Source organism: Enoplosus armatus, chromosome 9 (assembly GCF_043641665.1).
Source record: "Enoplosus armatus isolate fEnoArm2 chromosome 9, fEnoArm2.hap1, whole genome shotgun sequence".
NCBI classification, from domain to species: Eukaryota; Metazoa; Chordata; class Actinopteri; order Centrarchiformes; family Enoplosidae; genus Enoplosus; species Enoplosus armatus.
Genome location: NC_092188.1, coordinates 2,066,350 through 2,209,147, shown reverse-complemented (window position 1 = coordinate 2,209,147; position 142,798 = coordinate 2,066,350). Strand labels below are relative to the sequence as shown.

At 43.1% G+C, this 142,798-nt stretch overlaps 8 protein-coding genes and 1 long non-coding RNA gene across 12 annotated transcripts in view; 6 read left to right on the top strand and 3 right to left on the bottom strand.

Moving 5' to 3' along the window:
• The window catches only part of bbs9 (Bardet-Biedl syndrome 9), a 138,164-nt gene extending 116,465 nt beyond the window's left edge, over positions 1–21,699 (top strand). The window contains exon 22 of the mRNA XM_070911756.1: positions 21,347–21,699. Coding sequence (XP_070767857.1) covers positions 21,347–21,699 — 353 coding nt within the window. The remainder of the gene's footprint in view (positions 1–21,346) is intronic.
• A 10,563-nt stretch (positions 21,700–32,262) lies between these two features.
• On the top strand, positions 32,263–58,373 carry bmper (BMP binding endothelial regulator). The gene is made up of 16 exons (XM_070912352.1): positions 32,263–32,368; positions 36,854–36,939; positions 45,210–45,309; positions 47,438–47,520; positions 48,160–48,250; positions 48,789–48,871; positions 49,590–49,689; positions 49,827–49,936; positions 50,121–50,255; positions 51,357–51,461; positions 54,698–54,743; positions 55,486–55,655; positions 56,349–56,550; positions 56,931–57,273; positions 57,718–57,848; positions 58,183–58,373. The coding sequence occupies exons 1-16, from the start codon at positions 32,263–32,265 to the stop codon at positions 58,362–58,364; spliced, it is 2,073 nt and encodes a 690-aa protein (XP_070768453.1). The 3' UTR covers positions 58,365–58,373.
• A 4,884-nt stretch (positions 58,374–63,257) lies between these two features.
• On the bottom strand, positions 63,258–67,230 carry eaf1 (ELL associated factor 1). The gene is made up of 6 exons (XM_070912385.1): positions 67,128–67,230; positions 65,941–66,035; positions 65,335–65,471; positions 64,752–64,924; positions 64,435–64,653; positions 63,258–63,486 (listed from the first exon to the last, which is right to left on the bottom strand). The coding sequence occupies exons 1-6, from the start codon at positions 67,228–67,230 to the stop codon at positions 63,437–63,439; spliced, it is 777 nt and encodes a 258-aa protein (XP_070768486.1). The 3' UTR covers positions 63,258–63,436.
• Positions 67,231–67,830: 600 nt separating this feature from the next.
• On the top strand, positions 67,831–70,745 carry mettl6 (methyltransferase 6, methylcytidine). Of its 2 annotated transcripts, XM_070912408.1 has the most exons (5): positions 67,831–68,162; positions 68,695–68,829; positions 69,233–69,403; positions 69,689–69,830; positions 69,946–70,745. In XM_070912408.1, the coding sequence occupies exons 1-5, from the start codon at positions 67,854–67,856 to the stop codon at positions 70,128–70,130; spliced, it is 942 nt and encodes a 313-aa protein (XP_070768509.1). In that variant the 5' UTR covers positions 67,831–67,853; the 3' UTR covers positions 70,131–70,745. The 2 variants fall into 2 exon arrangements, with proteins under 2 accessions (XP_070768509.1, XP_070768510.1); XM_070912409.1 differs by lacking the exon at positions 68,695–68,829.
• Positions 70,746–77,074: 6,329 nt separating this feature from the next.
• On the top strand, positions 77,075–78,044 carry LOC139290850 (uncharacterized). Its single transcript, XR_011597544.1, has 3 exons — positions 77,075–77,218; positions 77,415–77,512; positions 77,684–78,044. It is a non-coding gene; the product is annotated as an uncharacterized lncRNA (long non-coding RNA).
• A 1,275-nt stretch (positions 78,045–79,319) lies between these two features.
• On the top strand, positions 79,320–83,420 carry LOC139290064 (asialoglycoprotein receptor 1-like). The gene is made up of 6 exons (XM_070911755.1): positions 79,320–79,398; positions 80,361–80,453; positions 80,626–80,889; positions 81,801–81,952; positions 82,036–82,154; positions 82,699–83,420. Exons 1-6 carry the CDS (start codon positions 79,320–79,322, stop codon positions 82,856–82,858), a joined length of 867 nt encoding a protein of 288 aa, XP_070767856.1. The 3' UTR covers positions 82,859–83,420.
• Positions 83,421–89,500: 6,080 nt separating this feature from the next.
• Positions 89,501–120,739, top strand: sh3bp5b (SH3-domain binding protein 5b (BTK-associated)). Its single transcript, XM_070911697.1, has 9 exons — positions 89,501–89,807; positions 90,918–90,980; positions 98,182–98,310; positions 112,712–112,876; positions 113,038–113,168; positions 115,490–115,532; positions 116,202–116,421; positions 117,479–117,823; positions 119,696–120,739. Exons 1-9 carry the CDS (start codon positions 89,730–89,732, stop codon positions 119,917–119,919), a joined length of 1,398 nt encoding a protein of 465 aa, XP_070767798.1. The 5' UTR covers positions 89,501–89,729; the 3' UTR covers positions 119,920–120,739.
• A 5,355-nt stretch (positions 120,740–126,094) lies between these two features.
• On the bottom strand, positions 126,095–138,889 carry capn7 (calpain 7). 3 transcript variants are annotated; one of them, XM_070911971.1, is made up of 21 exons: positions 138,788–138,889; positions 138,377–138,485; positions 136,604–136,761; positions 136,416–136,483; positions 135,633–135,866; positions 134,969–135,055; positions 134,561–134,687; positions 134,018–134,103; positions 133,434–133,527; positions 132,965–133,111; positions 132,673–132,779; positions 132,397–132,517; positions 131,857–132,001; positions 131,380–131,479; positions 131,122–131,257; positions 130,942–131,017; positions 130,613–130,758; positions 128,561–128,623; positions 128,337–128,467; positions 127,048–127,140; positions 126,095–126,516 (listed from the first exon to the last, which is right to left on the bottom strand). In XM_070911971.1, exons 1-21 carry the CDS (start codon positions 138,887–138,889, stop codon positions 126,372–126,374), a joined length of 2,475 nt encoding a protein of 824 aa, XP_070768072.1. In that variant the 3' UTR covers positions 126,095–126,371. The 3 variants fall into 3 exon arrangements, with proteins under 3 accessions (XP_070768072.1, XP_070768073.1, XP_070768074.1); XM_070911972.1 differs by lacking the exon at positions 135,633–135,866; XM_070911973.1 differs by lacking the exons at positions 130,613–130,758; positions 131,122–131,257; positions 136,416–136,483 and having other exon boundaries at positions 135,633–135,649; positions 136,625–136,761.
• A 2,858-nt stretch (positions 138,890–141,747) lies between these two features.
• LOC139290515 (asialoglycoprotein receptor 1) overlaps positions 141,748–142,798 on the bottom strand; it is a 3,231-nt gene continuing 2,180 nt past the window's right edge. Inside the window, exons 6-7 of the mRNA XM_070912311.1 lie at positions 142,578–142,690; positions 141,748–142,498 (exon numbers count right to left, since the gene is read on the bottom strand). Of these exons, the coding sequence (XP_070768412.1) occupies positions 142,375–142,498; positions 142,578–142,690 (237 nt within the window). The 3' untranslated portion in view covers positions 141,748–142,374. The remainder of the gene's footprint in view (positions 142,499–142,577; positions 142,691–142,798) is intronic.

Sequence of the window (142,798 nt, the reverse complement as noted above, 5' to 3'; positions counted from 1 at the left end):
TTCCCCTCAGTGTGATGTAGTGTGTGTTTGGGTTTGTCTGAGCGAGAGAGAGCTCCATAAAGACTGCTGGGATGATTTCCTCTCCTCTATAAGCACAGTCTCTCTCCCATGACCACCCCCTCTACCTGGAGACCTCTCTGTCTTCCTACCTGTCTCTGGTTCTGGTTTGTGTATTTCTGCCCGTCTGTCTCAGAGACTCGGCTCACTACCTGGCGGATCGGAGCAGGTCATGATCTGGACTTGATGTTCTCAGCAACAATGAGAACTACTGCTGAATGACTGCTGTCTTTACCCACAGTTTGAAACAGGCTTATTAATTTAGAGCTGCAAACAAAACACCTGAGTCACAGGTGTCCATTTATACTGTCTGGTGACAAGAAATGAAACCAACCCTGCCAGCCAATCAGAGCCAAGAATTGTCAGTGGCCACCAGCTACCTTCTTGGCTAATTATGTCACCATCTTACAAACCATTGTGCATTGTTTTGGCATCTGAAAAGCCGACTTCCTTGGTTGTATTTCATTGTCTCACCACTATTGTATATGTAGGTAACACACCTCCACCAATGCTGCCTCCTGCATTGTTTAAACACAGTTTGGTGGAAGATGTTTTTGTCTGAATCCCAGATAAAGGCGTCAGTATGCCCGAAAAGAGCTAGTTCATACGACTGGCAATTGTACAGTTGTTTCCGAACAGCAACGGTCGAAAAGGCCTTTAAAAAGCCACATTTAAATATGAGAATAATGGTGCATAACTTTGAGACAGTCTTTCCTAAAAGTCATAATAATAGTCATATAATCTGTATTGACCCACACAAAGACCATGTATCCCAATATTTGTACAGTGAATTACTTTGTTTGACCAGTAATCAAAAAGTTCTTTCCCACTAGATGTCATGTCCTGAGTGGAAATCCCACATCAGTCTGATTCCCTTCTCGTCATTGTCCAAAGAAGTCATTCAGCTGTTCACCGTACAAGCTAGTCAGCGATGATACCAACCAAGTTTGAAAGCACTGGGACATTTGGTCGCTCCAGACGAGGTCAGGGGGGGGGGGGGGCGGTGAGCGGCAGCGTGCCGGCCCTCTCAGAGCAGAAGGCTGACGAGGCTCATTATGACCCTGCTGACGTGCAAATTCTGAAAAACCCGTCTGGGACAAACCAGCCGGCCGTCCCATCGTCTACTGAGCACCTGGACTTTAAAGTTATTTGGGGTCTGGTTGACCCTCCCCCCCCCCCCCCCCCCCTTTTTCTTCTTTTCTTCTCAGTCCCCTTTATAGGCTCATTCATAGATTTATCCCTCTCTTAAATGGCACCTTTCCTATTATCCTCAGAACAAAGGCCTATTTAAGTAGCTATTCAAACACACACACACACACACACACACACACCAGGGTCAGAGATAAATGGTGTCATTAAACAGCAGTGCGGAGGCCTTCCTGAGAGTGTGCGTTCATATATTTCACCATGTTGCACACACACTCGGCACACTCTGTTTGAGTATTCATATATTTGACCATATCTCATACGCACACACACACACACACACTGGTGGCCATCCATCACATCCATGAATGGACCATTTGGAGTCAGTGGTGAGAGACAGACGGGCTGAGAGTGAGACAGGCGGAGGGAGTGTTTGGTAACATGAGCTCAGAAGCAGAAAGTTTGTATGATACACTTTTTAAAAAGTTTTTAATTAATCAGAAAAAGCGTATTTGGTCCTAATCAGGACCCTAATCATGCGTCTGTGCCCTGTTAGCATGTAGTGTAAACGCCTGTGGCTGTATTCTGCATGTTTGGACAGTTGATAATGTATTTTTACCAAAACTGTTTTCAGTCAAATTACACTCACTCCTTTATACAGACGTTAGGGTTTCAGCGTAAATGTTCCCATTAATGGTGGGAATTGAGGCAGGAGCTGCTTCTCCAGTGTGTGATAATGTCTGAATATCTAGAGAATGGGCTCAAAACAGAGGGCTGTCACTGATTTGTTGTAGCAGTAGCATCTGGAGCCTAACCTGCACAGACAGTGGAAATGGTGGTTGTCCTGTACTAGATTAGCTTCCTACATCTCAAATGCATTAACAGCATGGCATTTACGCTGACATTCATAGCTGTTAACTGCAATGGAAGAAACATGTAAAAACCAGAGCACAGCAACTGTATCCAGGAAGGGTGTTCAGCCTTTTATTTCTGAACTATAATTATACCTTTTTAGACATTTTTATGTCTTTGATAGCGTAACAGTTGATGAGACTTTCATTTCATGGCCTTGAGAGGCCTGTAAAGACACCTGAACTGGAGTCTCTCTGGTAAACGTGAGCCAACATGAGACTAATGAGCTGCTGAGAAAACTAACAAGATGACATTTAAAAGTACAAACATAGCCGCATGTGTTCAGGTCATAACACAAGTCGGTGTCTTAGGTCCGCTAACTGTACGGACACATAAAGAACATCTTTTTATATATATTTGGTTGTGTGAGAGGACATAAAGACCTGGTGAAAATCAGTTGAAATGGATTTATTGATGAAGATCTGAACAATATTTAACCGTAGCAATGTAACAGTCGATGAACGGGGCAGCACAGATCTGAGATCCTATTCATCGAAATGGATCATCTAAATCACTGTACACACTAACCACAGGCAGGGGGGGGGGCAGCTTCAAAGGCACCTCAGTCCTCACAACGTATCCATCTCCGTCTGTGAGTGTGACGGCAGTATAAATACACGGCTCTCTCTAAACCACATTCATGTGTCTGTGCGTGCATACATATGTTAATATGTACGTGTATGATATTTCATCTGGATTCATGTATTCCACACCGAGCACAGACGTGATCATTTACGTTAAACACACACACACACACACACACACACACGAGCAGAGACGGTGGTTTCAGACTCATTTCTGCTTCTGATAGATGTGAGTGCAGAACAGAGGATCGATGTATAATACTGCTATTTATTTTTTCTATCACTCACTTCAGCAGAGCCCGATCAGTGTGGTCAGGATTTAAGAGAGGCCGCGTGCATGTTGTATAAAAATCAGGCACATTCCTACATTTCTGTTTTTATTGTGTTTATAATTGTGTGATATGTTTAATATGATCTGATGGAGAAGACCACCAAGTCAGATCCCTGATGTATTTCCAAACCTATAGCCTTACACTGATACCCTAACAGTATTACTGATACTACATGTAGTCCATGCCAGTTTGACATCATTTCTCTTGTCCCAAATTCAGTGGCCTGACTTGACTGAATTAGTTTTTTTGAGCTAAATGCTTCAATACAGTCTATATATATTTATATATACGTCATTTCATTTCATTATTAAATTCTTATATTATTGTTATTATAGACTTTCCATCACGCTCTGTTTATTTGACAGAACTACCCAGTATAATCCTTTGATTGATCAGTAATGTGTGTGGACGACTAACTGAACCAGCAGTCAGTAGGTACAAGAGGTGAAATGCAGAATGAGACCTTGAAATCTGGTCAGCAGATGTTTGTGAAAGAGCAGAATTACGTGTCAGTAAATTAAAGTGTTTCCTTTTTATGGCCAGACATCTTGTTTCCCATCTCCTCTTCCTTTCTGCTGAGCTAATGCAATATCACTGTGAGGCTGCACCAAGTGGGAGAGTGAGGGGCAAAAAACATGAAAACAGCACCTGTCTTCTACCACCCACCCCTGTACACACACACACACACACACACACACACACACACACACACACACACACACACACAGATTACAGCCTGTGTGATCACACAGTCAAAGAGTCCCAGTGTGCTTTTCTTAATTGTAAGACAGAGAGTTACTGATGGGAGCGGCTGCACATAGATTTACCTTTGTGAACCAGCACCACACACACACACACACACACACACAGTCAATCAGTCAATTCTGCTCACATTTTATGTGAGCAAATACCAGCATTAGTTATTATAGTCTGCTGCAGCTGACTGAGAAGTCACTGTCATGTTGTGACGATCGATTGGAAGGTAGTTTGGGAATAAATATCCTTTTTTAACACAGATTTAAAACTGTTAAACTGAATACGTGATCAGATTTCTGGTGTTTTTCTACTTATTATCTGATGAGATATTTCCTGATTTAACAGATTCAGGTATTGGCACCCTCGTGAAAAGGCAGTTTGTCTCCTGTTGAGACCACAAAATAATTATCTTTCTTCACAAGAAAACAAGAAAACGTCCTCACAATTACACGCATGACCTCTCCATGAAAATAACTTTTTCTCACCTCTTGAACGGAAACTTTCACTCACACGGTCGCAGTGTATTTGCTCTAATTCACACAAACAGAAATAGACACACACACACACACACTCAGCCGATGGCAGGCTGGGGAATTGATAGAGAGAGAACAAACAGAGAGCTGTTTGCTTTAGAAAAGTGTCACAACCTTCATTCATCTTCACAGCCCACAACACACACACACACACACACACACACACTCACACACACTCACACACACACACTCACACACACACACACACACACACACACACTTCATTTTCACCTCTGTTCAGACTCTTGCTTGTTTTCTTTGAGTTCTCACACAGACAAACATTCACTCACATGCCACATAATTCTTATGCTGTACACACACACACACACACACACACAAAGACAGCAGTATTCTCTCACACACAACCATAACTCACAGCCTTCTCACACGTGTGGACATGACTACGGACTTTTCTGCTGTCGACACACACACACACTCAGCCACACATGCTGCAGCGCTGAGTTGAGAGGAGTGTGTGTGTGTGTGTGTGTGTGTGTGATAAGTTGTGTGATGAGACTGTGTTATCTGTTGTGTCAACGCAGCCTTTAACACCTCCTTCCTCCTCTTTCTGTCCTCACACCAGTACAAATACGCCTTCAGGGTTCCTCAAGAACCTCTCACTGTTCTGCCAAGTCCCTTTACTGACACAAATGATTACTAATTTAATCGATTCATGACTAATTGTTAGCTCATTCTTGTGGAATAGATTCTGTCAGAGCCTGTCCCAGCTTCGCTCAGTGTGGGTGGATCCTATTTTGAGGGTTCTGGTTCAATCTGAAGCTTTCTGAACTCCCCTGAACGCAGCACCACCGGGCTTCTCTGGAGTCTCTGGAGGTGGATGACAGCATGTGTTGAGGTTCCTGTCTCTTCTGCAGTCTTTGAGTCCATATGTTTGCATGACAGGTTACCTTGATTTGTAAGGTAGATTTCCATTAGGTTCTTTTATCTATAAACAGTCTCTTATTATATACAGTGCTGAACAAATTTATTAGCCCACCACCCAGTGTAAGGTGTTTGCCACCGCTGCCCTAAATTAACAGTATTGCTGATGACCAAAATATTTGATGTGTCTGTAATGGTTAATCCACCAGTATGTGGATCTTTAATGCTAAAATATAATTATTGTTGTTATCCATGAATTCTCAAATTTACTGTTTTACAAAAAAGCAGAAAAAAATAGTAAAGCACATTATTATTTGTTGATTGAGATGCCAAATCACAGTTATTTACTTGCATTCCTGAACAGAAACATTTGTTTTGTGGTTGCAAGAATGCAAGCTGTTATCAGGGCCAAAGGAGGTCATACAGAATATTAAGATTTTTGGTTAATATATGTGAATACGGACTATTTAGTTGTTCCAGTTTGTTATTTGCCTAATAAATAACAATACAATTTGTTTACTGTTGTTTTATTTATAGCTTAAAGTCAGTGTTATTTCAGATCCATTGTGCTGGTGTACAGAACCATAACAACAAAGGGTTGATGTATGTTAACAAATCGTCAAACATAAATCTTCAGTTAATATTCACATTCGGTGTGAAAGCCCAGATCGAGCTTGACAGTCCGTGTTTGTTGAGATTTATTTTTTCCCCACAACTCCGCACACTTCCTGTTTCCTGTTTAGCTCCTAACCTTATCGCAGACTGTAAATTTAGTGCTCTGTGTGAGACTGTGAGTGTTTTGGTTTGTTGCTCACTTGATTAGATTAGCCGAGGTAAGATAAATTAGTCAAATCCAAACAGTGCAAACAATGAGCGCTCTGTCACACACAGCGCTCGGGCCTGACGCTCTGTCATCTTTTGTTAGCTGTGACCCTGAGAGTGTTCAGTACAGTACGTGTGTGTGTGTGTGTGTGTGTGTGAGTGTATTTTTGGCTGTGTGTGTGTGTGTTTGTGAAGTGCTGTGAAATGATAGGATGCACCAATCTCTGATGATGATGATGATGATGATGATGATGAGTATCTTCAGCCACAAAGAGAGGATGACAGGCTGACTGCCAGACACTTCCCTCTACAATTAGGCTCCACCTACCACAACACACACACACACACACACACACACACACACACACACACACACACACCCTGGAGACGTGCTGTAGTCGTTGTAGAGGTGGAAGATGACAACATATTTCCTACAAACATGATAAACCGAAGTATGTTCAGGATTACTGGTATTATTACAATGCACGTGTGTATTCTTACCCTGTATGTTTCAAGCCTGCGTAGATGCGGATCGGACGTGGTGTTGCACGTTTTCATGCAACTTGGTTGAATGAAACTGAACTTGTCACACACACACACACACACACACCGATGGCAGCCATGCAAGGTGCTGGCCCGACCTTTGGGGTTCAGTGTCTTGTCCAAGGACACTTTGACTTGAGGACAGGAGGAACACAGCCGTCCCATCGCTTCCCAGTCATTTCCTAAAACAGCTGGGAACCAGTTTATAAATACAGTTTCATTTTTGGAAACTCACACAGTCATTCCTAATTTCCTGTAGTGTTTAGCAAATGCTACTCAAACTGAGGAGTAAAGTGTATTTGTTGGGGTGTTTTCAGCGGCGGATTAATCCTCATTTGGTGGTTTAGTGAGTTTTTGGGGCAGCAGGACATCACGCATCCATGTTGCTATTTTCCAGGCAGTTTAAATAGAACCTGTTTGCTAGATATCATTTATTTCTAGATTAGCCATTAATAACATAATTTGTGGCAAAGTAGGTTTTCTTTCTCTCCAGAAATGACCCAAATGACAATAAAGTGTTGTTTTTGTAGTTGTGTAACAGTAAATCTACATGAACATGAAGTTAACGCATGTAAGTTGCAAATGGAACAATTTCACTGCGTCACAGCAGCGAGTGAGTGTGAATTTTCCAGGTGTGTGTTTGTGTGTTTGCACTTGGATTTATAGATGCATACTTTGGTCCTCGTGTATTTCTCTGCAGGTGTATGCATGCGTGGATGTTCCTGTGTGAGCTGTCTTTGGTGTGTGTGTGTGTGTGTGTGTGTGTGTGTGTGTGTGTGTGTGTGTGTGTGTGTGTGTGTGTGTGTGTGTGTGTGTGTGTGTGTGTGTGTGTGTGTGGAATGCAGACTGTCACCAGAGCCTAGTAGATTTACTGGCGGAAGCACACTGCCAAGAACAGGAGTGGTCAGATTAATCACTTGTCTGTGTGTGTGTGTGTGGATGTTCCCGTTAAATGCATATAAGCTAACGTTGTTGCATTGCTATCTAGGTTTTTGGATCTTTTGCAGGTTTAGAGACAGAATTTTGTTGTTCTGCTGTCACTCTGCAGTTCATTCATGAATGTTTAAGAGTCAAACCCAAACTGCACGTCAGATAACAGCTTGACTTTTGGATAACGGAGCTGAGTTAAAGGATATGTATTCTACCTGCTCGTTTTGTCAATTTGCCGCATGGTTTCAGGTTCAACGTGTACATTTCCTCCACTTGTAATAAAAAGTGTTGTGTACAGTGATTTTCTCTAACCGGAAATGATTGATTTAAATGTACATGTTCGGTTAGCCAGTCACAAGCATGCACCGTAACATACATTTATGAGTGTGAAAAACAACACTGAATGAGCACAAAGTGTAGCTATCCATCCACCGTGTGTGTGTGTGTGTGTGTGTGTGTGTGTGTGTGTGTGTGTGTGTGTGTGTGTGTGTGTGTGTGTGTGTGTGCTGATGAGTACATTTTGCTGGATCTCTTAAACACACACAAACACACACTCTGCTTCCACCCACAGTCACACCTGTGGTAACAGGAAATTTGCTGGATTTGCCAAAAGATGTGGAGATTGTAAACTCTCTCTTGACCTCTCTCTGTCTGTCTCTCTCTCTCTGTCTGTCTCTCTGTCTGTCTCTCTCTCTCTGTCTCTCTCTCTCTCTCTCTCTCTGTCTCTCTCTGTCTGTCTCTCTGTCTCTCTCTCTGTCTCTCTGTCTGTCTCTCTGTCTGTCTCTCTCTCTGTCTCTCTCTCTCTCTCTCTCTCTGTCTCTCTCTGTCTGTCTCTCTGTCTCTCTCTCTGTCTCTCTGTCTGTCTCTCTCTCGCTGTCTCTCTCTCTGTCTCATCTCAGTCTCTGACTTCTCTTTCTCATTTTCTCAGTTTTTCTGTGTTTAGTTGCTCGTTTATGCAAAGAATGCATGGGAGAGGCTGTTGAAAGGTTAACTGTTAGGTGTCGTCGACTTTTCTTTATAAAAATAACGGTTACTTATGTCTTAAAATAGTTAAGTTTCAGCAAAATAACAAAATAAAGAATGATTCAGTGCATGTTTCCACCAATAGCCTTTATCTGAGTAACACAGCTTAATGTAGATTGAGAGCACCATTTACTGATTACTTGCGTGTACATCTGTTTTAAGTCCCTGGAAACTTTTATTGTGTCACAACCAAGTTATGCTGGACATGCAGCGTTTTTCTGTTTTGTTATTTGCAGCTTCTTTCTTTTCTCACCACAGATGTGTTGCATACAGTGCACTGAGCTCTCTCGTCCACCACAGTTTTGTCTACAGTAGAAGAAGCAGAAGCAGTGTGTACTCTTTGCTGCCGTATCTCAAATTTTTTTCTCACGTTTTTGCGAAACTGTGAAATGTGCACAACAATAGTTGGATTGAAAGATACCATATTTGTCACTCTTCACATAGAAGTGGCATTTATTCTTAGCTCCTCTATCTCTACGTCACATGATAACGCTGAGGTCCCAGGAACATGTCCGCGATCTTTGACCGTCATCTCTCTGAACTACCTGATCAGCCGCGACGTCCTCCAGTACTTTTTATTTGTCCCTGCTTGTGTTTACAGTCTGGCGAGGCCTCACAGCGGTGGCCATGTTGTCGGCTGTTTGGAGCCGTGATTACAGGACTGCAGCAACAATTTACTGGTGTGGGCGAGAGAGCAAGATAGCAGGAGAGAGAAAGAGAGAGGGAGAGAGAGCCAGGAGAGGAAGACAGACAGAGGGAGGGGGGAGGAGGAGGAGGGAACTGAAAATGAAGCGTGAAAGTAAAGAGGGAGTTAAGTCGGTGTTTGATTATACAGTAGAGGATGTTTACTACCTGTGTGTGTGTGTGTGTGTAAATGTGTATGTAGCCTCCCCAACACCCCGTCTCCATGGCGATGGGAACGCTATCACAGTGTTTTTGTTTTAATGTCAGACCAGACTTATGGTGACCTTTTGACCTCTGATGTTGTTGGGATTATTTCCCTCTTGATGGAGGATGGAAAGAAGGAAAATCAGAGATCAATTTGCCATACAGACTTTCATTGACGAGGGGTGTTGAACAGGGATTTTTTCTTTCCAGGTGTGTGTGTGTGTGTGTGTGTGTGTGTGCTTAAGGTAACGGTCATTAAAATAACTGAGTAATTTTAAAATTATATTGAGCATCACTTGAAGGCTGTTTGCGGAATTAATTCAGTGTGTTTGTAAAAGGGCTCCATGTGTTTCCAGGCACGACTTTTCCGCCAGTTAATTCAGTGGAATAAAGTGTGTTTGCAGTGAATTTGGTCTGTTTGGCTGTGTGTGTGTGTGTGTGTGTGTGTGTGTGTGTGTGGTTAACCGATGATGGGTAAATCTATTAGACATAAACCTGGCAACCTTAATACCACACACAAATGCACACAAACACACAGTGTGAGGGATCAGCGGACACTTTGCACATGCAGTATGTGGTTTCACTGTCAGTCTGTCATTTCCAGGGAGCATTTATTATGCTTTATTAGGCTACTTAGAAACAAAAACGGTGAAAATATTAGATTAAAATGCAATAGAGTGATGAAACACATTTCTATAATATGTGTCATATTCCTCCTGATGTCAAGTAGCACATCCCCTCCACTGAAAAGTCTGAACGCTTTATTTTACGTGTCCATAATTTCATAATGTTTTTCTAATAATTTCCAAGTTTCTTTGAAAGAACTATGTCTTTTGTTATTAATCGAGGCAGTGTTCAATCGATCAATCGACTTCCAATAGATTGTAATAGTCTTTTAGTCAGCTGGAAGGTGTGACATGTTTCTGCAGTCAATAAATGTATAAACTACTTTTTCCAATAGTAAATGAATGTTTACCGAGGTTGAAATTTAGAGGTTATTTCAAGGAAATTCCTATTGTCCCAATAACTATTAATTAGTTCTTTTTAGGAAACTTTTTGGGAGATTATTGGGAAATTATGGATCCATAACATAAAAAAAATCTATTAAGTGTATAATTAAAATTCTCATCTTAATCAATACCACTGCTAACAGTAATAAGATTAGGGCTGCTATTTACACAATTTACAATGACTTTGATCATCGATTAATCTGTCATTTATTTTCTCTATTAAGCAATTAATAGTAGTTTAGTCAGAGTGATAAATGCCCAACAGAATCTCCCGGAGTCCTCGGTGATCTCTAAAAACTGCTTGTTTTGTTCAGCCAGCCGCCCAAAACCCAAAAGATATTCAATTTACAATGATATAAAACAAAGGAAGCAGCATATCTTTAACTGAGTAATTATTTAAACAAGTAATCGATCATTTAATGATGCTTCAGTCGTGTCATGTGTCACTGTGTAAGCAGAAATACCAGAGGAGGAATTAAGTCAAAGGTAAAGGAAAGGGTTTTTTTTTCAAATGCATAGGTGGTGGTGGAGGAGAATGGCGGATGTATGGACTCCCCCCCTCATAAGTATAAAGTCTCTTTTGTTTTTACCGAGGGGGGGTCAGAAATGTTCCTTCATGGTTTCCTCCTCTACTGCTCGCTTTTTCTTTTCCGTCGGAGACGCGGTGAGTTGAAATGTATCTTTGGCAGAGGTGTTGAAGAGGAGGAGGAGGAGGAGGAGGAGGAATGATGGCTGACCACAGTGCAGCTAACACACACACACACACACACACACACACACACAAAGCCAGGGCTGTTACAGGTCCTAGAAGGAAGCTGAACAGGTGTCCAATCAGAGAGAAAGCTGTGAAACCAGAAGGGAGGGTAAAAGGGGAGAGTGAGATAAAGAGGAAAGGAAGTAACGGGAGAAAAGGGAGAGGTGGGGAGGGAAGGAAGGGAAGAAACAATGATAGGAGGCGAGGAGGAGGGACGTGAAGAAAGAACAGACACGTTGCTCGTATGCAGAAGTTTGTGTAAGAGGAGATTCAGCACTTGTTGTTGTCCTTTCTAGTTTTCTAGTTTTTTGTTGTTTTTGTACAAAAACATGTTTATATTCGTCAAAGCAAGGTATCGTTTTGGTGTCTGTACCAAAACTCATATCTTAAGTATTGTATCAGCAATAATCAACACTTCCAGCATCCATTTTATTGACAGCATCGTCATTAGCTCCACTTAGTAGCTGTTCTGGATCTTTCCATCATATCACATGATGTTTATCAGTATGTTGAAAATGACATTATTGCTTGAAGGACTTCTCGTCCATGTTGTCTTAACAGCTGGGATTCCTTCTTGACCTCGGACACATGATGGAAAGCTCCAGAACAGCTACTAAATGGCCCTCGTGGTGGGTTTATTTTGTCAGCTGCTGTTTCCTAAAGTCAAGAATGAACTTTAAATTTAAACAGGTCACCTAGCAACAGTGTTTTCACCACTTAATCCGATCACAGCGTGAACCCAACTTCCTGTGTTGAAAATACGACCACACAAGTTCCATTTGTTGGCAGCCTGTTTGACTGAAACCTGTCTCACAGTTTACCTCCTTTAACGAGACGTGTGTGTGTGTGTGTGTGTGTGTGTGTGTAATACCTGTCTAATAACTGCACTTTATTAAACACCAAAGTGTGTGTATATTTGTGTGTGTGTGAGAGTCTCTGTAGCGTTAAATTTGTAGGTACTTAAGTGGTTTTGTGTACATGTTGTAATGTATACGTGTACATACACTGTGGTGTCCCTCAGCTCCTCGGGGGTCTTGCTGCTTGGTTTGGAGGTTGAGGAGGGGATGTGTGTGTGTGTGTGTGTGTGTGTGTGTGTGTGTGTGTGTGTGTGTGTGTGTGTGTGTGTGTGTGTGCAGGGTTTCCCCCAGCAGGGTGCTCTGTCTGTGGCTTGCCAGCCTGGGTGTTGCCCCTTCCTCCCTCCGCTCCGCGTGAGCGACAAGGAAAACACCCAGCGCCCTGAAATATGAAAAGGTCTTAAAATATCGTCCAATATTTTTATAATTGGCTTCACGGACAGCCGAGGTCACAGTCCTGCAGGTTCTGCTCTTTTCATGTACACTTCACGTGTCGGGGGTTTCACCCAGGAGAGAGTTAGACTGTGAATTCAGCGTCAGCGAGGTTGAATAGAGGGAAAATTGAATACTGCTGTTGTTCAGGTGGTTTTGGATGTTCTGAAGAAAGAAAAGAAAGTAGTGATTTTTTTTTTTTACTTAATGGATTCAGGGCTACGTCACAGACCAGCAAATCATCTACCGTCTTCCATCAGAGATGCTGCTGACACTGAGGTATCTCTCACTCCGATATCTCTACGGCCATCTGAGGCCATGTTGCAAAACAATGAGCAGCATCACTAATAAAAGAAACAAAAACATTTATTAATTCAAATCTGCTAACTAGAAAAAAATCAGCTCTGTTCACTTGCAGTAATCTCAGGTAGAACATGTAAGATTTATTTTAATAATATACACTCATCCCTCGATGTCTGACTGAGCAAGTGGATAAAAGTCTGGAAGATGCAGCATGTTCATTTTAATATTAGTATTCGTAACGTTATCAATCTCTCTATTGGTTCAGATTTGGAGGGAAATGTGACAGATTGCTTAACAGCTCAAAACAGGGAGACAAATGAAGCCAAAGCTTTCAGAGTTTCTGCTGGCAGATAGGATGAGGAGGGAATGTTTGATGGAAAACAATCATTAAGCAACATGTTCAGCGTCTTTGCGAGAGGACTGCTGGGACAGGGAGCAGCAGGGCTTTTGGGAAATGTAGTCTTAATTTAGAGAAACAAGAGCACTAACAAACACAACAGGGTGTAAGACGCAGATCAGTGGATTTAATAATAATGCAATCATGTTTTAAAAATGTTCTGTTTCACACCTTTATGTTTAGCTTGAGGAGTGCAGGTGCTCCTTCGTGGTTATTTCATGAACCATTCTTTCGGTAAGATCGGCGTGTGCACTGTACACCAGACGCATCAGCTGTTTAAAAACCTGTGAGCTCCTGGTTACTGAACGGACGATCTCTCCGACCACATCATACTTTTTCTGGGCAGCGACGGAGCTCATGTTTCATCCTCCCTCAGTGTGAACGTGTGTGTGTGTGTGTGTGAGAGAAAGTGATGCTGGCAGACCATTTGTGGCTCAACCAGACTGAAAAGCCAGCCGTCTTCACACACACACACACACACACACACACACACACAGGTTGTATTTTTAACAAAAGCATACTGGGCATATTTGGAGGGTGTGTGATACAGAGGGATTTCTGTAAAACCAGGCAAAATAATCTATGTAAGGTTGCTGTGTGTGTGTGTGTGTGTGTGTGTGTGTGTGTGTGTGTGTGTGTGTGTGTGTGTGTGTGTGTGTGTGTGTGTACAACCCAGTGTTGTAAATGTCCTCTCTGATGTGGCTGGCTGTATTTAGGCAGAGAGCGCTGAGGAAGTTGACGGAGGCGTGTATGTGTGTATTTGTGTATGTTTGCGAGTGTGCGTGTGCCAGTGTGTGTGTGTGTGTGCGTGTGTGTGTGTGTGTGAGACATGGAGAGATTTTATGTCACCACCAGACCTGGAACACTTCATCTCCTTTTGTATCAGGCCAAAACATTGGTTCTTCGGACCGGCCACTGTATATTTTTCTGTACATTATGCGTGTGTGTGTGTGTGCATGTGTTTATGTGTGTGTGTGTGTGTGTGTGTGTGTGTGTGTGTGTGTGTGTGTGTGTGTGGGTGGGTTAGTAGCAGGGCGTAGCTGAGCAGAGAGAAAATATCTTGGCCGACCGCGGGAATTAACCCACCCACTATACCACACCCAGAGAGAGAGAGAGAGAGAGAGAGCGAGCAGTGGTCTCAGTCAGCCTCTCTCTCTCTCTCTTTACATCTTTGTCTGTCGTTGCTTTTTATTGCCTCATTTTAAATGCACAGATTACCATTTCGTCTGTTGTTCTTACTGCATCTCTGTTCTGTCCGTCCCTCTTCTCTAGTTTTCCATGTTTACCCACCCTCTCCTCTCCCGGTCCGCTGAAGCTTTGGGTTCAGATACCGGATTTAGTTTTGAAAGGTATTTGTGGTGTCGCAATCATTTTCTACTTACAAAAAAAGTAACAGAAGCAGTTGTGTGAAGAGGGAAAAAAGGGAGCTTGAGAGAGAAGTTCAAATCCTGCCTACTCTCACACCTCCACACACCTGGCCAATCACTGCATAAAGCCGGTGTGCTTGTGCCATTGTCAGTTTCAGAAGTTACATAAGTTCTTGGACGCAGACCCCCTTTTTCTGACATCTCAAAGGCCAAAATGAAACTCGGCTGTTGTCTGGTTAACGTGCTCTACGAGGGCCGGAGTCTAAACTCAGCCAAAGATAGTTTGTCAGGAAAAGAACCACTCTGTAACACCGCTATTCGACTGCGAGTGGACTGTGTGAGCCCTCTCTCGTGAAACAACCTCGTGATCATTTCGCTTTCTTGAGTTACCCCCCCTCCCAGTTAAAGGTTTATGCACATATGATATGCTAAGCTTGTTAGTTCAGTATTTGGAGCAAGTAGGTGGTGAGAAATATGGTGCTCTCCCCTCCCCTGGTTACGTATGAATAACTGAATCTTTGAATGTAGTTATTTATAATTTGAAAACTAAACCTAAATAAAGGATTGGAAACGTTTCTGATCTTATAAGCGTGTTCTGGACTGGGTTCAGAGTCTCTGTCCTCTCCTCTTCCCCATCATCACTGTGAGACGCAGACTGCAATAATGACTAGTGTGTGTGTGTGTGTGTGTGTGTGTGTGTGTGTGTGTGTGTGTGTGTGTGTGTGTGAGTGTGTGTGTGTGAGAGTGTGTACGTGCCGAAGTGCCCATTTGCACATAAATATCTGTTTTTTCCCACAAAGCTCCATGGGTGGTGTAGCACAAGGCTCAATCTTAGCTGAGCTGTCAGTGGTCTGCAAGCACACACACACACACACACACACACACACACACACACACACAGCGATGGACAGGCCTGTTGTGCTTCAGCAGCACATTCCACACCAGGAATAGTATTAAATACTGCCTGTCCAGCCACTGTCAAGCTCTCTCTGTCTCTCTCACACACACAAACACACACAAACACACACACACACACCATGTAGCAGCCATCAAAGGTTGTCCTTTCAGCCATGTCTTTCACGCACGGGTGGAGAAAGTGATGGTGCTTTCTCCAGTAGAGAAGAAGTGTAAAGTTTGGTCACCTTACTCACAGGGCTAGTTAAAGCTAACCACTGACTCATTAGCTAGCTGGGCTAGTGCTAGTCAGTAGCTCCCGGAGATTCTCTCGATTTTCTTTTTACACCGTGTGTTTACTAACGGACAGATAGCAAGCTCGTTAGCTCGTTAGCTTAGCTCGCTCACTAACGGAACTCGCAGCGCATTTGTACCGTTGACTTAAGTGTCATAACTGTCTTTTGTGGAGCACTTTATACTCCCACAGCGGGGGTGAGATAAACTTCCTCCATTTTGGACTCTCCGTCCCCTTAAAGGTCAGCGCCGTCAACGTCAACATTTCAGTTTTTAAACGCTGTAGGATCCATGTTTAAATCACAATATGAAGCCACTGAGAAAAGTATTTGTATTTCTCACACTGCCTGAAAGTGGCTGCGCTTTCTAATTTCTTCATAAACGAGTGCATAAACACAATAAATGCAGATGCTTCCGTGTGCTCGTTGCATGACACGATTAAGTTATTAGTGTGCTGTCATGCACGGAAACATGTGACTTGAGTCACTGCAAACCTACACAGAGTTACTCTGAATGACGCCTTTGTGCTTGACAACACGCGTGTGTTTAGTGTCAGTTAATGTGTGAGTGTATACTGTGTGATTTCATGAGTGGAGTAATTAACTTATAATACTTAAAATATGTATATGCTTAAAAAAAAATTGCTTTTCTGTGTGATGTCTGTTGTGTGTTTGTGTGTGTGTGTGTTCCTCCCACTGTCATTTCCCACGCTGTCGACCACACAGCTTTGTTTTTAGACTTCACATAATACTGTTGTGTCCTGTCCGACCGCCTCGTCTGGACCGCATGAACACACACACACACACACACACACACACACACACACACACAAAGAGGCACACATGATCTCAGTAGGCATACAGACTCACAAATACACACTCAAAGACACACGCTACACCACAGATCCAATCAGTCAGTCCTTGGCAGATTCTCTTTCTCTCTCTCTCTCACACACACACACACACACACTCACCCACTCTCACACACTCACACACACACACACACACACTACACAGTGGATTCTGTAAATCCACAGGCTTCGGCTGCAGCCTCCTGCATGCTGATTGGTCGGGATGCGGGCGATCTGTGCGGCCGCCTCTATTTTGACTACGGCTGCCTGCAGATGAATGCAGCGCCGTGATCCGCCGCTAACACGCGAATCCAGGCGGAACGTGTGGGCTTTGAACGCAGCGCAGATAGCGTCGCTCTCCTTATCTAATCGCCACGCTGACTTTTGTTGCTGTGGTTTTTGTTTTTCTTCCACGAGGAACAAACAAGTGTTGCCCTCTAAACTCCAGCGAGATGAAGAGCCTCGATATGTTGAAAGCAGAGAGTGCTGCAGGAGATCCTTTAGAAACATGTCATATATCTCTCAGAAGGAAAAACTCACTCATTATTTTAGACTTTCATTACATTCTGGTCATTTAAACGCCTGAATAGTGTCACATTTTCTTCACTGGAGTCACAGGGAGGTGGTCGTGGTGGAGGGTGGGCCTACACAGCGCAGGACTTTGACTTCAGAGGCCGGGGTTCGGATCCTCAGTCCTGTTTGTGGTTGAGTTAAGACTGCAAGTACCTGATTTTAGGAAAAGATTGTGGTTTTGGTTAAATGTTGATAATCATGTTGTGTTCCGTGATTCAAGTCACTGCTGATGTTTTCTGTTTTAAACTGGGCCACAATCTTCTCCTTATCCTTAACCCGCTGTGCGTATGCTCGTACATAATCATAAAGAAGTGTAACAATGAGTCGATATTGTCGAACGTGATTGGATATTTCGGCAGAAAACAAATGAAATACGTTGTCGAGGTGACAGGGTCGGGTGAGGAGAACAGCAACACAGTAACTTCAAACAAACAACAAATAAATATTCCAGAAAAAGTCAGCTCTGCTTCGTGCTTTTTTCCAGCCTCACATTCAAACTGGGAGCTGCCCAGTACGACCACAGCCTTCGGCCGGAGGAACCGAGAATCTTCCCTGCAGCAGCTGGGTGTTCACGGAGCGTTACTCATTCACTTTTCCCATCCGCAGTTTACCAGGGGATTTGAACTGGCAACCACAAAGCCAAACCTGAGTAATATATATACACAAAAAGTGATTCCATGACAAAAAAATAATCATACAGTTGAGGTGAAGATTCCACAATGGACTTATAAACCATCTCTGTTCACATTAAAATGTTCTAAAATGAATATGGAAACATGGAAACCCAAACTAAAGCTGGAGGAGACGTACAGCCACATACCTCAGTTACACAGAACCAACTAACAAACCACACAAGGGTAATCATGTCATTAAGCCCGGCAGCCTCTGCATGAGTGGGCTCATTTGCCAATTTATTATTTTTTTTTCAGCACTAAAAAGCGTGTTCCTGAAAATGAAACACCTCCTCAGTAATTTGGGGGGAACAATATTATAATAGATTTATTCCCTTAAGGATCGTTCACTGAAGTCAATGATGTGCAACGTAAGGAACTGCATTGCCCACGTTTTCCTGTCGAGCTGATCCCATCCAGACACGGCTGCAGCAGATTCACATGGGATTAAAAAGGCTGCGGACTGTGGTAATCCTGACGAAAACCACCAGGCGTTTCCAGGTAGCTCCGGTCCCACGTGAGAAGGGTTTAACGTCACTTCGTTCCCGGCCGCTCAGAGCGACGCGGAGCACCGGCCTCTGCTCTGTTTAGTCTACAGACTTCCACTTTGTTAGTTTGTTGGAGTAGCAGACTGACAAGATGTGACCTGACCCCTCTGGATTTCCATACAGGAGGGAAGCTGCCGTCTTGTCTTACAACGTCAATGTTTATCAACCCCTTGCTACCGCTCCCCCGAGGACGCGGCTCTCACACACTCTTTTATTTCCTGCTGAGAGTAAAAAATGAAAACCTGGGAGGGGGCAGTAGCTTCTCTGGGAGCTAGAGTGTTATGCTGCACAGATCCTACATGAGAACGTCCTGCAAGTAGCACTCCGAGACAATAAAAGCAACCAAGAAACTCAACCTCTGACTACAAAAGTGCTGACATCGATGACATCAAAGCACGCATCGAGAGATGCATCAATGACAATGAAGGCCCTTCAACCACCACACAGACTGAAGCAGCCAGTGAGGACAAGTGATCCAAAGAGAGACCGAGAGCTTCAGCCCTTCTATAATCAACATCTGAGGGATAATAAAGTACCGTCACAATGAAAACCACTGCAATAACAACGGCAAAGAATATTGCAGCAAATTAGAAGATGCATGTGTGAGTTTGCAGGAGCTGTCCATTCAGCACCACAACACTACAACGCAAGCAAAACAACAGCTGAAATATATTTGAATGGAGGGTCTGAGGAGAGAGAGTCCTCTCTGTTGTACTCAGGAAGCCACCAAAGAGACAGACTATGTACTGGACTATTTTTATTTGCCCTCACCTTACTGCTATTACTGAAGCCCAGCTTATATATTGATTGTTTTGTCAACTGTTTCCAAGGTCACTGATGAGCTGAATTAAAATCTAAAGAAATAATTATGTAAAAATCAGTTCAGATGACGTGTGTATTACTGACCAATTAAACGATACATGACGTCGTCAGTTAAACTAGTTGTGTTCTAGTTCTAGTTGTGTTATAGTATATTTATATTGTATATTTTCAATCATCAAATCAAATTAATCAGTCAACAAAGCATACACTCACACACACACACACACGAAGACACACACCCGTACGTATCTTCACACACTTTCTTTGTGAAACTAATTGTTTTGCTCCCTCTGTGCATGTCAGTGTGCACATCTGCCCTTTTTACACAACAGCTTTATGTGTTTGTGCTTGCAAATCACTTTGTTGTCACTTGTTGGTGTTTGTAAGTACTTTGTATGCACGTGACTCCTGTCTGTAGTTACTGTTACAGTTCTGAGGTTCTGTGGTCGTTTGGAGTTATTTGCCCCTGGTCTGGGGGGGGGGGGGGGGGTGGACAAGTACCTGTAGGTGGAAAAACACTTTAATGAGCCTCTTCAGTTAGCGTCTGTTAAACTGTCTGTTAAACTGTGAAACCTAAAGTTAGATGTTAGTATCATCCTCCATGTTTGTTTGCAGGTTTAGAAACAAAGGAAATGAAATGACGCTGAAACGCCGGCTTTGATATGCAGAGTAGAAGACTTTTGATTCTTCCCAGACCTCGTGTCCGATCCTCGCTAAAAGCAGTGTTATGGAATCATCTCAGATGGCAAATTTAATTTCAGCTGTGAGTTTTGTCAAAACAATTTGTAAACGTCGCTGGATCAGCAGCGACAGACGTGTCTAAACTTCTTATTATCGGCAGCCATTTTCAGTGCGTTACATACTGTAGGACGGTTCATGGCACCCGTCTGCCTGCCACACACACACACACACACACACACACACACACACACACACACACACACACACACACACTCTCGACCCGAGTCTCTCTCTAAGCCCTAGACGATGAGCCGTCTGATTAGAGTCTGTGAACACACACACACACACTTTTACTGAGCAGTCTGTGGTCTCCACGTACATGCAGAGACAGATACATCCACACACATGCAGACACTTTTAGAGGCTGAGCTACAGTCTCCACACACACACACACACACACACACACAGTGAGATACCAGGCTGTAGTCTCCAGTCTCTAAACCCACTGCGTTCTCATGGAGATAAGAAGTGCGTCTCATTGTTGGCAGACAACGGTCCCGTTATCATCTTATCAGAGAGCCAGTCCAATCTGGAGGAGGCGGGGCTGCAGAGTGTGTGTGTGTGTGTGTGTTTGACAGGGGTGGTGGGGGGGGGGGGTACTTTGGTTAAGTGGGGGTCCTTTGTCATGCAACAGGTGCTGTTGTCACTCAATTTGTCTTGATGCTAAAGACTTCTGAGAGCTGCAGCGTGTTCAAGAACAAAACGCAGCTGACTGTTCAAACGCCAGTTAATCCTCGTTCTCAGTCCGGATGAAGTGGCTCACAATGTGACGGCAAGACAACATGTGGCTCATTAACACTGTGACCACGACCCCTGTCAGTGCGGTCTGCCTTTGGGAGACGAGACTGCAGCCACACGAAAGTCAGACAACAGAACGAGTGTAAAATAGTCGTTTGATCGCGGCTCATAAAAACGGATTCATTCATTCCTCACTCAGTGATTCCCACGCTGCTGTGATCAGCTATACTCACATTTAAAATGAGCCTCACTGGGTTTCCCCGCGTACACTGAAACAGATTTATTAGCTCTGGAGATCGTTTTGGAGCAACTGAGCTGTGTTTTTAAATTAAACGTCTTAATGCGGACATACTTTGACTAAATAGTATCTTGGTTATCTTTATCTTTGGCTCTCCATCCAAACTAAGCCGACTTGTTCACTGTAAAACGCAGCTTTTTGAAGTGGATACACCTGAAAACCACAGCCTGGTGCTTTGAGTGCTAATATAGCTGATCACACATTATTAACCTGTATTTATGTTTCATTTGTCATTTGACTTTGTGCTTATAAAAGAGTGATTTGATCTGATTTGCAGAAGCGATTAAATCACACACTGTTAGTGATTGTTGCTTCAACCAATAAGAGGAAGAAGATATTTAGTCGTATGTAGAGGTGTGAGCATTAATGATCTCTTTTTTCTCTTTTCTCAGATAAGAAGGAGGTGTCCAGGGAGACGTCTGAGGCCAGCCTGAAAGAAGAAGTGGGAGGCGCAGAGGAACCCGTCAGGGAGGCGAAAAAGGAGAAGAAGGAGTCTTCCAAGGAGAAAAAGGAGTCGAAGAAGGATTCAAGCAAAGAGGCTAAAGAGCCCAAGGAGGAGGGGAAGAAGGAGTCCAAGAAGGAATCAACCTCCTCCAAGGAGAAGAAGGAGTCCTCGAAGGAGAAGAAGGATAAAGACAAGGAAGGGAAGGAGGCCAGCAAGGAGTCTGGGGACAAGAAAGTGTCCAGGAAGTCGTCTGTAAAAGTGAAAGAGAAGAAGAAGGAGCCAGAGGCTGGAGAGGGCTGACAGGAGCAGTGCAATAAGCTCACATGATATAATATGATATGCAGACAGACACACACATAAACAAAACACATGTCTAAACATCACACACACATACACACCAGGGACCCGCTCATATAAATATACATGTATATATATATACATACAGTGTCCATGTATACATATACAGGGCCACACACACGTATGCAGCTTAAATCTATATCTACATGTAAATATGCTCATTCAAGGCCATTTATCTCAGTAGCAAAGCAATGTCCTCACAGACGCATATTTACACCGTCTGGTGATAAACACACACACACACACACACACACACACGCTGAGTGTCTCTGGCTGCTGCTGCTGAACCACACCACATCCAGTAGTTTTGGTGAGGTCTGAGCCCACGGAGAGCGAGGACGAGATCCTCCTCCTCTTCCTCAGACATTTCGCTGACTCTCTCCTTCCTTCCTTCCTCCTCCTCCTCCTCGTTTTCTTCATCCAGCCTCAGCAGTAGTTGAACCCACAGCCCTGCGCCTCCCTAATCCCAGTCAGGCCCCAAACCACCCCCCCGCCCACGCACACTTCTGGATGTGACGTCAGACCCGCCCTCTCGCCCCCTCGCGTGGCACCGGGCCTCGCCAGAGCCTCCCCCGCCTCGCCGCTAAGAATAAATGGCCTGCCGCGTCCAGCAGCCCCGCTGCTTCCGGGTAAACCAAGGCCACATCCTGCAGCCACCACCACCCCCTCTGACCTCTTCCAGTCAGTTTAGTTTTTTAAATCTGGGACACTCGAGGACACGCGGCTGCTGATGGACACATTGGTGCTGCGGGGTCGAACCTGAGACTGTTTTTGTACGGTGGAAACCAACAGGGCGTTTCTGGAAAAAGCAGGGTGGCAATCAGCAGGGGAGAAGAGCCTGCGGGGGCCAGTTTAACACCCGAGGCCTTTTCTGCTCATCTTCAGCGACGTGATGAAGAGGAGGCTGGCTATTAAATACACTTGCAGGCTCTCGTGTCGTCTAGAACATCAGCAGCATATTTCACCAGCTCCAGACGGAACAGTTCGACATGTTACCGTGAGATGACCGTTACTAGTGCCAGAGGAAGAACACAGTCTGTCAGCAGCAGATAAGATCAGTTCACTCAAATTACAACAAACACATATTTTTTACCTTTGGTGGTGTCAGCCATGCGGATAGTTTTTGTTCTGAGTAGGATATCAATAATATACTATGACTGAAAGTTGGCCTCAAGTTATTTACTGATTTAAATCTATTTTATTTAGTCCTTGTTTGGTTGAACGTGTTTAGACAACATTTAAAATCTGACAAAAAGAAGTTTGGCTTCTTTTGATCATTGTGAAAAAGGGGTTTGGTAAAAAAAAAACAAAAAAAACATCATAGTAAGGTATCAAATGAAAACTATAGTTTTTATAGATATTGTTATCGTGACTCAGGTGTTGTGGTGATAATGTGAAAAATTTCAAACAAATCCCAGCTTTCGTTTTGAGAGATCCGTCGCTGACATTTCTGCCTCTTCTTCCCCAGAACAGCAAACAGTTCACAGCACTAAAAGATCGCATTTAAAAAGTTCAGCAGCGTCGTGTCCCCACCCCCCGTAAAAAGATTTCCACTGTGGAAAGTAGCTCCAATGAAATTCACTGCTATACAACAGACTAAACCTGGGCCAATCAGACCAAAACTACCTGCATGGTTGGATACCAGCAGAGGGAAGTGAGGAAAATGATTTTGTACCAAATAATGGTGTAAAGATTTTTTGAATCGTGTTGAGAAGTTTCCAGATTCGCAGGTCAGCTGTGCAGTTTAAAGTGTCACCGGTGTCTCGTCTGATCAGACCGACAGCACAGTTTACCTGCAGGAAGCTCGAAAAACTTCAATCAGGAGCTTTAAAATGAAAGCTGGGGATGGACCACAGACGGGACAATGTTGACGTTTGAGTTATTAAATTACAAGCTTAAAGAAAGTTTTCCTTTTTCGATGCAGGAATGTACGGCTTTGGGCAAACGCACACATAATTCAGAAGCTTTGAGCTGCGTTTCTGCCAGACTCGAAGCTTTTAGACTTCAGCCATAGATGCCGTGCCAGCGTAACAAACGACAATCCCAGCAGCTCTGTAAAGTCTGCACCACGTCTGTACGTTCAGCTTCAGGCCTTCTGTCCACTGGGAAGCTTTTTGTTTTTAGCCGACTGAAGCCGACTGAAGCTCTGGTCATGGCTTCTCTTGTTGTTGTCTGACTGATCAAAAACCTGATTTAGGTTGGCTGTATTTTATTTTGAATGTTTGGAACTTTTAGCTCAGATAAAAACAGATAAACTTTGCAAGCATCAGGAGGATGGTTAGAAAGGTCGGTGATGTTATAGAGGTTCCCATTGGACACAAGTTACTACACGTCACTGTTTCAGAATACCTTGAATGTTTGTATAGAGTAGATTTTGCACTGTTGTATTAGCGGTTCAGATGTACCAGACTCCTGTGCTGAGTCTGCTTTTATAGCCACAACTGAAGCTCTGCGCTTCAAAACAACTGATAATGAGATCATTAACCAAGGAGTGTGAGAATGAAATAAACCTTATTTATGAAATATTTAGTAATAAAAGGAATCTACTGTAAGTAATCAAAGCCGTCAATGGTTCATGGTAACAGTTGTTTGTTTCCTTGTATGTCGGTCTTTGTTCTGTTGTCCATTTTCACCGACATTATTCTCTGGTTTGATTATTATTCAAACAGCTGCAAGACAAATAACCTGCTGATTTTTAGGAGACGTCATCTGCCAGTTTAAGCTCCTTCCAGATCCAAAGTTACTTGATATGAATTCACTTTGAAGAGTCGTTTTTCCCTCCGAGGTCAGCGCCGAGTCGTCTTCCTTCTGCACTGACGCTGAAGCTGTAAGTAGATCATCAGGTGATGGTGAATTCTGAACCTGTAAAGTGATGTCTCGGTTTAAATAATGTGTATAGTGAGGAGCAACACTTATAATATGAATCTCATCCAGACAGGAAGTTCTCTTCGTGGCTGGAAGCTCATTGGGTAAAATTCAAATTACGCGCTAGCTTGCGATGTTAGCTAGCTAGCATAAAACAGAGGAAACTGTACATTTAAACTGACACATACATGTATGCATGTTTAGCCAGTTACCACCCAGGTGTTTTAAATGAAGTCATGTGACACTGAAACATGAAGCATAACTCCGGTGTCATCGTGACCGATGGAAATGATGGACTAAACTACCAAAATAAGAGTCTGGAATACGAGCTTCTGTAGAAAACAGTGGAGCTCTAGTGTTTTGAAGCGCATCATATAATGTGCATTGCCCTGTAAGCCACCATGTTGGCTTGACATTTCATAAAAATATTGGAGTTGAAGCTTCCCTCTCACGGAAGCCTGAATTTCCCACTTTCCACCGTCTCTCGAACACAGCGCGATTCTTACATTTCTGTGTTCCCCAGAGAGTCGCGGACAAAGTGTAGAAACGAACCCAACGCTTGTCACGTTGATGCACAGAACTCACTGTGACGGCTTTTGAAGTGATTGTTTTTTCTTTTGGGGGGGGGCCTCTGGAGGCGAGGTCAGCTGCAGATTGGGTAACGGTGCTAAAGCAGGACTGCTGCTGTTTCATTTGGCAGCAGCTCTGTGTGTGTGTGTGTGTGTGTGTGTGTGTGCAGATAGAGTTACACTCCCGCAAAAACACTCGTCTCTCTCAATTTCTCTGTTTCTCTTTCTCAATCACTCAAATATTTACATTTCACTCTCAGCTCATATCTGCCTTTACCCCCCTCCCTGTTCATCTTTTCCTTTTTTTATTCCCTCATATCAAACTTTGTTCTGATTGTTCTCTGGTTCCCTTTACTTTTTTCTCTCCATCACTGTTTTAGTATTTTTCTCTTTTCTCCGTTTCTTTTTTTGACTCCTCTAATTCAGTTCTCTGTTCCCTCTTTCCTTTTACAATCTTCTACCTCAACACATCACTCTTCCTCCATCCCTCCATCCCTCCATCCGTCATCCCTCACAAAGTTATCAGCCTCCCTTGTTTCCTTCTCCACCCTTCCCTTCCCACGGGAACTTTTCCTGGAACTTTTTTCAAAAACTGCACCCCCTTTGTCCACCAAAGAAACGCATCAGTTCCAACTTTAATTTATTTGGCCGTATTTCTGATCGTGAAAAAAAAATTCTCTGCATTCAAGCACAAAACAAAACTGTTGCCGATGTTGGAATTTTGTTTTGAATATTTGTTGAGAATAATAAACGTCTCCGATTGGTCAAACACAGACTTTGTGTGTTACGCAACCATCGTTTTTTTGGACACATTTGAAATTTGCCTCAAGGGGCTCTAAATCTGAACAACACCCCCCATCCTTAGACCCTCGGATCAGGGAAGGATGGACAGACCACAGACCACAGACCACAGAATAGACCAAAATAGCAAAATGACAATGTTTTCAATAGATTATAAACATATTTGAAGAATGTGGATCCTGGAGGACGTCGAGCAACTTCCAGGTGCTGCCAAACTGATGCAGCAGGACCTCCTGTCCTCCATGGAGGCCTTGGAGGAGGGCAGACTCAAACACACCATTCACACAGAGGGGAGGGATGAGAGGAGAGGCTGCGTCCTCTGGTCCCAGGACGGCTGATGGTCCAGAACAGAGAAGTCTGAGAGAAAGGACGGCTTGTGGGAACAGACGTGTGTTCAGGTGAAACTTGAAAGTCTGTTGAATCTAACTTGAATTCAAACTGTTAATTCTGGACTTTTCAGAGATGAATGATCGTGTGTTTGCTCTGTCTACTACGTCTTCTGCTTGCGAAAGAGATCTTGATCTCGATGAGATTACCTGAAATAAAGGTTATATAATGTGCTTGTAAAACACACACACACACACACACACACACAATGGAAGCAAAACAACTGTAAGCAGAATAAGAAGTGTGTCTGCTGAAGGACAGACTGCCAGTGGACGTTTGAACCACAACGGAGACTCGACGCAGCCACATCCAGTGGACATCCGGGGTCACTTCTCTTCCATCCTCCCGTCTCGCCACTCGTTTTCTCTCTTTCTCTTCTTCTCTTTCCTCTCTCACTTTTCTTCCTCCTTTTGCTCTCTGGTTTGTGTTTTGTGTTTGTGACTTTAAACACTTTTCCAGATTTTGTTTTTCCCTCTTCAGTAACTTCTTCCCTCATTCTCGCCTCGGTCCAGTAAACCAGCTCTGATGTGAGGAACCACCAAACATGGCTGCACACACCCAACAGTTAAAAACATCAAACAACAATGCTCCAACAATCAAAGTGTAAGCGGGCCGCAGCAGCTCGGACGGAGTGTCATAAAAGCGGAGTTTGGATTTAGACGCTGAGGAGCAGCCGGCTCACTGTGGGTTTTATTTCGGAGCTTATTTCTGTCTCTCGGGGGTTTGAGGCGTAAACAAACTGGATCAGATAATTGCTGCATCATTTTACTCTCGCTGCAGATTTGAAGCGTCAGCAGCGCTTCACCTCCGCCGACGGGGAACTTAAGTGGCTCAGATTTCTTTTTATGTGTTAACAATACTGATCCTGTGTTTTGATCCTCGGGGAAAATTACCAGAAATTATATTTTGTTTCCTTGGCAACGAAGCTACATGATGTTTTTCTTTCTCTGAGTGATGTTACAACATTTTCTCTCCTCTGTGCGGAAAGATATAAAATATATTTCATCATATTGTCTCCTCCACTGGTAACATTCATATTCATACATTCATATTCTGTTTCATGAAGAATGTCACAGATTATTATTTTAGTCATTAATTTAGGAAATTTACCACTAAATGCATTATTTATATTAGATGGATTTACTTAAAATAAATATATTTAATGTAAGAAAGTAATATAGCATAAAATTGTTATTTATTTTATGCAGTTTGCTCAATATTGTCACAAACATGAGTGCGGTTCACGTTAAAGCTAGTTGTGTAAAAAGGAGAGCTAAAGTTCGAACTCTGGCAGCCGACCAGTCACGTTCAGCACAGCCCCCCCTCTTTTCTGATGTCTGAAAGGTGTGATGGGAGGGGGTATAGCTGGCCCTGGACCTCCCCTCCTGGCACAGGGACAGTTCCCCAGCTTGACCCCCTCCACCCGAGTGCTACGATCTTAACAGTTCATAACATAACTTAGCATTCAAAACATTTGCGTAGAAGTCATTTCACTCGACTGACACTTCGACAGAAACAGATCAGCGTCACGATCCTGATCCAAAGTCGGATCCAGATTGAAGCAGGTTGAGTTTGAGTTTCCATCTACAGCATCTTTTCTGTTTGACCTTTAAAAACATGTCTGCTGTGTTTCTGCCTGTAGGAGGAGGATGTCTGGTGTGTGTGTGTGTGTCTCGTTCACAAAGTCAATTATGTGCTGAGAGAGTTTCATGACCTCTGGGCTCTTGAAACCTGTAAGGAAAGCATTCCTTTATTCATTCCTGAACAGACTTTCTGCAGATATTCTGTCCGACAACAGCGATACGCACCGAGAGATTAACTCGTAGCCGGACTTCCCTGTGAGAAGCTTGTAAAACCAGGAGAGTATGGAGCGTGATAGATCCCAGACCTCCCACTCCCAATTCTGCTGTTCTCTTACAAAATACTTCTCCCCCTGAACGAGACATGGAAAACACTTCTATACACAGCAACTCTTCACTTGTGTTTCCTGGGTGTTGATTTGTACATAAATACTTCATAAAAAGCTCCATAAACCTCCAAAATATCAGCAGTTTGTGTATTTACAAGGATGTAAAATGCACACAATTACATGTCACAATTAGTGCTTTTATTGTGGAGTTCCACCCTTTGTGCTGCCGGTTCTGTCTGAATCATGACTTCAGCGGCTGCAGGACAGGAAGCATCACTCATGTAGCTCCCGGACAGTCAGCAGTTACATCTGATGCTGGATACTTGCCTCTCAGTGTTGTGACCTTCTGATATGTGACTTTCTACCATTTCTTGCTTCTCGGAGGATTCGGTTTGAAAGAATCTCCACGGAAACATGTTTCACACCGATTGTTTACCGTGAAGACGCTGTAAATGTTACACGTGCACTTATTTTTTTTTAGCCACGAATCTGTTTCACACATTCATGCCCCCCCCCCCAGCTCCAGCATCAGGTCAAACTTTTTGTTTGTCCAATACTTTGATTTGTAACCAAAATACCTGCAGAACTAATGTCCCATCAGCCCCAGTTGTTCTGTGTTTAATGCTAATTAGTTAGCATGCTAACATGATTTAGAATAAGATGGTGAACAATGTAAATATTATACATCAGCATGTTACCATTGTCATTGTGAGCATGTTAGCATGCTGACGTTAGCATTTAGCTCAAAGCGCTCAGAGCTGCTATCATGGTCGCTAACTGCTCATACTCAAACTTCAACATTGACGCTCTTTGATGCTTAGAGTGAGTTACTGTCAATATATCATAATATTAATATTGAATATAAGATGGGGGATGATGCTGGGTGCTCACTGTGGGTCTAAATAAAGCTGCACATAAACTGGAGCAGAGGCCTTCAGAAAGTTCTACCCTCAGAACAGGAACTTTTTGGGGGACCAGGAACTGTGACAAAGGTACTAAATGTAAACCCAGGTTCCTTCAGTTGAAACGCAGGTAAGGTTCCTGAATTTCTAAAAAGAGTCCTGGTTTCCTGGAAAGGTGGAAATGGGCTATTAGTATTGATGTGGCCTGACTCAGACAGCTGGGTCTAACCCCCCCCCCCTCAGAGCCTGTCAGAGCCAGACCTGCTGGCTGCAGGGGGGCTTTAACCTCAGGGCCCCGGTGGCCCCCCGCCTCCCGTCTGCAGCCGGTCTGAAGGCAGGAGGACGCTCAGACGACCTGAAAACCTCCAGGTCAGTCCTGCAGCATCACAATGAGGAGAAGTCTTCACCTAGTTTCACCTTCTCCTCCTGCTCGAAATCCACTTCCTTTAGAAGAAGCCACTTGTTTTCTCTTCTTACCTCATTAACATTTCTTCTTTTGCGGTTGATGCGTTGGAGAAATAAGGTCTTTGGGTACATTAGTCCTTCTTAAAACATCATCTAATGAGGCTCATCAAAATGCTGCTGGACTGTCTGGGACCGTCTCAGGTCTTCAGACCCCAGTTATAAGCCTGGTGGACTTTTTTTTTAACTCTTTTTCAACTGAATTTCAATCTGATCTCAGAAATGTCCTTTAAAATCCTTTAATTTGAGAAAGAATTAACTTTTAAATGTTACTAAAATGTTCTGAAAACTACAGACTCCCTTAAACCTGCAGCACTCATCTGTCTGCAAAGCACCCACATCCACTCCTGCAGCGTCCTGAGCACCGAGACTCCTGCTCACCTCCTGTCAGCTCCTCTGAAGTGTGTGTGTGTGTGTGTGTGTGTGTGTGTGTGTGTGTGTGTGTGTGTGTGTGCGTGTGTGTGTGTGTGTGTGTGTGTGTGTCTGCGGTCAGACCAGGTCACCCCTCTCTCTGTTGCCATCTAGTGTTTAACATTACTGAAATTTAACCCCACACACACTCTGAGACTCTTCACCTCTAATAGAAACACATTCATAAGGTCACACACACTTCACGCTGTTTTGTTTCTCTATCTGACACACACACACACACACACACACACACACACACACCTGGGCCGCGCCTGGCTGCTGTGTGTTTCCAGCTTGCAGCAGATCGAGCGGCGGCTGACGCTGATGTTAAAAGCTGCTGGGTGGGTCCTAATTATTTCTTTGAAGACTCGCTTTTCCTCCCCGTCTGAGCTTCTGACGAGCTTCACTTTAAAGAGGCTAGACACACACACACACACACACACACACACACACACACTGTCATGCAACCCGCCTCATCTGTCACATAAGACTTTAATGTCGACTCCAGACTGCAGATTTATGGGAACATAATGCTAAAATATAGAGGAGTTTATGTGGCGGAGGAGCGTGTTGAGTTTGACAGGACGGAGAAGTTTTCTCTGTTTGCACGAAACTGAGCTGCAAATCCTCGAACGCTTCGTCCAAACTGCCAACTTTCATTTCATGAGGAGTTTTTGTTCAACAGAAACCCCCGTTTGTGTTTTCGGTTGTGGTTTCGATTTGCATTTAAAATATTCTGTCGGAGGAACTTGAGGAACAGTTTCTATCAGATGAAGAACAATAAAAGCGAACTCTGTCTTGATTGATTGACGTCTGATCAGGGTCTGATCAGTGTCCCCTAGAGGTTCCCCCAGACCCCAGTTTGGGAACCTTTGACCCTCTCAAGGGCCCCAAATGGGTCCTTGACTGCCAGTTAATAATGAGATGAGTTCATATATTCAGTTCCAACAAAACTTGATTGGCATTTTGATCTAAAACATGTTGCACCAAAGCATATATGTGATTCCAGAACTGTGGGCTTCAATCTGCTGCTCTAACAGCCTCCTCTCTTCCGGGTCCAGGCTTTCCTCCAGATGTCGAACCTGCTGCAGGGCTTTGCTCCCATGCAGACAAGGCGGTGTCTCTCAGGAGACACAGGTGGTGCACTTGACTCCAGTCCTCCAGTCTCTTCTTCTTCTAAAACACTTTACATTTACAGCATAGAGACATGAAGCACATGTAGCTCCTCTGGTTTGTTGGTAATGAAACTGGATCCCAAAGCGGGAGGTTGGTCTCACACACACACACACACACACACACACACACAGCAGCAGCAGAGACTGTAATTATTAAAAAACTTCAAATAACAAAAGGAGGTCTGGAGGGTTTTCAGACGAGGAGAGTGGGAGAAGTCTGCAGGAGATCTGGAGCAGAGAGGACCAGAGAGGGTCTGGAGGGTTTGAAGGAGGTTTTTGAAAAAGGTCTGGAGGCAGGAGGAGGTCCCGGGTTTCACAGAGGAGGCAGGACTTTCTGGCTGTGTGGTGCGCTCCGACACCAGAGGTCCGCTTTAATACCAGAGGAGGAGGAGGAGGAGAGGCTGGACTCGTCCACACAGCTCAGAGAGAGAGAGAGAGAGAGAGACTGCAGTCCGCTCCTCAGCCCCGGACAGTCGGCATCGAGCATCCATGTGGCCACACGGACTTTTGGATTCGGAGCGCAGGTCGAGGCGAGTCCACTCCTGGAAAAACTTCCCTTACTGACTTCTCGGCGGGGAGTCAGAGCCCCTTTGAAACCCCGCAGCTTTAATAAATCAGCTGTTTGTGTTCATCTGAGCTCAGATCACCGCGGACGCTTCGGTCTGGACCTCAGAACCGGCCGCTGCTCCTCTCAGGACCCCCACATCTGCATGATTTGATCTCGAAATGGTTTCAATGACTCCCCGGACTGAGCAGCCCCCCTGTCGGCGTCCCGTCGGCGCGTCTTTGTCATTTTAATGTCGGTGTAATCTCCGCGCGTCTGGCTGATTGTCGCTTTGCATTTCAGCGCAAACTGACAGACTGATGAGGTTTTCTCTCCTGGCTGGAATAAAGACGAGCAGCCTGCGGGAGAGACGCTGAACGTGGATCTGTTTCACTTGATCTTCTTTTCCTTTGGATTGATTTGATTGATTTATTCTCCGGTTTTCTCCTAACTGATCCTTTTTCCTGGAGAAAACTCGAGGATGTTGCTCCGCTGCTTGAACCCTCCCTCCTGGTCCACCTGTAGGTTTTTCTTCTGCTTTTTGTTGCTGCTCCAAACGCCCCGGTCCTCCTCTCCGCTAATTACAGGTAAGATTAAAGGGATCACACGGCCTCATAATAACACATCACGACACCCACCGTGCGTAAAAGCCTCCCCAAAGCCCCGGTCACTTAGTCTGCCGCGCACTCTGCGCACCAGAATCAAAGTCAGCGTTTATATTTCTGGTTCCCAGTAACGTGGTGGTCAAAGAGAGGCTCCAGGAGCTCCAGGAAGCACAAAATCAAGAGGTTTTCCTTCACAACTTCCCTCCTATATTTTCAATCATCACATTCTCTTAGTTTTTGTTTATTTCTCACCATAAACGGGTGAAAATGTATTTTGCAAGGAGCTTTCTGCGTTTGTGGAGGTTTTGGAAAGCGTCTTGATCTTGTGTCTGGGGGCTCAGCGCTAGATGAACCCGGGTTATCCTCTCTGTGCCCCCCCTGCAAGGAACTGGTCCGCGTCCTTCAGTAGAAACGGGGCTGCACTGGAGAGAAAAACCACCAAACCAACATAAATCATGATGACATAATAATCTATATCAAAGTCATTTATATGAGATTTAAAGGAATTCTGCACAGATTGAGAGCTTCAGGATGAAAGAACTGCGTCGAGCTAAAAGGGATCTTTACTCAAATGGTTGTTTGTGTCACTCCGGGTTATAATTAACCCGCTTTTTTAGTTAAAAGCAGCCTGTAAAGTGTAAATCACTTTCTTTAACCAGCTCGGATTTAACAGCGTCTCTCTGGCCCCCCTCCGGAGCGGGTTCTCCTGCCTCTCCCTGCCGGTGTAAACGCGCTCCCTCCCCGGCCTGCTCCCTCTTTGACAGCCGCATTGCATGAGGAGAGACACTGATAGAGAGTGAGTGAATGAAAGGTGGAGGTGGTGGAGGTGGAGGCTCTGCCGGCGGCTGACCTGCTGTCACCGGGCCGACCTGCCCCCTCCGGCTCTGAGGGGAGAGGGCAGGTTATTTATTTGGTTTCCAAGACGACAGCAGTTGAATTTCACGATAATTTCATTAACAAAAAAGCTGATTCAGAGCAGAGGTTCCACTTTCTCCTCCGCTTTGAACATGAACAGCCAGAAAGAACTTGATGCACATCCGTTGAGAACCTGGTCTGATTATCAGGGTCTCCCCTCTCCTGGCTCTTATCTCTGTTCTTGAAGCAAACAGAAAGATGGGAATCAGATGGGGGGCTAAACCTGCACCAGATGGGTCTCCGTAGTCCTTCTGTTTGACATGAGACAGTGTAGGAAACCTCTGAGGACGCTGCACCGTTCTGATCCCAGCAGATCAGATTCCTCCACCTGGCATCCCAAGTATGCACTGTATCATCCCGCCTACTGTCTGCCGGACCACAGACCAGAGGGTTCTGGGAGGTCTCAGGTCTTATAGCTGAGCGGCAGGTGGAGCAGAGGTCACCCTGTTGTTATCTACGGTGTTCATAAGAACAGCGTTACTGGTTTAAATCTGGTCCAGGACACTTGATTCTGGTCCTGCCCGTCTCCTCCCGTCCCTCTCTGAAAGGACACTTTAATGAATCTGAACTGACACTTTTATAAACTCACAGTTGACCTCTTTGCAGTCAGGGGGGGGCAGCGAGCTGGACTGACTGGAGGAAAACCTGCTAAAAGTTCCTTAGAGTATGTTTTTTTATTAGTTATGAGCCCTTTAGTCGCTGTCATTCTCACCAAAAACCTCCCGGACTTAACGGACTGGTGGGATCACTGTGCGTAACGTGCTGCCATGTTTTCACCTTCAGAGTTTGAGTTATTAAATTAACAAAAGTCGACCTGAACATCTGCAATCTTTCTTAAATCCAGTCAAATCACATGCGTCTTTGTTTTCAAACAGCCCCAGTTCTTCTGAAACAGACAGCGGTACTGTACTCAAGTACACGTTTGAGATAGTTGTACTTTACGTGAGTATTTCATGGTACTTCTATTACTCCACTACATCCACACAGGTATTCTTCTGCATGATGAGCGTCTTTACTTTTGATTCTTTAAGTACATTTTCCTTTTACATTTTACGATGCAGGACTTTTAGTTGATGCAGTGTTTTTGTATTGCAGTATTTCTACTTTTACTTAAGTAAAGGATCTGAATTCCTCTTGCTCCCCTGGAGGCAGAACGTGCACATGCATACTCGAATACATGAAGCTAATTAGAGAGAGCGACCTCTAACCCAGCAGAGGTCACAGTTTTGAGACTCTTGCTGTCCTTCAGCTCCCTCTCTGCACGGCTTTCTCCAGCCACGTTGTCCGTCTCATTTTGTCCTTTCACGGCTTTTTACTTCAGCTTCTCTGTTTTCCTTTTATTAAAGCGTTCAGTGCTTTTAGGTTTGAAGGTGAAAGTGGTGCAATATAAACTCAACATATCATCACTATCTGCAGGTAGAAGGACATGAGACAAACAGAAAAGGAAGGTATTTTGTCAGACTGAGGACGAGTCCTCAGAGACCCAGCCCCCCCCCCTCCCTCGCACCCTCCACCCACCCCCCGCCCTCACCCCCCACCACTTACAGCCCTGCCAGTTTAATTACACTCGAAGGCTGTAAATTTTACAGTGGTGGTGGAGTCGGCAGGGTTTGTCTGCTCTGCCAGAATCCACAGGCTGGTTTTCTGCCGAACTCAGAGACAAGACGGCACGACTGGCTGCCATGAGGGTCTACTGTTGTAGACTGGACTCTGAGTTCAGGTGGATTTAGTCCATTACAGACCCGATCCTAACTTTGTTTTTGTATGACTCTCAGCTTCAAACATCAGCTGAGGTTACTGCTGGTGTGCTTGTCAAGCTCTCCGTATATATGGTGCGTTTTTTATAGTGTTCGATTTACCATCGAAATTCATAATAGTTTTCAAAACAACGGGTCCTTAATTTCAGACACAGACAAAAGCAGCATTCTCACTTCAAGCCAGAAGTGACAACTGTGGCCAGCAGATTTGATCAGCTTTTCCAGCTGACTTGTTTTAAAATGAGAATCTTTAAATACTTCGTAAAAGAAAACACACTTCATGTATGTAGATACATGATAACGTGGTAAAGAACCACAGACATAACCTGTATTTCATTCCTTAAACTTTTGCTCTTGTTATTTTTGTTTCAATCAACATTACAACAAACAGTCAGCAGGTCAATAGTCAATAGTCAGAGGTCACAGTACACAGATAGGAGACCGACCCAATGTTTTCTGTTTACGTGTGTGTGCAAGATCTTGTGCTGTTTAATGCTGTTCATGCTGTTTTTTTGGTGAGATGTAAAATGAAAGAACCTGTAAATGTTCCTGATGGAGAAACTGCATCAGAACAGAAGACGAGCTGAAGCAGAAAATGAAAGAGCGTAAATTTGCAGTTCTTCGTGCTCAAACAATGAGAGATAGGATCGTAGGAAGAGACATGACCGGAAACAGGAAGTAGTTTGACACCGAGGGGTCTTACCTCCGATGACCCCGGTTCAGCTCCCGGCTCATGACAATAACTTCCTACTGGGAAGGAAGTTTTCATTTTAGAGAGTCAAAACAAACCTGGCACATGAACAAGCGGCCGAGCGTCGTCTCTTTGTGAGATGTTGACATCTGTCTGCTTTTACCCATAAACCCTCGTGTTTGGGGTCGTTTCCTGTGCTTGGTTCAGATTACACTTGTTCTCGTAACAAACCGACTGACTCGCGTTTTTTTTAAGACCTCAGTTTAAATGTAACTGCTTTTACCTGGACAGACAAACTCAGGGTTTAAATAACCCACTCAGAACGCGCTCACCAGGGTCAATATCATCCGCTGGTATTGGTATGTGTTGGCAGTGTAGTAAACTGCAGCAACGTATGTTTTATAAGCTGCATTTTTATGTGTTTGTTTCTATAGTATATGTTTTTTTTGGTGTTTTTATTTATAGCTATTAATGATAATTTGATTTCCAATCAAGCTAGCTGAGCAATATTCACTGTTTCTGTAATCTTTGATAAGTTTATTATTCAACTGTAAAACATTATGCTTCATGTCTTTATTAGAACTTGTTTTAAAAAACACATTTTTTGAGAAAACAGAATGGAAAAACAGGTATTTGCTCAGATCTTTAGTCAGTGTGCACATGAATTGATGCCCGTAGCGCACAATGGATGAGTCATACAAACAAATTCAAATTTGGCCTAATGAAGTTAATGAATGTTAAAGCAGTAATAATTTATTTTCTTTTGGCCACTTGGGGGCAGCAGAACAAGCTGTAACAACACGGACATATTATCACCCTAAAGAGCTGTCATGTGAACGTGTTGTCAAACAGCTGCCTGTTTACGGACGCATTAGCATTTGGAGTCATGTCTTTTTTTTTTTAGCTCTGCTTTTGTCTCCGCCAACTCCTGAGAAAAACATCTGGCACTTCAGTGGCTACATGCTCCTCTGTGTCTGTGTCTGTGTTTAAATAAATAAATAAATAAATAACTCTCAGTCCACAGTTTATTTAACAAGAACCGACACAGGTTGGTCAGAGTCAAAAGTCCAGACCCATATTTCACCCTCCTGCTGTCCCTCACAGGTACCGAGGCCAGCTGTGAGAACGAAGGAGAAGTCCTCCACATCCCCAACATCACCGACAACCCCTGCATCACCTGCGTATGTCTGGTAAGAACAACTAGTTTCACTTTCTCCACTGTCAGATATGTCGCAGTGTTTCTCTTTTAGTTATTAGCTGAGTGACTCGCTGCCGCCCTGTTTGTTCTCTGCACGCTGACGTGTAATTGCTGCCTCAGGTTTTCCACTCAGGCTGATAAAACGACCTCTTTAAGTGCTGATAGTGATATTTGTAAAGCTGATTATTGAGCTTCGTGTGGTGTTTCTTATCGGAAGGTTGTGAAAGATTCGTGACGCTGTGACGGGACTTTGAAATGCACGTTTTTTGGCGGGACATTAGGTGAGATGTGACGTATGAATAGTTTGATTTGATGGTCAATTTTTTATTTAGGCAAAACGTTTTTTCAAGTCTAGTCAAAAAGTACTTATCAATACAACCAGTTTATGAAGTCAGGATGGCAGCTTTTTAGTGGTTTGCGAGTGCAGGAAAGCACTTTATAATGTGACTCTTTACTGTTTTCTGAGGATTTACAGCAAACTTGCAGTGAAACATGAAGTGGGGATTGTTTGTTTTGACAGACATGCCTGTCGTCACGCTGTCTTGGCTCGGCCCGGCTGTTAAAACCAGCCTACAAAACGTTAGGGGACGACTCTTTCCTGGAACATGTGCTCTTTGACTCCTGACCCCCGCTCCACGACCTCCCCCCCCCCCTCCCATTACTGCTGTAGAGGTCTTTGTTTTAGGGGATGAGAATGGACCAACAAGGCTCTTCTGTGTCACTGCCTCGACTGTTTTTAAAAGGCGTCACATGACCAGAGTTTACCCTCCAGGGAGCACGCGGGTGTGAACTTCAGGGCTGCATGTTGTGTGTATGTGTGTGCGCAAGTACAAGTGATGTAATTATTTACACCATGGAAAATGTTTCTCATTGGCTGGTAAGTTAAAACATATTCAATCATTAGTCTAATCTCTGCTCTCAATCAGTGCTAAGCCTGTATTAGACTGCACGTAACCATGGCGACGACACTGATTCTCAACAGTTAAAAGGAATAGCTCAACATCTTTCTCATGCTTCTTCACTCTCTGGCAGAGTTAAATGAGTAAAGGCTGAGAATAAGATTCTCTGGTGTCTGTGCAGTAAATATGGGACTACAGCCAGCAGCTGGTTAGCTTAGCTTAGCGCAAAGCCTGGAAACAGGGGGAAACAGCTAGCCTGGATCTGTAGGATAAAAAAACTGATTAACAGGTTACATTCAGTTAGTTTGATCCGTACAAAAACAGAAGTGTAAACGCAACATGTGGTGTTTCTCTCAGCAAGAAAGCAAATTTCCTAAAATGTCAAACTATTCCTTTAAGGGTTCAGTAAGCTTGAAAATGAACTATAGGTCATATGACGTGTTGTCTGGCACCAAAGAAAGCACATATGTTGGTTATATCAAAATATTTTGGGGGAACTGCGTATGAAATGATGCACAAGACATCGAGAAGACACCAAATTCTGACGTGACAAAGGTGGTTTCAGCTGCTGTTGGACAACTGTTGGCCTTTAAACTGACAGTTAAGGATGGTGATCCTTTTTGTGGGTTTTTTGTCGTTGTCATGGTACAAGAGCTATAATGCACTCTGTGCTGTTCTGATATAAGAAAATAATGGAACTGGTGGAGGAATATCACCGCACAAGGCCGTTATTCGCCTCCTCTTCGGCTATTATTTCGTTATAATGGGACTCTTTGTCACCTTGCACACGTACAGTTTATACATATACTTTTACTTATTCATGGCAAATACAACTTTCGGTGAACAAACCCCAGCTCCTGATTGTTTTTTTTTTAAAGGTTGCGCTGGCTTCTGATTGGCTGCTGTGAGGCTCCCCTCGGCCTGCAGTCTGAGCCGTCCTCTGTGTTATCAGGCAGACATCAGCCAAAGCCCTGCTGAATGCTATCAGTCATCAGCAAGCAATGGCCGGCCTTTCATCTCTACTTTAACCCCCCCTACACACACACACACACACACACACACACACACACACACACACCCTGCATAAACACACACACACACATAAACTTACATACACTCAGGGCTCAGTCGTTATTGAATTTGGTCGTTGTTTATCTCCTAAAAACTTTTTAAATACCAGCTACTTTCATACGTTGGCTAATTAATTTGTTGAAATATGAGAAAAGCTTGTATTGCTGACAGTAACTGGGACTTCATAATTAAATAACAGGCCGTTAACTGTTAATATTAATATTATTTTGCCTCTATGGACTGCAGCATAATGAGCAGGTCTCTTTAGAGGTGGTGGGTTGTGGTTACTCTGGTCTCCTCGTGCAGCAAGAGGAAACTGTTTGACGCTTGGTAACGTTACATCAGGGTTAAACCAGACCTTTAGCAAAAACTTAGTATTTTTCAGTGACCACTCTTCCACTTCCTTCATCCCCCAAAAGACGGACTCTCTATGTCGCCATGCTGTCTTTAGGGGGTTGGGGAGCCATCAGGGCTCCAGTGTCACTCATACAAGGAGGGTTGGGGGGGGGTGGGGGGGGTGGTTGGCTCTCCATTTGGTCCAGAGTACCTGCTAATAGCTCTGCGGGTAGACACACACACACACACACACACACACACACACACACAGAAGAGCCATTGTGTGAGCCGGGGTGAGGCCAAGCACTGTAATGGGGCCAGGAGTGGATGTGGCTGACAGACTGACTGACAGGCCGGTCGCCATGACGATCCGTTATCTTGGATGGAGTCGGCCCATCTCCGTCACGCTCTTCATCGTCCCCGTCTATCTGTCTGTTCATCTCCGTGTCTTTTTCCACTCTCTCATCGGCCCTCAGACTGCCTTCACTCGCTGTGAGTTCAGATGTTTTCTCTCTCTCTCTCTCTCGCGATCACCAGAACCTGTAAATGTCTGATCTTTTTTTCCCTCTCAGCATCATGTGAGAACGACAGCTGGAGTCTGTTTTCAGTGTAAAAAGTATTTTTGGAGGATGACATCTTGTGTTACCTGACGTGACTTCGGGCCTGGATGATAGTTTATCTTGTTATTCTGGTCGCACTAAAAGACCACCAATAAAAATATTAAACATGTTTGTTGACAACAATGTTAAAAACTCAGATGGGAACTCCAGTGAGCACCTCAGCTTAAAAAACAAAAGGTTCGTCCAAAGAGACAAATGTTTGACAAACATACAACTATTCTGAATTCACCAGACAACCCAGCGCCACGTTCCTGTAGGAAACATGTTCACGTTGGATGTTCACTACACATCCAATGCCAACGTTCAAAGCAGGAAGTAGTGTTTCCTTTATGTAGTTCTGACTGGCGCAGATTGTTCAACCCCCCCAACAGTAAGGAGGTCAGAGGTCACAGTTAATCGATCAAACAAACATTCCAGACGAACTACGCATAGAAGTTGTCGCTGTGATCGATCTGAGAGAGAGGTCAAAGGTTAGCTGATCGGTAAACAGTAGCTGATCAATACAGGAGGGGCGGAGTTTACCTGATGACACCTGATCACACTCTTCCAGTCGCTGTCTCTCGTTCTCTTTTGTCTCACTTGTCGTCCGCTAGCTGAGCGGCAGGAAGTGAGGAGGATGAAACGAGGAAGAAACAAGAGATGAAAAGAGTCTGAGTGGTCAGAGGGGGGAGATCAAGGACAGGACAGAGTCAGTCAACAACCTGTGTGAAAACTGCTGCCCGCTCCAACAGTTACAATAACAAGCCTCAGTGAACAAACTCAGAATATAATGAACTCATTTAAACACAACTGTGGCTGCAGAGAAACTTCATGAGAGAAACAAAAACCCACAAAAACGACATTCTATGAAAGTGTTTCGCAGGGATGTGGGAGACTTTGAGGGACAGTACAGGACGTTAAGGCTTTTTGGACGAAGGCGCCTTCTGCTGAAACAGTCGGGAGATAAATTCATTAGTCGAGCAACAGAAAATTGATCAGCAACAAGACTTTCGATTCGCTGTAATCAATCAAAGGAATTATTTGCTGTTTCCAGATGTCAGGATTTGCTTCATTTCAAGTTTTATTTCGTTGTAAACGGAACATTTTACATTGTTGGTCAAACACTAAAAGCTATTCTGAAGGTGTCACTCTGGGCTTTTCTCTTACTTTTTAAAGACCAGCGCTGTTTGTCTGCGTGAAATACAAGCGATGCACAGGATCTGATCTGACTCATCTGTCTAAAACACTTTCTAGTGTGCAAGAACTTTGTAGTAATAGATGTAACAATTATTTCATTAACTGATTCATCAACAATCAGCCCTGAAGCTGCCACGATCTAAAATCACGTGTTGATATTCTTTCAGTTGGACCACTTAGATAGCAAAGTGTAAACATCATTGAACTGATTTCAATAACTTTTGTTATTACATTAAAGTTAGGGACCAACGTTAAAGTGAGGTTAACATGCAGCATCATTCAGGCTCGTGGTTGTGCGCGACGTGACTCGACTCCGACCAGCTGGGGGCGACGTTACTACTTAGCTTTAGTGAAAACGTACGCAAATACAAAAGACCACACGCTGAAACAGTTTTGGGAAACCGGTTCCCATCGGCGTCTCTCTCCCCCCGTCTCGTCCCTAAGCTACTGTGGCTCCTGCTCTCTGGCGGGGGGTCGCGACCTGTTTGTTTTGGAGGGAGGGTGAAAGGTGAGAGGTCGCAGTGGCAAAGGGGGTTAAGGTTTGGGGGATCGGGAGGGGTGATGTCCAAGGGCTTAAGTGGGCCTTTAAGTCGAGAGCTCCTCTCCTGTGCTGACAGACCCTGACTGATCTCTCTATCCTTCACCATGACAGAGAGAAAGCATGAAAGGGGGGGGGGGGCACCTCAGAAACACAGGAGAGAGTGATTCAACTGGAGAGAAAGATGGAAAAACAAAGTGTGAGGGAGTAAGAAAGAGTACGGAGGATGTTGGTAATATTTAAGCCAGCGAAGCCTTGACATTGAAATTGGAGGAAAATCAAGAAAATAAGAGAAGAAGTGAGAAAGTGATGGATGATGGGAGAAAGAGAAGGACAGCAGAAGAAGTGAGGAAGAAAAAAACCAAACACTGATAAGGAGGAATAGTGAACACTGTCGCCTCCTAGTGGCAAAGCAGCACAACTGTCACACAAATGATGACTTTCTTTGCTCATTGAAGAAAAAGAAAAGAGAAGTTAATGATAAAATGTCAAAGAACTGAGATGTAAACTATTTATCATTAGTTTGCTCATGTTCTTCATGTCCAAGATATTCTGTCCCCTGAACTTTAATCTTTATTCTTTGATGAAAACACCGATGCAGAACATTATTAACATCAGTAAAATCGCTCCAAGTCAATAACATGCGAACATAAATGACCAAAACAAGCAACATTTGACTCACTTCATGGTTGCAAATGTGCAGACGTAACGTGTTCCCACTCTCGGCACCAGAGAGTCTAAAGGAACAAGAGTCCTAATCGACATTTAACGTCAGATTGATGTTTTTCTTCACAGTGAACGTAGAAAGATTTCAGAGCTTTTCTTTTCTTTTCTTTTCTGGAAACATTCTGTGAAGCTTTAAGGACCCAGATGACGTTCATTCATTTGTGGTTATTTAAAGTGAAGTGCAGTCACACCATGACTTTTATTATCTGCACTTCACTGATTTGAATTTGATATTTTTAACATATTGTCACCAAAAAAAACAAAAAACAACTTTAGATAATGTAATCTAATGTAGACGTCAAAAGCCCGGGATGTAGACTCGGACTCTGGTCCTGGTTTCTGAAGCTGAGCTCATGAAGTTGAACTGAACCTTCACTAATGAAGTTAGTAATGATTCAATTGAACTGATTGAATTTAAAATGCTGCGGATAAAAATCATATTACGCTATTTTAAATCGTATCACGGTATTTTTGTCTCACACTGAAACCTTGTGTCTCCGTGAAGTTTAACAGCTTTTACTTCACTGAAATCAGTCACCGTCGGCTGAGAACCTCGTATCTACAAAACGTCAACGTGAAGCTCTGGAGACAGTTTTTCTTTTCCCCGCCAGGTTATTTGGACTTTTATATTTGTGGTTAATAAAAACAGACTGAATCTGGAGTTGGAAGTTCTCACATGACACAAACGTATTTAGTGTAATTCAATTTAAGTCCAAATCCTTGTATTGCTCCATACAGTAGCATATACACACACACACACACTTTCTCTTTCTCTGGCACACACACACTTACGAGCATACCAGCGCTTCATCCCACTTTGTGTGTGTGTGTGTGTGTGTGTGTGTGTGTGTGTTGGTGGGGTCATCACCCTCGGCGACAGACAGCCGTCCAGTCGACCGGCCTTGGTGCCGTGATGGTATGTCGAGTGTTTATAAGGCATGGTGACCCGTTGTGACCTTTGACCCCGAGACAAGAAGGGTGAGAGTGTGTGTGTGTGTGTGTGTGTGTGTGTGGGGGGGGGGTCACATGTACTAACACCACTTTGTGCTAATGGATAACAGAGGAGAGAGAGAGAGAAGGACATGACCTTGACGACCAAATTGTCCACAGCTCTTTAAAGGACCGTTCCAACACGACTCCAGCAGGTTTCGAGTGTCTACTAGTGCATTTAACACACTCCACAGGGTTGAATGGAAGCCAATGGCCACTGGAGCAGTAGAAAAAAAGACACACTTAAAGGATAAAGCATGCTTTTGTAACAGACACAGCGCCAGTGGCAGTTACGTAAGTGATTTTAGCATTTTGTTTGTTGTTCTTTGCTGCTGTGAGACTGTTACAGTCGACCGAATGTTGGAAAGCAGACGTGCTGAGGCGGGAACTGAACTTTTACCTGTCGGAGTGATGCTATTAACATGTTGTGGCAGTTTGAGGCTTGTGTTTGACCACTAATGTTCAGAACTCTAACCTGATAGTTCATGAACCGTCTGGGGTCCAGGAACCAAAACTGAACCCAATGTCTGCGGTTGAAATGCAGCTAAAGTTCCAGAGTTCCTGCTCGCAAAAGTCGCAGATTGTTGAGCAGATAAGTGTCTGAATCTATTTGTGTAGTTACGGTCCGCTCGCTTCATATTAACATCCTGGTGTTAATCATCTCTTTTCTTCTTCTTTTCTGTGTGAATTCTAAATTAAAAACCGAAGCTTTTGCAGCAGCTGTTGCTCAAAGATGAAATGCACGTGACGTCGGCTCTGTTTGCCTCTTTCACTACAGTGTGAGCTGGATGGTTCTGCGGTCAGATGATCCCGACGGTGGTTGAGCCCACAACTGTGGAAGAGATCAACGATCACATATTGACTGAGATCTGAGAGTTTAGGTGTTAAAAACAAGTGGAAAGTCTTTTCCCTCTTGCTCCTTTAACTTTCTCTGTCCCCTCTTTCCATCGCTGTCCCTCTCCTCCCTCCTCCTCCTCTGTCATGACTTCATCTGTCCTCAGTGTGGTTGGGGTTTAGTTGGAGCTGCTGCTATATTAAACCACCCCGATTTATTTTCGCCCTCCTTTGATCCGTCCTCGTTAGAGCCGGCTGCCGCAGTGCCACAGGGCCCTGGGACCCGCCAGCCTCCACTTTATAAACCCCCGACAGTGTGTAAAATAAAACACACACACACACACACAGCCTGTGGATAAAATCAGCAATAAAAGCTGGGTGTGAAAGTCGAGCGTATTAAACAAGTGCAGATTTGGTCCCGTCCCACGGTGCAGTCAGTGGTGACGGCGGCTACAGTGCGCAGGGTTTCTGAAGGTGACAGGAGGATTGTTGAGTTGGTGTGAAAATTCACAGCTAAACTGTGAAGATTGAGTCACTTTTTACTGAGAAACTCGAGCTGCAAACTTCAAACCTGCGAAGAAGTCTGATAGCAGAGCACAGAGGTGGGGTATCAGGTGAAAATGACATTCATGTCCCCCTCAGGATGTGTTCACATACCTGCAGTAATACCTGCATTTGTTGTCTGATCAAATCACGCCCGCACGGCCCAGATAAAGCAGATCAGTTGAGTTTTTCAGTGTCAACATAAATCATTCCTGGAGATGCGGTTGTTTTTCTCCAGCCTGATCTTTGATTGCTGCTTATTGAGTCATGAATCATTTGTGTTATAGAGAAAGTTTTCAGAAGTCAAGTTGTCATTTCCTCGTGTCTTTAACGTCAACTGAAAGATAACTTCCTCCACTGTGAGTAAAACACTACAACTAACAGATAAACTCAAATTCATGGTGGCCAAACTAAGAATACCCCCCCCCCCCGCCTTTTATTTGAATGATATGTATACGACTGATTTTTTTCCCCTCTTAACCTCCACCAGGGAAAAGAAGAGTGTTGTTAACGGTCTCTGTCTCTGCAGGAGGGGAAGGCAGACTGTAAACAGGAGAAATGTCCGCTGGTCTCGGAGGACTGTGCTCTGGTGGTGAAACAGACTGGTGCCTGCTGCGAGAGGTGTAAAGGTGAGACGGACAGGTGGACGGACGGACAGCCACAATAACTACATGAAAATCTTAATCCTCATAGTTAATACTTGTTTACTGCACTCAGAATCTCCGAATTGAACTGATCAAAAAACACAAAGTGACGTCTGTGTTCCTGTTTGTTTCGACCAACACTGATGGTAACACTTTATTATAGGACTGTAGTACCTGCAGCTGGACTGCACTAATAAGAGACGGTAATAACACACACACACACACACACACACAGCTGCAGTGTGTGCAGACAGCGCGGCTGCTGAAGGGGTTCACTGTTGGGTTTACAGGCCTCGGAGATACAGTTGCTTTTATGAGCCAGAAACTCCTCAATAGACCTTCATCTCTTAGATCCTCATCCGTCTCCTCTTCATCCTCTCCTCACGTGGGCTCTACTTACTGCTACTGCTTAGTACGGTCCTTTTTAATATCTTCTTAATAAAACAATGCTAAGACCAAAACACAAAAGAGGAAGTGAAAGTGAAGCTTTTAAGACTATAACTTGTTGTTGGGAAAAGGTTTTATATGAAATGATTTTTTCTAGTTTTCTGTGTTGATTGATGATGAGCTTCCAAATCTGCTTCATCGCAGATTCAAACCCTGAATAAACTCTTTAAACAAAGTTCTCTCTGTGCTGATGAAGCTGTGTGGTTCTATAGAAATATGAGAGCACACACACACACACACACACACCTCCCAGCCGTCAGCAGGGGCGCGGCCCTTTTGTTTGCGGTTCGGCGTTTTACGACGCAGCACTTCGTTAAGAGCGATGGAACGAGCTCAACCCGGACGTGGAAAGCCCCTCGTCGCCACGACAACCCTTGTTAGTTTTCTATTGTGCGGTTGACTTGCGGCCCGCTGTGACCAAATTTAGGACCCCTCTGTGTCGTTGCTTTGGAAAACACCCCGACTCCTACATGTCATATCGCTGTTTTCTCACTTTTATGAAATCATACGCACAGTTTAAAGAGACTCACAGCCAGACTGGATCAGTTTATTGGGAACAATTAACTTTAAAACTGCCTTAATTAACCAGTTTATGTCACGTACGAGTTATACTTGGCTTGAAGTGCATTCAAAATAGATAATAAAAAAACTATATATTATATAAAACCATTGGAATCATAGTTTATAGAATCATTAGAACGTCCAAACATTCATTTAAATGTGTTTTTCTTGGTCGATCTGGTTCATCGGTGTGCTGTCACATCAATCTGCCTTAGCGAGGACTGAGTGTATGAACAGGACAGGAGTCTCTGAGGGACCTCCGGTCATCTAATCCGACAGAGACTGCAGTGATGCAGTATCACAGGGTTTGGTTTACACCGAGGAAAGCAGATCAATGGTTGTGATCAGGTTTCATTGTATGGAAAGTTAAACATTGATCTGAGACCACTTACTGTAAATGGGATGAAATGAATAGGCTATTCATTTAGTGCTGAGTGGACGGGTCAGCGGGTGTGGAGTTACTGAGCAGCTGTGTGTCTCTGTGAGAGAGTGAGGTGGACATTACTGTGTGTGTGTGTGTGTGTGTGTGTGTGTGTTGACTTTTTAATCATAAAATGTACATTTAAAAAGAGTGTACACCTTCAAACATATATAGACGCAGTATGATTCCTGTTCTGACTTGAGTCTGACTTCAGTCACCAAAATGAGGACTTGACTGCTGTGATACCTGACAGCACGATCCTTCATATCTCCGGTTTTGACCTGTTAAAATCCTGAAACAATCCTTGCAAAGCCACACAGCATGAGTGTTTAATTATTAGGTCTTAGCATCGACAGCTTTGAGAGGACCCAAGAAGCAGCTCTGATTCCCAGCGCGCTGCTGCTGACACCCTGTCAGTACTTTTGTAATACTGTGACGTACTTCACAAAATGTAAAGCCGCACCGATCAATATTTTTACGTATTAACAATGGATCAAATAACTGTAATGTGAAAGGGGTCACACCTGAGAGTTTTACATGTTCTGCACTGCTGTGGTCATACTATAGATACAATCTAAGAACTTACATAAAGTGAGAAATTGTCAAAATCAGAAAGAGACAAAGGTCCAATTCTGTGTTTTAGATTGTATGAAAATCAACAAAGTCTCTCCTTCTCTCTCTCAGGTTGCATGTTGGATGGACGATCTTATAACAGCTCAGTGTCCTGGACCAGCTCCACCAAACCCTGCATAACCAGACGCTGTCAGGTGTGTGTGTGTGTGTGTGTGTGTGTGTCAGCAGACGAGAGGTGAAGCGAGCAGACAGTGTTGTTTCAGCTCAGACGTCATGTGGAAACCTCTGACCTCAGATCTGAAACAACACAAACATGCTGTTGTTAGAGGACGGTAGAGATACAGGAGGAGGGAGGAGGGAGGAGGAGAACAAAGGTATGGGAGGTGAAAGGAAGGGAAGAAGGAAGTAGGAGCAAAAAGGGAAGGAAAGAGGCAGGGAAGAAAGGAACAAGTCAAGCAAGCAAAGGAAAGAAATAACAAATGGAAAAGGACGCAGAAACGAGGGATGGAAGAGAGCAAATAGGCAAGAAGAAAAGAAACATGGGTAAGAAGAAAGGGGTAAGATGAAAAGAGAGATGGATTGAAGTAAGAAACATTAAAATACAGCGGGGAACAGGAGGAAAACTGGATGCGAGGAAGTCAGAAAGGTGCAAATGAAAGAGATGGAGGAACAAAATGGCGTCAAATGAGGAGACAAATGGAAGGAAGGAAGACAAGAATGATGAAAAGACACAAAGCACCACAGAGGAAGGACAGATGAGAGGCATGAGAGTCAAAAGAAAAGTCTTCAAAATGTACAAACTGAAGAAATGATTTACCTCCTGGCTGTGACAGGAAGGTGTCGTCACTGAGGCCGAGGCGCAGTGTGTCGTCCACTGCAAGAACCCCAAAATCCACCCCAAGAAGTGCTGCCCCACCTGCCCCGGTGAGTTCAGACTCTCCACCTGCTGAATATAATACAATGTTGAAAAGAACAGCTTTTAATGTTTTTAGTGACTTGGACGAAGGTATTTTGAATTAAGTTATTATTCATTCACATCCTGTGGGACACCCTGAAGATTATAAATAATTTCACCTTTGTTTTTTATTAAGTAACAAAGATGTTTCACCTCCAAATGTGCCACTTTTCAGTCATTACTTTGTGTATTTTAGTGTTTTTAATGAGCCTTTAGACATTAATCAAACTGGATCAATTCAAGACAGATTAAAGACATGAAAATTATCTGCAGAAACAAACAAAGTTTTATATTCACTGCCGCCAAAGTGTAGAGAATTCTGTAAATGTTATTAACCAGATTTTGTGCATTGGCCAATTTTTGAAACATCTTATTTACCAACTCACATCCTGAGTTCATTTTAAACGTGCTCTGGATTCGAGCTGCAGGTGAGAAGACAGTGTAAGCGAAGGTGAACCAAACTGAACACGAAGCGAGTGATGTGTTGAAATGCTTCTCGTCCTGCAGGTTGTATCTTCGAGGGTCGCCTGTACAAAGAGAAGGAGGAGTTCAGTCCAGAAGGCAAACCCTGCATCAAGTGCACCTGCACTGTGAGTACACGCACACTGTTGGTGAGCGGGGGCCTCGGTCCTCTAAACGAGTTCGTTTTGGAGTCTCCTGGGAGTCACAAACTTTTGGTTGGAACAACATCCTCCTCCTGATTTTTTTCCCTCCTCCTTTCCTCTCTGTGTCCCCCCCCCCCCTTCCCTCCTCTTCCTCCATCCCTCCCTCCTCCCGCCATTAGACAAACAAACCCTACAGGTACGTCCATAAACACATTACAGCATTAATGTGCTTGCACCTGGTTGGGCGACCTGTAGGCTTGTTAACACACACATGCAGAGGTGTCACAGCTTGTCCTGCTGATACACAAATATTCTGCATGTATTACTTTGTATATGTATATGTACATTTAAATGTGTTATTTGTTATTTCATACCAGGAATAGGACTACATCATATTTTACTTTTTACTGTACGCACATTAAACCTGTCCAACAAAATGATAACAGTCTTTTTAATTTTACATGCACACATTTTATCCAGGTATTTTAGTTGAATTATAATAATTTGTTCATGTTTCACATAAACCAGAAAGGTCATGCAATAAACTGGTGTTTATATAAACAAATAGATTTGGTTTAAAGTCAATAAACACCTCCTATTTTTTGGTGACAATAGGATTTCCATGTCAATCAAATATCCAGGAGAGGTCACAGCATGAAGAACCATCGCAAGTTAATGAATTAGTGTTTTGTTGTTGTTCCAGGGAGGGCGGACTCTCTGCATGAGGGAGGTGTGTCCTGTCCTTTCCTGCCCCGCCCACCTCAGCCACACCCCGCCTGGACAGTGCTGTCCTCGATGTCTCGGTAAGCACCTCTCTGACCGGTCGCCTGTGTGGACGTTGACAGGTGTTTGAAATGCAGAAGCAATCCTCCTTTTGTGTCCCTGCTTCTTATCTTTGACTCTCCTCCTCCTCCTCCTCCTCCTCCTCCTCCTCCTTCAGGTCAGAGGAAGGTGTTCGATCTGTCTTTGGGAAGCTGTCTGTTCCACAGCGACGTTTACGAGAACGGCACTTCCTTCATACACGACAACTGCACCACCTGCACCTGCAAGGTACCAGCCTGGATGTCAAACACTCCTCCTCCGTCATCATCATCATCACAGCAACACACAGCTGAGTGCTCCTCAGTGAATGATACATCCTAAAATAAAACTTCTTCCCATTGCCTCCTCCTCCTCCCTGCTGGGCCCTTCTTCTTCTTCTTCTTCTTCTTCTTCTTCTTCTTCTTCTTCTCAGGACTCCACGGTGGTGTGCAAGAGGCGGTGCTCTCGGCCGGGGAGTTGCCACGGCGACCAGTGCTGCCAGGAGTGTCTGTCTTACGTGAAGGTGGAGGAGGTGAAGTACTGCAGAGTCCGGAACAAGATCTACAGGGTGAGAGAGCAGAGTGGGTACTGGAGGGGTGGAGGGAAGCGTGGACGGATGATAGATGGACAGACAGATGGACACATGGACGGATGATAGATGGACAGACAGATGGACATGGGAGTGATGGTTGGATGATGGATGGATGGATAAATGGATACACACTATGGACAGGTAGATGGATGAATGGATGGATGGATGAACAGGTACATGGACGTGTGGATAAATGATGGTTGGATGATGGATGGACAGACAGACCGACAGACAGATGGACTCTGCCTGGATGGTTGTATTCTGATCCTGGTGTGTTTCTGATCCTGATCCCGGTGTGTTTCTGATCCTGATCCTGGTGTGTTTCTGACCCTGATCCTGGTGTGTTTGTGATCCTGATCCTGGTGTGTTTATGATCCTGGTGTGTTTGTGATCCTGGTGTGTTTCTGATCCTGATGCTGGTGTGTTTGTGATCCTGATCCTGGTGTGTTTATGATCCTGGTGTGTTTGTGATCCTGGTGTGTTTGTGATCCTGGTGTGTTTCTGATCCTGATCCTGGTGTGTTTATGATCCTGGTGTGTTTGTGATCCTGGTGTGTTTCTGATCCTGATGCTGGTGTGTTTGTGATCCTGATCCTGGTGTGTTTGTGATCCTGGTGTGTTTCTGACCCTGATCCTGGTGTGTTTCTGATCCTGATCCTGGTGTGTTTGTGACCCTGATCCTGGTGTGTTTGTGACCCTGATCCTGGTGTGTTTGTGACCCTGATCCTGGTGTGTTTCTGACCCTGATCCTGGTGTGTTTGTGATCCTGATCCTGGTGTGTTTATGATCCTGGTGTGTTTGTGATCCTGGTGTGTTTCTGATCCTGATGCTGGTGTGTTTGTGATCCTGATCCTGGTGTGTTTGTGATCCTGGTGTGTTTCTGACCCTGATCCTGGTGTGTTTCTGATCCTGATCCTGGTGTGTTTGTGACCCTGATCCTGGTGTGTTTGTGACCCTGATCCTGGTATGTTTCTGACCCTGATGCTGGTGTGTTTCTGATCCTGATCCTGGTCTGTTTCTGACCCTGATCCTGGTGTGTTTCTGATCCTGATCCTGGTCTGTTTCTTGTGTCCTGCAGGAAGGAGACATGTGGTCGTCGGTGAACTGCTCGCTCTGTGCCTGCGTTAAAGGAAGCATCGAGTGTCGGCCCAAACAGTGTGTACCAATCACCAGCTGCCCCTCGGTGAGTGACAGACCCATCAGCCAATCAGCAGCTTCCATCCTGTTTGTAGGGTTTACATCATGATATCAAAGCTGCTGTTCGACCTGCAGCTCATCGACAGCCACCAACTCTGTCTCTGTCACTCCACTTTATCTGTTTTCTCCGTGGGACCTGACAGACGCTCACACTTTACATCCTGTGACTAACGCCATCATCTTCACTTCACACGCGTGACGCCTCAGAACAGCGACACTCCTCTGATTTACTGGCAGAGCGGCCATAACCGTTTCACTCAAATTCAACCGTTTCACCTGAAAAACAGAAAGAAACGAGGCTGGCGTGCTTTATTTTACTTTACTGTGAGCAGTTATTCCTCTTCTTCCTCCTCCTCCTCCTCCTCCTCCTCCTCCTCCTCATCATCATCATTATATCCTTCTCCTCTTGTTTAAATGTAGATAATTTACAGTGTACGCAGGCAATTCAGTCATTTAACTAAAAATTACACATAATAACAATAATGTCAACTCTGACCTCCTGTCTGAAGTCATACATGTATATATATATATATATATATATATATATATAAATATGTTCAATTCAGGTCAGTTTGATATTTGTTATTAGGAGATATGATAGATTTATATAATGCATATATATCACAATTATGACGGCCACGACTTTTCTACAACGGTGAGGTTTCTCGTCTACAAGAGAACATCAGTGACGTTACGCGCAGATGAAATGTGGCGTTAGCTGTCAAACGCTCTGGGAACTGCTGCCAGGAGGAAGGTTTGTGCTGCGCTCACCTGTCGCAGAGGTGGCTCGGGGGTCATCTGTCAGCCGGTGGGTGATGGAGTGGATTCCTCACATACCGGCCGGCCGCTGGCGGTCACGCAGTCAAAGCCGGTGTCAGCGTCAGTCCAAGTTCACACGCTTCCAGCGGTTACAACAAGCCCTCACCTGTTGTTTGTGGTCAGAGCAGGCGACTGCGGGCTGATGTAGGTGGTCTGCACTGAGTTTTGTCTCCGGTGAAAGACAGTTTCACTCACTACCTGCTGTTGATTTAGTATTTTACTTTACCTAAGATGTTTCTCACATTTGGGGAGCAGCACTTTGAAATAAGTAATATAGCATTTATGATATTTTTAATAAAATGAGGGCTGGAATCAGGGTTTGATGGCAATTAGAGATGCACGTCATCTTCACAACCATGTGACAGCTGCTTTCTTATGTAACACGGTTTAATGTTGCGTTCGTGTCATGAAGACGAAGTGTGAGAACAGGACGGCATGCTGGAGTCGTATGTTATATTTTAGGATTACATCATTCAATTTAAGTTTGGGGGAAGACAGTAGTGGTGGTTAGATGTTATAAAAAACTTTCATTTGTTGAAAATTAGACACGCGACTCATCCGTCCACCACCTGGACCTCCGCTCCCCACGCTACATCTTTCAGCTACAGACTGTTCAGTGTGTATATTTAGTGGTATAATTACTTGCATTGTGTACTTGACTGCTCCTGGCAAAACAAAAAGGTACAGGTTCCATGTGGAGGTCACACACACACACACACTCACCTGTCGCAGCGTTTCATAACAAGCCAACGTGTTAAAGTTTAAAACGTTAGCTCTACGTTGATGTGAGGAGGTAACGTTAGCACACACCTGTCCCGAGTTATCACAAGTGTGGTTCATCTCTCTCTCAGAGGTCACCTCAACCGTCTAAATGCACACACACACACACACACACACACACACACACACTCTCCCATGCTGCCATCCTGCGGTCAGCAGCAGGTCGGCAGAGTGTGTGCGTCCCCCGTGGAGACAGTGTGTCTCCGAACAGCCTTTTGTCTTTGAGTGACAGCAAAGAAGAGGTTCCCTATATTTAGGCCCCTGAAAACCAATCTCTGTCACTGTGTGTGTGTGTGTGTGTGTGTGTGTGTGTGTGTGTGTGTGTGTGTGTGTGTGTGTGTGTGTGCTTGTGTGTGTGTCCTCAGTTTGTCAAAAGGCAGCCCTCTTCAAAGAGAGAGAGTGCCCTTTGTGCAGAGGTTAGGACTCTGGAGTGTGTATTGAGTGTACGTCTGTATGTGATGACAGGCGAGTGGTGTGTGTGTGTGTGTGTGTGTGTGTGTGTGTGTGTGTGTGAGAGAGAGACAGACAGACAGATAGACAGACAGGAAAAAAAGAGTGTGTGTTTGCTCGAATGAAGGGCTTCCCTGAGGCCACAAAAGTGTATGAAAGAGTCCTCTGATCTGCACCTCTGATGGAAGTTGAAACATACAGTGTACACACACACACACACACACACACACACACACACACACACACACACACACACACACACACGCAGAGTTTCCTGTTACACAGACAGAGTTCAGCGGTTGAAGTCGGAGTATCGGTGTCTTTGTGGTCGTCCTGGTGTGACTGTTAACTTGTCCAAATGTGAACTTTTTACTCCGTCTCTGTTTGATTGACAGCATGAAAACAGGAGCGTTGCCTTTGTTGCCTCTGCCAACAAAATGTGGAAAAAGGTTGTGTGATCATCCCAAACAGTTTAACTGTTCGTTACCTGTTTGTCTCCGCATACCTGGTTGATCTTTGATGGACGACAACCAGAGTTGTTTTTTTTTTTTTTTTAGCTCTCGACTGTTTATTTGCTGCTGGAAAAGTGTGTTTCATTTCATGTCACGTTCCGTTTTCGTTAGTAAATCAAACCCAGAGGATGAAAAAATGAAGTTCAAATCAAACAAACTGTGGCTGTAGAGAACTGTTAAGCCTCCAAGGAGATTGTGCGAGTGTCTGAGGATTCCTCGTTGTATCACAGGTGCTGTCTTCTTGTTTCTCTCGCTCTGTGTTTCACCTGTCTTTCCATTTCATTCTTTCTTCTTTTGCTTTCTCTGTCCTTCACACCTCAAATCTTAAATTCAAAATATTAAAGTTATTACAAATATCAGAGATGCTTCATTTGCGCCGCAGACGTATAAAAGTGTGTGAAGCCACAGCCGCAACAAAAACAACGCAATCAATAGTAAGATGAATGACATGAATCTTCCCTTGAGACTTTCTGGCCTTGACAGGTTACTGAACATTTCAGTATTGTCATTTTTCAACTGTGCAAAAGTTTTCAGATGTGAATTTATGTTGTCATAACTTTCAGTTTCTTTGGTTTCTTGTGATCTGGTCTTGCTGTGATGTTGCTCAGTATCAGTCCTCTGAGAGTATCTAAAGCGAGTATTTCCGCCTGGTTTCTTGCAGAATAAGATCCTGAACAGGACCGGCTGCTGTCCAGTTTGCACTGAAAGTGAGTAAGTCCTTCTCAACCCTGCAGCTTCCTCTTCCCCAGAGTACTCACTCATTAAATAATCAAAGTACAAATATCTTAAATATATGAGTGTAAGTCTGTTTGCAGGTAAAATTGTGTTCAGATGCAGCTGAAATAAGGTATTGATTGTTTGTATTGAACGATATAGTAAGGTAATCAAAATAAAGTAAGTCCCTCTCAAAGACACTTAAAACAGATCTCAGTCCAGCCTCTGTAGCTTCAGCTGAGCATTTCCCATGAACCTCAGTCCAGACTGTGGTTTGCCCTCGGGTCATTGTACTTTTTTGGGTTTTTGGCTGCGACATGCAGCAAGTCAACAAAAGTGGCTGTAAATGTACCATTTTAGAACTACAAAGACTCCATAAACCCCACTTCTTCAAAGAGCTGGTGGAGCACGCCACAGATCCTGGTCCCACTTCTGCACGAGTCAGATTCCAAAATGTTTCATTAATTATTATCATTAATTATCCTTTTGCTGCTGGCTGTTTGGGAAACACGTATCCTTCTTAAACCCTTGCATTTTGGGTTGTGTCTTGCTGTCCTGGGACAACTGAGGCATTCGTTTTTATGTGTCCCACTGCTCGTATCTTAAGCCAACAAAGTTCAAACAGCAGCTATTTTTCCACAACTTATTTCTGTTTCTTGTGGTCGTTCTTTCTCACTGAGTTCTGCATTTACTCCATCTTTATTTCTCTTTGTCTGTGTTTCTGTCGCTCTGCAGAGCCCGGGGTATGTACAGTCTTTGGCGACCCTCACTACAACACCTTTGATGGCAGGACCTTCAACTTTCAGGGAACCTGTCAGTATGTTCTGACTCGTGATTGTGGTGGCGCCCCCTCTGGAGGACCAGGAAATTACGTCAACATCAACAGCCCAGACTCCAGCTTCATGGTAGGACGGGAGTTTAAGTTTAGGACATTTTATAGCCTTTAAAGGAATACACTGACATTTAAGGAAACTGTTTTGTTTTACTGAGAGTCAGATGAGAAATAAAGATATGAATTTCAGCTCTGTGCATTTAGTAGAGAGATTGCTCTGCGATGTGTTTAGCTTAGCTTAGCACAAACACTGGAAGCAAGGAGAAACTGCTAGCCTCTGCTAAAGGAGGGAAAAATATGCCTTCCAGTCAACACAACAACTTCATAATAACGACAAACTAAACACATACAGCCTCTCTGCACCCAGCTGTTGTTGGTTAGCCATGTCTTCACAAACTGTTCAACCACAATGCATCGTTTCTCAACTGTGTTAAATATACAAGAAAAGCGTGTAAACAAGACAGCGTAGGAGTTGTTGAAAGTCACCTTTGACAAAGCTGCTTTTAGTCTTTGTGCTAAGCTAGGCTAAATGCGTCAGAGTTACCTCTGTGCTGAACCCTAAAACAACCTAAAATGTTGGAGTTAATTTACATGCAGATGATGAGACGTTCTCTATAAACACTATTCTTCACTTACACTCTGGGTTTGTTCGACCATCGCTGCATGAATTTGTAAATATGTATTTTTAAGTGTTTCTTTATCCCAACAAATCTAAACCAACCAAAATTCACGTCCATTTAAACCAACAAATCAATGACTTCACTAGGTGCTGGTGAAGAACGACGCCCGGCGGACTCGTTCCTTCTCCTGGACCCAGTCTGTTGAGATCAGGCTGGGAGGTTTGATCCTCAGTCTCCACCAGCACCTGACGGTCCGGAGGAACGGCACCCGCATCGCCCTGCCCTACCACGGCCCCGGGGTGCACATCGACCTGGACGGATACCTGCTCAAACTCACCACCATCGCAGGTCAGCGCACGACGCTCTTTTTAGGAGGCCAGGAACTCGTTTTTATGACTCAAGTATAAAACCTCACAGACAAACAGCTTTCTTTTACATTTTTTTAATTCAAATTCAATCAACTACCTTCACATTTAGTCACACACAACAATAATGAACTGAAAAAGATTCAAACTGTCAAAATAATCTCAACTCAAGGTCCACTTACTAAAAAAGCTGAGTTAATATTATTTTCCAACTCAAGAATGAAGTTTCATGCTCAGTCTTGTCCATATGTGTAAAAGTCTCACACTGTTACCACGACAACTTGACACTTACCTCTGTTTGTTTGTTGGGAAGAGAAGTATTTACCGTCGGTCTTAAACATCAAGCTTTGTTTTCTCCCGCAGGTCTGGAGATCACGTGGGACGGCGACAGTTTCGTGGAGGTCGTGGCGGCCCCCCACCTGCGCGGACGCCTCTGCGGCCTTTGTGGCAACTACAACGGCCACAAGCGCGACGACACCATGGGAGGCGACGGCCAGTTCAAGTTCGACGTGGACGACTTTGCCGAGTCGTGGCGAGTCGAGGGAAACGAAGTTTGTTCCCAGCAGCCCCCGCCTCGCCGGCCGACATCCTTCCTGTGCCCCGGCAGCGTCAAAGTCAAGTTCCGCGCCCACCGGGAGTGCCAGAAGATAAAGTCGTGGGAGTTTCAGAAGTGCCACCGTGTGGTTGACTTCGCCCCTTTCTACAGGTTAGAGGACTCGGAGTCTCACTGTCTCAATGTGCTGTAACAATAATGCAAGTAAATCTTCCCAAAGTGTTATCTCACTTCAAGTAAACCTGAAGAAGGGAGACATTCAATACCAAAAGATGATATAACTCCCCACCCAAGTCCACAAAAGTGCTAAAAGTCACTCACTTTTTTTGGGATTATTTGTAATTTGGTGGCTCCATGTGTTGTAGGGGAGTCTTTCCTTATCTGAACCGAACGTTCGGGGATAGGAGGCGTTGAATGTTGTACAGATTCTTAAGCCTGTTGAGGAGGATTTTATTTTTGAGCTAATGGACATGACTTGACTTGGATGTATCCTAACTGTACCTCTAAACCAAAGCAACAGCCAAAACAGCCCAAACTGGTCTCAAAAGGACAGAGGTCTGATAAAGTCAGTGATATCGTCTCTCTCTCTCTCTGTAGGTCGTGTGTGACGGACATGTGTGAGTGTCCAGTCCATAAAAACTGCTACTGCGAGTCCTTCATCGCCTACAGCCGAGCCTGCGAGAGGGAGGGGGTACCCGTCCTCTGGAGGGCCGACACCGCCTGTATGGGTGAGTGACCTAATTACAGTCTCGCGTGAAGATACACAGGACTGTGAAGTGAAGTCAGAGATAAGTCAGACTCACAGTGATTTAGCAAAGCTCAACAGTCATTAGTGATGGAACACTGCACACCAGACGTTCTTCCAGACTTGTAAATCAAATTAAAAGCTAAATAATTTGATTTAATAGTTCAGAGTTTCAGAGAGGGTGAAATCATGTCATCATCTAAACTGGTCTGACGTGTGTCTGCTGCTTTTGTCAAATAAACGTGTCCACGTCATTAGTCCATCAAATGCTTCTGAAACCAGACCTTCTTTTTTTTCCTTCTCTTCCCTCCCCCCAGCCACTCAGTGTAAACACGGCGCCGTGTACGACACCTGCGGACCGGGCTGCACCAAAACCTGCGACAACTGGAACGAGATCGGGCCGTGCCACAAGCCCTGCGTGGCCGGCTGCCACTGCCCCGCCAACCTGGTGCTGTTCCAGGGACGCTGCATCAAACCCATATCCTGCCCCGGCCGGTGACCCTTGTGAACCAGGTGGGAGGGGGGAGGGGGCTAGGTTAGGGACTGTCATTTATAGTATCACAATAAGGGGGCCAAACAAGCCGAGAAGAGCTTCGGAGGACAAGTCGACAGAGCAGACGCGACAGGGTACTCAGGGTCCACGTCTTCAGAAGGAAGCGTCACAGTGACTTGGACGTCAAAGACACAAGCTGTGATGATGGACCAAAGGGACGCTTAGCGGATGGGAGGCTGATCCTCGCCACCACATTCAGCCTCTGACTTCCTTGTGCCTCTTGTAATACAGCGTACTGTCACAATACCAGTCACCGCCACCGGAGGCGCAAATGTCAGTCTGGTCAGGAGGAACTGAACCGAAAGAGAAAAACTCAGGGGCCCCTTTTGGAGAATCTCCACCATCTGAGGACCGTTTGTCCACGCTGCCATGGACCCTCAGGAAACAGTTTGGGCCAGTGGACTCCTGTTTGAGCCAACATGGCGCCCACATTTCTCCCACAAACACTCCAAAGTGGGAAACTGAGCACCTGCGTTTGGAATAAGGAGATTCAAAGCAGAGAAACTCTCTGATGTATCATATCAAACTGCCCTCGTGGTCGCTATTCCATCATTTCATACTGTAAGCTAGCCAGATTTATATGAAAGACAGACAGCTTTTATATTATTATTGTTCTAATTATTATTATTTGTTGTTGATGTTAATTTATATATCGGTCAAACGACATGTCGTAGCAAGAGCCAGAATCATGAATATAATTGCGTTATAAATGATTTAAAGGGAAACAAAAGCTATTTATGTATTTGTTGTGTACTTTTGTGTTACTGTTTGAAGAGAAATGCCCAAATGTGACTCAGTTGTTGCACCATCGCAGGGAAAAAGTACTGTATTGTGTTATGCTCCGTGTACAGGTTGTTGTGGTTCGTATCAAACTGAAGGTGTTCATCCAAGCAAATGTTTTCACTTGACGATAATTATTTAAGACCAGCAATATAATCTTTTATCGAAGTTCATTTCTGACTGCTGTCTCTACTTTCTTGAGTGCTAAAACCTTTAATAACTGTGGGAGAAGAAAGCTGGACCTGAAGGTTCAAATCCACAAAGGAACTGAAGCCAGAAGGACCGAAGGAGCACAGCACTTTAATTTGATGATGATTTCCCAGATAGAAAAAAAGACGAAACAACAAAACTCTCATTAACAAAATGTTTATTTTTCAGACTTTTCTCTACTTTTGCTTGTTTCTTGTGAAATACTGTTTTTACCCTTTCAGGCCTCTAAAAAGGATTCAAATGAAACACCTGAGAGTCACAAAGTCACTCTGCGATTGAACAGCTCACAACCAATAGACACGCAACCTCTGACGAGCGGCTGCAATGAAATACAGCTTCATATTAAGTGTTAAAGGCTTCAACTTTTTAAAGCTGTCTCTTTACTGAATGGAAGACTATTGGTGTGAAATCGCTGTGCAAACATTGAGTCTTTCTTCAACTTGCTCATCATCGTCTTCACTATTAACTGACCAAACAGCTCAGGCCATGTGGTATTGATACTGCCGCGTAGTCACGTTGATTAGCGATGCTGTGGCGGCTACGTCCACCGTAGCTTCACAGTAACCTCTTAATGCACAACTATAAAATCCCCCTTCAGACAAAAGTAATCAGATTTATCAGCACTCAATCATAAAAAGACCCAATTCTCACAATGAAGAGGGAAAACATCCATTTTAAATACATCTGCACACTTTTAATACACTTCAAATACAAACATATTTCACATAAACGCAGCACTAAAACAAAAACATGACAACTAAAGCACCAAATACAACAAACTCCATCCAACAACGCAAGTGTGTGTGTGTGTGTGTGTGAAGAAAACCGAGTAGCACAAGCCGACCATGGTTCATTTCCACAGTCTCCTGGTACTTTGTGTCACGAAGCAGGACTTTTAAAACTGTTCTGGTTTTGAGAACTGAGTGGCAGCTCAGTAACTGTCTGCAGGCATCTTATAACTCACAATCATCTCCGCTCTGCTCTGTGAGCTCAAAGACGAACCTTCTGAGAAACACAGCGATGATATAAAACACCAACACCAACATTTACATCTTGTATGACAGCAGATTGTTTTAGCAATACACGACAATGTTCCCCAAACTGAATGTGACGAGTGATTGAAGGGTTTCGCTTCAAAATGCTACACAACCATTCAAGTTTTTAAAAAGCTATCAGGGTCATTAGAACATATCTAAAAATGTGCATGACATGCTCCAAACTTTAACTACATCATGAAAAACAGATGGCAGAAACTTTTGGATTGAAGCTGACAATGACAGATGTTTTGTACTGTATGTTTGAAACACAGGTGTTTTCTCTCCATGTGGCTGAAGAGCCCACTGCTCAGGTGAAGGCTGGGAATCACACGTATTATAATGTACCAGTAGCTGAAGTTTGTCCCCCCCCTTAATGGGTGCAACAGGAGAGTAAGACAGATGTCAATCAAGCGCAATTATGATCAATTGTCTAAGTTATTATTGAATTAAAACTCTTCTCTCATATCTTATATACATATATATATATATATGTGTAAAGTTTTAAATGATAGTTAATTGAACATCTTTGGGTTTTAGACTGTCGGACATTTGAATATGTCAACTTGTGAGGGCCGTTTTAGTATTTTCTGACATGTTTTAGAAGAAAGGTTAATCGATTAATTAGGAAAATAATCAGTCAATTATTGTTGGTTTCAGCCTTACATTCTGTACACTTCCGAAGTGTGAAGACGCGGCCTGATAACAGTTGGTAAAATAAGTGAAAACACCTGTGAGGGCAATGACAATAAACTAAAGATCTCTTAGTTGATCAGGACTCAAACAACAGATTCGTTGTCTAATTAATAAGGAGGGAACATCCCTTTAAATTGGACCGTTTTGTAATTCCCAAAACGTTTGGTCATGACTCAGTAAGTCATTTGCAGTGAAACTCTGTGTTTCTGACTGTGGGTTGTTGTGTTGCATTAATAGCGATATACTGTACATCCAAATGATATTCACTGGCATCAGTGGCTCCTGCAGATAAGGGGAACCATCACTGACTTCACTGCTCAGAATGAAGACATTTACAAACTGACTGCGAACGTTCCTGCTCTCAGTTCGACTCTTTGGCATTTTCAGAAAATGACACATTCACCTTTATTTCCAAACTGAAATGCTGTAAGGCATGGAATGGTACAAATTCCCTGTTTGAAAACAATGACACGACAACTTGAAACGAATAGTGGTCATTTTGAACAGAATAATAGGAAACTAAGGCTCTGTTTTTCCCTTTTCAGACTTTTTTTTTTTAATGCATATGTGAAATTGTGTCTTTGCCATTAGTGATACACATGCCACAAGTCTACACCCTACTTCTAGCTTTGATTAACTTAACTGATTAATGACTGTGGAGGGTTTAACATCATCAGTAAAACTACTACAATACTGTCACTGGTTATACTGCGTCAGTGGGATCTATTGTGACAAAAGGATGAGAAGGAAGGAAGTAATGACGGCCTGACCATCAGACCAAACACAACACGAGGAGACACCTACACACAGCTGAGAAAAAGCATTTGTTGAAGCAAACGACCTACTTACTGACGCCGCCTCTGTTTGATGCAGGGCATGTAGTGTACACGGCTGCCTACGCTGAAACTGACAGTAACAGCCAACTTTGCAGCTCGGCTGATTTTAGCTTATTGTTTTTTATTCTCCAGACTGTGTGTTTGAGTTTCTCAGGCTCCAATCAAAAGGAGTGAATACTAGACTTACATTCAACTGTTTGCTAACACGTTAGCAACACGATCAGCTGATACATATAATCAGGTCTGTGTGTTTGTGAGTTAGTTGTGAGTCTTTTCTGCCCCCTAGTGGTAAATAAATCACTAAATGCAGCTTTAAACATCTGCAACTTGGCTCCAAATCCAAATCAAATGTTCTATAAGGTTATGTTACTAAACGAGTATCTTGAACCCAAAGTGAAATCATTACAGAACAGCAACCTGAAAGTTAATTTAGGTTAATTCCTCCATAGCTAGATAAACTAGACTGTTTAAAGAAAAGACTGGCCAAATTCTATATTTTTCTTACCGATGAAATCCCATGAAAAGACTTAAACCAACAATGAATTTATCCTTATCCAATATTTAGTATTGTGTGTGTGAGTATATCTGAAGCCTGATGTATCTTATTCCTCTGTGCATAGAGCTCCATTGTTGTCCAAAAACGATTAAAAAACCCCATCAATGTTACCCTGTACATGTTCCTTCATTACCATGAACACACACACTGTCGGTTATTTGAGGCCAACAGGCTGGGGAAGTATTGAGAGTCGGGCTGGACGAGAGTCGGTTTTGGTCCTTTCATGGGATTTGATGACAATAACAAAAATATAGAACAACACCCGGCTTATCCTTTGATGGTGGTCATCTGACACCAGCTTCACATTAGTCACAACCTTTATCAATTTCTAATGAATACGAGTGAGATGGATTTCTAAAATAATCTGTTTATCTCAACACACTAGATAAGCAGATGACATGGATGTGTTTTTTTCTTTGATTTGCTGCTCAGGCGCAGGCTGCACGATATCTGTGCCCTACTTTTAGAGAGGCTTCCCACAACCTCTCTTTGATAAACGACCAGACGAGGTGAGAGATATTTCAAGACAATCTCTCCCTCGTCTTACCATAAAGACAAAACCCAAAAAAACAGATGATACAAATAGATAAAACTAGCTGCTCTAAGTACAGAAAATATGTATGTGCACTCTAATATATAATCTTCCAAACCTCTCAAGTAAAAGTTTCTTTTTCTAAAGTTTCGCTATACAAAACAAAATATACATCTAATAAAAATACACTCTTAAAGTTCCAGGCTGGCCAGCTTTAAAGATATACTAAAATAAAATAAAAAAATACAGTCAAACCAAGATATACAGCTGGGATCAGCTATCACAGCAAAGGAACAAGTGAACCAGGCAGAAAGGAGGAGTGTGGAGAGAGAGAGAGAGAGAGAGAGAGAGAGAGACACTGACCAGCAGAGAGATCAGTCGTCGTCGCTGTCGCTGCCCGACTCGCTGAGCTGAAGGTCGTTTCCTGTGAAGACCAGAAGACAAACGGGTCAAACTGTGTTCACTGAAGAGTTTCCTGCTGTGCTGACGAGTCCCGAGCTGGGCAACAATTACACCATTAATAGATCATTATTGAATTAGGATGATACAAATATATGGTGTTATCGTTTTACACAATTCTGTTGTCCAAATGTATGATTATAAGAAAACCGTGATTAAAAACGCACTAAATTAGTCATTTACACATGTGATGACATGACCAAAGTAATAACATATCATTAACCCTTTGAATTAGCCATATAGTGACTGTGTTTATGAATGGATCGATATGAATGGAGTGTCAGTGTTCCAGGGATATAAGCACAGTGTTGATAGGTTCAGTGTTCATTCTGAGCCTCAGTATTGATTGTGTAACAGGGAAAAGCTAAAGTTCATGGATTTTGTCTCTCCTATCGTTTTTCTTATTTCTATTTGGGGTAAACATTTCCTCAGTTTCAGTACTACTGTTCCCATCATGTTTTAGGTAATGCAAACAGGAAGTACACTGTTGCCATGGAATCAAATTGAGCCCTTTTTGGCCTGTATTTTTATAATTTATATCATACGTTTACAGTAATGCTGCATTAGCTATTAGCAGCTCCGGTCTGAGCCATAAGCACGAATACACAGACAACAATCACCGGATTACTTCTGATGCTGAACAAACCATCTTAGTTGAACTTATTAGGAGCGTCTTTCTTGATTTCTAAGTGGACATGTGGACATTTTATTGCCGTTGGAAATTGGAAACACTGCTATCACTGTAAACACTAAAAGAAATCAAACAATAATCAGTCCATCCACGTCCTGTCTTTCCTGCCTCTCGCCCAGTCCCTGCTGGGTTCAGCTCCAGCCTCCTGCTGCCCTGAACAGAGCAGCAGCACAGCAAACGAACCCATGCATGAATTCCACAGCATAGCCCAGAGATACTCACGGAGTGTGTTCATGAGCTGGTTGTTGCCCTGCTGCCGGTCGGCTCCTCCGTTGGCCATGGGGTGGCGGTTGGGGGAGGTCTGGCTGAGCGGTCGGGGGGCGTCGTGCTCGCCGTCACTGCTGCTGCTGTCGTCGCCGCTCCCAGAGGCGCTGGCTGAGTCGGAGGAGCTGCTGCCGCTGCTGCTCATCTGCTCGATCACCTCCACCTCCGCCCGCAGCTCTGCCAACAGCAGGGGGGCAGCAAGGAGTCAGCACGGAGTCAGCAGGGTTAACACTCCATCCATTTGTTAAACACATCATGTGGCTGGACCTCCTTACCTCTCTTGATGTCATCGAGCTGAGGCTCTGGGGAGGGATTATCCTTAGAAGGAGATGGGGAGGTCTTGACCCCAGCCCCAGGCTTGGTGGGGGCCCGAAACTGAGAGCTGGGCTGGCTGGACCGAACCGACTGCTGCTCGATCCGGGCCTGGATCTTACTGCTGCCCTCCGCCCTGAAACCAGACGATGCATCTGCTATTAGTCCTTCTTGATCTGTCTGGATCTGAACTGCAGGAATATCCTCTTGGGGGAGATACTGAAAGTTGAATTTCAATGATTATCTGTCCCCCAAAATAAAAGATGATGTGATGATGGTGTAGTAATAATCAATGTCCAACAGGTGGAGCCAAAGATATCAGACAACAATTCTGAAGCGTCAAAGGATCGCATGCCTAGTTTTACTGCCTAATGCACAGAGAATACTAAACGGTTGTAATGTATATATACCATTTGTGTTTTGCTTTCACTGAATAAAATCTTTTTTTGTGAGACAAAATAAAAAAAGGTTTCCAATATCTATGCTTAGTTATGTTATGCTAAATGTTGTCATTGGTCTGAATTTCTCAGCCCTTTGACCTCTCACCGGGTTTTCTTGACTTGGATGCTGCTGCTCAGCTTCTCCAGTACGAATTCCCCGGTGTCGTGGTTGATGATGAGCACACAGTCCTTCTGGTACGGCCGCTTGTTTCCTTTGAATACCGTCATGGGAGGCGTGGAGCCCTGGAGGGACAACAATAATATCAATATGTATCGTCTATGTTTGCTTTAGCACCTTATAGTACAACTGAAATGTTTGTTTATCAGAGGGATTCATTATATGTGAACCAGGAAGTGTCCTGATTGACTTCACACTTCAACTAACCTGCAGGTTCCTCCACCTCTTATTTTCATTGAGGAATTCTACCAAATCAGCTCAGATGAAACAAGATGGCACCACAGACGGCTGCCTCGGTTCTACTAATTTTGTCTGCTTATCTTTGTTTAGATGCACGTTTATATGTGTATTGTACTTTACAACATGGAGATAAATTCACAAAACTACGAAGTTCACATAATCCTTTTTAAACATTTACATTTGCTCATTGTTGAGGGGGGATTTTCTGACAACATACAGTAGCTTGCTATACTTTTCAACTCTTTGTATTCTTCTTTACAAGAAGCAGAGGAGAACAACAGACTTCGGTCTTACCGGAATGTGAGGTAACGTTATGGTAACTTCATCTCCTTTCCCAACTTGTAACTCTCCCTCACAGCTTGTGTCGATAGATGCTGGTTTGAAATCATCTGAAAAGGAAAGACAATGGGTAAATCGTAAGGACAAAATTCACAAGTGCTCTGCACAGCAGTATTACTGGGTCGGGTGCTGATCAAATACAGATGTAGATATCTGAAAGTTTAAAAATCTGATAATGATGTATCTGCCAATAATAATATTTATTTTTGTTTTTACATAAACAAACTTTTTTGACATTTTACAGTTGACAAATAAACTCTGACGAACAAACGTATGTGATAGCAACACTATTTCTAAATCACCTCAAACATATTGACTTTTCTGTGGTGCAATTTGATTTTCAGCCACCATATCTGCCAACAGCCATTAAACTATCATAAGCTAATATTGGCGCCGCAGTGCAATGTGACTGTAGTTCTGTTTCACTGCTCAATATTGTATATGGAGCTTGTGATTGTGTGATTTTCACACCTATGACTTGTTTTTCTAATTGACGAGAAAGCCTGATGAAGCGTACACAAAACTCTTCTACTTCCAATGTTTCACTAAACACTGTTAAGTTTTAACTTGGCCCAGAGCTGAGGTTTTTTGCGTGCAGCAAATTTCTTTCTAAATTTTGTCCTCACAAAAATGGGATAAAACTAACTCACAAATTTATTTATAGTGCATGATTTTCTACTTTCTGTGTCAAACTAAGTTAGTCCATATTCATGCATCTTTCAATATATAACCACAGTATCCAAGTGCACGTCCAGCGAAATTCAACTTTGAAACAGGCAGAAATGGCATAAAAATGTGTGCTTAATCTGCAATAATGTCAGCAGCACTTTCTTCTCCTTCTAATAAGTTATCATATTAAAATGATATAGATAGTAATAATATTATTACTTGTCTATAAACTGAGAGTTGTCTGATAGCAGAAGATATTCCAGTGGATGCTGTAATGTTGACGCAGTGGGTGTAACGATCTGTTTCTATGCAAATGACTTAATTTACTTAACGTTATCCACATAACTGGTGTGGTTGTGTAAGAGACACAGCCTCCCGTCCACGTCAGCTAACTAATCCCACACAGCAGTTACTTCAACACTTTCGTGGCAAACTTTTATTTGACACACAACGCGTTTTTTTTTCACACTCACATCTGATAGTGTGAAAGGAAGATTTTGGCCTCTTCTCAAAGCTTTCTCCGAGCTTCAAAACATGCTCCTCTTTGTCCAGCAGCGGATTCGTACTCCCGTTCATGTCTCGGTTTCTTTTAAAATTAATTCACATTTATTTAAAATACTCCAAAGAGCCAAGCTGTATCTGGCAACTTCAGGGAAGACTGGAATAAGAAGCCAACTGTAAGACAAAGTTAGCCTACTGTAGCTAACCTTTAGCAAAACATCCCTTTCGTCACTCGGTCACTCCTCTTCCGCTTTTGGTCCGGCTATCAAATGTCACCGAAAACAGGTTACGTTAGCTTCTTCTTTGATTAAACTTACATATATTACATAAAATATAAAAGCTGTTAACTAATTAATTACACATAAAACTAGATGATTACGTATGCTAATATACACTGTATTTCTATTCAGTGGGTATAGAGCAATGATAATATTTACGTCACACGGAAAGAAGCGGAATCAAATTGTAAATGCTACACGGAAGAATTTAAGTAACGGACAAGATGTCAAATATGGAAATATGCAACCAGGCGCAAGACTTTTTAAAACCTTAAGTTAGTTTTAACATTATTTATCATGTAAATAACTAAAGCTTCCGCAAAGCGTGTTGAAATGTTTGCTTTCGCATAAATTAACGAATAGTAACGTTCCTGAAAGAAACTGGGAGGCAGCAAAACCTGTCTGCTTCCTAACAGCATCATGTCGAAAAATGAAAGTTTCCCTAGTGATATTAATATAACACCCACTGAAGAAGAAGTGGGGCCAAAAGACGAAATGTCTCCATGTGTCCCCCGACAGACCAAAACCTCCACCGCCAGAGTTTTAACTGAGGAGGAGCTGGACAGACTCGGCTGTGAGCGGGCTCTGGTGTCCGACTTCAAACAGATGAAGTTGGAGAAAGAAGCTCAGAAAAACTGGGACTTGTTTTACAAAAGAAACACGACGAATTTCTTCAAAGACAGACACTGGACCACCAGAGAATTTGAAGAGCTCAAGGCATGCAGAGAGGTGAGGACAAGAGCGCACCAGGGGGTCACTGCCGACATTAGCCTACACCCGAAGACACCACACTTTAACCCCACTGCACTGCTTCTTGTGGGTTGAAATTGCCCCAACACACATGTTTTTTTTCTCGCCAAACATAATTTAAAAAGATTCTGTTTTTACGAGACTTTGCTTATCTGCAAAATTACAAGCTTGACAGAACATAAAAAGAGTCTTTTTGAAATCGTCCGGGTCTCCAGATCATTTTGGCATATAGATAATCTATCATTCAACAATGTAGTGTCCAGCTTCCACCTAATACTGTGAGGTTTGGGGAAGAAAGCTGTGTGAATAAAGGGCGATCTAGTTAATGCATTCTAAACTTGCTCCTTTCAACACAGTTGACGAAAAGGTTTTCCACAAGGGACACTGAAAAAATTGAATCAAAGTTTCAGTATTTCCTTCTGGAGATTCTCCCATCATCTGGAGCTGTGCAGGGTTAGACGTGAGTAAAGGGATAAACTGATGTTCTGTCTTTGTCCTGCCTGGTTTGCAGTTTGAGTCCCAGAGGCTGGTGCTGCTGGAGGCCGGCTGCGGTGTGGGAAACTGCGTCTTCCCTCTGCTGGAGGATGACCTCAACATCTTTGTTTATGCCTGTGACTTCTCACCACGAGCTGTTGAATTTGTCAAAGTAAGTGTGAATCATATTTTTCAGTTTTAACTTTTGTATGTCAGCAGAGCTCCAGGCTCTTTTCTAGCGACACACAACTTTACATTCACTCAGAACGACACATGGAGCAGTGAGCGGACCGTTACGTTCCTGAAGGGCTCCGTCAGGAAATTTACAGGAAGACATTTTATCACTGGCAATTAGTCACAGGCCTTCTCCAACCTCTAGGTTTTCTCTCCTTCTTTAAAAAGCTATGGCTGTGCCGTTGCAGTGGATCTGTTAAGTAGTCCATAACAGTAGACGACTGGTTGTACAGGACAGATTTCAAGTAAAAGCAAAATATGAAGCGGATCAGCAAATCTCTTCCCAATAATGATGCAATAATAATACAAATAAAACCACTTCATCTGCCTTCTGTTGACAGCAAAACCCTCTGTACTGCCCTCAGCGCTGCTGTGCCTTCCAGTGTGATTTAACTAAAGATGATCTGAGGGAAAATGTGCCTGAGGGCAGCGTGGACGTCGTCACTCTCATCTTTGTCCTGTCGGCCGTCCACCCTGACAAGATGAAGCTGGCTTTGCAGAACATCAGCAGGGTGAGAGCAGAGACAGCCAGGTGGAAAACTCAGTGCGGAGTTCCTTAAAAGTTTAATTTGATTGTCTGCGAGTTTTCTTCTCCTTACAATACACAATAATGTATGTTTATGCCTAATATACGCATTACATATACGCATTTGAAATACATTGTTTTAAACATGGCTGCTAGAGTTCAAGGCAGCAACTTACAAGCATGTGTCTTGTGGCAACTCCCCATCTTGCTATTGTTAGCCCTAATACAAACTGGTTCAAATGGTGTAATATAACATACATGTGGCTTTAAGGTGCTGAAGCCCAGAGGCATCGTCCTGTTCAGGGACTACGGCCTGCATGACCACGCCATGCTGCGATTTAAAGCCGGCAGCAAGCTGGGGGAGAACTTCTACGTCCGGCAAGACGGCACCAGGTCCTACTTCTTCTCTAAAGGTCAGCAGCTTTCAGGAAAGTCCTTTTGTATTTGTTTGTGGCACTGAGACAGTTTGGGGGATAGATATTTTTTAACCTACTTTACCTAATACCTTCTCTTTTCGTCTGCTCTCAGAGTTGCTGGCTGAGCTGTTTGCAGACACGGGCCTCCAACCCGTTGCTAACGATTACGTCCTGAGAGAGACGGTCAACAAAAAGGAGGGGCTTTGTGTTCCCAGGGTGTTCCTGCAGAGCAAATTCACTAAGCCGGCCAGTGACAGAGGACCTGATGTCACTCGGCCTGCGTCTGTCACCTCGTAAATCTCCAGAGGTGCAGAGAAAGAGACTGAAATGTCCGCTTGACATTGGATGGCTAAGAAGTGATTATATTCCTTGGGGGAATTGGTAGCCTAAACGTTACAGAAGGGGGCTTGTAGCCTACACACTGCTGCTTTTGAATCTTAGGTTCAAGTCAGTTTAAACTCCATTTCATTGCCTTCATCAGACTTTGATCACCATGAGAAGTTTCCTGGTTTCTCTGTGAGCCTTCAAACTTTTTTCTCCTGTGAACAAACACCGCCTCCACTATCGTTTCTCTACCCCTCGTTCCCCCTGATATTAAGTTAATTTGACCATTTTTGGATGTGGTGAATTAATTTTAATGCTTTTCACAATCTTTGTCTACATCTACATTGAAATGAAAACGGTGTTCGACTACATCATGTCATTTCACATTTTGTCTAAAAGTGTTACATCCTGATTGTGGTCCAATTTTAGAATAATTTCTGCTGTAAACCACAGAGGTCGATAATAATCATACATGTGCATCAATATAAACTTGTTTTCAAGTGTTATAAAATCATCATCAGATCTCCTGCAGATCTGATCTCCTGCTGGTCTTCTTCCTTGACGAACTTTAAAATAAAACAAATTACAAATGTGCACGTTGTGCTTTTTTTATAGATAATTATTTTTGGCATTTATGACTTTATGTGGTAGCTTACTGTATAGAAGCAGACAGAAAAGTCCCCAGCCAGAATCAACAGGAACTGTTGTAGAGGAAGACATTTCATTCCATAACTTTCTGTCAGATGTGCTGATTTTGAATCGATGTGTATTTCATATGTAGACAACGACCCAAATGTCACTGTTAAATGTGTTGCATTTCCTCATTTGATTCTGGAGTAACAATTAATTCAAAGGTGAGGAATTAGAAGAAATATTAGACAGACTGAGTCATTTCCTTTAGTGTTAAAGTTTCACTAGCTTCATGACTTCCAGTGTTTTCTCAGGAGTTTTAGTTTGCACTGGCATAAAGTTAGATTTCATTTATTGGAAGAGACAAAGAATTTACTGTTTCAGAACACCGTTTTAATATAGTATAATAACATGTATCTTCAGAGCACAGTACAAGTACGGTTAAATGAGACCACTGTGGTGTGAATCGGGCTCTGTGTCAAAGCACCTTTGCAACATGCTCTATATATGGCTTCCTGTTCAGTCTGTGTGTCGCCCAATGTTGACCGCCGTGCTGGAGCAGAGAAGGTGTGAAGATATAGCAACAAGACATCATCACGACGAGCAGCGAGTTGACAGCTCCCCTCAGCGTGTCTTAGAAATGTAATTTGAAAAGAGTTTGATCAAGTGCATCTTTAAGATGTTATGAAGGATTCTCTGTTTTATATTGTAAACATATTGGGAATCACATATTAAACGTAAACGTGTCAAAGAAGTGGTGAACATTTGGGGATTTTTATGGTTCTTTCACATTTATTTCATGAATGTTTACATCGTCACTGGTGTGAAATTCATTTCCATTTTCTGATTTCTTCTACCTTTTCTTTGTGTTTTGCCCTCTGTCCGTACAAGAAGAGAAACCCTCACCAACATGTCAGAACCACAACTTATATGCGTTCGCTCCCACCGAAGCATTCATTTTGGGGAACGTGTCTGAACCAAATTTCACAGCAATTCATCCAACGGTCGTCAAGATATCTCCGTATAAAACAGAACTTGTCTACCTTGTTGAGGCACTAGAGGAAAAGTCATTACGATACATCATCCGAGAAAAAGGAATATCTGAACCAAAGTTTGTGCCAATCCATCTGGTAGACGGCTAAAAAGGGTTATTCTAATCACAAATGTAACTTTTCCTTCTATTACCTCCCAACCTGCAAACGCTCTCAGACCAGAGTCAAAGTAAAGTTGAAACTGTACTCAGATATCACAATTTGAAATCCCCTAACAATGACACAGATGAATTCCTTTTTAGTCTGATTGTGCACGTTACTTCAGACATGGTTTCGAAACAGTGCACTCTAACTGACACAGTTTCCTGTCCTGTGGTTTAGCTCGTACAGCCCACCGCTAGTACGATCATAAACAAATTTATGTTGAAATAGAATCACGTCTGCAAGTCTATTCTTGGGTGGGTGGGGTGGGTGTGATGGAGCAATGGCAGCTACAATCTCGGGTTATTATATTTCAGCAGTTGCAATCATGTGTGCTGAATTCAATGATTTGTACAAAGAATAAAAAGCAATTGAATGCACGAAAGATTGCCAATCAGATCTTGGTTAACCATCAAAAAGAACAGAGCAACTGATTCTAATAAAGTAAGTCTTGCGTGTTTTGTGATTAGTATCAGCCTTATTGAAACACACCCTTTTATAAATCACCACAGTGTGTTTAGGCTCATTCTTGCTGCGGTTCCTCCTGCAGACGTGGCCCTCAAAACAAAACGACTGCAGTGAGAAGGAAACCGCTCGGAGTGCTACCAACAAGTTTCAGCTTTGATACTACTTTTAGCTGTTGGTAGTTGAAGTGGCTTTTCGCTCCTCTCGTGCTTGTGATACCTGAAGGTTTGCAGACGTGGTTGCAGATGTTCTCTCCACGAGACAGACGGGCTTCCTTGATGTTGTAGAAATGTACACAGGGCTTTGTTCCCCCAAACAATCTTGACTGTCCAGTGCCATGAAGATTCCAAATTGCATGATATTATTTCGACTTTAGGCACAGAACCAAATCATTTTTGCAATGCTTTTGTCTTTGTCCTGATGTAAATTATGGGTGGGAAATCTGGATAAAATCCTATATATACTGTGATATAATACATTTCTGGAAAATAATTTTAGAAATTGTTAATGGATAAGATACCCAGACACAGGATAATCCAGCAAATCAGAAACTGCTTTCAGAACTATTTAAAATCCAACATGCCTCTATTATCAACATGAAATAACTCCTGGACCAGTCGTATTGTAGACCTTTAATCTGCTGAACCAAGAAAATGTTGCTTTGGAATAATCCTTTATGAAACTTCACCTTTGTCCAGTTGATTCTATTCACTTAAAATAGAACAAAGATGAGGTTTGTCTCAAGATGCTTTCTGGAAAATAAAGCGTGGTGCGCTCAACTTGTTGGAACATTTTAAACTCTAGTGAACAGAGGCAGCTCAGTCAGATGATCAATCTGCAAGAGAGCATAACAGAGTCAACTGATGAACCACTGACAGAAGGAAGTGAGAAGGTAATTCTTCATGGGGGGACCATGAATGACGGTACAAAATTTCATGTTAATGTTATGAGTTAATACCTTGGACAGTGAGCCAGATGAAATGTCCCATTGCAGAGTCTCCGCTCTGACATTCAGCCTTGCACTGAAATTGTCCGCTGTCCTCCGGCGTCAGGTCGAGGATCTCTGTCACTACCTGTCTGCGTCTCATGTCACCATCAGAGACGGTCTCGTTCACCGCAGTGAAGTACTTGCTGGGGTCGGTCAACTCGGCACTTTGCTGACACCATACAACATGCAGCAGAATGCACTGCTTGAAGTCATAATAGGCCTCGCAGGATAGTTTTACCGACGAGCCTCTGGCAAGAGCGAGGCGTCTCTGTGGGTAACGGACTTCAACTGCAGCACAAAGGCAAAGAATAAGATTTCTTAAGGCTCTTTGTATGAGACACACAAGGACATCTACTTGGTTTTTAGTTTACTTTAAATAACTGAAACACTTTGGGAAATTTTCATTTTCTTGCCGAGAGTTAGATGAGAAGATTGTCCACCTTTCATGTTTAATACGTACAAATACCAAAGAGAAAAAAACACGTTGCAGTTTTCCAGCCAGTGTTTACTAACAGACAAAAGGATTTTAACTAAGTTAAACCAGTTCAGATGAAATGGACTAACATTAACACCAGTAGGCCTACACGCTCTACGCTCTGCTGTGTAACTTGTGTCTTCTCATAGCACCCCATGAGGTTTTCTCCAATCTTCTATCAAGAAATTGAAGAGTTGTTTACTCACCGTTCTCCCGGGCAGACGACACACTCAAAGTCACCAACAGCAGCACGGTCAGTCCAGTAATCCAAGTCATTCTCCAACACACACAGTGGAAGGTTACACTGAAGGTGAAGACGGGGAGCAGCACGAGTTACAGGAGGCAGCGGCACGCTGAAAGTAGATGCGTGGTCTGCGTGGTGTGAGTGTGCCTGCTGCTCTGTTGTGTGGGTGGAGGAGACGTATCTCCGTGCTCAGTGTTTCCATTCCCTCTGACCAGTAGAAACCTTCTTTTGGTCTTTGGATATTCTTTCCATTGTTCAGTTTGGTTTTGCACCAAAAGAGATTGCATAACAAAGTTTTGTTGCCTTGAATGCAGCATTCTGTTTCACTGATAAGTTTATATTTGATTCAAGCAGGTGTCATCTTAGAAAGTCAGAAGTTAGAAAAAAACGCTACGATCATTTATTCTGTATCTGTAAATCATCATCTCAGTAATGTCTCAATCATCACTATTAAATGACAGAAGGACGGTCAATTAATAGACTTCACGAAGCACGAGGTGTTCACGTTCTCACCACGTGTGGGAAATGGCACATGCACGGTTTCTGTGTGTACATACCATTTATCCATCTGGCCCCTGGTTTGGTTGACTAGTCTGGTTCTGGTTAACTCTTCCTGCTTACCATATAAGAGGGCTGGAAGTGGCAGTTCTGGCTCTCTCTCTCTCTCTCTGCTCAGCCAGGAGGGTTTTGTTCGGTTGTGTTTTGGGTTCTATTAGATTTGCTTTATGTTATCCATTTTATTTACATTACTTTTGCCCACACTCATGCACTCCCTACACCACTGATAATACTGATTCACCAGTTTCTTTGTTCTCTTGTGTATAGGTTAGCCTCGGTTAAATACATTTGTTTTGTTTAAACCGTCATTATCTGTGTGGTCTGAACTCTGAGCCGGGTCATGACACATCTCAAATTGTTTCAAGTGATTGGACAGATATGGTGTTGCTGTCATGAACGGCGTTTTTTTCCCAATTGGAGAAGCAACCGAGCTAATCGCAGACTAAAGGAGGGACGATCGTCATCGAAATGACTATTCACTCCGAAAAGCTTCTGAGAGAAATATCTGAATGGGCTCTGAGCTCGCTACAGTCACTGTTTCTGGAGCCTGCTTCCAGTGGACATTAGAGGAACTGCATCTGCACCTTTGCGCTGACTTAATCAAATAGCCGTTGCTTTGTTGCCAGTAATCAACAAAGTCATCACTGACAAACTGTCATCTTTTCCCTGGAATCTTACACTCGAGAGAGTTCTGCTTTTTTAATCGTCTTCGTTTCAAGTAATCCAGAAACACACAAGTCACTGCTTCCTGTGTGATGAAAGAGCTTTCTGACATGGAATGTGTTGTCACTACTTTTAATAGGGTTGTCATCTGGGTGCTAATAAGGAAAAAAAAACATCTTCATTTTTGTCTGTGGTTTGGTGTCACAACTGTCATTGTGACATTGGTAGCCATAGATGGGCAATGATGAATTTATATACATGCACGTACCCCCAGAGAGGCAGCTGGTGACTAGAAGTAGTACATTTTGTAGGACAGCAACAGGTTCAACACGGTCAAAAGAATGGACATGGGACACTACGTCAATTCACCTGTTGATGAAGTGAGGGATCGTTTGGAGAAGAGAGAAAATTGCCGTTTAGGTAAAATATTTTTTCAATTTTTGGCTTTTATGTTTTGTTTCTTTCTGTTATATTTTCATTTTAGGTTTCTAAAACTATTGGTGTTGCCTCTGACCCTTTACACTTTTACTTTTTTTAAGTGTTTAACATACATATACATGCATAAAGACACACATTAAGCTGCAGACAAAATCGATGCTTTATGTACGACACATTTTTCATATGTTAACACAAATATATACCTGATGTTGTGCTTCGACACAATGGCGTTACAGACATACAACAAACGTACCGACACTGAGGTCCAAGCCTTACTGCGCTCCTCCATGCTGACTGCCTCTCCGTCGCTTTATATTGTGACAACAATTGGCTGAAGGAACCTTTTAGTTCCTTGAAAAGTAGTTCCTGGGACTAAACGTTCCGGGTACTTTGGTTGGAAATGCTGTTTTAGAGTTCAGTGTGTTTAGTTTACGTGCGTATGTATTGTCCCGTAGGATGGTCAACAGTCTTCACAGTGGTTGGAGTCAGTTTCGGCCTGCTGTGCATCGTACAGTCAGTCCTCAATGTTTCTCTTCGGATCCAGGGAAGTGAGTATCAGCCTGCACCTTTCAAATTGTACAACAAAAGCAAAGTACAATTGCAGATATCATCAACTAAAGCCTCTGCGCAGCCAATGAAACCCCATATGAAAAGCTTTGAGTACGGGAAATGTTTGTAGGCTCTGGTATCTCCCACTTTAGAGCCTTGGATTGTTTCAGTGTCAGTAACAGCAGTGTTGTGTGAGTGTGTGTGATAAATGTTAAGAAAAATAAATGATTGCTGATTCAAATAATCTTATTTGTTTCTCACTTGTTCAATGCAAAGTTTCTAAGTGCGACTCAAAAAGAGGAACGTCTTTCGGTTGTTTTTCCTTCCTAGTTGGGCGTCATAACAAGTCTGACCACATCCACTCCACCAATGTCACCCTGATGTCAACTGCTGACATGAGCGCCTTGAAAGACCAACTGGCAACGGAAAACATGGAGTTACAGGCCATTAATGACTACCTGACCGGCAATAATGAGGATTTAAATGAACAGCTCAGCCTCCAACAAGAACACATAAGGGAACTTCAAACTGAAAAAGAAAGGCTGATGATGAGGCTTTCTGAAACAGGTGAGTGTTTTCTTCTCAGCATTAAGTAGTTCCTCACTTTGTCAGAGCACTTTGTTTCTGTAGAATTTCCTCCCTTTCTTGTCACGTCATCGTCTCTTCTGTCTTGCGTCTTGTTTCTGTTTGTCCTGTTTCCAAACAGAACAAAACATCCAGAGCTGTCCCCTGGGATGGATACCACACAGGTCCAGCTGTTACCTGCTTTCCACCAGGAAAAGGAACTGGAGGTATGCCAGAGAAGACTGTGAGGCGAAAGGAGCTCATCTGGTGATTTTAAATGATGACATGGAAGAGGTATTTAAGATTCTTTAAATACATTTCTACGTTATTTTCCTGCATCGCAATTCCACTAAAATGAGGAATATAACTATATCTTATTTTAAATGATCTTAACTTATCTGGAATTACCTTCTATATCCTATAAATTGAACTAGGATGAACTATAAAACTAAAAAACTATAAAATATACCTCACAAATCCCTCCCAACAGGATGCTCTCCATACCTTTGGAAGGTCTGTCGTGTGGATCAGCTTGAAGTCTAACCAAAACAGAGGGACATGGGTGGACAGAAACCAACTGACGCATCAGTAAGACTCTTTGAATGTTTTTTTTTTATTGCAGTAGCAAAACCACTAGTCACAACAAGGTTTAATTTTTTAATTCATTCTAATAATGCCAGCTGAACACATACATTCAGTTTGATGTAGACGTTGTTTGATGATACTGATGATGTGAAATGTTTTGTTTGTGTTTTGTAGTGACAAGATTCAGCCGCAGCCAAATGATCTACACGCTCACTGTGCTTATTCTGAAAAACCCACGTATGGCTCGATGACCCGGGTCGGCCCCTCCTGTAATGACAGACTCTACTGGGTGTGTGAGAAGGAGCTGAAGAGATAGTACCACCTCCATAAAACCACTCAACCATAAAGTCATTCTAGTTCTCTGTCGCACAAACATACAACTAAATATATATATATTTTATTAACTGGTTATTTTAACTATCCTTTATCATAATATGTCTCTGCTGAATATAATTCTATGGTCTGCGTGTGCTTTTTATTACAGTGTGTTTCTTTCAGCTGATTAGGTTGTTGTGTTTCGACTCTGGCTAATAAAGAAAATGAAGCATTTTAAATTGTCTGCTGGTGTATTTGATTAAGTAAAGGAATAATAACCCAAATAATGAAATGCATGCGAACATATACATTAAATTGCAGTGAGCCAGAACAACAATATTTTTCAGAAGAGTTCACGAGTACAACTTACAGTCACTGCATCATGAGGCTGACGCGGCGTTTAGCTGATGTATATTTGTAGGAAGGAAGTGGGACGACGCTCCCCCTTTGTGAAACAGGATTTTATTTTCAGCCATAATGTCACCCTCTGTGCCCACAGAGGCATCTGACAGTCAACATCTGGTGCTGTTGGTTCATAGCTATGTCCCAACTAATGATGAATGCTAACAAATCTGCAGCCGACTAAATGTGTTTGTGAGTGAGTTATAAGTCAGTTCTACGAGGACCAAGACACAAATATTTAAAAAGGTCAAATAAGTATTTTAGAAGCTATTTTGGTGCTGCACAAATGAATAATTAGTGTCCTTGAAGTAAACATTTGCTGCACTTATTAACAGAGCATAACTTAAACAAATCAATAACAATGTTGTTGTCGTCTTAGTTTAATGTGTTATCATGCTAACGTTTGCTAATTAGCACTAAACACAAGCATTAAAGTACAGCTGAGGCAGATGGACAAATTGAAATTATGACCTTGCGATGGTAGATAGTTGAGGTTAAGAGATGCTGGATGAAAAGTCAGGGGAGCACCAAAGTTATGACAGTTCATGGCGTTTGCAGCTTATTTGACACACTTTGCATTCAGCATGGGAGGTATTGCGCCATCTTTTTTTTTTTCCAGAACTTTCTGCGAGTGAATCTGCTGATGCTGGATGGCAAGTTCTTCTTTCTTAATCTCTCCGTTAACCAGCAAGCCAGACACATAGCATGACTTCCTGTAGTTTTTTCAACAACACCCCCCCAGAATGTTCCGAACAGTAAAGGTTAATGCTTAAAGTGGAAACACTTACATTACATCTGCTGGTGATAGAAAGTTCTTTAACTGCAGGTGAAAAGCGTCAACTTGAATAATTTGTCAATTATTGTATACCATAAGTATAAACTGTATTTTATGTTGACGTGTTGTATTGAAGAACCAACCTTTTTTTTTATGTGTGGTGACACAAATGTCATCGTTGCATTGCATCATAATCGGGTGGCATAAATAGGTAATGGTGAACTTACACAATCAAACAAACCCCCAGAAAGGCAGTAGATGACCACAATTACAGAGATAATTCATAAGACAAGACTCAGGACTTTCATTGTAAGAAGAATGGAAATGGGACAATATGTCAACTCACCAGTTGAAGAAAGGAGCAAACGAAAGAAGAAAAAAGAAAACTGTCTTTCAGGTCAGAATATCAAAGTATTTCTGTTTTTTTCTTTACTTAAATAAACTACTAAACTCCTCCGTTCTCTCTACGGACATTTCTTCTTGTCATTTTTGTTAATTTTTTTTATTTATTTTTTTTACTTTTTGGTTTGCAAGCGTCCTTAGAGAGGAATTTGTATTATTCATACACTGTTTTCATTTTGTGTGTTAAGATTCACAATAACCAGCAACAAAAATATCCAAAAGTTAAATATACCTGCAATTTATTTAGATGTGTTTCTGTTCTGTTTTTAAAAACATTTCTATAACATTTTAGCTCTTCACCTATTATGCTTTTCCTGATTTCCTATGACAGGAAATCAGGAAAAGCACAATAGGTATATATATATATATATATATATATATATATATAAATGTTACTCATACAATGTCCTCATACTTCTATTTTCCAAGCTAAGTCACATTTTGGTTTGAGGGCAGTTCTTTTCATGAAGCTTGTGCATAGTAACTGTATTTAGATATTTAATAGATGCATCTGCAATATTTATAGCACCAGTGGCTCCTTTCAAATGTGTACAAAAAATTACGTGAAGATTAGGTGCAGTAAAATAACATAAAAGTGATCAAACACAAGGTGTTAACTTACTGCTAATATTATATCTGTGAATTTTCATAGAAATTTTTTAATACAGCCACTTCCTCTTAGTTTTTGAGGATGTCGTCTCTTCTGCAAAAGTCTTATCTAATTTATTCTTCTGTGTTCACGGTTTAAGTTACTGTACACAGTGATAAAATATATACCAGTAAAGCACATGGATAAACAAAAGACTTGTATATTTGAGGCAGAAAAGTGAAGGGGCTTGGCAAAGCCAGCGGTTAAAAAAGGGATTGGATAAGTCAGTGAGTGACAACTGCATCTTTCTTAATGTTGATAACAGAATTATGGTGTGTGTGTGTGTGTGTGTTTTTACCTACTTGTAGGAGGGTCAAAAATCTACCGCTTGGTTGGAGTCAGCTTTGGCCTGCTGTGCATTATACAGTCCGCTCTCAACGTTTCATTTCGGCTGCAGGCTGGTGAGTATCAGCTCGCACCTTCCACATCACAAAAACAAATAACCACCTCCTGACAGCAGACATGGGAGGGGGTATCAATCTTCTCCTCTCTGCTATTAAGTACATATGTTTATTTCCCAGTGAAGTGGGAAACATCAGAAACTACAAACTTCCTATCTGTCTCCCTTTCTAGTCGGGTGTTCTAACAAGCCTGACAAAGTTTCGACCAGCAATCTCACCATGATGTCGGCTGCTGACATCACAACCCTGATTTTAGAGAGAGACCAACTGCTTCAAGAGAAAGATCAGCTGGATCAAGAGAACGACCAACTGCTTCAAGATAAAAGCCAAATGCTTCAAGAGAAAGACCAACTGGAAAATGAAAAGAAGATGTTAAACGAGAAGGTCATGGAACAAGAAAATCAGATACAGGAACTTGAGACAAAGTTAGAAGTGGGTGAGTCAGTGTCTTTTTCAAAACCATTATGAATTCAAACCCTTTTAGCCAGTTGTACGGCTGGAAGTCAGTCAGAGTAGCTGAGAGAAACTTTAATGACGCCATGTATTTTGGTGGATAACAATAAGCGTAGTAAGAGAAAATAAAAAAGAAGAAGTAGTAGAAGTAGAAAGTACTACAAAAGACAAGAAATAGAAATAGAAAATAGAAATAAACGACAAATAGACATATAGACATATAGAAATATAAAAAGGAATATCCTTCATCCACATATGGATGTTAGCGTTTAGCTCAAAGCAATGCTGCTCATTTAGGGATTATTGTATATTATCATTATGTATTGAATGATGTGCTGTCAGACCTGTTTTGTCCTTTGTCCTGTCTTCTCCTGTCCTACTCTGCCACGACTGTCCTTCCTCATAACGTTCTGTCCTCTCTTGTCCGGTCATCTCTGTCTTGTCTAGTCTTGTCCTACCCGTCGTGTTTCATGTCCCGTGCTGTTCTTCTTTCTTGTCCTCTCTCTTGTCTTCACCTCTCCTCTCCCGTCCTTTCTTGTTCTGTTTGGTTTGACTTTTCCCGCCCTGACTTGTCATCATTTGTCCTGTCGTCTCCTGTCCTATTCTGCCACATCTTGAACTGTCCTTCATCGTACTGCTCTGTCATGTCCTCTCTTGTCCGGTCATCTCTCTCTTGTTTTATGTCCTGTCTTGTCACTTGTCCTGTCATCCCCTGCTCATACTGCTCTGTCCTGTCTTGTGCTCTCTCTGGTTTTGTCCTCCACTGTCCTGCTTCGTCTTATGTCCTGTGTTGTACTTTTGTGCCGTGTTTTCTGTGCCGTCTCCCGTTCTGTCTTGTTCTGCACCACCCCATCTTGTCCTGATGTGTCCTGTCCTGTGCTTGTTCCTGAGCAGAACAAAACACCCCAAGCTGTCCTCAGGGATGGGGGAGTCACAAGACTTCCTGTTACCAGCTTTCCTCTGGGACAAACAACTGGGAGTATGCCAAACTAGACTGTGAGAGGAAAGCAGCTCATTTGGTGATTATTAATGATCAAGAGGAAGAGGTATTTGTGATTTTTCTTATATAAACCTAACACTCTGTATTACCCTGCGGTGGATGTATATAACTACACTTCCTTCCCAACAGAGAGTTGTCCGTTTTTATGGAGGAGTTATCAAAATGTGGATGGGCATGAGCGGTCAAAAAGACAGGTTGACCAACGTCTGGACGTGGACAATGGTGGATGGAAAGACATTTTCTTATGCGTAAGGCTTTTTTAAAAAATATTTATGAAGAAGATGATGATCCTGATTAACAGTGATGTTTCAGCGTATTGGCATTACCACATTACGTTGTGAAGCAAGTCCTAATTACACATTGAAATTTAGTCACTGAAATTCTACTGTAACAATAGTCATATGTAACCGAGACATCTGAAAACTTTTCAACCAAATTTACCCCAAATTTCATGCAGACCTGCATATCACCAAATAAATGCTTGCTGGGTGATTCTGGGGGTTTTGTTTGGGGGTCACGGCAGGCTGAAAGGGCACAGGAGGAGCAGGTAAATGGATGGATGGGTGCCTGAAATGTATAAAAAACTTTTTAGGATCACCAAATCTGGATTACCAGTGCTCTGAATGGTAACAACAGGTAAGAGCCAGCAGGGGGGGGGGCACTTTAAGTGTTTTTAACTGAAGAGACAGACCAACAGAATACCAACATGCTCTTCCATCTTTAACACATTTTAAATTGTCAGACTTTTCGGCTGACCCACACACAAAAACAGTGTTTTGTGTTGTTTTGCAGTAACTGGAACGATGAGCAGCCAGGTTTTTGGAGCAGTTGGTCTTCCAGTTGTGCATATATTGACGAAGGCTCATCGTGCTTGAAGACCTGGTTCCTGGGCAACTGTCGAGAACAACATTATTGGATATGTGAGAAAGAGCTGAACGCCGGCTCTATCTGATCTCAATAAGACACAACAAACACAGCTGCAGTCAGTCTCTCTCTCTGTCACACACACAGGAAAATACATAGAACGTGTACATATACAGTATATGTACCTTTTATTCGATAGAACTGTTGATTGTAGTGACTTCTTTATTTGAACACAACTCTTCTCGACATTATTTGTTTGTTAAAACAATATCTTAATATTTTCTTTTCTCTCAATATATACGTTGACGTGTCGATGTAATCTGTTCTATGTGCTCCATTTCTGTGGCAGTGCTTGATTTGTTTGAGTCATTTGCTCCTGAGGTTGCGACTGTCACTGAGCCCGAGGAGGGCGTCAGCTGAAAGGCTCCTTACAAAGGAATAAGGATATAACTGTGAACTTCAGGCAACTATTTTATGCTCTGTGCAAACCAGTTTACCTTCAGTTAAAAAATACATCTGATCTTTAGAGGTCTTTACCGTCTTTCACTCTGACTATAGCAATCGTTCTGAACTGCGGCATTCAAATTCAGTTTGTTCTCAAACTATATGTTTTCAAATGTTTTCCATTCATGAAACTGGTACATTTCCAAAATGCCTTAAAAGTGTCAATAAAGTGGAATGAAACCCTTCAATCGTAGAGGACTTTGTGTAAGTAATGAGTTGCACCAACCTCTGGTGACCACTAGAGGATGTTATTTTCATATTTTTTGGGATCTACGGAGAGCATAGACAGGGCCATGTTTTGTCTCTGGACCCTTCATGTTAGTGAAATGTATTGTGATGATAATGAAGACGGGATTTACATCCTTTGGAAATGCTTTGCAGTATGTAAGGCAAACATCATAGTTTACTACATGCATTTCTCAAAGGATTGTCCTGAAGAGTTCAAATTATTTGGCAAAGAAGTGAAGATTTTTGCATCTGAAACTAAGGACTTACTGAGTTGTTCAGGTTGATGAGTTAAAGTTTGTGTTGATCAGCAGCCCAGTTAAGCACCTTCGAGTATAGTGATTATTTCATTCTACAGAGTCGTTAAAATGTAGTCCTGGTAACTTATTGTGCTTCAGAAGAAAAAGGTTCTTCATGAAAAACGTTGACAGTGAGGTCTGTGGATTATTAAGTAGCTCAGACTTTTAAAGACCCCACAAGGCGGTGTATGGACATAGTTACACACGTAAAAAAAACAAAAGAAACAAAGAAGAAGTTAATTAATTAATTAAAAAGGAAATTACAAATGAGCCAACAAGCGCACTGTTTAATACCCAATAGTCACCTAAAAGCAGCCATTAGTATTTCAACAACTTACCAGCAAAATAAATGAACTCTTTCATTTTCTTAGTGTTGAATAATTTTTAGTGTTTGGACGAATCGTAAAGTAAAACCAGGACAAACTAATACATAACGATTCTCTTCGATGCTTCAAGCACCACAAATGAAACTCATTCTACTACTGTGTTTTTTTGAAAAGTTGATGGTCTAAAATATAATATTGACACCGTTGTCTTCCACTTCCCTGTCATACATTGTCATTGTAGGGTGCTGTGACCTCTGACCTCCTTAATTTGCCGACCCAGTGGAGCAGAGCTCGCTCTAAAGTTGCTCAGTACAGGTTGCTCCTGAAGCTAAAACGACTAAAACGTATAATGTGAATGTACTGAGTGGCAGCTGGTGAGCTGTCCCTGAAAAGAACAGCTCGTCCTCGTTCCTCATCCTGCCGTCAGGAAGTTGAGAGGAAGTCAAAGAGATGGGAGACAAAGAGGTCAAGGTCTCCCTCCTGTACCTCTGCCTCCATGCTGTTATGTAACATCCTGAGCTGTACACACCCTGATAATGTACAATCTATGGTACACACCGCACCCCATACTACACATTGGTTTCAGTTGACCACAATGTTCCCTAAGCTTAGAGGATAAGGCTTGTGTTGCTCTATTTTTTTCTTATTGACAAATCCACTGAAAAAATCCAACTACATGTTTGTCGGTCTCTCAGTGCTTTCTTACCCTGTCTAAGGCTCTCAGCTCCAAGCCCACTGGTTCCTAATGAAGATGTAAATCTTTATAAACAGCTCACAAATATATAGTTTCATTTAAAAAAACACAAAATACTCATTACATTTCCTAATTTTTCCTTTGGACATTTTGGGGACTATTTCCAGCGGCGGATGAATCCACATTTGGTGCTCTTGTAAGTATTTGGGGCAGCAGGACGGTGTGTGTGGGATGGAGTCAAAATAAACAACTGTGTGTTTTTAACAACAATGGAGCTCTAAGGCTCAGAGGAAGAAGAAATATCTGGCTTTGGACACACAAGACAAGTATGATATTCAGTATAGCCAGAGGAAAGGTCAGAACAGGAAGGGTTCATCCTCTGGGCAGCATGGATGTGTCAGTGCAGTCTGCCCATCATATTTCGGCATGTCTTGTGTACAAGTGAACATTTTGACCTCATGGTCACGCCAGAGGAATGGTCAACACGCCATTCAAATCATTAGGAGGCATCATCTGGGGATCATGAATATCCACATGTTGGACAGACAGATGAGGATTTCAGTTAGACATAACTCAGTTCATCAATTTAACTGAACATGAGTATTTAAACCAACTAACTACCAATAAGGAATTAACTAAGAACTGAAACTGGAGGCTGTCTGTCTGCGTGTCTTTCCTCCTCTGCTATCAAATTTGGCACCTTTCCCTCTCAACCATCCAGGCATTTAGCTGACACTCTCATCCAGAGCCACGTACAACGAGCGCCTCGGGAGAGTCCGCTTAAACCAATTTAAAGATACAATCTGCTTCTCTTCTGCTGTGAATACAGCCGCTGTCCGACTGCTACGCACCACACACAGCACATTGTCACCAGTACACATCGAGTCACATTCCCAGTTTAGCCATTTAGCTGACACTCTTATCCAGAGTTACTCACAAGGAGGACGAGAGCAGCAGTGGGTTTCATTTCTTAGATGACAAACATTAGAAGGCAGACGGCAGCGCGAGGAGACAGATCGAAGTGAGTGTCGAGTACAGAGGCAGCGTTTTCTCAGAACTGGAAAGCGTGTCCTTTACCAGGACAAAACCTCAGTGTTTCCAGTTGATATCAGGAATCCGCTGACGGCGTCCTGTCCTGGCACGTCCACATGAGGGCTGGAATATTTCACATATTTGGAAAATTACATCTATGTGTTTTATTCTGTTATATAAATGTCATTGTTTTCATTTTTCTTTAATTTTGTGGTATTGTCATCCATCCATTTGTTTATTTCAATGTCAGTTTAGACAAGATTTAATAAGATTGTAACTAATGAATCAGAATCAATTAATGATTATAAATAAATATTAGGTATTAACTATAACCCAACAGATTTTTGAGGCTGATAATTGAGTTTGAGTGTCTGATAATGACATAATGTTTCAGCTGGTAAAATGTAGGCTGATTTTAACTACTTTATATATTGCTGAGTAGCTTAATCGATTGATATTTTGAATTAATAATCTGTATCTGCAAAGTAAATAGTAAACTAGTACTAAAGCACTTAAAAAATGTAGTGCTGTAAAAAAATTTCCCTCTGAGATGTAGTGGAGTAGAAGTATAAAGTAGCATAAAATGGACTCAAGTAAAGTACCTCAAAGTTGTACTTGAGTAAATGTACTCAGTTACATCCCATCACTGCTGACGTAGTAGCTGTAAGCCATGAGGAGCAGGTGGTGAGTTTTTACTACATCAGTTGCCCAAAACAAGAACAAGAACTTTATATTTTCCTTCCATTCGTTTCCATCTTCAGTGTTTCAGAGCTTCTTTATCTGTTTTGTCATGGTGGATATTAATACTCGTGCTGTCTAACTGGGTCTTCTTTTCCTTCAGCTCCTAAAGACACGATCACTTTACAATTGTGTCTGGCAAATATTCGCTCCATCCCCCGTTCACTTCAATTGAAACCAGCGCAAATGACTCCTTAAAACATGTGTTTGTGTGTGTGTTTAGCAAATAGCAAATGGAAAAGAAAAGTGAAACTGAATCACTGTTGTGTTATATCAATCCCTCATACTTTGTTCTTCATTATGTTCCCAGTATCCTACCCCAAATATATTTCCTATACATCAATGCCAGTTTACTTTCTGAAGACAGATCTTCCTGTCTGCAAGCAGCAATATATCATATGGTTTATAGACACACACACACACAGTGGTCAGGGTTGTGACCGCGGTGTAGGAGCAGCGAGAGGACGCTGCAGTCAGTGTCTTTTTAAAGGGTTTGACATATCCTGTTATTCAGACAAATCTCCAGCAGCCCGAGGAGACGCAGAACATGCTGACGTGACTCTGGATATCCTTCAGGCTCCGTGGGGCGGCGGGGGTCTTTTTTCAGCAGGCATATTGGGTTGCAGCCCTGCAGGGAGCGAAGTGGTGAAAGTAGGTCTCGAAAAATGTGTCAGCACACCTGCACCTTCACCTTCGGAGTGAGAGTAGTCAAATTATTAAATCAGTCTAAAAATATTCAAATAATGGACTTAAAACCCAACATGAGTATGTATTTAATGGTGGAATGTAGACCTTTAGACTGGTTACTGTTTGAATATTACCTGATTCGTCCTGGTAATCTTCCTGCGCATTACAATTCATTCAGCTGTCAGAGGCTCTTCTGGATCTGAATCCTTTCAGTGATTTGGGCCTAAAATTTGGAGCAGCCCAGCAAATGTATATTTTAGTAAATATTTGTATAATGAGTACCTGTATCTACTTTAAACTGCCGTCATGTAGAAGAGCCGCAGCGGTCTGTTGTTGTGATTTGGGGCTAAAGTTATTTTAACTTTTATCATCATGTGTTCTTTGGGGAGAGCAGTAGAAAACTCTGATGGAGTCACTTGAGGTTTCCTCTCGTTTGCCTCGGCTGACCGTCTCGTCCTTCCTTAGTGCCTCAGCATCTAAATGGTTCCCGTCTGAGCCGCTCCTGGAGGTAAGCAGGCACATTGTGTTGGTTATGCAACCTGTGTAATGTCACCTCAGGCCTCTGTCTTTTCAATCTCTGTGCGCTGTGTTCTTTCTCCTCTGGTGAGCAGGAGGAATGAAAGCAAAAGATGTAATGGACGATGCCAGTACGTCGAGAGAAAGTGAGCGTCTATCTCTGCAGAAACCCTTTATCCTTCTACACATCTGAAATACTTTGAGAGAGATATGAATGTTTTGATTCCATTTTACAGCAGATGAAAGGCCGCCCTGGGGGCTCCGTATATTCGGTCTGAAGATGAATTTGTGGAGCCCTGAAAGGTTGTAGAATATGGTGTGGGATGCAAATTAAAGTAGACTCGCTGCAGCTGGAGGTCTGTCTCTCCACATCAGGAGTCTGTAGTCACACAGTCTCAGATGTTGTAGTCTTGTGTCCTTTAAGTTAAATCCACAGATCTCACTGTGACGTTTGTATTGGAACCGCCTTCTACTGAAATGGCAAGATTTTAGCCTGGATGCCAAAGAACAATGAATATGTTTTATAGTGTGTGTGTGGGGGGTTTACCAGCCAATCAGCTGTCTGGGATAAACAACAAAGTTCATCGGGTTTCCCTTCTCTTACATCTATAAACAGACGGGCTTTGTCAAACTACTAATTATTCTGAGAAACTCTGTCATTTCACTGCTGCTTAAATTAATTAACGGAGTCAAGAAGGAGTGGTCAAGTTATGAATCTAATTTGAACAGAAATGAATTGGAGTTTGTGGACAGAAACATTAGTTTTGATGAAAATAACATCACACATAAACTGATCAAATATTTACACGGTGCAGAATGTGTGCAGTACGTGCTGCTTCATGTCTAATCTACATGTGAAAGCCTGTAATTCAGTGATTGTTGTGATTGTGACTTCATAAAATGATCTTCGTGTGCAGCTTTGTTGACCAGTGCTTCTAGGAACAGTCAGTCAGAGAAGATAACACATTTCCCAGTATGTGTGGAGGAATTTATCTCATGTGCAGAGATGTGTGTCACAGTACATGTTGTCCACATGATCCACATTCAGTGCAAAGGGCAGGACGTAGCACACAGATACAATCCTCTAACGTGTCTTTTTAGAGGGAGGGAGCGTTATATCTCAGGATATAGAAGAAGTACTTCATCACAGTGATGAGAGTCCAGCGTTAGAACAGTACACAGAAGAGCTTCCAACAAGAGAACATACAGTCCAATGAACATACACAGAAAAGAAAAAAACATTCTAGGAGTTAACAGAATCTACATCTCGGAGTATAAAATGCAGCCATAAAAACTGGCGATGCGCTGAAAAGAGATGATGCATGTTAGATGTAAGACTCGTGACTGGATTCTAATAGATGAACTTCTTTCACTTGAGATTTAAAACTTCACCAAAGTCACTGGGATTCATCCTCTGTGGTGCATGTTCAAAGCATGCAGTCAAAGTGCACACTGAGCCTCTGGAGTACAAGTACAAAGTGGCATGAAATGAAAAGTACAAGTACATGAGTCACCGTGTCGGCATGTCCGGCTCCAGCTGAACGGTTCTACAAATACATATTTGAATATAAGTAAATCGTTCCTAATGCGCTTCGCCGCCATGTGGCACTAGTTACCCCTCATAGACTCCCCAGCCTGGCACAAGGGGGCGTTCCCGGTCTGAGACTGAGCTCCGGTCATTTCAGCTCCGGTGTCAGTGCGGAGGGAGAGCTGAGCGCGGAGAGACGCGGCTGCCGGGCCCCGGTGGACACAAGCCGACATGAACCTCTTCTTCAAGCCCTTCTTCTAAAACCACCTCCGCGCGAGCTGGGGACGTCGGTCAGGCTCGTGAATCCAACGTGCGGTGACCGGCCGAGACCGCGGGGGTCCGGGGTCTCTCCGAGTCCGGTAGCGAGCGCTGTCTTTGTTCGGCTGTGACATCTGTCCTTCGCCTCCAGCATGGATCACGTCGAGAAGGAGCCCCGGTCGGACGACGAGGCTGAATATGAAGAGGAGGAGGTGGACCCCAGAGTCCAGGTGACTGCACCTTTACGGCCCCAGTATTCATTAGTGGTTTTCATCGACACGGGTCCGTAGTGGTCCAGCTCAGAGAACAGAGTCCTAGCACGATGCCGCATGAACGATATGAAGGTGTTATGATGAAGATGAGGGTGAAGATGTGGGTTAATCTGATGGAAGTGTGTTAGAAAGCCGGTGTGACTCGGTAAAAGAGGGTCAGTTCTGGGCTCAGAGCTCCGGTCTGGTCCCGAGCCGTCAGTGTAAGTAAAGAAAACGTCTTTTTAACGTGAAAACAACGTTAAAGATGACCTCATCTGTGTTCAAGCTTTTCAAAGTAAAGTTCCAGCCTTTCGGCGGTTACACAGATTAATGAAACATTTAAAAACAGCAGATTACAAACTGGTTATTCTCATCTTCATCTATTCATCTGCCGGATTCTCTCTTCACTTTAATCAATTCGGTATTTTTCACTAATTTTGCCTAAGAAATGACGAAAAGTACTATAGCCGATTAATTTCCTGTCGATCGACTTAATGGATGAATCGACTAATCATTTCATCTTACAGATATCCAGCAGGGCTGCTGATTATATTATTATTGATTAATCTGCAGGGTATTATTCTCATTATTCGGTTTAAAACAAACTGTAATGAAAAGAATGAGCAGATTTTATGAAGCAGATTGGCCAGATGTGACGATAAATACAGTTCAATGTCATGATGGAAGTCACAGGACTCAGTGTTTAGTGCCGCAGCAACATCTGGCTTCATGTTGCCAACGAGCTCCTGGCAGGGAGGCGGACGGATTTTAAATTTGGGAAAAAGAGCCCCAACCCTTGAGCTGTGACTGAGGTGTTTCACTGGTTTATTTCATATTTCATATTTAATTTCATGTTCAATTCACAGTTTCAGTTGTTTTATTCTCAGAAACAGACGTCAGAAATGTAAACAGACAGATTCCTCAGTTTAACATGAATATTTTCAAATTCCATGGTGTCCTGTGTTGCTCTTAATTCACTCCAGATGTTGCCCGTTGCCTCTCTCCTATACTTCCAGATATTATATGACATTCCTTTCTCCTCCTCCTCCTCCTCCTCCTCCTCTGTCTGTTGCTTCATCTCTCTTCCAGGGGGAGCTGGAGAAACTCAACCAGTCCACCGACGACATCAACAGATGTGAGACGGAGCTGGAGGTCAGTCTGTTGACACACACACACACACACACGCAGCCATCATGTGCTCTGAATGTGCTCTGAATGTGTGTGTGTGTGTGTGTGTGTGTGTGTGTGTGCAGGTTATCTGTGTCAGTTTTCACCCGTCTGACTGATGGAGCGTGTAATCACGCACACGTAACCGCTGTCAGCAGATAAGGCTTCACGTCTTGACTGACGGGGGGTGAAATCGCCCCGTCAGTCCGCCTCCTCAGGACAGTGCTGTTGAAGGTATCGCTGCACAGGTTCTGAATTACAGCTGGACCTCTGCTCTCACGTCTCTTTCTCCGTGTCAGCCGGGTTTAAACATACAGACGCCAACATATTGTGTTACAATAAACTCATTTTACTGAGTTCAGAGTCTCGCTAAATGACTTTTACATAAAAACATGGAGACACTGAACCTGTGACCCAAGCAGAAGTAATGCACTGCAGCTACTTGGGCCATCAAGGCTGTTTTAAGTTGCATAACTGATCTTTGAATCCCATTAAAACCCAGTAAAGTCTGATGGCCTACATGTATGCAGGTCAGCGATGTGTAGCTTTTATGGAGGTGAAAGTCCACGTGTACACGCTGTTAATCAGGCAGCTGAGAGCTCGAAGGGAGCTGGAGCTCAGTGAGTTAATTAGTTTGTGTCTGTACACGGTTTTTATTCTAAATGATCTATTATTTGGCGAGAAAGTGATTTTTACTCCCAATAATTAACAGCAAGGATTGTTGTACGTGTCTAGAAACAGAAACAAGATGTGTGTTTGAGCATAAACTCACAGATTCAGTTCATATCTGTAAGAAAGTAGAAGCAGTTTTGAGCTGCAGCTTAATGAAAGCCTGAAAATGAGATGATGAGCAGCAGAAGAACGTGTTGAAATAAAATGTTGATTAAATGTTCCTCCGACGATTATTTTCGTTGACGATTATTCTGCCGACTTCTCGATTAATTGTCTTGAATTAGTCTTGAAAAGGTCAGATAATGGTTGATGGTATGATGACGTGGTCAGTTCCCAACAGTCACTTCCTGTTTAGCAAAGCTGTTGATCCCTGTTGTTCCAGGAGCTATGAGAAATGGGACCCTCTTCAGTCTTTATCTGCTCAGTTGTGGTGTTTTGATTGGTTGGGTCAGTTGAACCTGGTTGCATCTGTCCTGCATGTATTCAACACTGTGTCGACTGTTGATTGCTGATTTACGCGTGTCTGCCCTTTTCTTTACGGCTCCACGAACTACAAAATCAGGTCAAGTTGTTTTCGTGTCTGACAAAGACGTCCACTGTTCGGGACTATGACCGTCTACTGTCTGAGGGTTAAAAAAGCTCACAAACTGTCACGGCACAAAGCAAACATCACCCAGTGGCTCTTTGAGATAGAGCAGGACTGTGTGTTAAGGATGTGGACAGATAACCAGATAAGAGACATTTAAATGACGTCAAACAACAGAAACGAGAAATGCCTTTGAGCAAATACTTGGTTCTGCGCTAAAAGACGGATTAGTTCCAAAATTTAACGAAACAAACTGCCACAAAATCTGAGAAAAGATTGATTCAATCGACTGCTTTTCTGTTCAGTCGAGCTGAAACGATTTGATAATTCATTACTAAACATTTCTGGCATTTTTTTTTAAAGCAAAATTGGCAAAAGTTCCAGCTTAAATGTGAAGATTTTCTGCTTTTCTTGACCTCCTCTGTTTGCAAGACAAGTTGATTAATTGATAAAACAATCAGTAGATTTAATTTTTTGTAATGAAAATAAGTAGTTACAGCCCTGCTGTTCCTGATTGACCAAACCCGTTTATAAAAGTAGCACAATTTTCAAATCAATATTTGCTAATGTTCTCAGTCTTCTGTGATAGTTAACTGTTCTCAGATAAAATAAGCAATTTTCTCGCCTTTTAGAGACTAAACAGTAATTCAATGAATGGAGACAATAATCGTCAGTCTGCTCGCTAATGAAAGCTAGTTGCAGCTTCCTCAGACTGTAGAGGGAGGTCAAAGATTTTAGTGTCTTTCTCAAGGACACTGCAGGAGGACAGATGCTTGCAGTCACTGGATTTTCAAGTCCAGTGCCTCTGTTAACTCTGCTCATCAGCTGTGCACATAAATATACTAAGTGGTAAAATCCTTTTACTGACTCCCTGCCAGGATTAATCTCTTCCCTCCAAAACCTTTAGAAATTTCCCATTTTCCACTTCCACTGATCATCATCTCATTTGACCCAAAGCGGCGTTTGAATCGAAGCGTTCATGCTGCTGATGAGAGGAAGAGGGAGAGTGACTGGAGTGATAATGAGCCGATCGTCATGGGAACTTCAGTGATGTGAAGAAGCTAATGCACCGTCATAGCAATGATGCAAACGCCATTTAATTTGGCGGATAACCACAAGTGCTAGGTATAATGCCTCAGGGCTCAAACGTGTTGACAAGGTGAAGTGCGTCACAGTGAGAGCGTCCGAGTCCTGAGAGGGAGGACGGAGACACTGCACTGCAGTCTGCATCAACATCAGTGTAATCACAGAGACGGTGAGACACAGAGCAGAGGACAGAGAGGGGAGGAGGACAAAGACATGCGTTCATGGCTCTGTTCCAATTCATTTGTAGAAGCTTTCTTTCCCATAATCGCTGGCTGTGTAGCTTCATAACCTTTTTGTTGGGTTTGAAATGAAGCGATGACGTTGAAGTTAAACTGCTGACTTTCAGCTTCGATTTTAGGGGGTTTACATCCACATTCGACACATCGTGTGGAAACTGTGGGCTAGGCACCGAGGGCAGAAAGGGGCACGATTCCTTCCTTCCCTTAAAGCTGAAAGTCAGCACTTTAACTCTCACAGACATCGTCTCAGTTGAAATCCAGTGTGCTGGACTACAGAGCCCAAACAACTGGACTGTAAACTAGTTTCTTGTGAGTTGTGAGTTGATTAATGGATTAGTCAATCAACAGGAGTTTTGATAATTGGTAAAATGTTTTAATCATTCGTCAAAAACATTCACAGGTCGTAGCTTCTCAAATGAGAGGATTATATCGTCGTAAAACTCTGAGAGTCAGCTAAATGCTAACGCTATCATTGCAACACACTCGCAAAGACAATGCCAACATTACTGATGTCTAGAAGGAATAATATTTGTCATGTTCACCATCTTAGTTTAGCATGTTAGCATGCAAACAGTTGCTAATTAGCGCTAAACAGAAAGTACGACTGAGGCTGATGGGAATGTCATAAAGTGTTGGACAAATTAAAAAATCAACCTAAAGTACTGAAAAACCAGCGTTATTACAGTTCATCCTGAGGGGAACACGAATGTCTGAACCAAGTTTCATTGCAATCCGTCTAATAGTTTCACTCAAAACCACGAACGTCAATCTCAAAGAGGCGGACCAGGCCACTGGCATGTCTAAAGATGATGTTAAACAGTGCAGTGACATCAGCATCAGTACAGTGAAAGAACACGTACAGTATTAATGCATCGATTGGTGTCAGTTGGTGTAGAAATGTGGGTCATGCTGAGGGATGTGACGGTCAAGAGAAGATGAATGGATGGAACAGACGGACTTTTTGAAGAAGTGATGGAGGACTGAAACACCACTTTGTCATAACAGCCGTGGGCTAAAAGTCAAATTGGAGAGGAATAGGGAGGACCGACTGTGAGCCTGGAGGGCTGGATACCATCAGAAACCCCCGACATCAGTGAAAGCAAACTGAACAGTAATGTTGGTTCCAGCTGCCTGTGTAGATCTAACACCTCGGACTGCTGCAGCCCCTCACAGCCTCAGGCCTTCTGGGTAATCTAACCACAACGACGGTGTCCTGTTTGATGCAGTACTGTGATAAAGACATCCTTTCTCGAACACATTTTGTTTATATATCGAACTGATGAGCTGAAAACTGCCTGAAATGTGTATTGTGCTACTGTTTTTGTTATGTCGCTGATCACTCATGACTTCAAAACTGTAGCAGGAGAAACTGAGGACAGGAACAAGTCTGTGGCGATGGTTGAAGTTGCAGCCTGTTGTTACCTCGATGAAACACTAATAGGATTTTCCAATAAGGGGGTTTTGGCAGAGTTCTGCAGTTGGATAACTAAGGTTGAGCTTTCTATCGGAACTTTGGCATCATGAGTTTCTTTCTTTAGATCGTCTTTTAAGTTCAACAAATTACCTGTGAAACATTGTTTTTGAGTAGTTGCAATTGAATGCAGCCTTTGATTCCATCCAAAGTGGATTACCAAATGCATGACAATGCAAGCTTTTGAGTGCACAAGTCACAGTACTTTGGACCCTTCGGACCCACCTAGTTACTGGTGCAACACCTGCACAGATGCAGTTGACAACGATGATGATGGCAGATTTACCACTCGAACAATTTGATGGCTACATACTGTATATCATGCTAATTCAGCACTGAGGCTGAAGCTTACAGGTTATTTCGAACGTGACACCTTTCAGATGTTTACTATAGAAATTCAGATAAACTTACTGAGACAAACAACACGAGGCAGTTCTTCAAATTTCTGCTTGTTCCTACATGAACTAGTCAAACACCAGTGGGTGTAATGGAACGTGCAGGACACTTTCACTGTTATTGTAGTTTCTCTCCGGGAATATATTATATATGAGTATTATTTGGACTGAATGCATTTAATTTGATCCTGTAAAATTGTGTCATTATATGTAAGTTAGTAAACTAATTAACTACCTAGACACCCACAGTCCATAATCCTAACTCTGGGAACTAATCACTACCAATGAACAAACACATCTCCAAGATGGAACAAACCGTTTGCTTCGTTAACAAATTCATATCGTGTCAGCTTTATCTGGCGCACGGTGTGAAGACTTTGCCCAGATTAGATTCAGTTTATTGGTTGGTAGCGAATGTTTCTTATCCTTTATTTAGACCTACTTTTTTGTGGTTTCATCTTGGAGCTCTGGGGTTTTAGATGCTCGTGTTCCTACCAGTTGTGACTCACGACCGATGCAGCAACAGAGCAAGTTTCATTTCCTTGACTATCAACTGTACTAGCAGCTAGTAAGATGAAGGTCAAGGGTCGAGAGCTACAACGCCCCGTCAAGAGTTTTAACAAGTGTTCATTTAGAGGTGGAAGATGAAATATACCAAACATTTTTAAAGGCTGGACAGGAGCCTCTGATTTAATCCAACACTGAGCTCTGTTGACAGTAGAATCAAGCGCTGTCTGCTTGGAGTTGTCCACTGCTGATCGTTTTCTCATATTATTGTTGTGTTGTGTCTTTATATGTAAATTGGTAAACTAATGAACTAACACAGTTCGTCAATAATCCTAATTATATACTTATTATATTACATATTTTCACTGTGTGTTATAATGAGATCCCCAGTCGCTTGCCTCAGAGGGTTTCTCTGTTCTGAGTTTTAAAGTTCACCAAAAGGTTATTTTCTAACAGCTGTCTCTCAGCCACATCTAATGTCCATAGACTTTCTAACTGTCTAATGAATACGCAAACATCTTGTGCTCTGGGTGAATATAAAATACGGCAGCACAGGAGTCTCTTACGGCCTTATTTAAAGACTTAGCCTCACACCCTGACTTTTATTTATTCACCCAGCCCTTTCCATTATGCATCATCTGTTGTACAGTGTACTGGAACCTTTGCAGCATCTGTTTTTGCGACCACGTACGTCTTGTTGCTCTTGATTTACGATCTGAACATTCATCCTACTTTATTCTTATGCTGCTGGTGATTCGAGTGACAGACATGCTAGAAATGCTAATGTAGTACAAGTTTGGGGAAGTTTGTGGACCACTGTGGTGGTCTACATGTTGCCAGACTACACACCTGCAGAACCTTCATCACCTATAAAAGACATTGAAAACATCATAATAACGACCAAGAAGGTTGAAGCTGTGAGAAGTTATCGTATGATATCGTGGCAACGGTAGCACAGATCCGAGTTAGTTGAGGGGAATTTTTCACAGCATCCTTTAGTTCAAAGGAACTCTGTCTTGGATGGAAGCAGAGAGAGCGGAGAAGTCCTCCATTCCTCACAGAAATGAATATCTAGATTTAAATATATTCACTCATTACAAGAGTTATACAAGCGCTCCACCATGATAAAGAGCGAGATGGGACTCTGCAGTCGTAAGCTCTTTTGTTTGTTTTGTCTTGCTTTAACCAATCAGTAATGAGTGACTCAGTCGTCCTGCTGACCCCCCTCCCCAGCCCCAGATACCACTTATATGACTGACCCCGCCGAAGAGAATTTCCCCGCCGGGATCCGTGAAGTCTCTAACTTGTTTTTCTTCCTTCTTCTCTTTTTGTTCTTGTTCTTAGAAAGTTCTGTGCCCTTCATGCCAATTAGAAAACCTTGATGAAATTTCAGAGCTGAATGCTTATCAGTCTGAGAAATTCCCCTGGACGAGTACCAACGATCGAACACATCTCTCTGAAGTGGAACAAACGGTTGGCTTCGAACCAGCTAACAAAATTATATCGGACGTTCGTTTTTCACAGGCGGCTGTCAACAGATCGGCTGGCGTCTGTTTTTCACTGTTTATTGGGACACTCTTGTTCTCAGAAAAAACTGTGTCAGCTTTATCTGGCACATGGTGTGAATCTTTTGCCCAGATTAGATTCAGTTTAATGGTTGGTAGCGAATGTTTCTTATCCATTATTTAGACCTACTTTTGGAGCTCTGGGGTTTTAGATGCTTGAGTTCTTTCCAGCTGTAACTCAGAGCGATAGAGCAACTTTCATTTCCTTGACTACAGTATGACCCTAACAAGCAGCTAGTAAGATGAAGGTCAAGAGCTAAAACACCCAAACACTTTACATAGCTGCTTCCTTTTTAACTCAATGAAACACTAATTTGATTTGTTTCTAAGTGGGGTTTTGGCAGATGTTTAAAGTCGCCTAATTCCGGTTAAGGTTTTATTAAGTGTGCTTGGTGCAGAGTTTAGGAGAATGATAGTGTTCACTGAAAAAAGCCTTCAAATCCCTGCATAAAGGAAGTGCAGGGTGTGGTGATACATCGCATGGTAGGAGTGAGCTACAGATTACCTGACCAATTACAGTTTGGTACACACATTTTGTAGTTTTTCAGACAGTTGATCTGCGTGATCAGAGAAACATTCAGCTAGTTATGTTGGTATCCTTTTGTTTTTTTTGCAGAGTGTGTTGACTTGAATTACTGAAGCTTCTCTCTCTCTCTCTCTGTCAGGACGCGAGGCAGAAGTTCCGCTCGGTCCTGGTTGAGGCCACGGTGAAGCTGGACGAACTGGTGAAGAAGATCGGCAAGGCTGTGGAGGAGTCCAAGCCTTACTGGGAGGCCCGCAGGTTGGCCAGACAGGTCAGTCAATAGGGCGCGGAGGGAGTTGGTTGAGTAGGTCCGAATTATAATCGGTCGAATCGGGTCTCGTTTTACTGCCACAGATCTTGAGTACGTGCGTCAACAATACTGTGAACGCTTTGCTTGGTTCAATCTTCACGTCTTTACAGAAGTTACATCTCATTCATTGCCGTCCAGCTTCTAGATGTTGCTTGTGGAGGAGAACTTTCATGCGTCAACTTTAACCCCTTTCGGTCTAGTTGATCAATAAAGTGCAGCAATTGGACACACAGCTTAAAATTGGTGAGGAAAGGGAACTACACAACAATTTCAGACCACGATCTCAGTTCCCTTTTCAGCTTGGCCTCAGCACTCTGTGTGTGTGTGTGTGTGTGTGTGTGTGTGTGTGTGTGTGTGTGGTAAATAAAGGGGGAAGCAGCCACCTGCACATCTCGATAAGAGCCCACACAGCTGTAAGCTCTCAGTCAGGAAGCGCAGGGATCGACTGAGACTCTGAAAGGCTTCTTTCTGTAGTTTTCTTGGCTCCCCTCCTCGTGGCATGGCTCGTAAAGGAGGGCTATCGGTTGCATTCAGGTTTTCAGGAGGCGATAAGTAACTGCTGTAAATATGAGGGCTAGTTTTCCACGCTGTGCTGAAACACGGGCAATGATGAAAGCGTTTCTGTGAAGTCACACTGTAGTTGGACTTCCCCTTTTTCGACGTGGTGTCCTTTTTTAACCCGTTTAAACTAAGTTCTCTGAGGCCACTGCTACTATTACTACAGATTACGGATCACACGGAAATGTTGACATTGATCACATTTGTGGCCAAAAATACGAAAATCCTTGAAGAACTCAAAGACCCGTACAGATAGAAACATGTTGTGGTTCGGCTTGTTCTTTGGGCTTTAATTATTTGTAAAGTAATTTGTAAAAATGTGATGAGAAAGAGTCGCCCCCCCTGGTTGTGGGTTGTGATTGAGATGGTCCTGAGGGAACTGAGCTGAGGATGTACACCATGTGATCGTTCTAGTTCCCTCTACCTGTCAGCTCACCTGCTGGCCTGATTTATTTCTGTCTCCTCTTGACATTTACTTTCACTTCTTCAGCATGTATCTGGAACAACTTCATGCTAACTGTAGAATATGCTGCGGCTTACGCCCAGCAGGAATACTGTATCTATTATGGATGTTTCTCTTGTGCCCCTAGAAATGTCATGTATGGTTGTGAAGTGCAGAAATATGTTGCGGTGAAGGGGGAGAGAGGATGGGTCATCACTCTGAAGTAAGAAGAAGAAGACGAGCGTGAGAGGGAGGAGAATTAGACATGCAGTTGAGGTTGAGGGTTCGTGCTTCCCTACAGAGAGGCAAAACATTGTAAAATCACCAGCATTTTTATCCTCACTCTTTTTTACTCTGTAAGGAAAACCATTTGGATAAGTTCTTTATGAACACAGTTTTGCCGCGACTGTCCGTTATACTCCATCAGACTTTTCTGCACGACCAAACAGCCTAATTTAGCTCGACGTCGGTCTGAGAAAAACGATCAGTTAAAGGTTCGGAGGAGATTTTACTTGGTCTCCTCATGCTAGGTTAGAAAGTTAGAGAGACTGTCCTGTAACTTGAACAAACAACAAGGAACGCAGCCCTGGAAGGCACCTTCCAGCTCTAAAGATGCTGCTCTGCAGCTGATCTTGACCTCTGTCCTTTTCCACTCAGCTTTTATGCTGGTTGGGACAGTAAATTTGGGTTGAGGGTCAGGTTTAAATGGAAGGTTGGAGGGTTATTTATTATCGTCCTCTCCTTGTCTTCAGGGTGTCTGTATGAGAATATTTAATTTTATTTGACCATTAATCATCAAAACTTTCTCCTCTGCTGTGAAAGCCAAAACTTGAAAAAGGTTGAATAGTAAGGAGACTAAGGATAGTAGGACAGGGAAGGATAAGGTTTCCTTCCTTTGTCCCTCCAAGGTAAGAGGAAACATCTGGACTGTGGAGTCGCCCACCTGAGTTGGGTTTGGAGGTTGGACATGTGTGCAGTGTATGCCACAGTGCAGTGGTACGTTGGAGGCACGAAACATAATTCATTTTAATCTGGCTCAACTGGCGCCACAACACAATGCCACGTCACCCGGGAAGACGTGTTAGGAGTAGATTCTGTAACGTGAGCGCCGTATTTCAGCTTCCCACAGGATGAGGTCTGAGTAGTGTTATAAACTCTCACTGCAATATGTACCCGACTGTCCAATTTCCTCCAGGCCACAGATCAAGACTCAGCAGAGCCATTATCTGTTGTTAGTCTGACGACTGAGATACTCTGTATGAATAACCGCAGCAGTAATAATCTACTCTTATACCCCCCCCTTCGCGTTGTACTTACTGTAGTTATGGTTGAAGCAACTTGCTCAAGGACACTTTGCTGATTTGTCTCAGGTTTTCTCAGCAGGTCTGATGTTTGAAATCACAGCCAGGATTTCTAGCCTCGCCGTAGCTGAATCCAGGCCTGCATGAACATTTTCCATCTGGTGTGTTTAACTGTTAACTTGCTCTCCAAACGCCTCCGAGGGTGGTTTTAGTCTTTGTTATGTTTTATATCAACAGAGAAGGATCAACGTGAGTTTTGGTAAGCCAGCCATCAAATCTTTTCATCACTCGTCTCTCCCGGTCCCTCCCCCATGCTCAGACCTTCTCTTTGCCCCCCCCCCCCCTCTGATGGCTACAGGCTGCAGTGGAGTTTTTTATCAGATCTAGTGCAGTAATTCACTGCACTAGTCTAGCATTTAAAGCCAAGGCTTTGCTTGCAGTAAGTCTGGAGAGGATGTTCTGGATGAGACTTTTTGGGCTCATAGTTCCATATACGGCCATAGATGTTGTTTATTAATTGATGTAATGTTACTTATTTTCATCATTTAGTCTCCAAGATTTTGGAAAATAATGGAAAATCACCAAGAGGCCGAGGTCATGCCTTCAAATGTCTTGTTTTGACATACAATTTACAATGATATAAAAGAGCAAAGCGACATCTGTTTGACATTTGTGCTTGATAAACCACTAACTAACTAATCATTTCAGTACTAGTTCTTTCAAATGCAAAAACCTGCAAATGTTTTTGGCATCATAATCCAGTTGCGAAAAGGGAAGCAAGCAGGTTTGTGGTTTTCGGGACTGGAAGACGACCTCCCCTGTTTTTGTAAGTAATTGTCCTGCTGCCATGTGATCGAGTCATAAAGCTGATCCTGCACTTTTGATTTGCTGTGGAAGGAGGAAAGTGGAAATAACATTTTTCAGCAGGGATCAATGAAGTTTAGTGTCACATTATTCGAGTGACTGTAAAACAAAATAAGTGTGCTGAGCAAGATGTAATAAATGTTTAAAAGCACTAAAACCTGAGCTGGCTGATCGGGGGGCATTTAGATTTTTTAGCCACGCCAGCAGGAATGGCAGTGTTGCTCGAAGACTCGTGTTTACGAGTAAATAGGAAACTCGACTTTTGAATTAAGACGATAGATAGTAATCGCCTACTAGGTGCAGGTAACCCTGTATCTGACACTTCACGCTGCCATGCAAGTGGATTGTTGCCAGTTTTCTGTTTAATACTGCACTTTGTAGATCTGAGAGGACGGAGCAGGATCTCTTAGAGCAGAAAGTTCTTCTTCTTGCTCAACATGAACAAATCGGCCTCCGATTCCTCGCTGGGATTTCGTATCCGTCCACCTCGTCTTGTTTTCCTTGTCGTTCATATCGACTTCATCTCTAAATGAGCCTCGGCCCCTTAAAGGATGGCACCGTCTTGTTAAAGATCTGAATGCCTTCAGCCCCCGCAGCACTGTAGACGTATAAAAGGAATGCTTGTAGTACGACACAGATTTCCTACTGGAACCAAGATAAAAGCTGTTGAGTGTTGTTTGTTTCCTTCTCACTGAGGGTGTCGAGTGTTTTTTAATAAAACAGTTATCAGCTTTTGAGAATCTTGTAAATGGCCTCTGACACACACACCACCTTGATGTCATGTGTTTTTAATGATTTCCCAGCTAAAAATATCTAAGTGAAAGACACGCACACACTCTTTGTACAGTGTTGGTCTCAGTTCACAACACCGCCGGCTCTTTTGTTTGGCTTTTATTTGTTGAAGGTTGACTTCAGCAGAAGTTTGATTGTGTTCTTGGTGTTTTTAGTTTTAACTTGCTTTGTTATTGATTACTGAATCTGTTCAGCAGCGAGGAAAGGAAACCTCTGCAACTCAGCCCACTTTCTTTCTTTGTTTTGTCAGTTTTCTTTTGCTTGTTTCCTCCTTTCTCTGTCCTTTTATTTGTTCCATCCCTTCGTAGTGCATTTGATGCCTTTCCATTTCTTTATTTCTTCCGTCAACCTCTCCTTTGGGTCTTTTCTGTCTTTCCCTTCTTCCTGCCCTTATGTTCTATCATACTTTTCCCTTCCATATTCATTTTGTAAATTTGTTCTTCCTTCATTTCTCGATCTCAGCTCAGCGTTGTCCTTCTCCGTCATCGCTGTGTGCCTACAATAGTTAGCTTGACTCCCTGTTTTGTTTTTCCCGTTCAGAAAATCCTTCTCTCTGTGCTCCCTCCATCGCTCTCCCACTCACTTTGATAAGAAACACATTATTTGCAGTTGAGATAAGCAGCCGGCAGCGCCCAGGGAGCGGCTGGTGGAGACAGATGACTCGGGTTGACCTTGACTCCAGATAGAAGATAACTCTGAGAGCGCTGGATAATCTACATTTGCATATCAGGCCTCCCGCTGGCAGCTAATGACTCATGAGTCAGTGATTATGCAGCACAATGAGGGTTTCCCCTTGAGTGCCCCTTGGGCCTTGAAAAATCTTTGAAAGTTTTGAAAACAAAAATGAGGCTTTTTTTAAATTAAATTGGTGGTCTTAAAAGTACGCAATTTAAAAAAAGGATTTTGTATGATGCATAGTGCACCTCAGGCCTAAAAGCCAATTTTGAGATCTTGAATTATCTGGAAAGTCACCGTAACATCCTCACAGTTTGTCCAAGTGAATGTGGGAGGCCTGTCTCATTCTCAAGTCGTGCCGAACATTTGAAAAGCAGAAGAAAGAAGCAGGTAATGGCATATTTTAAGCACAAGTAGAGAAGGTTAGAGATGACATGCAATAATCTCCCCATGAACTGCTAATTGGTAACTGGAAGAGAAACAGAGAGAATGGTTTGAATGTAAAAAGAATTAAAGACAGGGTAAAGGAAAATAAACTTTGGCCCAACACTGAATGGGTTGGAAATATTCTAGCGGCTTGTTTTCAGATGTCATTTAAAGGGTGATTTTTTTTCATCTTCGACCTGTAATTGGTCTCACATTCTTTAATAACCCGTTAATAATCTCCAAACCTTTAAGGTGCATGTTTTTGATACAGACTTTGACGGTATTGTCAGGGTTTGTTGTCACCAGACACATATTGTCTTTTGTTTGTTTAAAACTCCTCTTCAGCCTTGTCGAGCGCCTGCGTTTGTTTTTTTTAGCTTTATTTTAATTCAGATTTATTAACCGGTCATAAAAGCTGAAACAACAACTTTTGAGTGCAAAGTCAAAATGGCTTTAAATCTGCTGCCTCCAGCGTCTTTAACATGAAATCTTTTCTTCTTCGACACACCGAATTACTGTGTCAGTTTCCTTCCACTGTGCGGGAATCCAGTGATTGCGGCGACTCCACTGAAATGAATTGATTTCGGTCTCAAATGTTGCTGTCATGACTGATTTGTGACCGTGCCCTTAGAGTTTGTGAGCAGATAGGACTCTTTTGCTCGAGTAAGCTCCTCTCTTCCCCTCTGATCTCCCAGGTGAAGGTTTGTCAGGTGGTCCAAAAGGGAAAAAAGAGACGCACTTACTGACGACCTGAAGGCTAGTGGAGGAAGTGGGTCAGGGTGACCAAGCTAAAAAGTTTGTGGAGTGTTTGCTTGAGTGCACATCACTTCAAAGACGCACGTTTTTAAGTGCTGACTCCGGAGGGACGGAGCGCGGGGGGGGGGGGGGGGGGGTTAAACCTTCAGCAGAAGTGTTTTTTTAACGTGATGAAATATGCATCAGGCTCCCTCTTTATTCCACTTCACCTCCCAACACTCAAGGCTGGAGATGGAAATAAGGCAGTGAGGATATGTGAGTGTTTGTTTTTGTGTCTCATACAGTGTGTGAGGACATCCGTCTGTTGGGTTTTATATTTTGGGGCCAAGTTTCTTTGTCCCTGCTGGTTATTCCATCAGTATGACAGTCAGGCGCTCTGAGTCTACTGCTTTCTTATTACGATGGACCACTAAAGTCTGAAAGTGGATGACTCCGTGCCTCATTTTCAATGTGGCGACTGCAGAGGCGGATTGAAACCAGCAGCCAGCTCGGCCTGCAGCAGCACACTGTGTGTCTGCGGGTCGGCTGGTGTCTGCTGAGAGAGAGGACAGGCATTCGGAGTTTGAAAGACAGTCAGGGAGATTGAGTTCAACATTGGAGTGCACACGATTTGGATGGGGGATGAAGCAAGCGAGGAGTGAATTTGTAGATGGGAGGATGAGTTTTAAGAGATGTCTTGTGATAAGACTGATGCAGTGATGCGAGACGAGTCTGCTTCCCGGAGGCAGAACAAAAAATGCAAGCAAAGACAGTACGAGTCTGCGATATTAAAAAGGTACCCTGAAAGATCACTGATCAGTTCAAACAACCCTGGACTAACATCACACGTGCGCTCTTTTTGACACTGAAGTCTCAGACCACCTCCTGCTCGCCGTCCTCGGGTGTTAGCGGTGAGGATGTCCTCCGTGACGGTGGCCCGGGTTCGACCAGATGTCAGGGGATTAGTGAGGAAAAGGGGGAGAGGGAGCGAGAGAGAGAGGAGGGGGAAACGATGAGCAAATCGCGGCTGTTCGGACGATGATGACGATGATTTGTGGAGAGGAAGATGAAGCTGTGAGTGGGTAGAGGAAGGAAAGGACGGGGCTCTGTGCAGCCTCTCCCATTAGACAGATGGGGCTCAGAGAGGGGCTGCGGGTGAGTGGAGGGGTGAGGTGGGTGAGGTTTGGGTGTGGCAGTATGGAGTGCCACAAAAATCAATAAAAGGCAAACATCCAGCATTTTCAATTGAAACGTCATTCTAGCTGCAGTGTGCCAAATTTCATTTTCAGGAGTAGTGACCCCCCCCTCACAAGCTCATTAGCTCCGCCTCTAACGGGACAATAAGTTCACAGTTTATTCAAAAGACAGATTTGTCTCGTATTTGTCTGCCAACATTTTCTTCTCTAACAGAGGAGCTGAAATAAAAGTGCCTGCTTCAACTGATAATGTACGATGGCTTCCTCTGTTCTGGGCCCCCCGCCCCCTCAAAGGTCAGCTCTGTGAAGATGGTTTGCTAATGACCGCTGACCACACATTTACTGATATTAAACTATAAATAAAAAAAATAAAAAAAAATCACTTGTGTTGTTGCGATCTTTTAACACTTTTTTAAAAATTTTTATTTTTCAAATTAAAAGCCACAAAAATGATACAGTCTTCAGTTCAGACTTACAACACAAGTGGTTATTTATATTATTATTTATATGTATTTGTTTTATTCCGTAATATGAAATGGTTTCACAAAACACAGAATTTGAGGCCATTAATTACTTGACATTTACATTTTATATTCTTCAGCAGTGAATCAAACTTCCCTCTCTGGCTTTTATCTTCTTTACTTATTTTTCACGTCTCCTTCTCTGTCGTTCTTTCTCTCTCTGTTGATCTCCCTCCCTCCCCCTCTCTGTTGATCTCCCTCCCTCCCCCTCTCTGTTGATCTCCCTCCCTCCCTCGCTGGAGTGAAGTGTTTCTGGCAGGCAGTGCTCGTCACACAGACTTTAGCCACGGGGGATGCTACTGATGGATGGATGGAGTGAAAGATGGAGGGATTTTGAGATTTATGGGAGAGAGGCAGAGGAAGCAGCTGAAGGTCAAAGCCACCCAGGACACTGTGTGTGTGTGTGTGTGTGTGTGTGTGTGTGTGTGTGTGTGTGTGTGTGTGTGTGTGTGTGTGTGTGTGTGTGTGTGTGTGTGTGTGTGTGTGTGTGTGTGTGTGTGTGTGTGTTGTGTTGCCAATGGCCCGTCAGTTGTTGCATAATACCTCAGACAGGATCGTCATCGGAGCAGCTCTGACGGTGTTTTGTGGTTTCCTTTTGTACTTCTGACTGTGACTCGGTAACATCAGTCAGTTCATACCGCTTCGGTCACGTGGGTTCAAAGGAGCAGCAGGGCTACTGGGAATATTGTAGATATTTTTTAAGTGTCTTTTTTCCCCCCATTTTCTCTGTAAATTGTACTTTCTGATGTTAAAAAGCTTGTTTGTCATCATTAAAATAATCCGATTCTTTTTTTAGACGTACCGACTAACCTGTCTAAGAAGTGAGTCCTTGCTACAAGTTTCCCTTCTTGAACTCACAACCGCAGCAGTCCTGCTTCTGAGCCGGGACGTATCTGGGTTAATTTCCCCATGAAAGACCGTGAAGCGGACATCAGAGGCTGAGGCTGCCTCCCTGCTGTCGTCTGTGGCTCGTCGAAGCTCTCTCGCATATCTAGGCCAGTCGCAGTTCGTTCACCTCGTAAACAGCGACGTCAAGCGTGGGTTTGCTGCAGGCTCGGCTTAGCCGGCCACGCTGGGACAGAAAGGACGGCGTGTTTACAGCGCTCACGTGGCCTCCGACCGCCGTCTGTAATGGACGTTATTGTCCCAGATCGTGCTTCCTTTTCAGAGGAAATTAATTGCCAGACTTGATCGAGGAGCCGAGATAAAAATAATTGAATTTCCTGGAAAATTTGCCAAATCAGGTCACTTTGAAAAGAGATGCTGTCTCCTCCAACCCCCCCCCCCCTCCTTCCCTTGTGTTAATTGTTGTAGACAAACTGATTTGGGATTTGTCTGAGCCCCTGGACTGACAGGACAAATGTAGATCCGTCTGTCTTGAAGCCTCTGAGCACTCCAGTACCTGCTCTTCCTGAATGTAGACGGAGTATTCGAGGTATTCCTCTCTGGATGAGTGAAGGAGTGTATCATGTGTATCACGTGTTTCATTCAACAGGAGAAAATGTGTTGTGATGTGAAGGTCAGTGGAAAGTCTTTTATGATGGAAAGGCTCGTTTCAGCGCCGCGTCTTTCTTCAACAGCTCTGACTGATGATGAGGACTGTCCTCCATGTCTCTTCCTTTATGTCCTCCTCTCTCTGCTGGGGTTTGACCGATAAAAGGTTTTGAAGGTTGTTTGACTGAAGTCTCACATAATATATATTCAGCTTTTACAAGCCATAAAGCAATTATATTCCTCTGTACAGACTCGTTACTGTATGCATTTTGAGTTTACTTGAAACGCCTTCCCTTTGACATTGAACCAGTTTCAGAGTCCTCCGGCATTTCACTTTGCAGGCTGTTTGGAAGGATAAACCCCGTTTTCTTTAGGGGAGTTCGGGTGATCCGATATGCCGGATCAGTACCGGTGTACTCATTTTAACAATGTTAGATAAAATTCATGTCTCTGTGCTGGATGATGAGTTTAGTTACCAAAGACAACCCCCCCCCCCCCCCCCCCCGTGAACATAATCCTCTCCAAATACAGAAGGTTTTTCATTTCAACATGTTTTCCAGTTTCTTTTCTTACTCAAATATTATGACAAGAATAGTTTTAGTTGAGAATCGATTAGAAGAGTCAGTATCAGGATCGTATGTTTATTCCATCTTTCTTTTCCTCCTCTCTGCCTTCATGCTTCTTTTTCAGATAACAAGTTAACAAAGCATGTTTTCTCTTTTAAGGCTCTCTTGAATAATTGTAGAGTCAAAATTGCATTTTCTCCCAGAGACAGACAGACAGACAGACAGACAGACAGACAGACAGACAGACAGACAGATCGCAGCTTGGCTTCTGAAGTTCTGCATTACTTACACATCGGCTTCCCTCTGGAGGATCGCCTCTCTGAAAATTTCATGGGCAGCATGCAGAGTGATTAAAATATGAAGTCGCAGAGCAAATGATAGGAAGTAAGAGGGAGTGAAGATGATGCAGAGAACAGTAGAAGGAAACGGAGAGAGAAAGATTGAGCAAGAGATGTAAAAGAGGCAGAAATGTGGCAGCGAGAGAGATTAAGTGGGATATAGAAAGTGACAGACAGGAGGGAGAGGAGGGAGATAGATGAAGAGGAGAGAGGATGAGATGGAGGGAGAGATGGAGATGGATGCAAGAAGACAGGTAGATAAAGATAGCAATGGAGGGGCAGAAAGACAAAGTGGAAGAGACAGGGTGAGAGATTCGAGGGCAGAAGAGACTGATGGAAAGACGAGACGGAGACAAAAAGAGAAAGATTGGATAAATGAGCAGAAACTGAAGAGATGATTCAGAGGGAGAGGAAATAATGAAAGAGACAGAAACTAACATCAGAAATGGAGAAGTTAAAGACTTGAATCTGAGTTTTCTCGTTTGCTGTTGAAAGCAGAACCGACCTGCTGCGGTCTCGACACCTTTCTTCACTAAACCCGGCCTGAAGAGAAGCGACGGCGACTGCTGTGAACCGTGAAACCACGCCGAGACTAAAGCAGCACGTCACTGCTCTGCTGTGCAGGGTTTGGTCTGTCTTAATGCGACACGATGGGCGCGATGAGTCTGTCCCGGTCTGGTTCAGTTGGGGAGATAAACTCACAGTATGTGTGGTGTTGAAGGATTCTCATTGTTTGTCCCCTGATCCAGTCGCAGCTTGTTGTTCTTCTTATCATTATTGGAAAGGATAGGTTCACCATTTTCTGTCAAGTCTGTCTTAAAACATTAGTCAGGTTCCCAGATGGGCATCGGAACAGATTTAGCTTGGTGTCATAAGAGGGCCCTTCCTAATGCTTCAGCAGTGTGACTGTCGAATCTAGTGAGTCTGTATTTACCCAGATGTTGAATCTGTGCCCCCCTGCTTCTCTGTATGTTGGGGGAAACAGTTGGTATTTGTTGCCGTCTAGTCGTTGTAGGTTTTAATAATCTTTATATCCAGCTAAGACAGCTCCATAAAGTGTGGTGGCCTGCACAGAGCCCTGACCTCAACCGCAAATCCCTGCAGCAGGTCCAACATCTGGTGGAAAGACTGAGACCAGAAGAGTGGAGGCTGTTGATGGGAACTCCAACTCACACATACTAACGAGGGGGTTTAGATTAAACTGTTAATCGGCATCGCGTGACAGACTTTTTAATCTATCTATTTCTTTAAATTCCTTCCACTCGTCTCTCTCCCTCTTTCATCCTCTCCTTCGCTCTCTTCCTTCAGAGTCGACTGTGAAAGAAGACGATTGTCTGTAGCTGACATGTTGACACTGATATGAAAAACTAGGATGAAGAGAAAAGAAGCTGAAGCTTTATTTCCACGCTGAATTGAGTTGTTTGTCTGTCGTTGTGCTTCAGTCGTTCTTGTCTGAAAAGCAGACACGCTTCAAATGTGCTTTTATTTAGTGCGTTTTGGTTTATAAAACTTCTCAACCGTGAAAAACCTGAACAAAGTTTTTGCTTTGAAAAGAATGTGCAGCAGAAAAAAGTGTACTGGTCACCAGTTGAAGCTCTACGAGTTCATTTTAAACTGGGAAGACATTAACCCTGAATGTGTCCTTATGAGAACAAAAAAACACCCTCTGATGTTTTTGTCCTTCTTGACTGAAGCCGAGTGTTTAATGTTCGTGCTGACAGAAGGGGGGGGGGGGGGGGTAAACACATGTAGGAAGGCTTGATCGTGGGCAACGTGACAAGAGATGAAGACGAGGAGGAGGAGGAGGAGGAGGAGAAGGAAAACAAGACAAACTTGTGAGGCTGTAATCATTAGAGGGGTGACAACGTATTGTTTGCTTTTCAACTTGAATCAATCAACAGTTTTACTGGTATGTGAGTTGCACCTCGACACCAACAAACAAACAACAAGAGGACTGATTATGCAGCCTGGGCCAGTAAGCAACATTTATGCAGTTATTATTATTATGTCCTCTTCTTGAAGCTACAGCCCACCTGTCTGTTTAGCCAGGTGTACATCACAACCCATCCTTGTGTTAGCATTAGCCTGTTTGCATGCAAATCAGCATTCATCGTGAAGCACAGCTGAAGCCGACAGGAATGAAGACTTGGAGAAGTGGAAAGTTTGACTTGCAAGTCGTTAGGATTCATCCTCTGGAGAACATGAAGATTTCATGTCAGTCTGCTGTAGTTGAGATATTTCAGTCTGGGTCAAAGTGTCGGACTGACCCAGTTCATCTTTCATGAGTGAATCCGTCACGATGTCGCTCTCAGCCGTACGTTGAGTTAAATGCTAGCATTAGCAGCCTCTTTACTCGCTGGTTGAGAACATAAACAGGCGATGAGTTGACTTTTGTTGCTCAGGGACACTTTGACAGGAGGTGTTGCTCGAGCAGCGCCTTCGTGTTAGACGACAGCGGACTTTACTGCAGGCGACACCTCAGCATGTCAGCATGTGGATTCAGGCAGCGTGGAATACAAAGACGAACACATGACGGAAACAAGGCAGAGGTTGTTTGCGTCTTGCTGTGCTGGCACGTTGATGACCGACGATAATGACATTACAGCGAGCACGTGGTGACGTCACAGCGTCTGCAGACTCCAGAGAGTCGATGGAGGGATTGAAACTGCAGATAACTGCCACGTTTTTACGAGTATTCATCCGTATAATGTAAGTAAAACAATTTTCAATACACGTGCGTACTATTGAAATGAAAGTGTGATATTTGGTTATCCAGTAGATAAACATAAACAAGCATTATTTTCGTCCACGTTTAACTTTCAGCCTCACTAAACACTATTAAAACTTGGGGATAAAGTGACAACATTAGAAGTAGTTCACCTAAACCCAAGTCCGTATACAAAAGTCTTTTTAGTACACGAGGGTCCCTGCCGAGCCCCTGTAGACACGGAGACAGTCAAGTTTGGACAGTAACTCAGTCAAACTGGGTCACTGGAATCAACTTCTGATTTAATATTCAGCAAACTTCTTCAGCTGCTTCATATTCATGTTTTTCTCAGTGAGCCTGAGAAATCCGTCTCTCTGTACAGTTTCTTACAGTCTGCTCCTCCTCCGAGTCCAGGTGTTTGTTTCAAAACCTCAGAAAAGTTTAGAAAAGCTTGTCGAGAGAGAGAGAGAGAGAGAGAGAGATGCCTGCAACACATCAGTGATGATTCATCACATTCATACTGTACGATATGTTTGCACACACACACACACACACACCCTCTCTTACTCATTCAGTCACACATAAAGACCTTATTCTGGGTTAAAGTCGGTGCAGACAGCTCCAGCTTACACATCAGAAAAAGGAAGGAAAGGATTAGCTTAATGCTGCTGACACCATGCTACACACACACACACACACACACACACACACACACACACTCTGTTCAGGGCCTATGAAGGTGTGGTCTTAGTAGGACTGAAGGCTCATAAATAAGACATCTACAGTACGTTGGATTCATACTGTACGAGTTGTGACATTTCAATGACAAATGTGGCAAAAGACGTCCAGGGTTGATGTTAAATATAACAATAATATAACTTTATTATCATAAAGTGTGTCGATGATTGTAACAGCCTACATGCTGGGAGGTTGCTAACAGGTTGTTTTTTAATCGAAATATCTGAGATTGCAGTTTTTAAAGGTTATAACTCACTTGACAGTGTCTCAAGAAGGTCAAAGGTGAAATCGTTAATAGCAGATAACGTGGACGTTTGTCTTTTTGTCGTTCAGAGAGAGCAACAGAGTGCTGAGTTTGAGTCTAGATAAACCATCTCGCTCCTCAGCAGCATTGCGTTGTGTTCGGTCGTTGTCGAGTAAACAAATAACAGCTGGCGGATCGTGAACAGCTGCTGGAGTTTCCCCGTTAACTGTTAAGCTCATCATATTAGCGTTTGAAGCTTATCACCTTAAAGCTAACGCTAACTAACGCTAGCAGCCAAAGTGCAAAGCTGTCAATCGTATCGATGTGGGTCATCAGTCGTGAAATCTGTCAGACCTGACTGACTGTAATCCGTCAATGTAATGTCATTTTATGAATGAACCATGAGCCACAAATACAGGTCCGGAGTTTTACATTAGATTTTATATTTATAACAGTGTCATGTTGAGCTGTTCTGACGTCTCCGTCCCTGTGATGGGACACAGCTTGTGTGTTTGTCCTCTTTCTCTGTATCTCTGTCACACAGACGGCAGGATCCGTCACTCTGCTGCAGCTGTAACAGCTGGAGTTGCAGACTGGAGGCTGCAGCAGCTCTGAGCCTCTCCAGCCTCTCTGTAGCTGTCACAGCGTCTCTCTAACTTGTGTCCAATGCAGCAAGAAGAGCACCGATCTTCAACGCGATCGATAGACAACGAATGAATCAGCTACAGTTTTCATAACGGCTCTGGATCTCTCTCTGTCTTCCAGGCCCAGCTGGAGGCCCAGAAGGCCACCCAGGACTTCCAGAGAGCCATTGAGGTCCTGCGGGCGGCGAAGGAGACCATCTCCCTGGCCGAGCAGAGGCTCCTGGAGGAGGACAACCGGCAGTTTGACTCCGCCTGGCAGGAGATGTTGAACCACGCCACCCAGCGGGTGAGGAGGGGGGAGTGGGGGGAGCCGACACCAGAAACAGAAGAACATTATTTTAGTTCTTCTTTGCATTGATGGGACTGTATGTGTAGCTGTTTGGTCTTCCAGCTTTCTTATTTAACCTCAGTGTGTGTCTGACGGTGAGTTCTGATTGGCTGTTACAGGTGATGGAGGCGGAGCACACCAAGACGAGGAGCGAACTGGTGCACAAGGAGACGGCGGCCAAATACACGGCAGCAATCAGCCGCATGAAGCAGCTGGAGAAAAAACTCAAACGCACCATCAACAAGTCCAAGTGAGTCTGCTGATACGACCACGTCACGTTTAACGGCTCAGTCACGTCAGCCTTATTGGAGCTCAGCAGCTTTAAACTTTTTCTTTATTTTATTTTGAGGAAAAGGCAAACTTTCCCTCATTTCTTATTAAAATAAACATCTTCATATTACAACTTATTATTTAATAAGTAAACATAATGGTACTTTACTCTCGATTAACTCTCAATGACCGTGACACATTGTCATACGTCCAACAAAGTTCAAGACTCTTTCAATTCAAAGTTGATTGAATCATTTTGACTGAAAATGAGTTCTTGCTGTTGAATCTAATCAGTGCTTCTTAGCTAGCTAATAGTAATAAATAGTAAGCTAATAAGCAGCTGGACAGTTGGCGAAGTACAGATGAGGCTGAACAGAAGACCTTTTTGTGTATTTAGAAATAAGTCCACATGATCGCACTCCTCATATTCACTCACAGCATCACTAAGCGGAGTTGCAGTATTTTCAGCCAGCTCTAGTTTTCTCGCCTGGTTTTATATTTGGACATTAATTGTGGTCTTTGCCGGACTGACATGTGGTCACAGCGAGCCGCAGAGCCTCTAAACCAGACCTAGTGGGTGACGTTAGCCCCCACCAACATGACGTCGTCTGCTGTCGCCCTCGAGTCTCGCTTACACACTGGCTTGAGTTTTGATTGAAAGACCCTCGAGATCCGGGACAATCGATCTGTCCATCAATCAGCAGCAGAAGTCGGTCTCAGTCTCGGTCCGATGAAGTGAAAGTGATGGTGTGGTCGGACGTCTTTGTCTTTGACTTGCATCTGATGGTTGATCTAAAGTGGCCTCTCTCTCAGTCAGACCACATCTGACTGGTTTCTTTCAGTCAGGTGTTAAAGGGGAAGTCTGGACGATCTGATTCAGTCACGAGGCGACGACACGGTACTGAAACCTCAGAATTAGTCCTGTTCCAGGTGACACCTTTGAGATGAAAATAAAATGAAAAAGAACTGCAGGACACAGACTTCCCCTCTGCAGTATTTTGTGTTCCTGTTCCGCACATTTTCTAAATTTCTGCGGTATTGTGGTTCTGCATTTCTCAGACCACCTGCCGCTCAGCACGTTGTGTCCGCAGGCATCTGCAAGTGGTTTTGTTTTCAGCAGAAAGTCGCAGATCACCACAGTTCAGAGTGAATGTAGCTCAGAAAAGGCTTCTGGTTTTGAAAATGCAAATGAGCAGCCAGATTCCTTGTAAGTAAGTAAAAAAAAAAAGAAAAAATGGTTAAAGTACACGCTGTTTGCACTGCAGGGTTTCAGACACCATTCAGCAAACGGTTCATGCAATTATTGAACTCTGTCTCTAAACCGCACAGATGGAAGCAGCCTGAGCTCGCCGTTGATTAACGAAGCTCTGAAGATGAAATCATCTCCATGCGTTCCCTTTCTCATTAACGGGCTGTCGAGCGAGAGTACGTTTGGAGCTCAGGGGAACGTTCCTGAACTTTCAACCTTCAGTAAAACTTTTTTTTTAAAGTTTAAATATTACAGAAGTTACATAAGACTCCTCCCTCAACCCGCATGTGTATACTTTATCGCTCAGAGCCGGAGGAAGGCCGAGTCATCCTCCGACTGTTACTGACGCCTCGGACAGCCGACGTGTTGACAGACGCATGAACAGTTACTGAGGAGTCTGAAGTTTCTGTGTGCTGTGTAAAGATTAAAGATTAAACATGCCAACAGAATATAAAGCAGCTCAGAATAGCTTCCCATCAACCGTCGGTAACAATAATCTATAACACTCACAGGAGCCACTCGGCTATAAAAGTGCTTTTACTGTTGGTACTTTGGTGCATTGGTGCATACAGTGTTATTTGTAGTGGAGTTTTTCTGCAATGTGGAGATATTTATTATTTATTTATAATCTTGCAAACTGAACACTGAACAGAGGTGTGGACCTTGAGGAAGGACTCTGGTGTTATTTAAACTCCATGTTTGTTATGTTGTCGATTGTGTGCGTGTATTTCTTACTTGTAACTTCAGCAGTGGAACCGAACAGTTTAATTTGGGGTTCTGGGTCTTCGGTTCACTTCCAGCTCTTGTAATTAGCAGCAGTTGGTTCAGTATATTGTTTTTTTTTTTTCTTCAGCTGCAGCCTCGCTGTGTGTCGCCTCAGCGGGGTGTTAATCCGCTCTGCATCGTTCACTCATCCAACATCACAGCCCCTTTATCTCCCTCTCCTCCTGCGGGTTGCCATGGTGATGATGTGGGTACTGCTCTTTTTCTGGGTTACTCCGTATTTTTCCCCTCTGATCTAATTTCTTCCTCCTCCTCCTCCTCCTCTGCAGGCCCTACTTTGAGATGAAGGCGAAGTACTATCTGCAGCTGGAGGTACGTGCCGGCTGCTCAGCTGTAATTTACTTTCCTTTTACTTGATCAGGGGTTAAAATCCTCGACCACAACCTGCAAACGTTCAGAATCTGTCCGAGCTGCAGTGCGACGAGGCTGCAGGGAAGTCTGTTGTTTCTCTCTGACTCGAGCACACATCGCAGCTGTTAGGAACAAAGAGAGTCATGACTTCTAATTAGCATTAGCTAATAAGTAACAAAGGCAGCACTGCTCAGACGAAGTCGATGTCACTCCCCTGGTGACTCTGAAAAGTTAGTATCCTGCTCCTTCACAGGACGGCGCCTGTTACAGTGGATCGTTTCTAGCATCCGTACCAATAATTCATCACATGTACCTGTAAACCATCGTCTCGCTCGTCATTATTAAACGTCAGAAGGATGATCAGTGATTCGTTTATAGCGCTCGTATTGAAACAGACTTTACAAAGTGCTTCACAATTCAGGATATTCACATCTGGTCCCACGTCTCAAATCAACTGAACCGCCATCATCAATACCCCAAACATCCAGCAGAGTTCAGAGACTTTGAGAATCTGTAATCTAAATCTGTATCTAAGGCAGTCTAATGTCACTACGTGTCGATGAGTATCTGTGCCGCCTGGTAGCATCGTTCTCCGTCTGTTGTCTCACCTGTTGATCGTCTCCCCTCCAGAACCTGAAGAAGAACGTGGACGAGCGGCAGGCCAAGCTGTCTCAGGCCAAAGGCGAGTACAAGACGGCCCTCAGGAACTTGGAGATGATCTCCGATGAGATCCACGAGCGCCGGCGAAACTCCGCCATGGGCCCCCGGGGGCGCGGCGTGGGGGCCGAGGGCGATAGTGTCTCCGGGGACGACATCTCCGGCTTTAAGATGGAGTCAGACGGAATATCCAGTGAGTAAGAAAGAGAAGCATAGTTACTGTTTCCTCTCAGATTCTGTCTCTTCACTGGATCAGTCTGTAAAGCTGTATCGTTGTAGTCCTGTCCCCCCCCCCCCCCCCCCCCCCCGGTCTTCAGCGCGACTCTGACGGTTGTCCTGATGAGAGTTGACCTCGCTGCTGCACAGTAACTCCTGCTGACTCTCTGAAGGTCAGGGTTAGCTGCAGAGAGATTCTGTTCATTTAGCCTCCTTTAGTGTTAAATGGAGCCGGTCACTTATAGAATAGCACAGATCTGTCGGCTCTCTGGCTCTCGTGTAGCTGCTATTCCACCTGGAACCTCTTGTGCAGAGGTGTGCATTTCCTGTAACCCTGACCTCAGACCTTTCTCTAAACCCGACCTGAACAACGGCCGAAGGGCATCAAATTGGAAATGTGCGCTCTGCATCACGTTGGCCTCGACTCCGGAATGAATAGGATGCCGTTACCATGGTAACCACAGAGGAGTGGAGGCGTCCAATCCCAAAGCAGACGCGATGATTACAAGTTAACCCATATAAAGGAGGAGTGTAACATACAGTGATGGTGCGTTCGTGTGCTTTGATTTATGCCGGGGAAAAAGAAACGCTGCCGCTGGGAGTGATGTGACAGTTTATTTATATCTCTGTTTGTGCATACGCACACTTCTCACATCATTTGTCCAACCCTCCTTTTCTCCTCTCACTCCTCTCACTCCTCCTCCTCCTCCATCCTTCCTCCATCTTTCTGTCCTCTGTTCCCTCGTCGCTCTCTACTTTGCTCCCCACTTCTCCTCATCCTCTGATCCATTTCCCTCCTTCTTCCCTTCCCCCTCTCTCTTTCTCCTCTTTCACTCTCTACTTTCTTTTGTCCTCCCTCTCTCTGATTCCTTCTGTCCCTTCACCGTCCCTCCTCCCTCCTCTCCTTCCTCACTTCTTCTTTCCTCCATCTCTTCCTTCCCTCTTCCTCTTCCTTTCTCTTTCTCTCTTCTTGCACTTCATCTTCCTTCCCTTATCCTCTTCCCCTCGTCTTCCCTCCCTCCCTCTTCCTGCAGTGGCGTCGGTGTGTTTCGACGACGAGGCTTGTGGCAGCAGCAGCATCATGTCGGAGGAGGACTCTGAGACTCGCTCCACCTGCAGCCTGGGTTCGTCTCCCAGCAGCCCTCAGGAGCTCCTGTCGCCCTGCCCCTTCGCCAGCTCCTCCTCCTCCTGCACGTCCTCCTCCGCCTCTCCGTCACCCACTCCTTCCTCCTCCTCCTCCCCGGCTCCTCTGTCCAGGCCCTGCAGTCTGGACCTTCCCAGCACCGTGTCGCTGTCCGACTTCGGCCTCATCTCTCCGGTGCTCGGGCCTCGCAGCGAGTGCAGCGGAGCGTCGTCTCCAGAGTGCGACCTGGAGAGAGGTGGGCGGCTGAGAGTTACTGAGAGAGTTCTCTCACAGTAATGCACATATTATGGATGAAAACAAACTGCTTCTTCTCTTGTTTCCATAAATATTAATAACCACATAAAAGTGAAGACGCTCTCTCATACTTTCAGAACAGAATGTTGTGTTTAAAGAAAAAAACAAAGGATCAATACGTAGCTACAATTGTAAAATTTATTATTTTGAACTGTAAACTTCACTAAAAAGTAAGTATAAAATCTGGTACACAATAGTTCTTATGGAAATGACGCTGAACATCTAACTTTCATGAAGGAGGAGGATTTATTGCAGGACTGTATTTGACTGCATTAGTTTTAGTGTACTTAATAAACTGTCAGCTGTATATGCCGACATACTAATATTGGCCGGTGATAAAACTGATATTAGTCTGTTTCTACAGTGTGAACACTCAAACTCAGTCTCCATTTATAGATTGACCCTGATACCAATGTCTCTATTAGATAATAAGATGTGCTTTCTGCAGTGTAATAAAACGATTACTCGATTAATAGATCGACAGAAAAATAATCAGCAACTATTTTGTCACAAATGTTCTGCTTCCAGCTTCTTTATATATGTATATACATGTATATGTATGTATATATATTTGGACTGTTGGTCCAGCAAATCAAATATTTTAAGACATCACTTTGCAAACAATGTGCAGATGAATCACTGATGACAAGATTGTAAGCTGCAGCCCGTCTTTATTGTAGATTTAAAAATAATTCAAGATAAAGGAAAGAGAGATGATGATGAGATGCTCGTGCTGCTACACGGGAGAAAGAAAGACAAAGAAACAGGAAGTGAGATGGATGATGTTTGAGAATCTGTTCTGGGGAAGACGGACGATCTCGGTCTACCTGCTCGACTCACACCTGCTCCGCCACAGCAGCCTATTAGTCAAAGAGACAGCGAGCCGAGAGGCGAAGCACATCTGCTGCAGTTCACCACACTTCAGCTGGCTCTAGTGAATAACTGAGAGCTGTGTGTGTGTGTGTGTGTGTGTGTGTGTGTCCACCTGTTCATTCACACCAATGAGGTTTTTCAGTCTCCTCCAATAACAATCTTGAGATATCTGCTGGAAAGCGACACATCCAGTCAGCATTTCTTGGTGAGAATAAGTTCTTGAACGAGAAGAATAAGTTCTAACTAAGTTTTAGGATGTCCAGGTTACATGTGACTGCTACCGACTACATTTCAATGTTGAGCAGGTTTGAAAACGTCCTTTAAATGCTGTTGAAACAATAATTATATGTAACCAAGACTAGCCCAGTTTCAGTCTTAGTCTAAAGTAGTTGGTTGGTTTTGTGTGTGTGTGTGTGTGTGTGTGTGTGTGTTTTTCCCGCCTGTTTGAAGAGTTTCGGGTGATAATTTGATTGGATTAGGTCTTTTATGAACAGTGTCACAGTCTGGCTAAAAACAGCATGTTTTCATGAATAACATATGACTTGTAACACATAGCAACAAGCAGAGGAATCATTCAATACTGTTGATTATAATCTTTCAGTTGATACGTATCACCAAGTAGAAGTAACGCTGTTATCTTTTATACATCCTGAATGTCAGAGATGAGTGTTAAACATCGGACCTTTTTCAATTTCAACTGAACATTTCTCATCTTTTGAAACCAGAAATTGTTCATTTAAGTTGTCCAAAGTCGGATTTAGATCCAAAGGTCTGTTTTAGTGTTATGTAGTTTTAGTCTTTGGACCTGAAAATCACAGAGTCAGTGCTCAACTCCAGCAGAAAGTATCTGAGCCCATCAAAGCTCAAAACTTTGACTTGAATAATTAATGGCCGCTATGAAAAACACACGAACCGTTGGCTGACTTCTCCTGTGCTGCAGGTGACCGTGCTGAAGGTGCAGAGGGGGATCTGGACAACGCTCCGACCAACAACAACAACAACACAAGCAGCTCCACTTCCAGCTCCAAGAAGAGCTTCAGCCTGGAGGCACGCTTCAGCTTTCTGAACCTGCGCCGCCCGCGCACCGACAACGCCAAAAACACGGACAGCTGTTCCCAGAAGGCCGAGGCCGGGCAGACCGTGGTCCTGGTCAAAGGAGTCTGAGGACCAAAAGGAGCTCTGCCTGATAAACTGAGCTGTTTATAAGCTACCTGCTACAACTGCACTCCATGTCCACACTCCGAGAGAGACTCTGAATGTCGTAGTTGGTGTATACAAAGTGTCCCGTACGTCTCGGCAGCGTTGTTACTCCCTTTATGAAGGACATTGCACCTTTGGACTCTCGTGCCTAAACAGAAATACAGAGCACTGTTGTGTTGGTGAAGGACGATGAAAAGAAAAGATGGTTGAAACTTGTTCATGTTTTCCACTAATAGCTGAAAAAGCTTCTGTCACGAAAGCAAAAGGACACCTGCTGCCTGCGTACGACCTTTGACTTGCTGTCATCTTAAAACGGCTCTGTGTATTAAATAATTGGTATAACTGTTTATAAAAATAGAGAATTTCTTACTGTTGAATGGCACAATGCTGTAAACCATGCAGAGGCGATGTTCTGCTTACTTCAACGGTTAAAAAGAATTAAAGTCACGTGTGGAGATAAATGAATAACTGGTCTCTTAACCTTCTGATATACGCTCCTGTATTTGATATGTGACTGTTGTATTTTCTGAAGTTATGTAAAGTGTTCAGGTTCAGGCACTATGGACCCTCCAATGTTAAAAAGCTGTTTATTTGAATTAAGCGTCACCTTTTCACGCCTAGTTTTTGCCGCCATGATGATTGTGTTTTAAATGTCCGTCTTGACTAAACACTGAGCTGAAGGGTTTCACTGCCCTCGGTGGTTTAAAGTGAGGCAATAACACATTCTGTCTTTTACAAATTTAAAGTTAATTTCGTAATAAATAAAACATAATGTTGAATTCAATACACTCAGCTTGACTTTGTCTGGTACGACCGTTACAGTGGCTAATGTTAGCAGGCTTTAGCCAGATATTGACGTGTAACTGAGTCTCGCCACACCCAACAGTGATGTCATAGTGTACTGACACACCCTGGAGTACACCTCTACATCACTGCATCAAGGTGAGACGTTAAATCACTGGAGGTCAGCAGATTTTCAGCTGCCGTTAACTTGCTCAATTTTAGCAAAAACAAAGACTGACTTTGGTTGCTTTAGTTTGAAAATGTTATTTATGTTTTCTTATTGGAGACACATTCAAAATATCTTTTTTCATGGATGTACCAGGCAGTTTAATTCTCACGTACAGTTGATTTGTATTATTATTAACAATAATATATATATCTTTTCCCACTTGCGCCTGCTTTCCCAACAGGCTGCTGTTGTACTTCTCATTAATACAATTATCCAACAATATAAAAATGGTTACAATAACATTTAATATCAAGTGTTTAATGCAGTGGTTTCCTCTGTGGACAGCAGCCATCCTGAGCTATAGAAGTGGTGACCTTTTGAAACAATCATCATTTTGGGGAAAAAACATGGACAACAAGGTGACGGTTGAAAATGACTGAAAGGACCCTTGAATGTTTTGACCACAGCTCTATTGTAAACCCAGGCACATCTCCAAAACTCAATCTAACAGCACAACTACACGGAGAGGCGGATCACAGACTGAGGACTGAGGAGTTTACTTCCTGTTCTTCTTCATCAGTGCTGCTTTTATGTGACAAAGAATTGAGCCTTCAGACACTGAGACGGCACGTTCAGCCTCCTTCCACCTCGAAACCATATTGAAAGACGAAGCAATACGAGGACTCAACTCTGGAACTTTACATCCTGTGATGGACACTGGACATATATCTAAAAGAACAAAGAATTCTGAATGTGAGAGAAAAGCAGATTGTTTCTTGTTGAGGATTTTTACAGGAATAATTTGACTAAATTTGAAAATATAAACGTTGTTTTTCTTGCCTGTTCAGGTGCCGTATTATGAGATGTAGCCGGTTGCTTCTGACCCCAGTTAGCATTAGCATTACTCTGTGAAACCAGTGAGAACTACCGGCTAGGAGGTATTTTATTTATGTTTAAGTGAGGATTAATATGTTATGGTTTTTTGAGGAGCAAAAGGAACAAAATTTGTTGAAACCCAAAAAGCATTCGAGGGGGGGGGGGGGAATTAGTGTGGTACCTTATTTCATGCACTCAAATTAGAAAATTAGTCTTTATTTTGTTGCCTCAGATTAAAGGCTGGCTGTATTTTATTTTTTTGTAATCAAATACCATCAAAAGACCCAAACCAACAATGTGCTAGTCCGTCTCCCAACACTTCCTGACCGTGGCTCTCAGCTCCGAGCCCATTGGTTCTAAATAAAGATGTAAGTCTTTAAAAAAAAATGGGTTACAAATAATCAGTCATTTCCTAAAACAGCGGCTCACTGTAGTAGTGCATTTGTTGGGGACTATTTTCAGCGGCGGATGAATCCACATGTGGTGCTGTAGTGAGTATTTGGGGCAGCAGGACGGTGTGTGTGGGAGTCAAGATAAACTACAGCGTGTGTGTGAGGAACATGTAGAATATCGAATGATAACACGGAGTTATCTCCTTCATTCCATCTGTTCTTTCTTTCGGCAGCTGCTAAAGACGGCTTGCTTTCAGTAGTTTAGTTTCGATCGTGGGCTGAGATGAAAATGGAAACGAGTGTTGGTTTGCAGCCGTTTGCCTCCTGCTTTCTTTCTTCAGTCTGTGTCGTGTGTGAACAACATGTGATATCTGTATAATTTCGTGTACGTGTCATTTTTTAATGTGGAATTTAGGATGTAAACCAGTGGGTGTTTAGTCCTCTGCATCGTCTCTCAGCAGCTAATGTGCCTGTTTTTCAGATTAAGAGTAAAATAAACGGATGTCCCCTTCACTGTCGTCCTGGTTCATTTGAAGTTCACTAGTCCGGCTTTATGTTCAGAGACTGGGGTCATAAACGGACAGCGCACTCTGAGCACCAACACAAAGAGACCGTCCTGGAAATCTATCACAAACGCATCCTGAAAAGGTAAACCATATCACGGTGTTCTGCGTGTCTTTTATATTTTCAGGTCACATACTGAGTCTTTAAAACGTGCAGTTCAATCTCTCAGCGTTTTCCTTCAGAGCTACATTTACACGACGATGTCGTGAAAGAAGACGATGTCCGGCTGCAACGATGAAGCTCAGTGGGTCTTGAAAGACGATCAGAACCAGGGCAGCTAACTGATCGGATCAGAATCTGACCTGGAACTAGATCTGACTGAGGTTTATATTAAACAAATGATACAAATGCTCTGAAGAGATATGATGGGCTTGATCATTGAATTTTGACTTTATGCAGCTTTACGTATCGATATGTGCTCAGATTAACTACTGGTGCCAAAACAGGATCGGATATGAATACTCTGCTACGACGAGTCATTCATTTCAAAGGACAGCAGTCGTGTTGCAAAGCTTTCAAATGTAAAGAAAAGTGTGGAATTTGTATCATATGATTTATTAAGTTTCCAGATATTAGGGCCTATTTCTGCTTCATAGACGCCGCCCTGCTGACCTGAACATTTAAAGATGATGTGTTTCATTTTGGCCACGTGCCTCGTGACAGCAGATTAACGGCAGCTGCATGTTGTTTCAGACACAACTCGTCTTTTCAGGGTTTTTCCCACGACCGTCTTCCTCTCTACACGCTTAAACAGACCTTCCAGCTTGTGTGAATAACATCTCATGGTGACTTCAGAAGTACAAGCACAAAGTCTAGCTCTGTCAAAATAAAAGCCCCCATAAAATCCCCCCCTCCTAAAATAGAAAAATAAAAGAGCACAGTCAGAAGCAGATACCATTTCCTGTATTCAAATGTTGAACACACCAGTCCACTCGACATTTAGTGCAAAGTATTGCAAACATTACATCATCGTTCACACAACAGGGCGCTGCAAGATTGTCCTGCTGCATACTTAAATAAGTCGTTAATCAAAAAGACATAATATGGTGACAGAAAGATATGGCATTCATAACACTAATGATTTATAATTAAAGTGGATATTTGACAGAAGTGCTTGGCAATGGATATTTAAAGCTGTATTCCACTCTGAACAGAACATTTCAACCTTTTAGCACACCACAATTATTAGTTCATTGACAGTCAGCCTTCAGACAGCACTGGCTTGAATTATTGAATTATTGTTTACAGTGGTTATGGGTGAAAATAGTCACCATGCTCCCCAGAAGCACTACTGTTAACCAGGTCGAGTGTATCACTGTGTGACTTTTAAAATCTTCAAAATACAATGAACGTACTTCATAATAATTGTGATGATGTGTTTGATATCACTGTAAACTGAACATTTTGTGGAGATGTGGATGGACATTCTTACATTTCATCAGCTAAACAATCAGTTCATTTGGTTGCAGACTGTTACCGCGGCAACAGAGCGCCGTGCACTCAACGCAGACAGACGCTTTCCATTTACAGCAGCAGCTTAGAGTTAACACAGAAACACAGTTTGTGTGACGTACAGAAGCCTCGACACTATCGCGACCCTGCGTGGTGCGCTGCTCTCACGCTCGCTTCACCGTTAACCGACGTGTAAACATCTGCAGCTGCAGGGCACTGCACAGTGTCAGCCGTCTGTCGCTGACGAGGTCCGCTTGTCAGGTTTTTCTGTCGCTTTCAACCACATCTCTCGGTCTTCCATCTGTGAGTTTGCTCAGGTGGCGTGGAACTGGTTTGGTTGTGTCCACGACTACGGAGCTTTGATTTCAACATTCTTTATCAACCTTTGTTTCCTACGTGAAGAGGAAACCGCCAGCTTTCAACATGTCAGTCTAATCACTGCAACACAACTGAGAAAGAAAACAAGTTGCAAAACAATTCAAAGACACTTGACTTACTGAAGTGTCTGAAAGTCAGTCAGAAATGCACCACGAAATACAGCTACTGAAGTGTGAGACTGGCTGCCTGCTTCCACGTGATGCAACGTAACGTTAACTAAACGTTGCAGGACGTGCTGCTGCCAAGGGATCCGTGAGATAAGCAGAATATATTGTACATGACAGACTGCTGATAGGTGACGTCACCCAAAACAAGAAGACAAGCTGACTTCAGATGAGACTTTCTGGAAACTGCTGACGTTGAAGAAACAAAGTGACACATTCATTTCCATATTTTGTGTTTGAGCAAAGATTAAAAAAAAAAGTGCAGTATATCAACAAAAAAGTACTTGGCAATACATTTAACTTTCTACCTGTAGAAGGTTGATTTTGACAATCAAACATTTTCACACACACACACACACACATGTACAGTGTGTGATACCTGTCTCAAGCAGTGCTGAGTGCTGACGCGAGCTCTGATACAGACAACATGAAGAGACGTCATTCAACTGCTGCCATACTGGACTCCCTGTGGTGCTGCTCCGCTGCACTGCTCCTGAGAATAACAAAACCTTCACGGTCATTTAAGGACACTAACTGTCCCTTCCACCTGACAGACGAACTCCTGGGAGACAAACCGAGTGATCTGATCAGGGTGGAGCAATAAGAAAAGAGAGGGACGACTGAGGCCTTCGCTTGTGGACACATTTTCTCTCCACACTGCAAACTGAGGTTTGGTATCGTGGCTGCGAGAATCAAGCAACGTCTTCTCGTCCAAGTTGTTTTGCAGCAGTGAGCATCTCGTGTTGTCGAGGCTGGACGTAAAACTTTATGGTTTCAAGTTGATGATCTTATTTCATTGCATTTATATCTTCTGGTTTGTTCACGGTGGCAGTGTCATATCAAAATATAAAAAGGGACGAACGCAAACTGTTGACACAAAGTCGGAAGAACACTGTTGTCTAACATCACCATCATCATCATCATTGTACGCTGAAGAACTAAGGGGCTCAAACCATGAAAGTCCCAGACCAAACGTGCACTAGAGTCTGTGGACAGGGGGGTTGACAGATGTCCTCCTAGCTCTCTGAGGAAGTTACTCTCTCCTCAGCACTCCTGGACTGTTGAGGTGCTCATTGCAGCAAAACAGAACCTGAGAAGAATTTGCCGCTTTCAGGAAGCCTTAACGCCTATTTTTCAGCTCTTGTCTGGTGGCTGGTGTTCATTTGAACCCTGTTACTTCTCCACATCCAGGACTCGTATGATTCCTGTCATCTGGTGGCTCAGCTCCATAGATGCTGTATCTATCTTATTATGGCAGAGGAGGTACAGCAGCTCTCTGTGCTGCTCTCATCACTATACTCATTTTTGGTAAAAGTGTATTTTATTCTGTCCCAAAATGCCTTGACTGTTGATGGGTTAAATTCCATACTGAAGTTTCTGTTGATGATTCCTTATTAATATTTCATTCCTTCTCCAGAACTGGGTGGAATCATCAAGTCGACGTTAAAGTTCAAGCCCACGGTCTTCCCGTGTTCAGTACCTCAGCGAAGGTTTAAGCGAGAGCCGTTAAAGCTGCCAGTCACATTCTGGCCTCTCTGACTTGACGCCTCATCACATCCACGGTACAGTTTCATCCCATGATACACTTTCAAGTACCTCTCTCCCGATCCCAGCCCCGTCCTCTCTCCAGCTCCATCTTCATTGGAGCTGGGAGACCTTGAGGGGCGAGGTGCTGGCAAAGTCCAAGAAGAAGGGTCCTTCCTGTTTGGGCAAGAAGGTGGTGGGGATGACGTTGTAGATGCCTGCTGGGACGTGGTCCACCTCCATGCAGGAGAAGCCACATCTGGAAAAGACAGAGACTTTCAGGCTTTACAGAAGTGAACATGCATCAGTTCAGAGATATAAAGGATATAAAGTGAAAGCATCAGAACACCCCTCATTTCCAACGCCAATTACTTTGACTCAATCGAAAAACAGAGTTGACAGCATGTAAATAAAGACACGTCGTCTCCAGAGACACGTGACCGACCTATGTGACATCCTCATCATGCTGATTTGAGTGGAACTTCCTGTAGAAATGGACACAATAACAGTTCCTGTGTTCAGGCACTGTAGCTGATGTGAGTCTGTAAAGCCCATTGCAGGTAGATATTATAAATACACTCATATACTTGACCTTTCTTAGTTCACTTTAACAAATGAATTCTCCATTTAGTGCAAGCTACTGCGTCGGCTAAACGTGATGGATGAACGTCACTCTAACATTGTCTAAAACGTGCTGATATCTTCAGAAACACTTTCCACTGCTGATGCCTGATCTGTGGTCAGCACCTCCTCAGCTCCACAGTACTGGTTTTTGTTTAAACTACTGCACCTGTAATCTCCACTGGTCTTCTTCTGGAAGGCAGCCGGGCCCGGATCCCCCACCGCCGACACCGTCACCATCTCAAAGCCGACACTGTACTGCCTGCGCACACACAGAGAATGAGAAGTCGAACTTTCACTTCAAACTTCATGTGGATTAATCTGCAGCGGTTTCACTGTTTATCTTTCTTCTTAGCAGAAATGATCAATGCTGATTTATGGCACTCGTTCATCACAGATACATCAGCACTGCATATTTAGGCCAAGAAGTAATAAGAAATTGCAGTGCAGAAATAGAAAAGATTAGAAAAGATATTTGAGGTCATTTTGAAAACCATTACATAACAGGTCTAATAGAAAGCAAAAAACAAGTTTATTTTTACACTGTAAAATGTCCTCAGGACAGAACCTCATCAAAAACATCAGCAGCTATTTTAACTCTCAGATATTTATATCAACAAAGCTCCAGTGCTGGTGGGGCGCTGTTCAGGAGAATGGGGGAGCTCTGTTTGGGGGGGTTCTATGCTGTAAAAATAGTGTCAGTCTTAGAAACGTCTTGTGATCCTCACCCCGAGGTTGAGACACACTGTCTGTGTGTCCTGTCAGTCACACTCTTTTGTGAGTGACTGTGGAAAATACACAGTTATGTAAATAATTAAGTGAACATAACGGGAGGCAGTGGGAAATAATATGATGTGCAACAGACTATTTGTCAAGTCTCAGGCCAGTTATCACTGAGTCATCCTGGTGTGTGTGTGTGTGTGTGTGTGTGTGTGTAACTGAGAGAGTGTGCAGGCGAAAGACAGAGAGATCATTAAGTGTTAATACAGCAGCGTGGAAAAAGTCACTGAGTCATCCTGTTAATGAGTCGTTTCATAAGTCGGCCAGATTCATTTAAAGTGAGGTGAAATGAAATGGGACCATTCCCACGTTCACATGGATTTGTAACATGACTGCTCGGTGTTTTATATCCAGCTAAATGTCAAGAAGAGGAGGCTACAATATCGGCATAAATATTGACATTCTGATGTGAGTTTGATACCAACAGTACAGATGTTTTGTGCCAATATTCTTTATATTCAATTATTATAATTACACCAAAACGAGTCGAAGTTCATTAAATCAAAGTTACATAGTCAGTAAATTTCCTTCCACAGGAAGAACGTGGCAGGACAAACGTGGTATAGGAGGCTCTTATAGACTCTTATTGAGCAAAATCACTGGTTGACATTTTCAGACATCAAAGGTCCCGATGTCGTCCCGATACACGTGTTAATCTGTCCCCGGTATTATCCTGACCTGGATCCTCGGAGCTCGACGAGCAGCGGCCCCGACCGCTCCAGGTTAATCTGATAGATCGGGTTGTGTTTGTATGAATCCTTATAGTTCCCACAACCTCCAGCGGTCAGCCCCTTCCACTGGCCGTTGATCTGAAGACACAAACAACGACCAAAGATTAAGGTGCACTTTCAAACACACAACCTTTGTCCACTTACTTTTACAGAGGAGTGTGGACAACATACCCTTTTGGTTTGAGTGAAGGGATTTAGGATCTTGGAGAAGGTGAATTTGCATCCGGAGTATACCTATGGAAAGAAACAAAACCTATTATTATTATTATTATTATTATTAAACAAGACAAAAGGACATACACATGCACATAAAGCGACAGAATAATGACACCACCAGCTGAAAACAACACCTACAAGTAAAAATAAATAAAACGCTCGTTATTTTACACTGAACATGAGCTGCTCTACAAAGAAATCTGGTTGGCAGACAGATAGATGTCTGGTGTAATGCCAGTGGGTCGAACAGTGACTTGTATAAACCAGAAAGCCAACAGGAAGCACAGAGAAATATAATTATGAACAGCCAACGTTCTGGAGCAAAAGATGGTGAATTGAAGAACAAAAACGGAGCCAACAGCAAAAAGACTTCCTAATATTGCTTTTTCGTTTTCAGCAATTTTGTAAGACAAAGTGTAACATGGTGGATATCTCACTGTGAAACAAAGCTGTTAATTTATTCATGACTATCTGCACACAAAACAGAGCCTTCGTATCGGCGCTGCTCGGCTGAAAGAAAACATCAGAACAGAAATCACGTTTCCTGTTTCCCGCTTTCATCACTGGTGAAAACTCAGCGAACAAGAGAGAGTTGAATCAGTTATTCTCAAGACGATGTTCAAAGAAACGCTGATCTGAGCTGAGGGGAGAGCGCCTTCATGGTTGGGTTGGTGGGGGGCTTGCAGTGGTACATCAGCACACATATAAAACATACGGCAGACACGAGCACACGGCGCATGTTCTTTTTTAATGAGTGATTTCAGGATAAACAGCTCTCCACAGGCCTCGCTGCAGTTCACAAGAGGAGTTCATGAATTATAAATGACTAAAAAATATATTTGGGTCACACACACACACACACAGAGGAAGGAGAGAGAGAGAGACAAACAGGGATCAGGGAATGTGACAAGAAGGGAGTTCAAGATATTTACTCAAAACTATAATAAATGATTTTCAGTTAACACCACAAATGAACAGCAGTAATTTATATCAGCAACACCAGCAAAGCCAGCAGAGCCTGGGTGTGTGGTACGAGTGCCGTGGGAGGTGTTGAAGGTGCAAACCAAAAGAAGAGGATGTCCTCAGAGACAGGCAACCTGGAGACTAAAGGTCGGACACCTGAACACGGGACAAGTGATCAACGGGCTGACCCCAGAGAAGACGCTCAGCCTGCTGCGCTGGTTTACCCCTCGAGCTCCGGCCATTAGTGTAAAAGGGCCATAAAGTGGGTTCCAACGAAGAGAAGCTGAAGTGTTTGAGACGTTGAGCCCATTTCAAGACAAAACTTAGCAAATTTATAAATCTGCTCGTCTCTTTACTCGAAGGATGGAACGAATGACGGTGTTCATATACAAAAAGCAGAGCTTCAATCAGCTTCGAAACGTTTTGCCACTTTTAAAACACTATAAAACTGAATGGCAGGCTTTCTGCAGGGTTCACCGAGTTACAGTTAGACCTTTTTAAATACCATATAGCAATGTATCGGCCAAAGTATGACAGTATGATGGAAAACCAGTAAGAACTATGTGGCGTAGAAATCTTTATTATATCACATTTTTACTTTTAAGCAGCATATAACAATAATTCTTCATGACAGAATTAATCGAATGAATGCAACCTGGATAGGCAGCAGAAAATTAATGGATTTACCAATTTAAATTGATTAATTTAAGTTCTTCTGAGTTTTTGCCAATAGCTTCTTAGTGAGAGTGTTTTCTGCAGGTCTGATGGTGCTGACTGAAACTCCCAGTTTACAGGTGTATAGTAACTCATAACAGCCCACATTACTAACTAACACGACTGTCTACAGCATGAAAGAGAAAAGTGTTTCAGACTTTTGTAAATTAAATTTTTGATTTTTTCAGTTTGTTTTTGGAGGAAACTGAATTCAATGCTTTTTAAGACTTGACCTGCTGATACCATGAGGTGGATTCAGATCACTGTCCTTATACTGACACACACACACAGGAACCTCATTTAACAAGAAGTCACAGACGTCTCTCTCACCCGCAGTGTGTAGTTGATGGTGTTCTGTTTCTCATACTGGGAGACCACCAGTGTGAAGGTGTGTGTCCCCGCGCTGGTCAGCCTCATCTTGGTCAGGTAGTGTGGGCTGTTGATGCGGATGCCGTCGATGTAAGGAGGGGGGTCCGCTGCGGAGGGAGCCGGGGGGAGTTTATTAATACATTTTTTCACACTGTTGAATTCTTCTTAAATTCCAGTGTCTGTTTTTCATGCTGCTGTCTTTGTGAATAGAGTTGTGTATTTGTTTTCCCAGCCTTCAAACTCCTGTACACCTTCTCACAGCTCAGTGCCACAGAGAGGAAACATCTTACCTGGGTAGTAAACCTTCTTCCCATCGGTCTTGTAAACAACAAGCGTGATAAACTCCCTGTTCTGTGCAAAATCATCCTGAATAAACAAACGGATAGAAGTTACAATATCACATCGTAACATTAGTGGTAACAAAATACAAACGTATCATCACGTATCATCTTCCAGCTGTGTGTCTGTACCTTGTCAGTGATGTGTCTGGTGAGCAGCACCCACACAGCAGCTCCCCCTGCTGGACACTGGACCTCCAGCTTGTACTGGGGATTGTTGGCCAGACTGTAGACGTCCTTCACTGGGCCCTGCTTCCCATCCCAGCTACTGCAGACGGGACACAAACCAGAGCACACACACTTCAGACTGAGTCTCTATACAGAATTTACATTCAACACACATTTCCATCTTGAACAAACACACACACACACACACACACACACACACACCTGTGAATACAGGAGGAGTCTTTGAACAGGGCGGGGTTCCAGCTCAGGTAGATGACATCATAGTACTGACAAAGGTCCTCCCATGCGATCCAGAAAACACCTGGAGAGCAACGGGGGGGGGGATCATGTGTAACATTTGTATTTGATGGAGCGCCCTGCCACATCGAGGCACTGCTGCTGGGGATTGTAGCTCGACTACACGGGGGCGGGACATTGGACTGTCCCTGAGCCACTCTGATGCTCCATCCATCCCTCACACTTCAAACAGTAAGACACTACACTACAGTAAGAACTGCTCCTTGATATAAATGAGGCAGATTTCCTTGAGCATGAAATCTTTTTTGTGAGTCAATTTGCCGCAATGAGCAACACATTACACCACATAATGGGACATTTCAGGGTAGGAGCTAAAGAAATGACTAAATTGTCCTTAAATTAACTTCAGACGGTAAATTCTGTCCGTGTCGTAGGTATTACCATTATCAAACTTCTGTGCTGTCTTGGGGTCAAAGTTGAGGTATTTGAGGAGCTCGGGTGTCCAGTTCTTCTCGTCTCGCTCGCTGTAGCGGCCCTTCCACCGCAGATGACTCCAGGGATTCTTCAGCTGCAGGAAGCGCATTCCCTACAAGGGCAACACACCCACATTCACGTCGTCCATTACAACACACGCAGGAAACGTATCCACAGGCCATACAGGCAAGTGTAAGGATAATGTGCCATCAGTCGCTTACTGAAAACATCTAATACTCCCTCTTTAGTGCCCTTTGCTGGTCTTGACTGACATGAACAGCTTCAACATTCAAGTGTTCTTATCTGCTGTTCAACTAAATGTGTTAACAATGTACTCCCTCTGCAGTGATGGGGAAATGTGTGAATGGGATGCTAGGCTAACACGACGCTAACTTTCTTTACAGTAGCTTCATTGATGTGTGTGTCAAATGCATCACTAATATCTTATGTTTTCCATATTCCCTCTGATGATAAATGTGATGCTAATGCTACTTTAATTACGCTAACCTTGTAATCCCTGATATCGAGAACAGCGTAGGCGTGTGTCGGCACTAAACCCCATCTCTCCCCTTCTTCCTCTGTCATCACCCCAGTTGCCGTGGTGATGAGGACATCACCCCTGTGAAACCTGGCAACGAGGAGAGAGAGAGAGAGAGAGAGAGAGAGAGAGAGAGAGAGAGAAAGAAGAGGGAAAATAAGAGAGTGTGAGGGAAAAAAAGAAGGTTAAGAGTTCATTTTAAACTGGGAATTTAAACTTTCCCTGTATGTCTGTGTGTTGCTCACCTCTGGAAGAGCATACGGAAAGTGTCGTCCTTGCTGAATGACTGATTGTCTGAGTGCATAGCGATGCGTTCGGGGATCCAGCCGGTGAGCGCGTGCAGATCGATGTTCTGTGACACAGAAGAAATACAAAAAAGTCAGACTTATTCACAACCTAACTTCTTGACAAACATCAGACTTTGGTTTGTATTTAGTAGGTTGTCTGCTTCCAACAGTGTTGGACAGTTTCACTGCTGGGAGCGAAATAACTAGTTTAAAAACAGTTTCTTCTCCTGGTTTTTCCACCTTCACTCACCGAGTTGGAGCCGGGGAAATCGTAGCCTCCCATCACCTTCATGTAGGCCTTCTCTATCAGGGAGACCCAGAGCTCGTTCCTGTTGCTGGAGTAGGAGCACAGCAGCTCTCCGTTACGATCCACCGGCAGGTAGTCGTCTATAATCACCTGCGGGGGGGTGGGGGGGGGACAGAGACAGGTCGCCGGTTTGAGGGAGCTTCATATAAAAAGACTTTAACATGATTTTAATAGTGTCTGTAAATATGAATGTGTGCAAAAATGATTTTTTTTTTCTATTACACTTTCAGATACTACCAGGAGAAGAATTTCAAAGTTCAGATGTATTTCACAGTAAATTCTATACTACAATCAGTCAAAACTAAAAGAGCAAACCAGCAAACTTGTTTATACCGTGTTACATTCTGCTGTATGTTAATCGTCTTGTACTTCCCCCCCCAGTGTTTGTGTGCTGTGGTGTTTTGTCTTTTACCTTCCTGGGAACTCCGTTGATGTGAAGCTTGACCATGTACTTCCCACAGGGGTTATACTCTGGTTCCCCTCGTCTGTTCTGAGGGTAGATGACGCTGTAACACACACACACACACACACACACACACACACACACACACACACACACACACACACACACACACACACACACACACACACACACACGCGCTAAGCCCATGTTTGCCTTTATTTAAAAGGTTAGAAGCTGCAGTGGAGAGATGCAGTAGATGTGCAGTGTGACTTTGATGACTTGACGGACGATATTGGCCTTTTATTGAATATGTAACATAAGGCAAGGTCCACAATATAATGATGATGCAGGGTTTTTTGTAAATGTACTTTATAATTGATCCGTTCTCCTCTGGTCGTCTACATGACAATAATTACTTTGACAATATTAACATTGATTTATATGGATTTCTGTTTCACGTCTGTTTGTTTTTTGGAAATGAGTCAAATTTAAAAGGATAAAATTCTGGCACGTCAAGTGTAAAACATGCTGTATGTATATGCATCTGTCTTCAACCAATACCAGTCAAAACATCGAGGCTACGCACACAGTACCTGGTAATGAGTTTCTTGTTGTAGCGCCTCTCGTAGGCCGCACTGATGGCTAGAGACGCCACAAACGAACAGTCAGACACCACCGTCTGGACAAAAGGAGTGTCAATATGTGTGTACAGTAATAAAGCTGCTGCTGTATGAAGACATCACGCTGTGCAAGTATTCCTACATATTAACGCATACATTTACATAAAAAACATTAAGAGTGCTGAATGGTTTTACTCTGCATCCCTGCCAAAGGTTATTTTTACCTGTTTACCATGAAGATCCTTATCTGTGACAATGCTGTGCCCTCTACTGGCTGAATTTAAACAAGTTCATGCATCCAGTACGTACAGAACTGACAGGACGGAAACATACAGCTATGCACTCTGGGTAGAGTGGACGTACTGCAGAGAATATGAACCAGAATCTGCCGATATTATAAATCATAAACATGACATAACCCAATCTTCCTCCTATAACTAGATGAGAACAATACTTTCCATTTAAAATGCAAACATGAACACTATAATCAAAGAACAGTCCAGCTGCTAATCTGACCTGTTTGATGCTGAAGCTGGACACAGACATGATCATGGTGGGATTATTGCAGATGTCGTCTGGCCGGACCCAGCGGGAGAAGATGGCTTTCTGTTTGGGTGACAGTGCCAGTTTCCCTGTTTTGTCCCTGGTGAGAAGAATAAATGTTTAACTAAGTTCAGATCAACTGACACAGCCAGCCGAACTGAATACCTCTTTCCATCTGGGAAAAGTGTTTATCACAGGTTTGTTGTTCTACTGGTATATGACAGATGTGGTAGTAGAACTAGTGAATCCTTGTTATTCCTTCAATGCTGCAGGTGTTTGTTGAGGAAAAGCTTGTGTGACAACCTGAATGGCACATATTAGCTTTGACACAGTGCTGCTTACCTTAAAAGAATATAATGAAATAAAAGAAAGCAAACTCACGAGAAAGGGACAGGAAAAGCAAATCGCTCCCTCAGGTCCACACTCATGAAGGGCACAAAGGCTATGCCATTGATTGTAGATGTACTCCTGGAGATTAAGAACAGAGCAGTAGATTTTAGTCAGTGGCTTTCACACCACCACCAGACGGCGCCAAGTTAATTCATTTTCTCATCTTTTTCCAGACATCTTTTGCGTTTCTTCATATTAAGCAGATTTTTTATATTTAACACGTTCCCCTCCTTTTTTTAAACATTTCCAGCATCTTTTCAATGACCAGATACTTTTTTGGGGGGGGTGGAAATGGGTTTGTCTATGCTAAACACCATCAGTGGAGTATTCCACAAGATGGGCAAAGCTAACCCTTTTACAGTTTCAATTTCAAGTAAGTTGTCATGCCGAGTCTGAATCATTTGTGTCCAGGGTTACCTTTGAAACACTTTAACCATCACATATTCACAACGGATCACATAGTCAAACACTGAAATACAAAGAAAAATGTAATTGGTGGCTGGTGACCTCTGTGACTGTTCATACAGTAATTTCACTGCAGATTCAAAACATTTCCAGGAATTGTTTTCTACGACGTTTCGGGCAACTTCGTCTTTTCCCAGGATTTTCCCTGACTGGAAAGTAGTAATAAAGAGCAGCAGGTTCACCGTCTCACCTGAGCACCTCGATCTCCTCAGACGTGTAGCGCTGACCCTGGGGCTCGCTGGACTGGACAGCCCGGACTGGTTGGGGTTGTGGCCGGTCATGGAGGCTGAAGTCTGGCCCGAGGGGGAAAAACTGTCGGACTGGTCCTCCGGAGCTGCCCGCACTGCTGGGCTTGGCTCCAGAAGGCCCCATCCTGTCCTGAGCTGGAGCTGATTTGGACTGGGAGTCTTTAAGACCCTCCGCCCTGACAAAACACAGTGGAGGAGATTCTTAAATTCAATCTGGAAAATGTAATCACTTTTTTTAGGGCCAAAAAAAGATATAATATATAATACAATATAATATAATATAACTGTCATGCACATCTATTCTCTACATTATGTCTTGCAATAAATAAAAGTTTTTTTCTGTTAAATTAAGAATAAGGATGAGCTCAATTGAACTCACCTTAAAAAACAAATCTGGGGAGGTAAAAATAATAATCTATTAACCTAAAATTACCTAAAAAAACCAAAACGTTTTCTTGAAACTAAATATTATTTGTCATTCATAAAAATGTTTAAAGTCACCCTACTACCTCCATACATATTGCCATATACACTCTAATATGCCAATGTCCAGTCTCTTTACACTTCTGGTCTATTTTTACAAATCCTGAAATGCTTCCAGTCAACATTGGAACTGTATTGGACATGTGATGGAGCCACGGAACAGCTGGAATACAACACAGCCTTGTCTGGTGGACATTCATTACTACTACAAGATAACAGAACTGACTTTCAGGAACGTTTACCTGTCTAAAGCCTGACGTGCCAGCTGCTTCAGCTTGGTCTGCAGCGCCTGGTCCGACGTCTCGTTGGACTGTTGCAAACACAGAAGGAGGAACAAATGTGGATAATGTGAGGAAAGATCGAGCGAAAGTTAGTTGCGTCTGCAAAAGTGATGACAAACAGAGAGAGAGAGGCAGAGGGAGAGACCTACTGAGTTAATGCACAGCTCCACAGCCTGAGTGTACAGTTCAATGGCTTCATCATCATTTCCCTTCTCGTCTTCCTCGAAGGCCTGGGTGACCAGGAAGTGGGCACGCTCGAGGTCCACCTGCTGCCGGGACTTCAGCGGGTCGCTCTTCTGTGCCTGGACTGAGGTCAAAGGAAAGGAATGGTTGTCCCTCAATGAAATACGTTCAGCCCTCCGACTGCTAATATTTCTCCATCAGTTAGTGTTTTTATAACTCTGACGTATACCGCACTACGACTACAAACAGGAGAACTCGGCTTTGTTGCATCTTTTACACATGTTTTGTATTTTATGTCCATGTTTGGCTTCTGGAACTAATTCAGTCAGCCATGGTTAGTTGGATCCAGTTTAAGAAGGATGAAGCACTTGATGGTGTTCAGTCTTTTCATCTGCCTGACTCAAAACGCCACAGTCCGCTATCAAGACTCAGACTGACGCTCTGTCTATGCATATGTTTCTTCTTGCTTTAGCAGAACACAATACTAAAGAAGTGATGCGGAAACAAGAGTTTAAGCTTGTAGAACACATTCCTTAAAAGTTTCGCAATTGAATTGAATCCTTTCACTTATATTGAAGTTGCATTCATACTCAGTTGCCAGTTTATTAGGTCCACAAAGGTAAAACTGATGAAGCCTAACACAACAGTCCTGTAATAAATCCTCCCTTCATGAAGGTTATAATGTTCAGTTTTTGTTGAACCTGTTTTAGAGACGTGTTGATTCAACTGTATGGCCATTTTGGAGGCTGTAGTTTGTGCTGCTGTTGAACTGGATTGTGTTATACTGGGAGGCATTTTCTGATATTTTGTCCACTGGATTCACACTGGAGCTATTCCTGGCTTGGTTACAGAAAGTGCTGAAGCTTAAGTTGGATATTTAAAGAATAATGAGAAAATAAAAATATATGAGCAATTACGAAAAAAGGTCATGAGAAAAACAATCATCTATACTCATTATCGCTGCTGTTACAGAGAGGTTTCCCTTTCATCTCACAGGAAACAGCAGGGCCATGCAACAGCTACTCACAGTACTAAACGTCATCCACTGGCTGTCCAACAAAACAGGACACTCCCACAGTCTCTGTGGTCACACCCATGTGGTCACACCCATGTGCACCCACACACACACACACACACACACACACACACACACACACACCCATAGTGTGAGCAGTCATGGAAAAAAGTAGTCAGACAGCAAATGAGAAAGTATGTCCTTAGGGCCCACTCAGTAAGTGCTGAACAATTTCTTATTTATTACTACTCACAAGCACGTCACCTCTGCAAGACTTTAGATCAGATCAGATAAACTTTAGGTTTAACAGCTGGGAGGGATGAAGGACAACACTTAACGCAGTGGAAGCTACAAAGCGCTGAAAAATCCTGCTGCTCATGCCTAACAGAAACCACTTTCATGATGTCCATGTTGACTTTTAGTTTATCTTCTTTGTTTGAGTTTCCATCAGCATGAACTGTAAATTCAGTGCTGTCTTTCAACACTCGCGCCAGTATGCAAATCAATATACAGCGTTAACATACTGATAATTTATGTTCCTACAATGCAAAACCATAACAAAATGCATAGTCGAGGTCTTGTAGTGGGTCCCTCTGAACAAGACACTGAACTCCCAGTTTCTTAGTCAGTGCTCATATGTCACTCTGATGAACAGCGTCAGCTAAACGTAGGAAGAACAAAACAAAAGAGTGGCTCCCCTGGGTCTCTGGTCAGGTGAGCTTACCAGCATTGTGGAGGGCTTGGACCCGATCCAAGTACTCATTCACTTTGTCCTGGATTCCCTCCAGTTTGGACCCTGCCATGCCAGCATATATCAAGGCCTGGGCTGCCTCCTATAGCAAAAAATCCCGGAAGACGCAGAGGTTATAACAAGACCCAACTATTCACTGACAGTCAGTCTCTTTTTACGTCGATATAAATTAAATGTAACTGTAATTTAATAAAACAGATCGTTAACAGGACATTGACATTTCTTCATCTACTCTTTGGTGTAATTATGTGTACATTTAAAAACAACAGAAAGTGACAAGCTACATTGTACAAGTGAAAGTGAATGTTTACTTCCAGGTAAGATGCTAACGTTGACAGGTAGCAGCTGTTGACACCTGTCAAGTTTAAATGTATAGCCACTTACCTTGTAATAAAATACAGCCTCGTTATATTTGCCACTCTGGTCATAGGTGACAGCTGTTTTGGCAAATTTGACAGCATCGAGCTCCAGCGCCGTGCAGTCCATGCTGAACAGAACTTGTTGACAGAGTGACAAGCTCTGAGTTAGCCAGCGAATAGGCTAGCTAACCGCTAGCTACCGTGATTCCCCGAATTAACAAAATGTTTGTCGTTCACTCGAAACACAGTTCGTTTCATCAACTCGGATGAAGCATAGTAAAGATAATCCCGACGAGCGTCCTTAATCCGGTGGCCAAAACTGGCTAGTTAAAGTTTTGCTTTACCATTTGACAGATGACTACCATACCAGCGGAAACCAAAACAACCGTGTTGTTTCCGGGAGACACGATTCGCGCAGTCGCATTAGAGGAGACACGATTCGCGCAGTCGCATTAGCGGACGCAGGCAACACTATAGCTGTGTTGCATTCAAGTGCAGTATGAAACAATGATTGTGCATTATTTTCCGTTATTTTTTTTACCATTCATAATTAGTCGTTCTACAGTACAGGGATGTTTTAGCGTGGTAACGTTCAAAAGTCATATTTTTCTATAGTTTTATCAGGTGAAGGACATATCCTGATCCTTTAGTAAGACACAGTGGTATAGCTCAGGCCATGATAACATAACAATTCTTAGGAAATTAGTGCACGACCTAGAACAAAAAAACAATAAGACATTGCCAAGCTAGCTGGCTTGTTACCACAGACTGAAAAAATATTTGGCAACAAGTTTGATGATCAATTAACTGTTTTAAAAGCAAAACTGCAAATCTCTTTTTCCAGTTTGTTTATGATTTGCTGATTTTCAGATTGCTGTGATCCTTCCTCAAGTTTCATTGGCTACGCTGAGGCTGTTGGTGAGGGTCAAGAAGTGTTGACTTTCACTGAAACTTTTTTATTATCTCATCGTGATGTTATTCCCTACGGTGGAACAGACAAGAAGGGGTTTGGCTGTAAGAATTTGTTGCAAGGCTTTATTTATGTAGCACTTTTCACACACAATGGCAATTAAACGCTTCACTTAATGTATGAAAGACATCAAAATAGCAGTAACATGGAAGATACTTTGAGTCACCCATCTAGACTTTACTAAACAAGCCTGGTAAAGCATTACTGTTGAGCATTAGACCTTCATACATCTGCTTACAGATGACATGGAGTGACGGTTTAAACTCACGTACGCTTTTATTCCCATTTTAAACCTTCATGATTATCACATTTAATCAACATTATGATCATTGAGAACATTTTCTGTTACAACTGAATTAGTGAGATAAATTGTTGACAGTTCTTTCTAGTCAGACCAAAAAGGAATAGAAGTACGTGGTCAGAAGTCCTTTTAAAAAAAAAAGCCTGAAAATATCTTGATCTCAAACCATTTGTCTTTTTGATGAAACTGTCATGCTAACATACAAAACTGGATTTAAAAAGCGGCTCTAACATGTTGTATTGAATGTAGAAAAAAATGCTGATTCAAAAGTATTAGTAGTTTAGTGCCTCCCTGAGGGCCACCGCTGTATTTCTTTTAATGCTGGACTCAATAGTCACATTCACAGTATAACATTTAACCTTTACATTCACATTTTTTAAACACACTTTCTTCATAAAGCTTTCAAACATTCACCCGGCAGCCTCGCTGTTAGGTTTGTTATCAATCATAACTATAGGTTGTTCAAAGTATTTAACCTCTGATGCTATAATTATTCTAGTCGTTTACAATATAGGCTACCTGTGCTGGCTGTCGTTCTATCCACAGCGCTGTTAAGAGACGCAGCTTCCTCCTCAATCTTTTAAATCTTATCATCCCCAATGTGTCGAGCAGACTGGAGAAGTCATAATGCAAGAGATGGAATTTGAAATGAATCTGGGCATTTTAAAACCCTTCGGTGCCAGCGCGTTGTCAAGCATCAGAAGCATCATACGTTACAAAAAGCAAATGTAGACGACATACTGGTACATAAAGTGGAAAGTACCAGCTGCCTCCAGTGGTTTTCTGTTCATCCTGAACAAATGTTTAAAATCCTGCTGCAGGCCTGTGTGAGGGCTGTGAGAAAGTCGGTAAGAAAGGACGTCTGCTCTGCTGTGTTGGTCTTTAGTGTACTTCTGCTTTGAGGTCGTGGCAGTTTTTCCTCAAGTTTCCTCAGTTTTTTTTTTCAATTTAGCAGCTAATAATATGTTGTTCCAAAGGGAAGTCTGGTGGTGTGCATTGCTGTCTGCGTGGTGTCTCTTGTGATGCTACCACTGGGGGAGCAAAGTCAGAACTTTTCCCATTCTAGTGGCCTAACATACATGTTAATACGCACATGTTGGATTAATACAATCTGTTTGTTTGTTTGTTTAAACACCTTTACATGAGGTGAAGCCAGTGGTAATGTGAGGATTCCAGTATAATGTTGTCAAACTGTGGAGGCCTTATTGATCCCCATTGTGTTCCCCACATGTCTCTCAGAAATACAGGACATAGAAACTATCTCTCTGATATGTTCTGTAGTGTTGAAGTGCATGTATTCATTGATTTAATAGTTCATTGATTATGAAATGAAACGTTTGTCCTGTCTGGCGCGCTCCAGCAACACTTCACATATCAGAAAGATCGAACCGCGTGTCACAAAAGCAAGCTATGATGAAATATGCAACGATGAACAGTCTCTCTGATCACAGTGACATTTCACCACTTTCTTTCAGTTCTTTCTTGACAAAACAAAAAAAGACAGAGAGAAAACACCAAATTCCTCTTTGTAAAACACGCAAAATGACACTTCCCTATTAACTGAGACGTAATGCCTCGAGCTATGGCGCTGTGTTTGTGCTGATGTTGACCGTGCATGTAACTGATTTGGAGGGATGTTCCTGAGTAATGTTGTTCTTTCTGACTTGCTTACTGATATTTTCAAGGAGCAATATGCAAGAAAAAGACAACAACGTGTTGCAGCACATTTATTCACTGTTGACCACAGACTAAAACATTGATCGCTCCTAGACAGGCAGGTGACACTCAACCATCACCTGTACAAGTATAATATATTCCAGAATATGAATCCTTTCTGTTGAGAACGAGTAATGCAGCGCCCCCTGTTGGCCAACCAGCAGCAGCAACGTAACAAGTTTCAAATAGGGAACTGAGCAGTCTTGTTGGTCCCTTTCATCAATCTGCTGATATGCAAATTGTAAGCACTGCTTTTTTAATAAAGCAGAAGAAAAGCACATTCAAAGGTGTTAATGATTAACGTATTAGTTCCCCTTTAGGCCGGTCACTGTATTTTCCTAAATGCTGGTGTCACACAGTATATAATCCAATATCTAGTTGCACGTATACATTAGATCTGGGACACACACACACACACACACACACACACACACACAAGAAATAATTCACTTTAAATATTTTTTTTCTCTTTCCTATGAAAAATAGAAATCCCTTTAATTTAATTTACTTTGAAAAAGTTGTGAAGTAGAAGTCTTCATACTGTGATATTTACAGTTGGTATTATTTTACATGTAATTAATCTTTACAGAGTACCCAGGAACCTTCTGAAGTCTGACTGCAGTGTTTAAACAGATAAAGCGTTGTTTACGCAGATCCATCGCTGTTTGACATCACAGCTCACTGACTTCCATCCTTCTTCCAGGACAGAAATGGCACACTGGCCGTCAGCAGGTCGTTCTTCTATCCAGCTGCCGAGGGAAGAACATGATGTTTAGATGGAGGCTGATAGATTTTACGATTCAAAGTGTTTAGGAATGTGTCTTTTACTTTTCACTTAGATCACTTCCATCGAGCCACTTCCATTTCCCATCTTCAGCTATCAGGCCAATCCAGTATCCTTTGGTTCCTGAGCTGCACCAGCTGTGTTCACTGATGAATGCCTGACAACAGACGGTTATCAGATATTTAAACTCTATACTTTAATAAACTCACTGTGGCCCACACACTCGTAGTGTGTTCAGACCTACAGAGAATACTTTTTCATGTCA

Excerpts from the sequence above, each read along its gene's own strand:
- sh3bp5b (XM_070911697.1), top strand. The coding sequence starts at position 89,730 with ATGGATCACGTCGAGAAGGAGCCCCGGTCGGACGACGAGGCTGAATAT. Across the intron at positions 90,981-98,181 it reads GATGTGAGACGGAGCTGGAG|GACGCGAGGCAGAAGTTCCG; the intron begins GTCAGTCTGTTG and ends TCTCTCTGTCAG. Across the intron at positions 115,533-116,201 it reads AGTACTATCTGCAGCTGGAG|AACCTGAAGAAGAACGTGGA; the intron begins GTACGTGCCGGC and ends TCTCCCCTCCAG.
- mettl6 (XM_070912408.1), top strand. The coding sequence starts at position 67,854 with ATGTCGAAAAATGAAAGTTTCCCTAGTGATATTAATATAACACCCACT. Across the intron at positions 69,404-69,688 it reads CTTTGCAGAACATCAGCAGG|GTGCTGAAGCCCAGAGGCAT; the intron begins GTGAGAGCAGAG and ends TGTGGCTTTAAG. Across the intron at positions 69,831-69,945 it reads GTCCTACTTCTTCTCTAAAG|AGTTGCTGGCTGAGCTGTTT; the intron begins GTCAGCAGCTTT and ends GTCTGCTCTCAG.
- eaf1 (XM_070912385.1), bottom strand. The coding sequence starts at position 67,230 with ATGAACGGGAGTACGAATCCGCTGCTGGACAAAGAGGAGCATGTTTTG. Across the intron at positions 64,925-65,334 it reads ATCCAAGTCAAGAAAACCCG|GGCGGAGGGCAGCAGTAAGA; the intron begins GTGAGAGGTCAA and ends GTCTGGTTTCAG. Across the intron at positions 63,487-64,434 it reads CCAGCTCATGAACACACTCC|GAAACGACCTTCAGCTCAGC; the intron begins GTGAGTATCTCT and ends TGGTCTTCACAG.
- LOC139290064 (XM_070911755.1), top strand. The coding sequence starts at position 79,320 with ATGGAAATGGGACAATATGTCAACTCACCAGTTGAAGAAAGGAGCAAA. Across the intron at positions 81,953-82,035 it reads TTAATGATCAAGAGGAAGAG|AGAGTTGTCCGTTTTTATGG; the intron begins GTATTTGTGATT and ends CCTTCCCAACAG. Across the intron at positions 82,155-82,698 it reads GGAAAGACATTTTCTTATGC|TAACTGGAACGATGAGCAGC; the intron begins GTAAGGCTTTTT and ends GTTGTTTTGCAG.
- capn7 (XM_070911971.1), bottom strand. The coding sequence starts at position 138,889 with ATGGACTGCACGGCGCTGGAGCTCGATGCTGTCAAATTTGCCAAAACA. Across the intron at positions 131,258-131,379 it reads GACTCCTCCTGTATTCACAG|TAGCTGGGATGGGAAGCAGG; the intron begins GTGTGTGTGTGT and ends TCCCGTCTGCAG. Across the intron at positions 128,468-128,560 it reads CCTTCACTCAAACCAAAAGG|ATCAACGGCCAGTGGAAGGG; the intron begins GTATGTTGTCCA and ends TTGTGTCTTCAG.
- bmper (XM_070912352.1), top strand. The coding sequence starts at position 32,263 with ATGTTGCTCCGCTGCTTGAACCCTCCCTCCTGGTCCACCTGTAGGTTT. Across the intron at positions 49,690-49,826 it reads GTGCTGTCCTCGATGTCTCG|GTCAGAGGAAGGTGTTCGAT; the intron begins GTAAGCACCTCT and ends CTCCTCCTTCAG. Across the intron at positions 50,256-51,356 it reads TCCGGAACAAGATCTACAGG|GAAGGAGACATGTGGTCGTC; the intron begins GTGAGAGAGCAG and ends TGTGTCCTGCAG.